Source organism: Balaenoptera physalus, assembly GCF_965194825.1.
Source record: "Balaenoptera physalus genome assembly, chromosome: 9".
Classification (NCBI taxonomy): Eukaryota; Metazoa; Chordata; class Mammalia; order Artiodactyla; family Balaenopteridae; genus Balaenoptera; species Balaenoptera physalus.
In genome coordinates this window covers 53,394,666-53,538,844 of record NC_138888.1, presented here as the reverse complement: position 1 = coordinate 53,538,844, position 144,179 = coordinate 53,394,666, and the positions used below count along the sequence as shown (strand labels likewise).

Here is a 144,179-nt window from a genome sequence, read left to right as displayed (position 1 = left end):
TACATAGAATTTTGAACATCACCCTACTATTTCTTAGAGATTCAGGGTCATCACCATGAATATTGGTTATAGAATTTTCAAAGTCCCTGAGTCAAATTTAGAATGGGGCTAGTTGATCTGTAGCCTACTCATTGATTATCTGAACAAAAAGAGGTCCTGAATTTTCTTAGGTGTATCTATCTACCTATTTGTTACTTGTGAAAACAAACAGGAATGTTTATTTAGGTACAATAAATAATAGCTTAATAAAAGCAGATATTCACACCTCCCTCCCAAAAGAGAATTGTTCAGGGTCTTTACCCTTTATTCTAAGTGGCTTCAGGCTGCTGTGATTTTTTTGAGTTCTTGTTTGTTCTGCTTTTCCATTTCTTTCTCACTGAAAGACTGTTGGCTGCCCCTCTTGCGTAATATATGCCGTTTCCTTCATCCTTTCTGATTGCTTTTTCTGATTTTCTGCTTTAGTGCTCGGAAATCTGGTAATTAATTCATTAGCAGTGTCTTTGATACAAAAGTAAATGGGGGGAAGCAGGGGGGAATTGCCATGATTTGTGGATGCAAACTTTGTTGCTTCTATTAGTTATTTGGTCTCTTATAGACCATGGAAGTTACTCTATTCTTATTTTCTTCCTTTTCCTCTATCTACTACGGTGTATTTTCTATAGTGTTTGCATGACTCTGGTACTTTGCTAAGACTACTTTAGTGTGTAACAGTGGTTTAGATTTTAGTGATTTAAAGTAAGTTCTGATCAAGCCCTCCGCTCTCCTAAGAAGCTTTCCTTAAGTAGGCAAGGGAGATCGTTACTTTTTTTTCATTTGACAGGAACTTTGCTTAATTCCTTGTCTTGTCATCTCTGTTGAGTAAACTGGGTTCTTAGCTTTTCCTTAGGGTAGGAACTACACTAATTGCCTGAAAGAGCCTGTCCTTTAGGACAAGCTAGATACTCTTTGCATAACTCTGTCCCCGTTTTTACAAACAAGGAAACACGGGCTGTTTTCAGTAGCACAGGCCACATGGCTTGTGGCAGGGCCAGGACTGGTGCTGATGTCTGACTCCAAGTTGTTTTTCTACCACATCTCAACTGTGACCTGAAGCCTTACTTCTCTGATAAAAGATCCAGGAAAACCAAGCCAAGTGCCTACATGTCCATTTAAGCTCCTGAAGTCTGATTCCTTTTGTGCCTATCGGGCCATATCTCCCTGTGGAGCATGGCCTTGTGGCTGTCTCCACAAACCCCCAAAATTAAATGCATAGCCTATGGCTAGGACCATAGCTTTCTTCAAAGTTTCAAGGACATTTGGCCTTTGAAAAAATGGTATGTCCTAACATAATATCATTTGTACATTACAGATGACATTTCCTCCCACCTAATTAGTACTGTGTCCCATTCAGAGGATTAAAATACCTCAGACACCTCGTTTCATTTACATGCTATGATAGCAGATTGCAGTTAAAATTTTTAATTTGTCTTGGATTGCTCTTCTGTGAAAGGAAATGACTTTCTCATGAGACAGACAGGTGACATTTGAAAATGGCATTATGCTGTAAATTCAAACTATTATTTTCTGCATTCTCAATCATCTATCCAGTGGAAGAAGTCACATTAGAAGGTGTGGAGCTTTTAAAATTTCACCGAATCTGAGTCTGTCTTTTTCTATCCAGTAGAGTACAAATGAAGGCAATTGGTTTCTCCATGGGGTAGGAAAAGAGTTCACCTTGGTTTTTATACAAAGTGTACCAGACACTAGGTTTAGCTTATCCTTCCATGAGGTTATTTGCAGATAGTGAAATCCCTTGCTTGTTAAAAAAAAAAAAAAAAGGGTGGAGAAATGGAAATGGTTCTGCACATAGGAAGATGACTGGATCTAGCGCTTGGGAGTGAATCCCAGTTTCCTGTCTGCTGCAGATTCTATTTATTATCTCTGCAAAGGTAGAAGATTTTTGACCTCCGCAAGAAAGAAAAGAATATGTAAAAGGCATGATTTTAAAATGTCATGCTGTATGTAGTTGAGATTTTTTTCCAAACAAGAAAATCACCTCTGGGCTATCTGGTAAAGTTGAAATATGTTATCAATCAACTTCTTTCACATGTAAAAGGAGAAAAGAAGGGGCGGAGCAGTGGAAATGGAGACCTTATGTCAAGTTCGAAAAGCACTTGAGGCCTAAATGTTAAAATGCAAAATTGTTATTGTGTAATTTAGGCTCTTCCACAGCTGTATTCCTTTGTGTTGTTGAACTCATTAACTTTCATGCCATATGCTGGACATAATCCATAGTACAGAATCATCCAGAAGCACGAGAGGACTGAACTTGCCATAGACGGTCCATAACTTTCAGCTCACAGACATTCCTCAGGTTTAGTATGCTGGCAATCTTTTAGGCTTAAAAACATTTAATTAGTATTTACTCCCCATAATGATGCAATTTGAAGATTGCACTTCTTTTTTTTTGAACTGCTTTCCCGTTGAAAGGCAGATTTAGAGTATTCACGTCGTGAATCTGCTTCGTAGAAGAAACGTTTTAGTGTGAGATGAAGGCTGCTTAGTGTGTTCAGGCTGAATTGAGAAGAGAGATGTATGTAAAAGTAACTTTCATTTCTCTCCTAAGAAAATTAAAAAGAATGATCTGTATCCTCCCATATAAAGGTGTAAGAGCATGGCATGATGACGCATTTTCTTTCTGTCAAATAGGGACCCTTTGGGAGTTAATAAGTTGCGTGTGGAGTTTTCTCACAAGGTCATTTGGCCTTATAACATCGTAATGTCTTTCTGGTGTTTAGTCATGGAGAGTAATAAGAACAATAAACATGACTAAAACTTGGTAATCTTATATACAGGGGACTCAGAAGTTTTGAAACAGACCTTATGCATTTCGTAAAGTTAAGTGAAACATTACGAAAGCATTCTTTCATTTTCTCTCATTTCTTTTTCCTTTATTTCCTCAACAATCTTCTCAAAAATTCCATAACTCCGGAGAGGTCTATTAACCGAGACACCTAGGATGTTGTACGTTTCCTTGTGAGCGACATTAAGGAAATCAGACAACTTCTTTGAAAGAAGGTGGTTTTCTTTTTCATGTAACATAGTTTTCAATACAGAGGGAATCCCATTTGTGTATTTTATTTAAAGAGTAGAAAACTGAACAATATGTTTTTCTCTGATGCCGTGGAGGGGAGGGAGGATCGTGAATTTCCTGCTCGTTAGTGACAGTAAGGAGAGAGTGCGCTGAGCAGCGCCTGGCTGACCAACAACAGATGGGTACCACCTAATAATTAGTTTCTTGCTTCTTACTAAGTTCAGCCCTTAGATCTGCAGGTCTTTATTTTTCCTTAGAGGGAGAGGTATTTGTGCATAGAAAGGTGTCTATTTGTAGAAGGGGGTCTGTAGACTAAGAGTGAATGCTCATCGAGATAGTTCTGGATGAGAAGCAAACAGAAAACTCCCCATCTGTGGGAAAACATGGACCAGCAAAACCACAGACAGGAAACAGTGCTAAATCTAAACGAGTCACAGCAGTAAGTTTCAGCAAATGGGAAAGAGAACGTACGATGTGCTGTTTTTACCAAAGACATGTGTCAGAGTTCGAGCATCACCTACCGCAACTTCCATTTTTTCTCCCCTCAGCCCCGCTCCTCCCACCCTGCTGAAATTCACATCCCCACCACCCACCTTATTTTTCCACAATATGTCCTATGTGATCTATTCAGATCTCATTAAACTGATTTACTGGGCCCGCTGGCTCTGCTCACCCTCAGTTTATTCCTACTTTGTTTAAAATTCGGGAAGTGCTGGGGGAGGGGCGGAACATTAATCGCTGCACTTGTGCAAACGGAGTGCCAGCTGATTTATGGCAAAGGTTATAAAGGAAAAGTATTAAGTGTGCTTCATTCCATTTGGCAAAGCCATCCTGCACAATGTCCACAGAAACCCCAAGAGCCCTGTTTTGTAGAAAGAAGGGGGGAAAAACTCCACCGAAGATGTGCTCTTCTTCTTTTGAGCATTAATTAAGACTGTAAATCACAGGCCACATGAAACAACTGTATACGACAGAACGTGGATGGTTGGGGAATTCTGCTGGGCTTGTGTGATCAGTCTGAATACCTACACCAAAGCCCTAATGGGAAGGCAGACTTCAAAGGGCAGTTTTGGCATGAAGGAGAGGTCTGCTCCAGCGCGGCAGGGAGAGAAAGAATAGTAAAGTACCGGCTGCTGCACGGAAAATAGGTTGCGGGGGACCAGGAAGGAGGGGAAGAGAGAGAATGAGAGGGGAGCGGTTGACTGTTTTTTCTCTTAAGAGTGCCAGATAGGTATTAAATGATGTATTATTCCTTTATCATAAAACAGTGGGTTTGATTGTATGGTAAAACAGCTATCTTCCAAATGAAAAAAACCCCAAAACTTCTATTTGGGGGGAGAGGAAACTATTGTTTATATTCTTATTTTTTTTTACCCATGTAAAATGTCCTTTGGCTGCTTTTTTGACCATTTCACCATCTCTTCCTGCTGGGTCTCAGGCAACTTGGACCAGTGGTAGTTAGCCTATTACGCGTGATCCCCTGTGTGGGTTTGCAAATGTGAATTTACTTACTTGATTCTCTTTCCACAATGCAGGATCCAGCCTTCAGCACCATAGAGCTGAGATAGTGTTATTTTCCTTGGAGAGCTCTTCTGCATTCCTCTTCTACCCCAGAATATATGCTGAAGACCTGCAATAAATATTTTTTTCTTTCATCCTTCTTTTAAGGCTGATTAAACGTATTCTTTGCATTCAGAGATAATGTGGTAGCTCCTCCTTTTCAGCATATGCTTTTTTCTTTTCTGGTGAGGCTGGATTTGTGTGGATTTTTTACCTCACATTGAGCTGGTCCAGTGCCTCCTGGTCCAACTGTGTGTATTTTTAGCACAGCAGTTCAAGACTTAGGTTAAGACCAAGTTCATGGCTCTGGAGCAGAACTTTAATGTTGGACCTTTGCTTCATGAGTGTAGTACTGTAACCAACTGAGGTAATGCCACTGAGAATTAGACATGGCCCCCTCATTGAAAATACTGTTTTCTGTGGGTCGTGATAGTGAGCAGTTGAAAGCAACTTGAATATCAAATCACAAGGGTTTGGTTAAATAAATCAGTATGTTCATATAATGGGATACTAAAACAGTACAGAAACACAGGCATTTGTAAAGAAATGTGTTCACTTCATATTATTAAGTTAAAAAATACTGTAGTACATATGTATGATCCTATGTCTGATTTTTTTTCTACTTTATTTAAGTATAATTGAAGTAAACCAAACTATACATATTTAAAGTATACAATCTGATGAGTTTTGACATCAGCAGACACCTGTGAAATCATCACCACAATCAGCATAATAAACATTCAATCAGCTCCCCTCCAAAAAAAGTTTCCTTGTGCCTCTTTGTAATTGTATTAATCCATTCTTCCTCCCACCCCTATCCACAGGCAAACACTGATCTGCTTCCTATCACTATAAATTAGATAGCATTTTCTAGAATTTTATATAAATGGAATCATGCAGTATGTGCTCATTTTTTTTGGCTTCTTTCACTCAACATAATGATTTTAAGATTTACCCATGTTGTGTGTATCAAGAGTTCATTCCTTTAAGTTGTTGAATAGTAGACCATGGTCTATTCATCTTGTGATGGTCATTGTTCTACTTATAGCTCCCTGGTAGCTTTTCTTTGTTTCTTGGCCTTATGGAATCTCACCTTAAGGATAGTAAGCATATTCAGTCAGAGCCTCAAGGAGACCCACCTTCTGATTCCTTAAGCTCTTCTTCTGCATAGCTCCCTCTGTTTGGTTCTTTGCCATACAAATTCCAACCACCTCTGCTGCCTTGTTCTTTGATATTTGGCACCTCAGGTTAATGAGATGGCAGTAGTCTTCTTGGGGTCCCTTCATTTGCTGTATCTTACAGGTGCTCAGGCAGAAAGTTGGGGGGTGGTAGGGCTTATCTTGTTAGTTTCCCATCTCTCAAAGATCACAGTTCTGTATCTGAAAACATTTGTGTCATATTTTTGTCCAGCGTTCTAGTTGACTTCAGTTGGAGAATTGGTTTAGAACTAATTACTTAATCATAACTGGCAATGTTAAGTCCACATGAATTAATTTGTGATAGTGATATCTAACATTCAGTAAGAAGATTTGTTTTTAAAAATCTTAACGATTTTCCAAAAGGGGAAGGTGACTCTTAGTAGGTATTTATCTTCTTATTTCTCAGGGCAAGTACACCACTTTAACAGGATTCTGTGGGAGTGCAGAATCAGGAATTAATTGTAGTATAGTTCATATTCCTATGGCAGGGAGAAATCTTACTGACTCAAATTTCTTTGAAATCACTTTTCATTTTTCATTAGGAGCTTTTTCCATTGACTAGAGTGAACCAAAGCTAATATAGAACAATTAAGATATTTCAAATGCCCATTTACCAGATGAAGCCCATGCAGCTCATAGAGGCAGAGGAAGCTTGGTGTAGGATGTGTCTACTATTTGCTTAATGAGATAGGAAGAGTCCAGCCTAGACCTTTTGGTTTTTCTTTCAAACACATTCCCCAGCCAACAGATTCTATTGATAAAAACAATCCGCTTCAAAATCAGAGGAAACAACGAACAACCTTTATTTTTGGTGTTTCAGTAATATATGTTATAATCATCCAAAGGTTTAGCTAAAGGTTTCAAAAAGGAAAATGCAAATATAACTCATGGAATAGACATACAGCTGATAAAACCCTTGCCCTTTTTTCCATCCATGCTTTGGGAATCTACCAATGTTGTACCCAGGCTTGATTTTTGACTGGAAATTTCTAGAAATTTTCTCATTTAAGCCTCAGCCAAGCCTCACCAATTACTTGGCTAGAACAATTCCCAGAGGTTAATTTTTTTAGTTTAAATTTTCTTTGTGACTATTTTTGTATTGTGGCAAAATGCACGTAAGATTTACCATCTTACCCATATTTTAGAGTATAGTTAAATGATATTAAGCACATTCATATTGTTGTCCAACCATCACTACCATTCACCCCCAGACCTCTTTTCATCTTGCACAACTGAAACTCTTAGCATAATGTCCTCAAGGTTCATCCATGATATAGCATATGTCAGAATTTTCTTCCTTTTTAAGGCTAAATAATATTCTATTATATGTATATACAACATTTGGCTTATCCATTCATCTGTCAATGTACAGTTGGGTTGTTTCCAAGTTTTAGCTATTGTGACTAATGCTGATGTGAACATGCGTATACAAATATCTTTTTGATACTCCACTTTCAATTCTTTTAGATATATACCCAGAAGTGGAATTTCTGGACTATATGGTAATTTTATTTTTAATTTTTTGAGGAATCACCATACTGTTGTCCACAGCTACTGCAACATTTTACAATCTAACGAACAGTGCACAAAGATTCCATTTTATCCACAAATGCTCCAACACTTGTTATTTTCTTGGTTTTTGATAGTAGCATATTCTCTCATCATGGTTTTGATTTGCATTTCCCTATTTTTAGTGATGCTGAGCATCTTTGCATGTGTTTATTGACTATTCATATATCTTCTTATTTATTTATTTATTTATTTATTTATTTATTTATTTATTTAGGCCACACCAGGTCTTAGTTGAGGCACGTGGACTTTTAGTTGCGGCATGTGAACTCTTAGTTGTGGCATGCAGGATTTAGTTCCCTGACCAGGGATCGAACCTGTGCCTCCTGCATTGGGAGCTCGGAGTCTTACCCACTGGACCCCGTATATCTTCTTTGGAGAAATGGCTATTCAAATCCTTTGCCCACATTTGAGTCAGGATTGGCTTTTTGTTGTTGTTGTTGAGTCTTAGGAGTTCTTTATATATATTCTGAATATTAATCTCTTGAAAGATATATGATTTGCAAATATTTTCTTCCACTCAATTTGCTACCTTTCACTCTGTTGATAGTGTCCTTTGATACACAGTTTTTAATTTTCACAAAGTTTAATTTGTCTATTTTCTCTTTGTCTTTTGAAAGTTTGATAATAATGTGTCTCAGTGTGGATCTCTTTAAGTTCATCTTATCTGAAGTTCATTGAGTTTCGTGGTTGTTTATATTCATGTCTTTCATCAAATTTAGGAAATTTTCAGCCATTATTTCTTCAAATATTCATTCTTCCTCTTTCTCTCTCTCTTTTCCTTCTGGGACTCCCATGGTGAGTGTCGGTCTACTTGACTTCCAAAATAATTACATCAGACAGATTTTTCCAGTGGAATTGTCATTTAGTTCGGGCAATGGATTCCTGGTACTTCTTACTCCACCACCTTCTCAGAATCTTCTCCTTCAATTACCTTTTTTTTAAAAATTAATTTATTTTATTTATTTATTTTTGGCAGCATTGGGTCTTTGTTGCTGTGCGCGGGCTTTCTGTAGTTGAGGGGAGTGGGGGCTACTCTTCGTTGAGGTGCGCAGGCTTCTCATTGCGGTGGCTTCTCTTGTTGTGGAACACGGGCTCTAGGCACGTGGGCTTCAGTAGTTGTGGCACACGGGTTCAGTAGTTGTGCCTCGTGGGCTCTGGAGCACAGGCTCAGTAGTTGTGGCACACGGGCTGAGTTGCTCCATGGCATGTGGGATCTTCCCAGACCAGGGCTCGAACCCATGTCCCCTGCATTGGCAGGCGGATTCTTAACCCCTGCGCCACCAGGGAAGCCCTCAGTTGCCATTTTGAACACACATGTTTTATCCTTCTACATGTATTTTCAGGAATCTTATTCAGATTTGCATAGTACTTGTCCATCCTAATGACCCATAGCTAGAGAAGATCAAACGAGAAGACATATAAGTATGTGTTTTAAAAATATTTAGAAAATAACTAAGGTATCTTATTTCTTGCTCACATACCTTTAGAAAATGCAGAAGTAGCTATGGTATAAGCATTCCCTTTGATTTCTTGCGGTCATCTCTATCTTTCCAGTTTGTATTGTTGAGGTGGGAGAGGCTAAGAGGTTTCCTCAAAGGATAAGGACATGTCTTACAAAAGAGACAGGTAGGGAGCATTTTTGTAGATACAGATTTTTTTTTTTTTTTTAGATATAGATTTTTATTACATCAAGAATATAAAATTACATTTGGTCTGTGTATTCAGAAAAGTCTTCTTAAGTTTTTCTTTCACCTAAGAGAGAAGTGAATCAATTCCTGTTACAGTTTTACAAGTTTCTGTATTATACAGCACACTGATTATAAGGAGAAGAATTATCCTCTATAACTACTATTTTGGTTACTCATAAATGTTTCTGAAACATTGTGCCAACTTATCAGACAAGTCTATATTCCTAAGCCCACTCATTTCAGGAAGCAACCACAGCTGTTTTTTTCTTTTATTTATTGTTTTTATTTCAAAAGAATTGAAATATAGGCCACCTGGAATTTTCTCCCTTCTGTCTCTCCTTATCATTAAATTCAAGTATATAATGTTACCCCTAATATGTTCAGTGAAACATGATTAAAATGTTACTTAAAAAGTTAAAATAAGCTAGTTTGCAAAACAATAGTACTGAGTGGGTTAGTCACAAATCTATTGTCATATAATATTAGAATTAAGTATTTCTTGCTGACATCCCTGCCTTAATCAGTTAGCTAGTCCATAGCGGCTTAGTAAGATTGTATTTAGCCTCTTTTCCAAATGGCAATTAAGAAATGGTTTCATTTCCTAGTACAGGTTTGCCCGTGAAATCTCTCTGGCTTGTCCACCCCTATGAATTCTCTGTCTCCGTCCTTCCCCCTCCCCTCCCCACACCTCTCTAGAAACTCTTTTCCTTTCCTCATCCCTAAGACCAAGGCTCTCCAAACATTCCCTGTGTGTTTGTACAGTGCACAGTGAGGAAGAAATGATTAAGCAGTGAAATGTTTGAAACCCAGCTAATGCAAGGATTATCATCTATTTAACTCTTTCTTATCTTGAACTGGGAGGGACTTAATGGCTGGACCTATTGTTCTCCTTTTCTTGACATGAATGAAGAAATCAGAGCATCCAGCTGATTTCTGAAGGTGTCTAAGAGTGACCTGCTGAATTGATTTATTTGTCCCCTCCTTCCAACACTGTTCCAGACTGGAGCAATGGAGAGCGTGGTATTGTTAGAATAAATACACTTGTGCATGCGTGCTTGCACACACAATACAGGCACACCACCTCTGTTCACACTCAAGCCAGAGTGTATTTAGCCTCTAATAAAAGGATTGAAGGGGCTTGCAGATAGTCTGCTTAAGAGATATACTCCTAGTTTCTGTTCTACTTTCTCAGTGATTAAGAATCCTTTCAGTAGCAGCCTGCAGCTTCTCTGTATAAAGCAAGCTTTCCAGTTCTAACCTGTATCTTGTGGGCTCAGGTGTTGTTGGAGTACATACCTTACTGTAGTAGATCAAAAGCTTATATATTTCTTATTTTTTATAGTTAGAAGAATTATTATTAACTTGCATTTTATGAATTAAGAATAAAAACTCCATTTTTAATGTTAACATCATGGTGTGTGTCCTTTGTTACCTTCTTCCATGATCATATAATTATAGAGGAACATAAAGGTATACAGCATTTTCTGTCATTGTTTTTGAAAAATCAGGTCATATTGTGTATCTTGCTCTTCTCAATAAATGCATGAGGGAAATCTTTCTAAAGCTACTACAGATCCAACTTCTATTTAATTTGTACCTGGCATTCATTGGTATGGCTGTGCCTCAGTGTATTCAACCATTCTCTGTTAATGGGCATTCATTTAGTTTCCTATTTTTTCACACTATAAACAACACAACTTTCTAGGAGAGGTAACAGTAACATGGGTGGTGAAATTGAACTGCTTGGATTAGAATCCTGTTAATACCACTTACCAACTATTTGATCTTGGGCAAGTTACTCAGCTACTCTCTGCCTCATTTTCCTCCTCTCAAAATGGAAACAATGAAAGTATTTACCTCCCATGTCTCTTCCACAGCAAAATTGAACACTTGCCTAGCCTTAGGGCAAGAATAATTCAGTTCACCTGTTCAGCTCTCTAGTTGGAGGAAGGAGTCAAGGTAGACCTTCAGGCTGTGTCCTTCTTGGGTGGATGGGATGGGCTTTCCAAGGATCCTGTTTGGAGCCTCAGGACTCAAGAGTTGTGTGTGTTTGGGATCGAGTGGGGATTGCATCCAGATTTCCTCAGGTCTTCCCATCCAAGTCTTACCTTCACATAGGCAGAACCCAAAGCCTCCCTTCCCCACTCCAGGCCTGCCCAACCCCAGCAGATGCTCCCTACTTGGATTTGCATTGAGAGGGGAGGGCAGTAGGAACACTGCAAGCCACCATCTTCCTGAAATCCTGTCCAGAAGAAAACTATCTACCTAGACTTGGCCTCATAGAAATATATTTTTCTGCTTAACAAATTAAAAATGAAGTATCTACTCTCAATGCTGGATAATTCAATCGGAATAGACCTTGATGGTTAGAAAGTTGTGATGGCTAATTCTTGTAATACTATGCAAGACCTAGGATTACTTGTACATGTGCTGGTATCATCAGAATAGATGCTTAATTAAAAAGAAAAAGAACAGGAATGTTTCTTGTGTTGAATTCTGTCTCTCCTCCCCACCAGGTCTTTTGAGCTGGCATCCCTATTAATGTTACTATACGTCTTTGTTACCTTTCATTGACATTGTTCATTTGAGAGCATCTTCTTCTGGATGACATAAGGCCTCCCCTGGCCCTATCCACAGTGATAATATATTTTCACATTGCTGAAAGCTTAGTATTTCTGGACAGGAGCAGAATGAGTTAGCTGAGGAAGGTTCTAAAATTTAAAAATATATGAAACATATCAATCTCAAATAATGATTAAGAAAAAAGTCATTGTTTAGGGAATTACTGTTTACTATGTTCTTTTATTTCCACTACTTCAAATTATGTGTTTTTACCTGAACACTAAAGCAATACTTGCTAATTGCAGAGAGCTGGAAGATACAGAAAAGTAAAAAGATTAAAATAAGCCATCAGGTGTGGCTATAAAGGAATAGCATGAGGAAGTTTTTTTGGCATGATGGAACCACCCTGTAACTTGATTGTTACAAGAATCTATACATGTGTTAAAATTCACTTTACCGTATGATAATTGAAAAACATAGTTAAACAAAAATAGAACTATCTATAATTCTTCCACCTAGCTTTAATCGTTTTTAACATCTCGGTGTATTTCTGTCTACTATTTCTATGAATACAACTACAGATGTGTTTCTCTTTTACAAAATTGCTCTTATACGTTTATGTATATACTGACTTTAAATATCTTAAACATTTTTTGTATCATTAAATATTAGTTTGAAACATTTTTACATGGTTGGAAAATGTTCTATCATGAGATGTAGCTAATTTATTTATTCTCTTACTGTAGTATATTTCCACAATTGAGTGTGCAAAAAAAGTTAATTTAAAAATAAGTGCTTAACTTTTGCTCCTACTAGAATTATCCTCAGAAGAAAATCCTTTTCTCACCATGAGCTACAAAGATCTGTTGCTTCTACAGCCTCAACTCACGTCACTCACCCAGCCACAGCAGTGGCCCTTCAGCCCCCAGAACTCACTGGGCTTCCTGGTTTTGGAGCTGGGATGTTTCTCTTCTTTCCATCCCGCCTGACCTCCGCCTCTGTCCTCTTCCTCTCTCTCCAGCTGGCAAGGCTGACACGTTTAAGCTTCAGCTTAAAAGTTCCCTCACAAAGTGGTCTTCCTTGAACACCCAATTCCCTGCCATTACCCTCTTCTCTCACACAGCACCCTCTCCTTTTTTCCTTTCCTCTCACTTCCCACACGTGGTGATTGTATTTTTACATTTACTTGTTTCATGTCAGTCTCTCCCTGAATGATAAGCTCCATGAAGGGTATGGACCGTGTCGGTTTTGCTAAATACTGCATACCCGCTGCTTAGCACAGCGCCTGCCACATAGCGGGGACTCAGTAAATCATCGATGGCTGGGTGACTGGCTGAGCGAACCGAATGAAGAGCTGTCATCCTCTAGTGACACAGACCTAATGATTACAAAAATATGTTTGGAGAGCTTACATTCAGACTTTAGTATTTTTAATCAAATTGACAGTAAGTGGCATTGAAATCAGTAGGTGACCATCAGTGGAACTTAATTTAATAAAATGGGTTGAGATCCTATTATTCTGCACTGGAGTGAGTATTTTAAATTCTAAGCAAAGGCTTTTTCTCACTTGCAGTTCTTTTCTGTGTTAATTTTATGCCCTACTCCCCACCCTACTCTCTCTCTCTTTCTCTCTACACACACACACACACACACGTTTGCCTATGTATATCTATATCTGTATTTTTTAAGTTACCATTGTTTTTAAAGTTCTCAATTTTTTTGGAAAAGAAAAGCTTTACATTTTTTTCCCATCAACCACCTTCTCCCTTTTTGTTGTTACCTTTTTTCTATTCTTCCCATACACACACACATACACACCAAATTCTGTCAACACTCTAACTCCATTTCTCTTCCTTTGAACTGTTTAGAAGATTTGAAAGTTGTAGCTGAGTAATTAAATTGAATACTAGGTAAAATTTGGCACTATGTTATTGTGTGCAGGTTTGCTTGTTTTGTTTTTTTTTTGTTGTCTGTTTGCTTAATAAATCACTTAGTATTTTTTTGCCAGGGGAAGCCAGAAGTCAGCTATCACTGCAAGGCATAAAATAGATCCTATCCAGGGCAAACATTTGGGTGTGGAGGGAGCAGTATCTGACATTAAATCACATAACCTGTTTCTACACTTCAATTCCTTCAGTCTTTTACTAACACTCCCTAGAAAATCTTAATTGTCTAATCCAAAGTGGATCAAAGACCTAGAGTTAAAAGGTTTGGATTCCTACTACTTCCCAAGCAGGTGAATGGATCATTCCCATTCTTGTGATTGTTAAGCCCATTTCTAAGCTTGGTAGTCATCAAAGCAGGTTAAATCAGGTTCTTTCTCGAAGGACATCCTATCCACTTAGATAAGACCAAGGAAAGGAGGAACGATCACTCTGATTTCCAGTGAGAATCGGGAGACAACAAAAAGGTAATGAACATCATTTTTACTGAGAACTTTCTCCCCTCAAAATGAGAAAAAAAAAAAAAAAAGGTGAATACATAGCCACCTTTAGAAACTTCACTTTCACTTTAAAGTGACTAGGAAACCAAATGGCTAGAAATGTTAAATCCAAGTTAACCCTTAAAGATAAGATAATTGGATACATTGTAAATGAAAAATATGGCATTAGAATATTTTTTAGGTAATTAAAAAAGAACTTTTATCTTTCTGGTAAGTCACTGTGGCTAGAAAATGCAATTTCTCAGCTGTCTTACCAAGATTCCAACCAATTCAGGAACTATCCCAATAAAACACCATCCTAATTATGACATAGCTCAGGTGGGTGTGAATAGCAGTGTTAATTCGCAGAGAAGTGGCTATTGCACAAGTGGCAGCAGGGAGATAGCGGTGTCAATAGGATTCAAAACTTGGATTAAGGGTCGCAAGTCCATGCTTTTACTGCTTTCCTTAAGATACATGGTTTAAAAAAAAATTGTTTCATATCAGACTGTTTAAAAAAGCAAACAAACCTTATTTAGTTTGCTAGATTTTTTTCCTGGGGTCTGGAACTATGCCCTCATTTATTGAGGCTTATTCAAAACAGCATATTTTAAAGCAATAATTAAAGTACAGATGATCAACAAGGCTAAATATATATGCCATGCTAATCTTTGTACAGTGTTCTGAGAAATCAATGTTGTTGTTCTCTTTTATTTTGGCTGAAAGTAGTTAAGAAATATTTTCATTAAAACCTGGTTGACATTCATTACTCTAAGAAACAATGGAGGGGCAGAGGATAAATCTCCTTTGGCTTTTGTGTGGTTATCATTGGTTCTCTCTAAAATGTGATGGACAAAATAGTACAGAGAGGTACGAATCTATTTCTTTGTGCTCCAGTCTGATGAGGGTATGGGGCAAGATTTAGAAGAACTTGGAGTTTTAAAACTCAAACTAAATGTAGTATTTACTAAGCAAAGGCTAAACAAAACCAATGTTTGTGTTCTAGACAAACGTTCTGAATAACAATCCCTTCTCCCCCACTAAGGCTCACAAGATAGATGCAGAGCCTACCCCAGATCCTCATGGGTGATTTTATTATAAAATACACTCTCACAACCATTGCCACCAAATGTCTGATTTTTTACCTTGAGCAAGACAAAAAAAAAAAACCCCACCATTGTTAGAGGAAAGGAAAGTATTCGTCCTGATCCTAGCAGAGCTGCTTTAGGAAAGAAAACACACACACACACACACACACACAAATGTGTGTATAGGATGCTAATCAGGCCTACTCAGAAAAGCCCTAATTAATGTAATTAAAATCTGTCAGATCAAACTGATTACCCTGATACTCAAGCCGGAGTAGAGGGAGTGGGGCTCCTGGGGGGAGGGGAAGCAGGGACCGCTAAGGTGGGGTTAGTTTTCAGTAGAAGGAGGTGGTGGGTCTCCAAGGTGATCAAAGCAACTTGTCTTTCATTTCCATGGAATAAGGACAGTGGGCTCCTGGCCACAGATCTAGTTTCCTGCGTCTCTAGTTCCTGGCACGTCCTAAACCATTCAGGTGGGAGAAGCAGGTCGTTTCTGGGCTGTGATGGAAGGCAGTGGAAAAGGCTGCTTGTCTTCCCCCTTTGACAGCAGAATACAAACACATGAAGCATTTTTCATCTCCTGGCAATCCCCTGTCTCAGTCTTTGGCCATGACCACTGACACACCAGCAGGAAGGAGACAAAGGCCATGTCATGTGATCGTCCCGATAGGGCTGTTGACACAGGCCTCTTGCAGAGCCACTTTGGGGGGTTGGGGGAGAGCTGCTCTGCACTGGGAGAGGGAAAGCTCTGCTCCGGGCGGCTCCTTCAGAGGTCCGGAGGGGAACTCCAGGCCGCCTGAGTGGAAAAGTGAGTATTTCATCAACAATGGGAGAGAGGCTTATTCTAGCCAAATTAAAGAAGAATGAAGGACAAGTAAATTCAGGGTTCAGAAATTCTCTGAGCTTCTAATTGTGTCCTGAGAATATATTCTTTCCTATAGAGGGAAGATGACATTCTTCCTAATAACAGTTTTTCTGAAGTTTCAAGTAAGATCATCATAGGTACTTTTCACTTTTTTACTGATTAAGAAGTTTGAAAAGCAACACTCATTAAGAGATTGACGATCACCATAGGAAGTGACCTATATGATCTTTCCTTGTTTCTTAAACTAATAAATACAGAGGACCAAGCGTCCTAGGTTTTCTTAATTCTTTATGCACATTGCATCTATTCTGATTTCTCTGCTAACACCTATATCAGAAATACTAGGAAAGGAAAAAAGAATAGCTAGTGGAGGTAAGGGAAGAATTTGGAGTCTTAATTTGTTTCCTTAATCATAAGTACTACACATAGTGTACCCCTCATTTTTAGTCACAGTTTATGCAATTTCTTTAGTTTTTGAGGACAGTGAGAGAAGTAGTTAATTTGGGTTTTATTGGCATAGTACATTTTAAAAATAGTCTTTAGCAGTGAAATAGGTCTTTGTGGAAATGCCTGTAGAGAGACAGACAGACACATGGATAGTTGGTCAAAAGATAAATTGAGAATTGCATATCTTCTTTTCATTGTGTGTGTGGCTTAGCTAATCACACAAGAGTAGGATATAAAGAGGTAAACCTTTGTTACGGGAAATTCACTGGGACTTTCCAAGGGGAAAATGTGTATTAGGATGACCACTTCTGTCATCCTTATCTTCAGAGTTACGTTTCGCTACAAGCTCTCATAATAGTTGCACCAAAGGAATTAGAATTACGTGGACCTTCACTAAAATTTTAAAGACTAATAAGAAAATTATTTATGGTAACGGAGGGAGTAAGAGCCAGGAGTTGAGAACCCTGGATATTGTCAGTTTTTCCTGTTGATAAGCCAAGTGTGAGCAAATCCCAACCATCTCTGATCCTTGGTTTCCTCAGAGCTAGAACACAGGAGCTGGTTAGAAGAACTGCACAGTTCTAAAAGTCTGGGGCATTTTAATAAATAAATTCAAAGTAGAGGGAGAGTCTTTTATTTTTTTTTTAGCTGTAAAACTTCAGATTTGGCACTTCTTAAACAGCTTATGCCAGAAATTCTAAAAGGTAGTTGCAAATAGTAAACGGGTGCTATGCCTTTGTTTATATTTTATTCGGTATGAATAACCAGAATTTGGAAAATGCCTCTCCCCTTACCAGAATTCTGATGGCACAGGCTCTGCATCTCTCAAAAACAACATCTCTGGAAGAAGCAATGTGTGAGTGGACCTGGGCAGGACTGGGGCGCTCAGAGCTGATCACACTGCGTTATCCTGGTATCAGCAGTTTAGCTGTCTGTCCACGGCCGCACTGATCAGGCTAGGCCAAGCCTATGTTTGACTTAGCCCCCTTTTCTCGAAATTTCACAATTTTATGGCTCCTCTGGTGGCACTGATATCCTTGAAAAAGACAGCTTAGTTAGTCAGTGAACCTGCAGTAAAGTGTGGCTGTCTGGTCAGCACAGGGTCTTATCAGGAGGGAAATGTGTTTTATGGAATCGTGAAGGCCAGGCTGTAGGGGAAGTCTTTTCTCTCCCATGGTGTTGCTTTTGTCTTGCTTCAGAGTTGACTGACCTTTTCCATTCCTTAGTATTTTAGAGCTCTTTTTTTTCTAAATGTGAGGGAAAGGCTTTCCAACTGTCTGTTAGCACTTCTGGGGCAGCATAGTACCGGGAAGGGGGCGTGAGTTGTAAAGACACTGATTCTGGAAAGCAAACCGGTTGCAGCCCTCCAGAGCTGACTGCGCTATACCTCTACTGTTTCTACCAAAACGAGCTCGGCAACAACTGGGGAAATCTAGAACCTCATTTACCAATAATCCTTAGGTGGCTGCCCTAATTTTATGCGTTATTTCTAGACGGATTTATCTTCCATGCATGCCCTTAGTAAATAAACACTTCCTTTACTCCCCAGTCCTTTTCCCCCAACCTGAAGCCCTGGCCTCCACACTGTCTCCTGGCTACCTCTCTTCTCCCTACTCCCCACCCCTTCAAAGTTTGGGCCAAAGTAACTTCCTGACATAGTTCCCACAATTCTGTAAGTGGCCTTCGTTTCGGCCAGCGTAGATGGGAGAAAGGCCGGCGTTCTTCCCTTCCTTTCCACCCCTGTTCTCCAGCCGCGGCTGCTGGCATCCATCCTTGGTGCCACCATCCTCCACCACAGTTGTTGAGGCTCAGCTCAGAGGACACCTTCTCCGTCACCCTCCCCTGGTCACCCACCCCTCCCCGGTGTGGCTGTCGTGGCCTTTTATCACATCCCGCCTAGGACGGTATGCGCATGCGCGCACGCACATGCGCAGAACCACACCGAATAGTAAACTTCGGCCCCGAGACGATGTCCGAATTTATCTGGGCGTCTTTCTCAGTACCTGGTGCAGGTAGGTCTGCTATAACTGTCTGCTGAACGAATTAATATAGGAAAGAATGTTGAATGACTGCCTTGACCCTTCAATTCAATTTGGTTCCTCCTTTTCCTGATTCTCTGTCTTTATTTCTCGTCTTTTGGCCTTGTTAACGCAAATTGAGGTGATCAAGGATTTCAAACACACACTTCCCTCCCCCCACTAAACTTTGTGCTGCTTCTTTAATTCTCCTACAAGTGCAAAATAATAAATTACTTGAAATTCCGAAGTGTTAAGATTTGGTGGAGAGTAAGGTAGGAGATGGCAGTGAATAAGGAGCGCTCGTGCTAGTCTCAGCTGCAAGACTGGTGTGATGTGAATTTGGAGAAGTCGCCTAACCTTATTGGGTCTCTGTTTCCACTTCTGTACGATGAGGGGATTGGACTGCCGCGAAGTGATTCTCGGACATGGGCCTTGGACCCTCAGGTTGAGTCCCCAATCAGATTTCTGCTTTTATCTATATTCCAGTTGCTCAGAGCACTGTAAGATTTCGGTAGGTTTAATAGAAGAAAAAAAAAGCAGAGGTGGTTCCACTACTAAAAAAAAAAAAAAAAAAGTTTGGATACTGTACACTATACTACATTATCTCTAAGGTTCCATACAGAATTCTAAAACTGTGATTTTAAGAGAGCATGAGAAAAGCTTTACTAAAATTAAAATGAAAGCCTAAAAGAGAATTATTACACACAGGAATTTTTTTTAACCAGAACTATTTATGGTACTTTAGAATATAAAATGTTGAGGCTCTTTTTAAATTTTTCTTTATTATTTTGCAAAAACAGATGAGGTTATTTGAAAATAATGTATATTCTTGAGCTGTCATCTTTCCAGGCATGCTAGGTTTTTTCCCTTCATCCATTTCATCTACAAAGACAACTTCCCTACCTACAGAAGGCTCGGTATGGACTTGCTAGTTTCGTGTGATAAATTTAGTACAGAGTTACACCTTCAAAAACATATGAGTCATTACTTAGGTGATTTCAGTCATTCATCCTTTCTCTTTTCTTGAGGTAAAATAAAGCAAACCAGTATACTCACACCTAAGCTATTGAGAGAAACACTTTTCCCAAGTTACAAATAAAGGAAAACATTTTAAAAAAGTCACATCCTTAAAGAATTGTATACTTTTCATTCTTACAATCCAATGATAAATTGTACTTAGAAAAAAATTTATAAAACTCTTTGGAAGAGGTAAACTCATAAAGTCTTTACATCTGATTGGGTGGTTTTCCTGCTATACCTGTAGTGTTGTATCAGTTTTCAAAAAAAAAAAAATTCTTCTGGGAAAATTCAGATTTCATCTGTCATAAGACCACAATGCTATCTATTCAGTTTGTGTATGCTTTGCATTTAAAACCTTTGGGCCCAACTGAAGAGAAACTTAAGAAAGGTCAGAAAGCAAAAAAGTTCCCTTAATTATACCTGGGAGTAAAAAGCATGGTAACAAGAAAATGTGACATGTAATATGGCCCTTGTTAATCGTTAACTCTTTGAGTTGGACCTGGCTCCTTAAACAAACATAACCACAGTGGGATGGGTCCTCTTTCCCCTGTAGACCCAGGCTTAAGAACTAAGCTGGAGGATAGAGGAGGCCTCTTCCCCAGACTTAGAGAGTGGACTCGCAGCAGGAGGGCTTTCACTGTCTCTTCAAACAGGAAGGGAAGGGATCATGTTACTTCAACTGCTATTTTCACAGAAAGAAGGCAGAGAAGGGGGACTGGTTCTGTAAATGTCTTTCAGATCAGAGGGTAGCTGACCTGGCTTTCTCAGCTGTTATTTTGCTTGTTTAACTGACCCGTTGTCTGAACAGGTGTGTGGTACAGCAAAGTGTTGCTTAGGATAGCTGGCATAACTTTCTTTTCCGGGCTAGAAGTAGACCACAACATGGCTTGTCCAGGAGGATTCTGGAGTCTGAACTCTTGAAGGGGGAATTGATGCTGAAACCTGACTTTTTTTTATAGAAGGCAAAAATTATTTTTGAAAAGGTGAGTGGGTGGCCTGTGATGGTTGTACTGTATTTTGGGAATGATGTCGCCTTTATAGTTTCCAAATAACAAGTTTTTTTCTTTTTTTTTAATATATAAATTGGATAATTAAGCTTTACGTTTAAAAAAAATTAACATTATGCTAAGTGAAATAAGCCAGACACAAAAGGACAAATATTGTATGATTCTACTTATGTGAGGTACCTAGAATAGTCCAATTCACAGAGACATTAAGTAGAATAGAGGTTACCAAGGACTGGGGGTGGAAGGGAATGGGGAGTTGGTGCTTAGTGGGTTTGAGGATCATGAAAAAGTTGTGGAGATGGATAGCAGTGATGGTTGCACAGCAGTGTGAATATGTTTAATGCCACTGAACTGTGCACTTAAAAACGGTTAAAATGATAAATATTATGTATATTTTGCCCAATTTTTAAAAATTAGCTATCATAAATATTGTTCAAAGACATTTTTATTGTAAGATATACTAAAGGAACCCTGTAGAAATTTGGTTCAGTTGAATTGGAGATTAATATGACTAAGATAAAACCAGTTGCTTGGTTTTGTTTTGTTTTTTAAGTGAACTGAGTCTTCGGGTAATATTTTTTACTTCATGGAAGCTTTTCCACATCCCATGTGTTCAAGACATTGTCTCCTTGAATTTCCAGTTAACCAGATGCCTTTCTTTTATGCTTTATGTGCTTTACATTTAATTAACAATTCTAAAAATAATTATCAACTTGATGTTAATAATATAAACTTTACCTCATCAGACCATCACAGTAAAATATCCAACGTATTAAATTCAGTAGTTATTTTGGATCCATGGTTGGAAGACAAACTGTCTCCTGCTTGTTAGCCATTGATGATGATTTGGTGGGATGGCAGATTTACACCCAAAGACTTCTTAACTAGGTGTGTTTAAATCATATAACTTTAAAAATTCATAGTGATCATCTAGAGGTTATTAAAACCTAAACATTATAACATATTATTATTTTCTACAAATTTACACCTTAATTTAAAGTGATTGTTTTGAGTGAAATTTTATTTTAATTAAATTTGAGTTTTAGAACAAATGTTTTCTTTTATTTCCTTCAGTTTAGGCAAACTGGACCCAATTTCACTTCCTGCTTCCCCTGGTGATTTTATTTACACCAGTTTTAAGTTCATGGAGACTCCCTTCTTCTGTCCTCTTCCTCCCTCCCCAATTAAGAAAAAGCTTTTTGCAGTCTAGGATCAAATAATCTAATTTCAATTTGTAGTCCAAACATCTTTGAACCTGACAGAGGTAAGATCTCTTACTAAAAACTAAAACTCGCTTCGAAAATTAAAATTAAGACAACCAAATTCGAAGGAAGCAGAAATGCTAAGTCATAAGTAATTTCTTTTGAGGAGCAGTCTCCCCTTTATATATATTTTTTCCCCCTGTGTTTCATTTACAATTTAAAAGATAGAGAACACTGTTGCCACCCAGACTATAAATATATATTCTATTCTATCGCATCCTGATTCCTTTCACTCTTTTAAATACACTTTTTATTAGCACCGAAGGATGCTGACAAAACTTGAAAATGCTAGTGCTCTAAAGAGGCTTGCTTGTTTTCACTGAGACCTAGCTCTTGAGTAAAAGGGTTGAAGTTGAAATTGGGTTCCCTGAACTGAGAGAGGCTCCCTGAATAAAAGTGTCTTGGCTAATGTCCTTTTTTATGGTTTATTTTAGCAGTAGCACCAGGCCTCCCCCGAATGTTTACAATCCCCTGTTTGGGTAGAAAGTTCATGCCTTCGAGCATCCTTAGCCCCTGGTTTACAGAGTGGTGAGGTAGTTTGAATGAGTGTCTAGAGTACAAAGGTTATGAACTACTTGTAACAACTTCCAGAATAAAAGCCCCTCTTTGGTTTCACTGCAGAGCTTGATCATTGGGTTGGTCTCTTTTTTTTTTCATGGGGACTAAATTCTTGGATCACAGGTCATCTGCTGGAAGCATCAGTCTGCCTACTGCTTGGTGAAGTGGCCGACCCCAAGACTGATAGTGTTTCAGGTAGCTGTCATTATTCGATTGTAGCAGACAAATAGAGAACAAGATCATCTAAAAGTTTTTACACAAACAATTATGTATAGAGAAAACTGAAGGAAGATACAAACTCAGATATTTTACAGAAGGGTTTTTTAATGTTTTTTGACCAAGTAGATGATTTGCCTCTTACTCTTCTTATAAATAATTTAAAATCTTTTGTGTGTATGCCTGGTTATATTTCTGCTCTAAATTGAAAATCAAATTGCTACTTGTTCCCTTCTATCTGTCTGTCTGTCTCTCACTTAAAACTAATTCTGAATTGTGGAGGTGGGAGGGGAGTGTGTCTTCAGTGGTATTCAGTTTTCTTTCAAGATATTCTTCCAAGAATATGTCAAGTATTTAAAAGACTATTAAGTGGATAATAAGCATAGCTCTTCAACTTTTGTGCTTTGCAAACCAGTATATGAAAGATATGGACATTTCAGCTTAAGAAGGTAAGTGTCAGATTAATATATAAGCTTTAAGAAGATAAGGACCATGTGCATTTTAACTTCTTCAGGTAGAGCTAAGAATAGCTACATGAAGCTTAATCAATTATTTTATGCTAATTGTAATGAATCATACCTGTACTTTCTAAGGAGGAAGGAGAGAGAAGCTTAATTTAATGCTTTTCAAACTTTTCTATGCCAAGAAAAGGTATACATTTCTTTTGTCTTTATGGGACGAGTGTTTATGTGTTCCTTTATAAGCAAAAACACAGTACTTACTGGTCTTTTCACAGAGGAGACATATATTTTGAACTCGTAGTGAAGATAGGGTTTTGACATTTCCATACACACCATTTTACTTAAGATACTACCATAAATATTGGCACATGGTTTATACCCTTGGAACAAAATATATTGAAATGATCCATACTGCTATTGGATTTGTGACCTGGGCTTCATCAGCTAACCAGCACTTCTCAGTCCTGGATTATCTGAGCCAAGGAAGGAAACCGTTCACATCCAGGATGGCTCTGCCAGGGCTTCCCAACAATTAATGGGTTAGGACTTGGTTCACCACACCCAAACTGCTCACCCTTCCCTGGGTGTGGGTACCTTTGCAGAAGGGGTTGTCATGAAGGATGATCTTCCCACTCAGCACTTCTTGGTTCAAAACATGCCATGGAGTTTTGACCCAAGACTGTACAACAATTATAAATCACCGCCAATTGAACTTTCCTAGTACTTTGGCAGGTAGGAGACTGGGCGGACAGCCTTAAATATATATCAAGTAATACCCTACTCTGCAGTTTGCTGAAACAGCAAGACAACCTGTTTTTCAAAAGAATTTTTTTTTCATTTAGGTATATTTGTGTGAACAAAATGCTGTCGTTACATTGGGAGGGTACATACACACATGTCCTGCATTATTATATACATGAGATGTGTTATTAATCTCGTTAGCAACCTGATTCCCAATTATAAGTAGTTGTCTATACATCTTTTATATTTTATTTACTGGTGAGAACATTTTAAGTGGAAAATGTTTGTCATTAGAATGTCTGAAATCTAAAAAAAAAGAAAAGAAAAGAAATATGTGTCCCTTTGAAAATCCTGCAGATTAGATTATCAGCACAGCTAATACTTCAGGGACCTTGTGTCTCCCTAACTTGCCAATATCTATTTGTTGAGTGTTGCAAGAGTTTGCTAATTAAACAATTCACTAGGTGTTTTGAGTGGAGCTTGTGGACATTTCACCCATTAAACAATTTATTGCTGCAGTTGAAAAAAGTTAGTTGGTGTTTATTAACTAACTTTCTTGCCATGTTTATGGAGAATCATTAGTGCGACTTCGGGCCCCTGACTCGATTTTTAAAGGGTTCATAGTCATTATTGACCCTTTAGTTGCCAAGGTGCCTGTTATTATTCCAAGCACAACCAACACTTTGCTGAATTTGCACATTTAAGTTAGGTAATAAGACTCTTTTGACTGAGAGGCCAAATAAAAGTAAGTCTGTATATATGAGAAGAGGATTGGGTGAGAGGGTCATTCTTAAGAACAAACATCAAGTTTTTCACTCAAGGGAAAAAGCTCATTGTTTCCAATATAAAGGTAGAAATTGTATTTAAGATGAAAAGAAGACCCTTTCAAGCTAAGGATATCCATATCATAATTCTTAACAGATGAAGCTACCAAGCAGTTTTGTTTCATTAGTTAAGTGCAAACTTCCATCACCAACTCTTTGTTGTCACAGCCCAGCAGGATTTAGGACGTTGGCTTCCTACTCCGATGTCCAGTGAGGGCTCAGCAGTGAAGTGGAGAAAGCACAGGGCATTTGGACTGGGACCCACAGACCCCTAAGGGTTTAAGGGCAGTTTCTTGTCTCTACCTTCCTGCCACCTCTCCTATGCAGGTGACTGAACTCTTAACTAATTGGCCATTCCTAAAATGCAATTAGTAGGAATATTAATCCAGGCTTGACAAGAGTGGAAAAACTGTCTCATTCAGCAGATACCATATCTAATCTGCTCCAAGGTGTATAAACTTGCTTGGGCTTGAATCCCTTAGACCTAATAGCCCGTTTTATCAGCCGTACATGAACCGCTCAGAAGCAACAAGAGAAGCTCCTGCAAAGGAAGTGGGTTTGAGTCTACTTGCCCTTTGTTGTGGTCAGTAAAGGAACTACTTGTGCTTTTTAATTAGAAGGGTGGGACCAGAGTCTTCTTAATTGCAATTTGAGCTATAATGTAAAGCATTTAAAGAAGAATAATTTTTTTAAAAGAAATTCATTTACCTTCTCTCCCTCTTTCAATCCCTAGCCTTTTCTTTGAGTGACTTCTCATTTTACATGTTTTACTTAACCCGTCCACCAGAATATATTCAGCTTTCTCACCTCCGAATACGTTTTTGAAGCTGCAACACTGCTCGTGTTGCTTATTTAGCTTGTGAAGGTGCCCAAAGCGTGCAAAGCCCTGGCTGGTAAGAATGCAGAAACGCTGGGTGTGCCCTTTGTTCTTGGAATGGGGATTCAAAAGTGCCCACAAAGTATGAATTCAGCAGTGCACATTTGGAATAGCCAGAAAGGGCTCATCAAAAATTGCAGACAGCTGCTTGTGCTAAGTAGGATTTATCCTTAGAACTAGACAAGGAAATTTGTATTTCCTGTTTTAATTAGAAGGGACTTTCACAACATAAGAATAAAAGGCATGGTTTACCCCAGAGACACGCATCTGCTTTATATAAAAATAAATGCATTATAAGTGTGAGAAATTGCTTGAAGATGGCCATGATGTTGAGAATATGCTGTGTATTTACTTTATAGTCATCTGAGGTTTTCTTTTCCAGTAAGGTTAAGAACCTCAAGAATTTTTATGAGTGGTTTAGAGAAAAGCATGTTCAAGCACTCTTGTTAAAGTTATATTTGCACAGAAAGGTGAAAAGAAGCTTTTTACCTCATACACCTGCCAAATATATTCACACAAATGCAGCTTTTTCTTGTAGACCTTGAGAGGAGGCAATGGTTCTTAATTTTTCACCACAATTGTTGGTTTGGGATGCATACTGAACAGAGTATAAGTCGATAGGAATGTGTGTGTGTGTTCTGATTTTGTAGGATGATTTACTGGTTTATTGCACAATATTGATTTTTCTTTTTAATAAATCAGCTTTACATATATCTATGCCAAATTCACTGTGTTGCAAAGAAAAACATGTCAAAGAACCATTTAAAATCATTTGGAGTGACAGGATTCCTACCAGAACCATAAATCGTCTTTTAAAATGAAACTAGATGTAATAATCATTTGGTCCTTGGTTCCTGCTCTATATAAAACCGAGTTTTCGTTTCTGTGCTTCTCTTACTCTAAGAAAATGTGCCTTAGACCTTAGATAATTTGTTTTCTTTTTAAGTAAACAAATATAAAGGAGATGGGAGGGTGCTGAGGCCCCAGGATGGTCACCGGATGGTCATGCCGGGGAGGGCTCTCACAGTCCTTTCCCCAACTCCATCCTTGAGAGTGGTGCGGCCGTGGTCCACACACAGGGATGCCGGTGGTAGGGGCACCTGGGGTAAGCTCCTCCCACAGTCATGCATCAGCCTTGGACCAGCGTCCTTCTCTCATGTGAGCCCCTTCTCCTCTTTCTTGCTGCATTCTACCCCAGCCCCAATTCAGAACCAGAAATTCTGAAGTTCTTTGTTCAGCTCTTGCTGTTAAAAGTAGGTAGAACATGATGCAAATTAATTTATAATCTTCCTCTCTTGCCCTGTGCTGGTTCCTCCTTGGGCAGCAGCACTTCTGGGTTGTATAGGTTTACATTCTTAAAATGCCTTGTGACTTTTCCTCGCCTTGGCCCCTCCTTACATTACATACCATCCTGCAGCAATATCTGGCAAAAGTTCTTTCCCACTCTCAGATGCACTTCTTAGAACAGCCTCAGGGCAAGTGATTCTGGCCTCCGTTTGCTTCCGTCTCACATGAGTAGCTGGCCCATCTTTAACTCCATCTCTATCACATCAGTGTTCCTGCTCAAGAGATCGTCATGCTCAACAATCACTTAGTGAACAAAATTTAAATTTATAGCATTCAACTTCTCCATCCAGTCATTCAATAATTCTCTTGTCCAACAAATATTTCTTGAGTACCTACAAGTACCAAGCATAGTTCTAAGTGCTAAGGACTGGAGGTAAAAAAACAAAAAACGAAAGCAAAAAATATGTTCTGTAACCTTAATGGGGATTACATTCTAGTGGGATAGACAGATAAATCAATAAAAAAACAAATTAATTAATGCAATTCCAGATTTTAATGAGATAGTGATCATGATAGTAGAATTAAAACGGTAAAGCGCTAGAGAATGATGAGTTAGGGTGCTATTTTTAGAGAAAGGTAGACAAGACAGGTCTCCCTGAGGAGGTGGCATCTGAGTATAGACTGTAATGAAATGAGTGAGCGATCCATGTAAAGTCTGGTGAGAGAAGAGCACGATTCAAAGGTGAGAATGATTTTGTTTGTTAGAGAAACAGCAAAAAGACAGTGTGGCTAGAGACTGGAGAACCAGTGGGAGAGTGAAAGGAGATGAGATTTGAGAGCTAGAACATGGAAGGTCTTGACTATCATGGTAAGTAAGTCGTTTAATTTCATTCTGAGGATGATGGAAAGCCCTTGGCAAGTTTTATCATTGGAATGACATGATCTGATTTATGCTTTACGAGCTCTCTGAATGTTGGGTAAAGAATGGATGGTGGAGGACAAGACGGGGAGAAGACCATCTAGTAGACTCTTTCAACAGTCCAGGCAAGAGATGATAGTGTCTGGGGCTAGGGTAGTACTGCTGGAGGTGGTGAGATGTGGTTGGAGGATTTGGGATATATTTGGAAGGTAGAGCTAGTGAGACAGGCTGATGGACTGGATGTGGAGGGAGGGGATAGAGAGAAATAGGGAAGCATAAATGATTGATGATTCCTAAGTTTGATCTTGGTGGATGGAGGCGCCACTCACTGAGACTGGAAGATAGGGAGAAGAGTGATTTTGGGAGGGGAAAATCTATTTTGGTTTTTTTAAGAAGGAGACATCCAAGTAAAGATGTCAAGTAGGTTGCTGGTTACAGAAGTCTGCTGCTCAGCCGAGTGTTCCCGGCTAGAGATCTAAAATTGGGAGTTGTCAACATATAGATGGTTATTTAAATCCAAGCATTAGGTGCTGCAGCTGAACCCTAGTTCACGCCACCTCTTAAAGGAGGAAGATGAGAATCCAATGAAGAAGATTAGAAGCAGTGGCTAGTGAAGAAAACAGGAGAGTGTAGTGCTTAGAAGTCAAATGAAGAATTTCCTCAAGAAGGAGTGCACCATTGTGTCAAGTGATGCTCATAGATACACACGATGAGAACAGAGAATTGCCCACTCATTTGGCAAGATGGAAGCCATTGGTGAACATGTGATTTCACGTGCAATTGTGGGAGTGAAAACTTGATTGCAGTGGATTGGGGAGAAATTGGGATGACAGAAAGTAGAGTCTGAAGACACAGACAACTCTCTTGGGTACTGGTAAGTATGACAGAAGTGGAACTATATAATTGAAAATGATATGCAAGGGAGGCCAGATCATAGACTCAAAGTTGGATGATAAGGGAAGTCAGAACAGGAGGTAAAGATCAGAGAGTGAAAAAGTAGGGCCACTCATCATTGGACTAAAAGATCTGATGTGATTTGAGAAATTTTTGGAGTCAGGATAGTAAAGTCAATGTGCTGGGAAGACCGGAGAGGAGGAGATTGAGACAGACGCTTGGAGGAAGGATGCTTCTTGGTTATTCATGATGTGATGCCATTAAGTGGGCTGGGAATGGGTGGCTGGGGTAGGAATGAAGGGGAGAAAAGATCAGATGATGTCAGAAGTAACAAGAAGTAACTAGCAAGGAAGACAGGGAGCCAGGTGTGAAAGTCAGTAAGAGGGGGATAGACCAGGGGGTCTGTGGATAATGGCAGCGAGCAGAGGTGTGGCATATGCATGTCGTGTCCTTCAACAGAAGGACTTGGGGATGGGGAGAAATGAGCTAGACGCAGTCACGAGAAGCAAGAAGAATTCCAGACTCGATGCCATGACTGCCCCTCTCTCCCCACCGCCCCCAATTCCTTTTTTTGGTTTTCAGCCAGCGTCCTGAGATTTAGCCAGAACAGTTGACTGGTTCGACTAACCTGGACTGATTGCCTTCCAGCAATTCATATCCACCTTGTCCTTCAGCACCTGACTCAAGAGTTATCGCCCCAGCCAGATGTCTAAATTCATCTGCCTCGGGTATGGTAATTGTGTCCCTCAGCTCAGTGTTATTTCAAATCTATTTTCCATTATGCAGTTAGATTCTGAGTTCCTCCACTTCATCTCAGTCATCTCTAGCAACAAGCACTGTGGTATAAAGACACACTATTTCTTGTTTGAGTTGAGGGTCTTAATAAGGAAATTGAGGCTCAGAGACATTGACTGATGGGCCTGAAGCTTTCAGCTAATTAGGGGCAGAGGTCTTTGTACATTTCAGAGGCATTGGGAGACTTTAATAATGTCTAACAGGCAAATTCAGCCCTGGCCCATCCATGATCAGTTTCTACTTTTTAGAGAATGGACTTAGAATATAGACCTGTCAAAGAAGAAGTGAAGTAGACAGGCTTTAAAGCACAGTTTCAAGATATAGTCAGGAGGGGATCTATCCTGATGTACAACTAACCATGCCATATCATTTTGCTTATCGGATTGGCAAAGATGATAGCTGAAAAATGCCAGTATAGGCAAGGGTGAGGGAAAAACAACTATTGGTGAAGTTGTAAATACATTCATCAGTGTTGGAAAGCAAGTGGGACATATATATTACAATTTAAAATTAAAAAAAACTCTTAGCTCCACTGTCTACATATCTTGTTCTTACAACTCAGGCTATTTATAAAGAGGTTCTTGATTATTTCATATTTAGAGCTAGCTATAGAATCTTAAAAATATATTTTTGCTCCATCTATTGGGACACATCTCTGTAATGCACAGTGTTTCTTTTTATTCTTAAGATCTAAACAGTATCAAGAGTAATTTTCTCTTTTTGTCCTATAGCATTCATTTTCAATCTATTTTTCTTTTCATAGGGAAGGAAAATGTATAACACCGTCTTTCATGAGGTTACTCTGTAACACAAAAGTTCATATCTTAAAAACTGATTTTTCCACAGATCTATACTGCAGAACAGTTTGAGATGCATTTCCAGTCCTCCAAATACCACTGCCAGCACAGTTGCTGTTGGGAGTACAAAAAAGCAGAATCTCAACAATGTATTTGTAATGTGATATGTACAAAAAACATTGGCCAAGTCTGGCCATTTCTAAGAGTGGACTAGCTTTTATATGGACTTGCTCTAACAGAAGTTATTCCTGATAGAAAAAGTTAGGAAGAGCTTTCAAAACCGTTTACACCTCCCCACCTCCAACACATATCTTTTCTAATTATGGGTTTTGACTAAGTTGTGGCTTGCTGTGGTTAATAGGACGGCTGCTAATGTGTTGGGCCATGTTGATTCTTCCCCAGTTGCCTATGAGGGTTTGGTGGGGGGCACTGGGTGGAAATGAATAATCACTGCTGGCTTCTGTTTTTCAAAGTCAAAGGAAATGGCAGGCCTCCTTCTTCCACCCCCCCCCCAAAAAAAAACCTAATGAAGATGGATGGATTCCCTCCCACCCAAAGGGCGAAGAGGATGCCCTCCGCCCACAATAAGAATGGCAGGGTGATTCTTGGGTCCCAGCAAATGCAGCCCTTTCCTTGTGCTGTTTTCCTGACTGTGGCCGCTGCTCAGCTCCTAAAACCTCTACCTCCAGGTCAGGCTGAGGTTAATGTAAACTAACTCAACACCTCCTTTCCAGATCATTCTTCAAATGGCAAAAAAATTACCGGGGGAAATAACATGCTTGGATTTTCCAAAGCTTCCTTGTACACCAAGGATTTCACCTCTTGGTTACAGAGCAGGTAGTCTTGGCACCAACTAGAATGATCTAAAGTTGGTAGAGTTTACCTGATCTTAATCTATATTCTGCCTATAAATGTCCCGCGACCCCACCTCTGAAAAATGAGCAGTCTCATCTTAAAATAAGAACATTAATTGCGGCTGGCATAAGTTTTCTCCTCATTTTCGGGTATTTAAGAATCAGGTTTGATTGCCTGCTCTGTGTGATACGTTTTTTCTCTAAAGCGTTACTTATTGCATAAAGATAATATATCAATTTAGTAATTCCTGGTTCCTTGAAAAATAATTTCTAAAAAATAGAAAAAGATATGAAAGAGTGGCATTATGATCAATCCCAAAAATATTTTTTTGTCAACTCTGGAAATTCCATTTTAAGTGTACTACGTGTTGAATCAAGTTCTTGATCAAGTCATTTGTTAGCCTGAGATTAAAAAGATGGAGTGAGGATAGTGGTTGAGAATGGTAGAAGGCAGAAATATGTCAAGAAGCTTTTGTTGTTATGTTGGTTAATTTCCCCCTTGTGTACTAGTCTTATTTAAAATAAATGATCTTTCATCATTGTGTCAAGAGTGTGGCTTGTAGGGATTTAGCCTATACTCTGTTGACTTTCACATTTTAAAAGAGTTCAGTATAGAGGGTATGGCTTTGGATTTAAAACTGTTTGAGAGAATTCTAAGCTCACTCACTTTGTAATAATGCCCTCGTATTAAAAATTTACCCCAAATCCAGCATCTGGGAGGGACCTGAATGCAAGAGGATGTACATTTCTCATAGATGAAAGGGAGAATTCACTGTCCTGTCTAAAAATAGCATTGTGTCTTCCACCAGTTACTATCAGCTGGAGGTAGGATTAAACAGTAGTTGTCTAGGAGGAAAAGACAATAACTGAGTGTGACCATTTCTTCTGCAAGGCTAGCCCAGGTGGTGAAAGTTAAGTATTGTCCTTTGTCTCCCAGAGTTTGCCTCCATGTCTGTTTGGCTCTTCTGCAAAATATCCTCTCTGGGTGTTGAGCCGTAGACAGACACAATCCAGGCCTGTTCGCAGGGCTCCCACAGTGATCGATCACTCTCCTGGGTTCTTGGTGAGGGGCTCAGCTGGCAGGGAAGCTGCCAGACTGTTAAAACACACAGGTGGTTGTTTTCGCGATAGGTCCAAGTCCAGAGACTTGAAGAGTATTTGCCAAGTGACTTGAATCTGATATTTTAAGGAACTTCTGAATAATTCTACTCCTGAGTGAAACTGGAGAAAGGAAGCAGTACTTGAGGGCTTGTCTTCTGAGAGCAGGCAAAGCAGTGTCCATTTATCCTGACCTCTACGGGCAGGAAAATTCTCTCTAGTTTTCCTGGCAGTGGAAGCTTAAGTTGGGTCCTGATGTTTCAGATGTTCCCAGAGCTGGTTCTCCTTAGTGAGAAGGAAAGAATGCACATTTAGCCTGAGTTCTCACCGATGCAGAATTAAAGCTAGCATTGATCAGGGAACTTTCCGCTGGGGTGGGGTGAGAGGCACAGCAGAGGGAAATAGCCCTTGGTGCCTCACAGATTCCAGTGTGTTCTCACTCAGCCCGGTCTCTGAATTGCTCTTTGAACTTGGGACAGTTGCTTAATTGAGTCAGTGTTTCCTCACCTGTGGAAGAGAGCTAATGCTTCTTGCTATTGGCCTACCTGGTCCTCAGTAGGACTTCAGCCAGCCAAAGCTGTGTTAATGTGACCAACCTTGCACAGACTGCAGGGATGGTCCAGGACACCCATCAAATTTATTCTCATCTCCACAGTGCCTGGAGGATGTCTGTGGCTTTAAAGTTTTCTGTCCATCTTGTCTATTATTTATTCAACAAGTATTTCTTGAGTATCTACTGTGTTTAGACCTGCCCCTACACAAATCAATCCGCAAGAGCTAGACCCTAGAAGACAGTACATTTTCAGAGAGCATCCTATAACTTGGCTTCTTTTACAATGCCCTGTGTTGTTAATAAGCTGAAATGAACAGTGGCTAAAAGTCTTGAAGGAGGAGATGGTAACCAACAGTTCATTTCCTATGTGTATCGTTAGCATCATGCGTCATCGGCGATGTTCAGGTTATTGTAATTATATATGAAGAGGGCTACGCTTCTGCTATGCAAATAGTTTTCCAAAGTCTGTTTTTAATTACTGCACAAAAGTTCATATGTGACTAGGCTGCCTGCCCAATAATATCATGTCACTATGTATTGTAGAAAATGATTACAATGTCATCTGTAGTTTATCAGTTTATTTTAAATAAAAACTGGGTCAATAGGCCTTCAGATAAGAGGTTAGGGTAAAAGAAGATTGAGACTTCATTGCTTCCATAGATTGAGCCTATGACTTCCAAAATCGGGGGCCGCCTGGTAATCCTAATGGATTGACTTCCAAAATTCCTTGTATTTGCCCTGCTGGACTTGTGTCTCTGGGGCTTAGCTGGATCTTAGCTGCAGATAGATATTATGGTTAATATACAGTAATTCCACTTAGTCCAGCTGTAAATTTAAATCTGTTGTATTACTACAGCACTGAAAGGCAGCCTCACTCATGTCCGTGGAAGGGGGCCTGTCTTGCAGACATGTTTAACAGAAAATCAAGGATTTTCAATTAGTTGGTTGAGAAACAGCCCTTGGAGAAACAGCCTCCCTGCCTAACCACACGTTGGTTGTTGGTTGTGGTTTCTGCCTGTTCCTTCCAAAGGGGGCAAATGAAGAGATTCTGTTCGTGGTCATTAGTAGGCAAGCTTTCGTGGGGGCTTTGTTCTTAAATGGGGGCTTTATCTTATCCCTGCTGGTTAAGCCCCTCCATGCACTCCTCACCTGTCATATCTGTCATACATTTAATTCATCACGCTGGGAACAAGAGCTAGCTGATCATGTCAGAAGGCGGGAGGGAGCTGAAGGAGGGGGGCTTGGTCAAGTCGGTCTTAAAACTTTACCATCAAAGATGATTACCAGATTTTAATAAAGATTTTTAAATAAAATTTTAATCGTAGGCAGTTTTGTAAAGGAGAATTTTCTACTTCGTGATTCTTCCTTCAAAGCGGGTTTTAGGATCTAGAATTTCTGAAGCTAGGACATCAAACTGTTTAATTTTAGGAATCCAAATTAAAAATGTGGTGGGTGTTCAAAAAACAGATCCTCTATCCAATATTTTTAACTTTTTTTTCTGATTATCAAAGTAATATTCATTCTTAAAGATTTGAAAAATCTTGAAAAAATGCAGGAAAAACATGAATTGTATTTCCACCACTGAGTTATAATTAATTATTAATATTTTGTGTATCTATTTCCAATTTTTTTGGATATATATGTAGATTTCTACCCAAAATCATTATAGTAATGTCAGCTATAAATCCAAGTATTTTCTCCATTTTTACACATATTATGCAACAATTATTTACTATAAAATTAGGGCATGCTTATTGTAAAGTATTCTAACCATACATATGGACATTTATTAAGCACATTCTATGTGCCAGGCTCTTTTATACATGAATGTTGCATGTATATATTAACTGGGTTAGTCTTTACAACCTCTCAGTGAACATAGTACAATTATTATTTCCATTTAGCTTATGAAGAATATGAGAAGTAGAAAAGGTAATTACCTTGCCTAAAGTCAGACAGCATGTAGATAGTGGAGACAAGATCTTAACCCAGGCAGGATGACCTCAGAGCCACTTCTCTTAACCACTACCCCGAACAACCTCATGGACTTTGCTTGTATAAATAATACATTTAATCTATCCTATATCACTTGATCATTTGGCTTGCTTCCAATTTTTCAATTTTATAAACAGTGCTTACGTTCAGTAACCTGGTAGGTAATTATCTGGGAACACCTACAATTACTTCCCTACAATTATCATTTCTGTGTTAAAATGTATGTGAGTTTGCTTCCTCAAAAAGCTAAACAGAATTACCATATGACAGAACATTTCTACTCCTAGATATACCCAAAAGAATTGAAAACAGGGACTCACATGTTTGTATGTTGATGTTCATAGCAGCATTGTTCTCAATAGCCCAAAGAGGGAAATAATGTGTCCATCATCAGATGAGTAACAAAATGGCATATAGAAATGGTATATACAGACAGAAAAACAAAATGGAATATTAGTCAGCCATTAACAGGAATGAAGTTCTGACACACCTACATGTGGATAAACCCTGAAAACCTTATGGTAAGTGAAATAAGCTAGACACAGAAAGGCAAATACTGTATGTTTTCACTTATATGGGAAATTGGAATAGGCAAATTCATAGAGACAGAAAGTAGAATAGAGGTTACCAGAGGCTGGGAAGGGGAAGAGTTGGGGGGCAGGTGGGGAATGAGGAGTTATTGTCTAATAGATACAGAGTTTCTGTTTCAGGTGACAAAATTGTTGGAAATAGATAGCGGTGGTTGTACAATTGTGTGAATATAATCAATGCCACTGATTTATACACTTAAATGATTAAGTTACCAAGTTGTTTTATATATTTACCACAATTTTAAAAATGTATGATAAGTTTGTCAAATTTCCCTGAATCAAGATTTAGCATCTCTTCAGCAACATTATTTTTTAAATTGAAAGCAATACATATATATATACATATACATATATATAAATTATATTTGATTTATTTTGCGTGGGTAAATACACATGGTTCAGAGTTCAAAAGGTGCCAAAGGTATACAATGAAAACCCTATGCACATGACTAGCCACCCAGCTCCTCCCCAGAGGTAATGACTCTTTTCAGCCTCTTGTGTAGCCTTCCCTATGTATATGTGCAGTATATCTTCTCCCTTCCTTTTCACATAAATTGTATCTCATAAAACATTCATGTTAAATTTGTATCTATAGAAACCTCTCCCACTTCATTCACTTTTTAAAAGCCTGGTTAAATTTCCCCTCTCCCATCCATAGTCATACAAATGAACATTGTTATTTAACAGGCTGTACTGAGCTGGGGGTTTGGGCCAAGAGATAGAACCGCCCCCCCCCCCCTTGTCTGGAGACGTGGTGCAGTCTCGGGGTAATCTTTCCAACTCTAGATACGATGACAGCCTGATGGCACCTCCTGCAAAGAAAAGACAAACAGGGATTTTCTTTCCTCACTTAAAGAAATGAACGTTATCCTCTCATGTTTGTTTTCTGAGAATAAACAAGTTCTTTAGGAATTGGTGCTTGATGAACGTTCTCTATTTGGCGGCTGTGGGATGTCTCCCGCCTTTGGCCACTGTTATGTCAGCATAGAGCCTTCCTCAACTGCAAGGGACTTCCCGTCACTCACTGATCTTTGTGCCAAATGGGCTGGTGGCACGAGGTTGCAAAAAGCACACAGGGACATGGGTGTAAAGATTTCAGATCTGGCACCACCTCTTCCTCCGCTAGCCGATCATCTAGCCTTTCTCATAAAATGAGGGAGATGACAGTAGATTCACTTCTGACAGCTAGAGTCTACTAAGTGTAGAGTTGCTTAGCACAGGATCGGACCAATTAAAAAACTTAAGTCAGAGACTTGATTGTATATAACTCCCAGTGATGTCTATGTTTAACAAATAAAGTAACAGTTCCTCAGAATGCATAGATGAAGGTGTTAAAACTGCTTTGTGATGCAGAGCTTTTTTTTTGAAATCACAGTTATCAAAAATTGTTTATAGACTCACACAACTCCAAAGTGGTGTTAAGAGGAAAGAAATGGAAGCATCTTTAGAATTTAGGGAAAATATTACATGTTTCTTCTTACAATGGTGATAGGTAGCTAGGCTAACCTTTTATTATTGTATCAGTCATGGAAAAAAAGCAAACTGGAAGCTGAGTAAAATGCCCCACTTATAAGTTCAGATCACGCTGTATCTTACTACTTAGTAGTGACACTACTCTTCCGATGGTTTGGCAGCCCTCTCCACTGCTCCAGTGCCATGGAGAAAGAGAGACCAGCTTCTCAGATACTCCAAATGACACGTGCCAAACACGTGGAAGGTAAATCCCCTAATTCAGTCCGTTCTTCCAGCATTCTCTGGCAGACAGCCAAGCTAAATATTTCTGCTGGATAAAAAATACTCTTGTGAGCTACACTCTTAACTGGTTGCCTGACTTCAGTGGAAGAGGTTGCCTTAGTGAGGAGGATGGGGAATAAGGAATTGGCTTCCAATGCCCTGTGTATGTTTTCTTCACCTTAAAAAAAATTTCTGAGCTATTTATGAGCTGTGATTGGATTAACTTATGCTTGAAGGAAGGAGGAAAATTGGAAAATAGATTTAATGCAATTCTTCCTTCTCCCCTCCCTCCAACTCCCCCTCAATTTGCTTTTAACGATTATCTTTTCAGATTTCCTAGGTGGCTGTCATTTTGTGTCTGTTGCATGTTTTTTAGCTAAGTAAATTTTCAAAGGCTGTTACATTTGGTCTACTAAGAGGCCCAGCATATGGACCAGCGGGTGCGTGTCAGATGGGGATTATAGTTAATTGTAATTTATGACAACACTGCTGGCTTCATTAAGACTAATTAGAGGAGTAGAATTGGGAATCAACTTTCATATATACCCTTCTAATTGTTTTAGATGTTTTTATTTTACATAAAAGATAGGACATTTTTAGCAGCTGTAAAAAGGAATACGAATGGAATCATATAGTACAGTTTTGTATCCTTTTTTTTCAGTGGTATATCATGAGCATTCTCTCATGTTACATTTATTTAAAACTTTTTTTTAATGGCCACATAATACTCATATCATGTGGCTGTATCATAACCTATTTGGCAATTTCTATAAATATGAATATTCAGGCTGTTTCCATTTTGTCATTATTCTAAACAACATTGCAACTAATATGTTTATATAAATCTGACTCCTCAAATTATTTTTTTGTCGGTATATCTCCATCAGTATAATCATTTGACCAAAGGTTATGAATCTTTAAAGCTCTTGGTATATACTGCTGAATCTCTTTCCGGAAAAGTTATACTATCAAAGTATAGTTTACAAATATCTGGACATTTAGATTTAACTTAAAAATCTCAAGAATCTCCATGTTTTAATATTTTTCTCTATGTAAATATTGGTGGCATTAGTAATATTTGAAAAATTGTCCTATGGCATAGCACTTCTATCATTTGTTCACTTGACAAATATATTGGGCTCTGTGTTCTAGGCACCATGCCATACCCCAAGGAGTGGCTTTGGCTACTTTCAAATATTTCTTCTTTTTTTAAAAAAAATATTTATTTTTTATTTATTTTGGTTGCACTTGGTCTTAGTTGTGGCACCCGGGATCTTTAGTCGCGGCATGTGAACTTCTTAGTTGCAACCTGCCAACTCTTAGTTGCGGCACGCACGAGGTATCTCGTTCCCCAACCAGGGATTGAACCCGGGCCCCCTGCATTGGGAGTGTGGAGTCTTACCCACTGGACCACCAGGGAAGTCCCTCAAATATTTATTCTTTTTTTCTTTTATTTTTTCTTTAAAAAATTTTTTTAACATCTTTGTTGGAGTATAATTGCTTTACAGTGTTGTGTTAGTTTCTGCTGTATAATGAAGTGAATCAGCTATACATATACATATATCCCCATATCTCCTCCTTCTTGCGTCTGCCTCTCACCCTCCCTATCCCACCCCTCTAGGTGGTCACAAAGCACTGAGCTGATCTCCCCTTGCTATGCAGCTGCTTCCCACTAGCTGTTTTACATTGGGTAGTGTATATATGTCCATTTTACTCTCTCACTTTGCCCCAGCTCACCCTTCCCCCTCCCTGTGTCCTCAAGTCCATTCTCTACGTCTGCGTCTTTATTCTTGTCCTGCCCCTAGGTTCATCAGAACCTTTTTTTTTTAGATTCCATGTATATGTGTTAGCATATGGTGTTTGTTTTTCTCTTTCTGACTTACTTCACTCTGTATGACAGACTCTAGGTCCATCCACCTCACTACAAATAACTCAATTTCGTTTCATTTTATGGCTGAGTAATATTCCATTGTATATATGTGCCATATCTTCTTTATCCATTCATCTGTCGATGGGCACTTAGGTTGCTTCCATGTCCTGGCTATTGTAAATAGTGCTGCAATGAACATTGTGGTACATGACTCTTTTTGAATTATGGTTTTCTCAGGGTATATGCCCAGGAGTGGGATTGCTGGGTTGTATGGTAGTTCTATTTTTAGTTTTTTAAGGAACCTCATACTGTTCTCCGTAGTGGCTGTATCAATTTACATTCCCACCAACAGTGCAAGAGGGTTCCCTTTTCTCCACACCCTCTCCAGCATTTATCGTTTGTAGATTTTTTGATGATGCCCATTCTAACTGGTGTGAGGTGATACCTCACTGTGGGTTTGATTTGCATTTCTCTAATGATTAGTGATGTTGAGCATCCTTTCATGTGTTTGTTGGCAATCTGTATATCTTCTTTGGGGAAATGTCTATTTAGGTCTTCTACCCATTTTTGGATTGGGCTGTTTGTTTTTTTGATATTGAGCTGCATGAGCTGCTTGTATATTTTGGAGATTAATCCTTTGTCCGTTGCTTCGTTTGCAAATATTTTCTCCCTTTCTGAGGGTTGTCTTTTCATCTTGTTTATGGTTTCCTTTGCTGTGCAAAAGCTTTTAAGTTTCATTAGGTCCCATTTGTTTATTTTTGTTTTTATTTGCATTTCACTAGGAGGTGGGTCAGAAAGGATCTTGCTGTGATTTATGTCATAGAGTGTTCTACCTATGTTTTCCTCTAATAGTTTTCTTCGTTGCTGCATGTAGGCTTTCTCCAGTTGTGGAGAAGTAGCAGGGGCTGCTCTTCATTGCAGTGTACAGGCTTCTCATTGCCGTGGCTTCTCTTGTTGCAGAGTATGGGCTTTAAGTGCATGGGCTTCAGTAGTTGTGGCACATGGGCTCAGTAGTTGTGGCTTGCAGGCTCTGGAGCACAGGCTCAGTAGTTGTGGCTCACAGGCTTAGTTGTCCGTGGCATGTGGGATCTTCCCAGACCAGGGATCGAACCCATGTCTCCTGCATTGGCAGGCAGATCCTTATCCACTGCGCCACCAGGGAAGTCCCAAATATTTATTCTTAAAACAATCTTCCAGCCTGTTTCTTTGAACAATCATGATTTATATTGATAGGTTCAAACCATCTACATTAAGAATGCATCTTGCCATGACCATCCATTCATCTTTAAATTCAGACTATGATCAGAATCCAGTTTGGTAAGAGCAATAACATAAAGGCCAACAAAAAATTGATACGCAAAGATGACAGTACTGACCTATTTTCAGTAGAATGTAGAATTCTGAGTTGATTTTCTGGTATCGGGTATTGCATTGACATTTACTCATCCACACTCCTGGTGGTGGTTTCCTTTTCCAGGCACAATAGTCCTCCATAACTGGAATTAGGGACACAACCTACGGCCACAGACCCAAGCCAGCCTAAGGGACCCCTGTGAGTACAGAACTCAGGTCCTTGGCCTTACTGCCCCAGTTCTTTGCTAATCTCAGAGGCAGATTGCCTATTACCTGGTGATCAACCTAAGCCATATATTCAGATGCCATTCCTGTGAATGTTCCACAGCCATGGTACGTTTCCTTAACCAGGGGACGATGGGGGAAGACAGTATTTCAAGTGCAGATTTAATCTAAAAGGTGGGCATCTGATTAAGTAAATCATTTGCTTCCCAAACTTGGCAGCACATTGGAATCACCTGAAGATCTTTAAAACCTAGCTTGCTGGCTCCCATGCCAGTATTCTGATTTAACTTGTTTGAGGTGTGACCTGGCCGTCAGAATTTTTTATTGTTCCCCAGGCCATTCTAATATGCAGAAAAGTTTGAGGACCACTGAGGGAAGGCTTTTGTGGGGCATATTATAATGACCTGCTGTCAGTGTGTCCCATTCACTGATGCCCTTGCCTGGGCTTTTGCATTTATGTCCACACCAAGTCATAGACATCCATCTTCTTTACCTACTGTGATGAAAAGCTCGCCTTCATTCTTCTTAGTTATTTCTTTGGGGGCAGGAAAAGGGGAGAAAAGTGAGGAGTAAATTCATAGTCTAAAAGGAAGCAGAATAATGCAGGCATATTTTGGGGAGTAATATATGAGTCTTAAGCAGAATTGCAGATTATAAAGGAGGCAGTTCTGGGAATCGTGACCTTCCCTGCCCTCTCTACACTAAACTATAGCACACAGTTGGGTGTGCCTTGTCTGCAACGAAGGTATTTCATATTCTCCACGCCCAGCTCTCCTCTTCTCTGTTGTAGAGTTTGAGTATTGGTCCAATGCAGAGGGGGAGAGCAGGGGGGAAGCAGAGAGATGGAACAATTCCCTCTTCTTTCCCACAGTTAGTCCCACAGTGAGTCTTTTCTCTGTAACCCAGTTCTAATGAAACTCAAGACCAGATAACCAGATTTCAGTGTGTCCTATTCGGAAGCCTCTGCCCAGATGTGTGTACAGCTTCTTCTGCCATCCGCAGTGCCGTCCGCAGTGCCGTCTGCAGTGCCGTCTGCGCCAGGGAGCTTCAGGACAACCTTCTAACCATATATGTCATGAGCCCTGAGTAAACGAGAACAGAAACATGGTGGGGCAGATGTAGCTCTTCCCTGGAAAGAGGATGGTTTCAATACTCTCATCCCAGACAGACTTCCAGGATATGCTTTGAAGGGAACCTTATGCCAGCAGGCTTTTGAGCTTCCCCGGAAGACTGGGCTTGTGTTGTGTGCAGATTTGACGCCAGTGGGCCGGGGAAGGGGAAGCAGGGATGGCACAAGGGCGTAGAGGAAGGGAGGAGAACTGGCTGCGGGCTGTTCTCTTCACCACGAGGCAACCAGGAGTAGGCATGTAAAATCCCAGTGGTCAGTGAATTTGTGCGTCTGTGTGCATGTGTATCATTCTAAACCCACCGTTATCTCTCAGTATCCTTTGGATTGCATATATTAAGGGCAATATTATAGCCTAGCATATGATCTTCTTCAGTCTAAAAAAATGACGAGGCCATTTTATTGTCCCTGTCTTCAAATCAGCTGAACAGTATTAAGGAACTACTATTTTCATTTATTGTTCTGCCTGGATAACGTGTGGCTACGTATCTTACTATTGTTTAAAAATTATTTGTGACGTTTAAGTTTGTATAAGAAGAGAAGAGATTAAAACTTTGTAACTCATTTCAGCCAGTATCTTTGGTTTTTTTTTAATTTTTAAATTTTTTGTTTGTTTGTTTGGCTGTGTTGGGTCTTGGTTGCCTCACACGGACTTTCTCTACTTGCGGCGAGCGGGGGCTGCTCTTCGTTACGGTGCACGGTCTTCTCATTGCGGTGGCTTCTCTTGATCTGGAGCATGGGCTCTAGGCGCGCAGGCTTCAGTAGTTGTGGCACACGGGCTCAGTAGTTGTGGCTCGGGTCCTAGAGCGCAGGCTCAGTAGTTGTGGCGCATGGGCTTAGTTGCTCGTGGGATTTTCCCGGATCAGGGATCAAACCTGTGTCCCCTGCATTAGCGGGAGGATTCTTAACCACTGCGCCACCAGGGAAGTCCCTCAACCAGTATCTTTGTTAGGCCGCCATCAGTCATTGTATACGGAGTCGCAGGCCCAGTGACCAATTGAGGAACGTGACCTGGCTCTCGAATTGACCCTGATGCAGGTCCTACTCCTTTGTCTGCATCCCTCCCCTCAGGGCCAGGTGTGACTTAGACTTTGGAACTTCTGAGAATTTAGGGAGGTAATATTGATGCATATCCACCCAGTGAGGTGTTCTTATTCAAACATTAGTGTTTCTGCAGCAGAAAACAGCATGACATTTCACTAATTGAGGCAAAGACAACAGACTGTCTTGGGTCAGCAGGAGTGGAGGCCATGCAAGGGTTTGGGGGAGGGAAGGGCCATGGGCAGGCTGTGATTCAGAGCGATAATTCCAGTAGCAGTGATGTTGATGAAAATCCTGGTGGAACTGGAAATGGAGAAAGCAATTCGAAGACCATTGTAGTATGTTGGTGATGAGAGTGGATGCATGGTGGTAGGAATAAAAAAGTGAAACAACTTTCAATTTTCAGAGCTTTTTGGATTGAGGGCTGGCAGATAAGATATTGTAGGCCTTATACCAGTAACTAGACCAAAAGAAAATTACCCTCTCTGTCTGTGTCAGCTTTTTTCTCCTATGAAATTACAAAGTTAGATAAGATCTCTAGGGATTGTAACTTTTCATGGACCAAATGCTCCTAAACTTCAGACTCAAATTACTAATTGCCCACAGCGTTCTGTATAATAGTTTAAAAATATATTAGTGATGTAAGTTTGATGATTAATAAAGCATGGTATGATATATGCACTTTGGAATACTTTATAGCAATTTAAAATGATGCATACGTGGGCAGATGTTTGCAGTAATAGGTGAAAAAAAGTGGGTTATAAGACTATTTACAATAGGATGTTATTTTAAAAATGATACTTGGATAAACTCAAGAATCTACACCATAATGTTTAACAATAATTGTTTTGTTAGGGTTCACTTGGTAGCAAGGAATAATAAACCCACTTAAACTATCTCAGGTATAAAGACTTTTGTTGAAGATTTACGAACGGGGCACAGCAGATAATCTCATGGCCGTCTATCTAGAAGCAAATGCAATAAAGCTGCTGTGATATTGTATAAAATATTCATTTCTTTTTTAAATTTAACCATGAGTACTGATTCCTTGTGTATTAAAATAAATGGGTAATTTATTTTTAAGTGTAAGTTTTTTAAAATTTCTGAATACTTCCTTTATCAGTATCACTGTTGATTCAATTCTCAAATAGAACCTTAAGAAACATCTTGCTTCTGCTTTGAGTTCTGCTAGTAACGATTTGTTGTTACATTCAATGAAGTCATCTCATAACTCTACCTCTACCTATGAAAAAAAGGACAATTTCTGTACGATACTCTCTTAACTAAGCATAGGTTTTATAGTTTCGTATTATATAATAAATATCCTTTTACCTTTTAGATCAGAATGTTTATTTTATGGAGTCAATATTTCCAGTTTACTAATATTTCAGAATATTTATTTTATGGAGTCAATATTTCCAGTTTACTAATTATTAAAAATTATTTTTCATAGTTCAGAAGAAATGTGGACAATAAGAAAAAAATGAATAATGTTTTTAAATCGCAGCATCTTCTTGGTTATACTTTACAGTATCAGCTGCTTCAAAACAATTTATTATCCCAAGTGCGGTGATTTAGAAGAATTCAATTATTGGCTGATCACCTAGAAATGCTATTAACTAATCTCACTAAATAACTTGCTCGGTGTTTTTATATTCTCTGTGCCCTCTGTAAACACACTGACTTTTTCCTCTCATGCTTCTCTCATCAACCCCTCTCTAACATTCCTTGAGCATTTCTGCTTTGTATTTTCTGATTTGTATGCTTACCAAGAGATGCTTGTATGTGTTCCCAAACTTGATGATGCTAGTTGTAATTATGTAATTTAATTAAATATTATATAAACCAATGAAATATAAGTATTAAGACTTGGTTCCATTAAAACCAAGTAGAAATCTTTGGAAAGACTTGATAAATACTAGTTGAAAAAATTCCTATAATTGAAATAGATGTGGGTGAAACAATTATAAAATATTGGGGAGGGGGGATAAATCTAGGAGGATTTTTGCCCTCAGGTTTCTTGGACTGAAAGGCATTGAAGTATGCAAGGGTTTATGCAGGAAAGACACTGGGGACTTCAGAAGGAAGAGGTTCATTCTCAGACAGAGGCCTTGGCCCTGCATCAAAGACAGTAAAATTGACATTCTTTGATATATTATCAAATACAATGTTTAAGGTTAGTATTTATTGTTTTTTGTGAGTCTCTGGTTTAACTCTTTATATAATTTTTTAAAAATTGGGGAGGCGCAATTTAGAGGTAGGAGGTTAAGGGGAACAAACTACTATGTATAAAATAAATAGGCTATAAGGATATATTGTGCAGCACAGGGAACATAACCAATATTTTATAATAACTATAAATGGACTATAATCTTTAAAAATTGTGAATCACTATGTTGCACACCTAAAACTTACATAATATTGTAAATCAACCATACCTCAATTTTAAAAAATTGTTAGAAAAAAATCTGATCCCAATTGCATTGAATAAGAAACATCAGCTGTATTGACTAGCAACTAAATTGGAAAAAAAAAAGTAATTTTGACCATCATAACAGAACTTGGTTTGAATTATCAATATCTCTTACTGTATCAACAGATCTCATTTGCAAAATTTTTATAAAACAAAATTTTTATAAATTGAGCCATATTTTTACAACAAGAACAATTTACTATTTAGAGGAATCCTTCAGTGGCTTCCTTTCTCAAGCAAACTAATTTTCAAAAAATCTTCACTTCCTACACTAAATTAGATTTCTAGAAGGTAAAATAATATTCTAGCCATTCTTTTAGCTCTAGCTCTTCACCAATTCTATATATTTTGAGACAATTGGATTTTTATTTCCAGTGTTTCTTTCTGAATAAAGACATAATACTTAGCAACAATGACTTCTTGGGAAATCCAAGAGATAAAAAAAGCTTTACACAGCCTTATATTAACTATTAAATGTCCCTGGTTCTGATAAGTCTCTTCCTTGGCCCTCAGAGGCTATTGTGTTTGTTTTCCTGTAGGATTATCCCCGTTTTAACACACTGAGAATTCTATTACTGTCAGATGCTCATGCAGACTTCTAGTGGAAAGAAGACTATACTTTTAATCAAGTGTAGGCTTTCCCTTTTCAGGTGTAGTTGCAGAAAGCTTCTTTTTCCTTCATCGCCATGCTCCTATTCCAAAAGTCAAGGGAGTTGGTACAAGACTATGATAAAAATCACTACGGGTAAAATCAAATTAAAGTATATAGAACTCCAAATGTATGATTGAAATCTTATGTGACACTAGTATTGAATAATAAGCAAAACATTGGAATTGTGCCACATTTTTGGTGTACAGAGAAAAGATTTTACAACGATAGTGACAGAAAAAAATTAGAAATCATAGTATTTTGTATAATTTGGAAGTAATATTGACAGGACCTGGTGAGGTTGAGTGGTAAAGGAATGAAAGGTTCTAGGTGATAGTGTTGTTTAGTGGACCTAGCTTGGGTGACTAGGTCGAAGGCAAAATCATAACCACAACTTGAAATAGTCTACCCCTCACTGATCCCTTTTAAATTAAGATGGCACACAAGTATTTTGTGTAGAAGCATCCAGGAAATTGGATGGTGTTGATTATGTTTACATCAATCTTCCTTTTAAAAAACACATAAGATGGGACTTCCCTGGTGGCACAGTGCTTAAGAATCTGCCTGCCAATGCAGGGGACACTGGTTCGAGCCCTGGTCTGGGAAGATCCCACGTGCCACAGAGCAACTAAGCCCGTGCGCCACAGCTACTGAGTCTGCACTCTAGAGCCCGCGAGCCACAACTACTGAAGCCTGCATGTCTAGAGCCCGTGCTCCGCAACAGGAGAAGCCACTGCAATGAGAAGCCTGCGCACCTCAACAAAGAGTAGTCCCCGCTTGCTGCAGCTTAAGTCCACACACAGCAAAGACCCAACACAGCCAAAAATAAATTAATTAGTTTTAAAAAACCACACACAGAGAAGAGCTATGTACTTATAAGTAGGAAAAAACGAGGCCTTTGTCTCAGAAGCATTTAAAACTCTGTAACATTGGAAAAAATAATCCTAATTAGATTCTTTAGGTCTGAATTAATATTATTTGAAGAAGGCATAATGCTTAGTAAACTATAGTTGAAATGTAATGGTAATTTTAGACTGCATGTTTAAGACGTGGAAGTGTGTTTCCTACACACAATGGATTATATGCAAAATGGCTGCATAACTTATTTATCTTTGTTTTAAACTGCTTTGCACATACTAAAACAATTTTGCAATCAGAATTATCAGCCCACTAAGCAGCAAGGAGTTTGTTTTGTTAATTGCTCTTGTTAAACCTAATTACCATGGGTTGGAATGGCTGTGAAGGGGAGGAAGGCCCAGAGACGGCAGGGGAAGATTTTAGGGAGCGGTCCAGTGCTGTATGAGTGCACAAAAGCAGACCTCACAAGGACTAGGTAACTCACTTAGACCTGGGAAACTGTTAACATTTGTTTTTAGCTGGTGAAGTTATTTTCAAGCTCTGTTGTCAGAGGTAGGTTCCTCCCTTCTCCCATAAATACGCACATTTGTATGCCTGTGGCTTCTATCCAGAAACATTTATTAAAGTTCCATGAACAAGGGCTGAGCAGCAGTATATACCTTCTCTAGAAAAAGAGAAAGTATCTCCAGAGCCTATGGCAATGCCTCGTTCACAGGTGGGACCCGAGAGCCATTTTTTATCTGTTCATGTAGCGCACGTTAGTCAACCATCCAGCACACGCCAGGCACTGTGCTGCGTATTGGATGCTCAGAGATGCCTGGGATTGCTCGCAGGCCAGTAGGTAGCAGACTGCAGAGACAGGTCCTCACTCAGTGCATGGGTTCATTGGTAGAGCATGAGGAAAAAAGTGGTACACACGAGGAAATGGAGCCTGGAGGCACAGCCCAGCCTGGGAAGCCAGGTGTCCTGGCCACGCCTGGCACGGTTACCATCTTCCAGCAACTCTTTAGCAAAGCGTGTACTTCAATAACCCAATATCGTGTATTGACTGTCATGCTGGTCTTTGCTGGTTGGGGCTTCTGAAATGAAAAATGTTTCAAAGAACGTCTCAAATTATATGAATGAATGTGTAGGTTTAATATGCATCCCAATTTGAAGAATAGAAAAACACTGTTTTTATTTCTAATGGTATTTTGGAAAAACCTCTCCTAAGGAACAGAGGGACATTATCACTGGAGAAAACTTTAGTCTGGCAGAACCTTTTTATATTAGTGTAAACTAGATGTTAATGAAATCGAGGTCAATAAGGAGATAAATCTTTGATTTGTTTAAATATATTCTGAGTAGAACATCAAGACGAATTGGTGTCACTTGTCTGATGAGTGAAAAGCTTCGGGAGAACATTGAGTTAAGCAGTGAGGTACTTGTGATTAGTCCTTAAGTCTTGCTGGGTAAATGTGTTTACTTTTTCCACCGGTATTTATACTAGTTAATGTGTTGCAACAGATAAATCTACTTCCTGAGTCCATCTTTCAGCTTGTTCTCCTCCCTTTGGAGCTAACAAATGATTTGACTTTGACACAGTTTATCAGTTGAGCCCCTGCTGGGTGCTGCCAGCTGCTGGCTCAGAATACTGCAGAGAAAAAGTGAGTTATCTGCAATATTTTGTTCCTGGTCCCTCTATCTGGAGGAGGGTGCATGACTCAGGGACCGATTCTGATGGCTTCGAGTTGTTTTACCTCCTGTAGCATATATGTTTTCAGCCCAAGACGGGCTCTTAATCATTTCCTGGTAGGGTCACTGTAAAACAGCATCCAGTGAGGCACAATTTTCAATTTTATCAGAAGGGCGAAATTAAACATATTTGGTGACTGTTATACCTCTCGTGCTGAAGGGCACTAAAGATGCCTTACATTTGCCGAACACTAAAAAAACTTGTCCCCCAAAATGACTGCAATCCCAGAGACCGCTTCTTTTCACAGGGGCAGGATAGCAAGCAGGTGCCTCCTTCATTTTGTATCAATGCTTCTCAACGTGCATTCCCACTAACAAAAGGTGATAGACTTGAGTTCAACAGCATGGGTCAGTCAGGCAGAACTTTAAAAGTTTTATTTTTTTACCTTTTTAATATAAAATTTTGTTTACAATACTGAAGAACATGATATAATGCACCCTATGACCCAGTTCAACAATTATCAAGACCTGGATTGTTTCATCTGTACCCCAACCTGAGGGGTTTTGAAGCAAATCCCAGAAAGCATGATTTCACCCATAAGTATTTCAGTATGTATATCTGAAATACAAGGATTTCTTTTAAAAACAACCAAAAAATTATTGTATTTTTTAAGGACTGATCACAACGTACTCTTTAGGATACTGACTGGGGAAGGAATAGATGGCTCTAATAAAGATTTTTCAACATAAAAAATAAACCCTAAGGGCCAAAATTGCATTGCAAAGATAGTTTTGCTCCTTTCCTAAGTTTCTGGAAGGAGAGCACACACATGCAGGCAGGCACCAAACTGGCATTGAAAGCTCTGTTGCTGAGATAGAATTATATGCTTTGGAGCGCTGGGTGAGAAATGAATGCTTTGCTCTGAGTAGCTGGTGGTGGCAGCATAATTAGTGAGATGTCAGCTACAAATAGAATCACCGAGGCATATGCTCGGCACACATGAGCACTTGCAGATTTGGCAGCCAGCAGTGATCTAACAGTTGGATCCTCCGTGTGCCCCGTGCCACTCGTTGAGTCTCATGCGAAGTGCAGTCTAGTCACTGGTGTGTCCGTGAGCATGATTAGCTGTTACCGATTAGTGAACTGTCTGAGGCCCCAGGGGTATTGATCTGGAGGCAGCCTTCTGTTCCGACACCCCCTCCCCACCAACACCCTTCCTTCTCCTCTCCTCAAGCTATGAGGAAGAGGAGAAAAGTAGAAGAGAAAAAGGGGTCCAGATGGGAAGACAAGAATGCTGAAAAGATCCTGTAGGAAGTAGGTCAGGTACTTTGGAGATTAGAGTAGCGTGCTTCATCCCTGAATGCTGGAACCAGGGACAAGTAGCATACAATTAGGAGGCATTAGAACAGCAACAAGTAGCTTGGATTTATCAGCTTTAATTGTCTATTGTCAGGACAGAGCTCTCCTCCCGAGGATCATGGTGGCGGGTCTACATCCTAATACTTTTAATGGACCTCCATTGTGGGATTATCTCTCCTAAAGACGGTGCCTGTTCTTTTAAAAAGAGCTGTTGGGAAGCCAGCCTGAAAAACGCGAAGCCCTGGCTTTCCCTGTGATTGGTCCCATTCTAGGGTAATGCTGGGTTGCCCTTCTGTCCCCAGGGGCACACCTTAAGGGGGAAGATGCCTATTGAACATTAACCCCTCAGGCCCAGCTTCCCCTGTGTATTTGCAGGAAACAATGGGCTGTAGATGGAGATCAGATAAGCCAGGGCTGCCGGCTTCGCAATCTCCACACTATCTTCTTGTTGAAAGGTTTCCTGGCATATTCTTAGCATTCTTTGTCAACATCGGAGAGTTTTTCAAAAGATAAGATGTCTATTAAATTAGGTTTGTCATTGAATTGCCTTCCCTTTCCTCCATCACCTCTCAACTCAGGTGGAGAAGAAAGCATTTAAAGGACCAGTCACCAGTCTCCAAACCCAGGAACCAAATTAGGCAGGTTTAATTTTATTCCTGTCACCACCAGTTTAGCATTTTAAAGGTTCTACAATAGGTGAGTCTCCTCCCTCCCCCTTTCCTAGCCCACCTGTACCTTAGGCCTCGCAGGTGCTTAAACATCCACGAGGATTCCACACTCAACAGAGAGCCAAGTTCTGGTTTTGCTGTCTGCGGGAGCTGAGGTCCGTCTGTGGGCTGGCATCTGCCAGGTTCCCAGCTGTGTGTAAGATCCAAGTATGGAAGGAGGGCCCAGAGAGATGAGCTTTCTGCTTCCTGACCTCTGGCCCTCAGCTTCCTCGGCAGGAAAATAAGATGTTGGGCTGGGTCTATGGTCCTCACCGCCGTTAGCATATGAAGTCCCCTTTGGAGCAGAACTGGGGGATAGGGGACATCTTTCTGTCTTTAAACAAATTACAAAGGTCCTACTTTTTTTTTTTCCCCCCCTGCTCTCTGTTTGGCAGGGAGTTCAAAGGATTTCACTATTAATTCTGTCTCTTCTCTCCTAACTCACCCCGGCACATAAAAATCAAGCCTCCGCAACCTCGAATCTTTGCTTAGGAAGGATGGGAAGAAACCATCAGTCCCATTTTTAATAAGAAATCATTCTTCCCCGATCCTTTGTTGAACACTCTGGGGTTTTAGGGAAGCAGAGTGTGGCAGGCCCAGCCGTGGGGCATTTTTCCTGTTCCGTGGGGACGGCTCCTGCCCGTGCGGGCTCTCCTGGCCTCACGGCTGCTCTTCCGGGCTGCTGCTTCTCATGGCTCACCTTTGTGTATAAGACAACTCGCCCCTCTTTCATCTCACGCTTCTAAAACATCCTCTCGACAACCATCCTTTGTATTTCCACCTTGGATCCCAGCTCCCCCCCCCCTTCAATGTGGTTTCTTCCTCCCACTGGAAGGTGAGAGAAGCAAACTTCTGCCCTGAGGTGTTGCTTCTCCTGTGTGGCAGCTGCTCCTCCTCTGCCCTAAATGAAGAGAAGAGGTAAGAGGAAGCCGAGTTTCAGGATGGACATCTTTCCCGTTGCTTTCTTTCTCCCTTATTTACAGCCCATATTTTGTCTCCTGTTAGTTTGTTTTATTCCTTTGTCCCACCAAATGCAAGACTAGGAAATGTTTTCTGCATTCAGAAATGATCTTCCTTCCCGTGTCCTTCCCCATAGCCTTTTCAGACATTTAAATCCCTCTCTTGCCTGACTGTTGGATAAAATAGATACATGATTAGGAAGAAACACCGACATAGGAAACCCACCTTGGTTTCCCCACAAATCACATAGAAATGATTGTAGTTGCTGCTGTTGTTTATGAAGTGGGTGGATGTCAAACTCAATGAATAAGTTTAAATAAAATATGTAAATGATTCAATAAGAACACAAGTGTCCGTCTGAAGGGAAGGCTGACAAGACACTTAGGTATGATGAGACACAGGTGGTTCTGTAAATACTGAGACCTCGGACATTGTGTGGGTTTTATAAAGTCTTCTAGATGGTGCTTACCAGTTCTTTATTCCTAGGAAGGGGAGGGAGCTCGGCTTTGGTTTTTCAATTTACTTAATTTTTGTTTCCCTTATTTAAGAATTCAAAATACTGACCTCATTTCAAAACACCCACAGCCCCCTAGGATCACTGTCCCGAGGTTTAGGCCGTGAATACGTTTGTCCAAAGTGTTGGAGCCGTGAGCTGTGTCACGGGAAGGAAGACTTGTGCTATTTTTAAACTGATGCAACCCATCATTGAAACATATCATATACATATCATACCAGTGACACACACGCTGCATTGTAACATGGCATGTGTCATACATACATTCTCTCTCACTCACACAGATCCCTGCCCTTCTTGTCCGGCTTTTAAAAAGGCAGGCAGCCAGCACACTGAGCACAGAGATTTGAGTTGAAAAGGCTGTTAAAGTGTAAAAACCAAGTGCCCCTCTAGTGCTCAGTCAGCGTGGCTTTGAGACATGTGGGAGGGCTTCAAAGCCGCAGTGCCCCTCTTTTAGAGCTCAGGCTTGCAGTTGGTCCCCAAATGTTTACCAGCATGAAGATGCCTGACTTACAGGAAGTGGGAAGTGGGTGTTGGGGTGAGGGTGGGGAGTGGGGAGAAGAGGGTGGGGTGTTCTCTTCATGTGGTTAGTCTGTCATTGACCTTGTCTGGGTAGAGCAGGAGTTGAATTAGAAAATGAAAACACGTTTCATCCTAGGCACATTTCATCCCATTTTCTACTTTCCTTAGGAAAAAAAAATTTTTTTTTTTTCCCAAGTGGAGTCAGGTCTCCAGATTTGGTACTCAATTTCCCTTCGTTCTGCAGTAGTCTTCGCCCACACTCATCTGACCACCTACATTGCAACTCCCGGGCCACCGAGGACTGGGCCGGCCCGGTAGCTGAGACTGAGTATTATAGGCTTGTCAAGCCGTTGTGATGACACCATCAAAGGGAATAGTTGGGAGTTTCTGAGAGCTGAGCTGTTGGGATCATTCATGATTTGCTGCCATTGTGAACACTTGTAAGGAGAGAGCTCTGCCTGAGAAACGCTGATTAATAAAGGTAACTGAGGTTGGCTTTTTTTTTTTTTTTTTTTTTGGTGTTCTAACAGGGAGGGAAATAATATAGTGACTAAAAACGCATCAAGGTATTACTTAGAAACAAGCATTTTGAGACTTAAGATTGCAGACAGTGGCAGCCTCAGATAGCTCTCTCTGCACAGCTGTACCAGTACTGACATCTGCCTGCTTGTCAGCATTCTAAACGCCAAGCTCTGGCCTTCTAGAAGCGGGGAGTGAAGTTTGGAAGACCCCTTCTTCTTCCCCCTTAACACTTTTGTGCTGGACATACCTCGATATGACTGTATGAACATGCTTTTCCTTACGATGGGGACTGCTTCCTTCCTTTATTTCTTCTTCCTTTTTTGCAGCTTTCATGTTAAATTATATTACGGCCTACCCTTGACTGCTATGATTGCAATAAAAATGGTTGGGTTTGGTGCTTTTGGTATTATTGGAAGGATCTTCTAGTCCAATTCTCTGTGTGTCTCTTTTCCTTAAAGCTCTACTCCTGGCCTTCTCCAGCTCAGCTGGAGCACCTGGAACTAATTTTAGGGTTGCCTGGCTAAGTCCCACACTGGTATTTGAAGTTTGCATCCTCCTTAGACTCAAGCCCATTTCACCACCTCTGAAGGTGAGTGCAGGCTGATATCAATTAACAGAGAGTTGATTCACTGGCATCTTCCAGTCATTAAAGTAAATATTTGGTTTAAAATAGCCTCTTCCCACCTCAACTCTCCAACTTTTGGCCCCTTCCCTTACTCCACCGTGGTTGACTCACCAGCGCTTGCAGGGTGTATGTGGCCTAAGAACAGCGTTTGATGCTAAAAGGGAAGTGAAATACTCTTTAACATCTGCAGGCGAGACTGTTTGAACAGCAGGCCAGCCTTCAGTATGACTACATTGTTTTTTTGTCCATTGTGGCGCTGACTCAGCATCGGTTAATAAGCCCTCTTGAGAAGGCTGGATTTCTCTTGTTTAATTATCATCTTGGAGCTTTCTGAGAACACTTTAAGGAATTGTTCATTCAGTTTTATACCCCTAGCACATCTACCAACTCAAAGTCCTGTTTCCCCTGGGTGCTAGCGTCCCCTCTGGCATAACATGTAACCACAGGTCACCAGGCAGTGAGCGGGGAGTGTATTACTTATGTCCCCTAGTGGGAATTTAATTGTTCTGTACTACAGAGATTGAGGAAGGATTTTAGACACAAATACCATTTCCTGGCAAGTAATCTTTTACTTCCCACCTACTCCCCCCAAAAAAAAATTCTAGAAAAGTTTCCTAAAAGAGAGAAAAGAAATTTTAAAGATAAACAGACATGTTTTTATGATCGAGTTGGGCTTTTTTTTGCTTTGTTTTGTTTCTTCCTATAAACAAATACTCACATGTCCACTTCACTGTATGACTAAGTTGGTATCGTTAGGTGAGGACTGGGTGTGTGTACGTCAGGGTGTGCACGTCTGCCAGGACGTGGGTGTGTAGGCACACGTGTATTTAAAATGTTAGGGAAAACTTTGCAGCCTAAGGTTGAAGGAGAGAGATGATTTTAAAAACCACCACGTATAGAAGGCAAGCAGGAATAGTGGGAGACTTGTGTTACAGTGACCTAAACAGTCCTTGTAATGGGGTGTCTGCTCTAAATGGACCCTTTGCATCCTTGTTTCTCTGAATTAGACGATTCCTTGCTGAAGGCACAAGACCATTGAAGGAAGTAAAGCATCTGGTTTGTTTTGTAATGAGAAGCAGGAATGCAAGGTCCACGCTCTTAATAATAAACAAACAGGACATTGTATGCCATCATCACAGGATGTCCTTCCTTCAACAGAGGGCTGACTGGGGCTGGAGGAAAAGCCGGGCAGGGCTCCCAGCGTAGAGCCCCACTAATTACTGCCTTCGTCTGCCTTCCACTTGCAGCGATCAGTTCCACATTCCCTTTAACTAGGAAACGATTAATGCTCTACACTTTGCAAACACACTCCTAGGAAGTCTGCCTGTGGGTTTGGGGGAGGAGAGAAAAGGCAAAGAAATTTTAATCTGTAGGATTATACCTTTTTCCTATTTCCCTATTTACTAAATAATTGAAAGAGGGAAGTCAGTTCTACCAAATATGAGCGCCCTTTAGTTAGCAGGAGAAATGGAAGCTTTCAAGTTTGCGGGGAGAAAACGTGTATTTCACAGGCAGTAGCTTGGGGACTAGACAGCTACATCTTATTCCATTCCATGCAAAAATCATTGCTCTTTTCACGTGATCTTTTCAAGTAAGTTTTGTGTGTTCTGTAACTGGATCTGAGCCGAGGAACTCAAATGATTTTAGGTCATTTTTAGGTTTCCCTGAATTTAAGGAATGTGCGCCCCTTTATAAAGCCGCAGCAGGAAGGAGGGCGGTCTGGAGTCTTTAGAATACAATACAGCCCGAGTGAACGCTGAGGTTAAGTGCCCTCAAAGGGAAGTCAGAAGATTCCAAGTAAATGTTGAAATTCAGATACGGAGGGAGGAAGCTCTGGGCGCTCGCGGGCTGGGGGAAAGCCCTGGGGTGAGCTCTGCACGGCCCGGCCAGGTGTGGCCACGCCCCCACTTCGGGCGGCTGGTAGGAGTGAATCACGAATGGGAAATCTGCGGCAGGGAGGAGGAAAGGGCCGAGCCGCCGGCCGGGTTAACACAGACTGAGCGTGCTGCCGTGACACTCGGCCCTCCAGTGTTGCGGAGAGGCAGGGCAGCGCGGCACCTGTCCGCGCCGGGAGTCGGGACACGGGCGCCGGCCGCCGGAGGAGAGGGGCACCGCCGCGGTGCGCGCCAGCCCTCCGCCGGGAGGGGACGCGGAGCACATGCGGACTGTGTAGGCATGAGCGACACTTATCTCAGATGTTGGATATTTGCTTGGAAAAACGTGTGGGTACGACCTTGGTAAGGAACTTGATCTTGTTTTTCATTCTGAAATTGATCTGAAAACTTTTTTTTTTTTTTCTCTTGGCTAACGTAGTCGTAGTAGAAACCAGAAGGGCTTCTGCTTTAGGGCGCTTAGTACTGTCAAACATTTATAAGACTTTTTCCTTATGAATCATTAACCCTTTCAGTTCTAGGCATAATTGTCAGTTCATTGAAATTTCGGTAGTGGCTCCCGCCCACACCCGTCCAACAAAGTAACTATTCCGCGTTGGCTTAAGTTTAAATTTTGGTTTTATTTTAACACTTATTTGGCATCGTGACTGTACATGTTGCAACTACGTAGAAATAAGCACGTTTGTTTAAATCGTGGCTGAGGGAAAGACAACTTCGCATCCGACTTTTTTTTTTTTTTTTTAAAGAGCATCATATTTAGGGAAGAAATAAAAGAATGGAAAAGCCACCCTGAAGGACTTGGACAGTGTTATGTTTACATTCTAACAAGGACGTGTTCTTACATGGAAATGATACCCACGTTCCTACTTCTTCCCCAGCCCGTCTGTATGCGAAAACACTGCAGACGTTGTTTACCTTTTTTTTTCTCTCTCTCTTTGGAAAGCACTTTTCCTGCGTGTGAGGGGGGATTTGCGGGAATACCCTTATCAGTTTATGAGTGGAAGCAGAGCTTGTCTTCTGAGCCTTCTGTATTTGTTATAACTTTAGTTACAGTAAACTGTAGCCCATCAGTGACTTCTGGGAATTGGTACACTTTCAGATTTAAATGGAAAGTGCTATTTGTAGCTGAGGGCTCCTAAAGGAATTCTCTCCAGGGAATTCTATTGAACAGTTTTATGTTTTGTTTTTACTTTTTCAATTTGGCGTCAGATGCCCACAGTCAAAAGAAACTGCGGGGAGTTGCCCCCCCCCTTCCGCCCCCATCTTTCCTTCTCTTTTCCTATGGTCCAAATGATCTCGGAAAAGCTGCAGCTCAGTGATGCTGGCAGGATGCAGCCCTTTTCAGCCTTCCCTGTGAGAGGATGAAAGAGATCGCGCTGCAGAGGGGGGGGAGCGAGTTGTTTTGAAAGTTGTTTTGAGTTGGGAGCTGGTGGGAAAGTTCAGTCTTCCCCATTTGGAAAAGGCAGGCTGGGTTCCGCTCCTGCACCACACGCGCTTTCCATTTTTAGCTTCATTCAGAGGCAGACAGAGCTCCTTCCTCTTCCTCTCCTTGTTTGTGACACTTTTCTGAGGCAGCTTTTCCACAGCGCTGAGGGTCTGGCGGCCATGACCCCAGGCGTCCTGGGACAGAGGACTAGGCGCCCCCACCGTTTTTCTGCCGTGAGAGGTAAAGCCAGGGATTGTTTGGAGGTGGTTCTTTTCTTTTCCTTTTTTCTTTTTTTCACTTTGTCCCCCAATGTGGTTGCCACACTTTTTTTTTTTTTTTGACTAAGGATAGCATTTAAAAACCTTGCTTCTCCAAGGCAATCTTTCTACGGCTTTCTGGCTCTTACTCAACTGTACCAAGCACTCTGCATCTGCTTTTAAAGTCTTCAGACGACTGTATTAGTCATAGCCTCTCTCGGAGGAGCCACAGGACAATGGGGATTAAAGGCCTTTCCTTTCTCTTCCAGGCTGCCCCTAAGTGTAACTCCAGTGCTGTGAAGGTTCCAGGGTTGGCAGAGGGGACTGAGGGGACCATGAAAATGGATATGGAGGACGCGGACATGACTCTGTGGACAGAGGCTGAGTTTGAGGAGAAGTGTACATACATTGTGAACGACCACCCCTGGGATTCTGGCACCGAAGGAGGCGCTTCGGTTCAGGCAGAGGCATCCTTACCGAGGAATCTGCTTTTCAAATATGCCACAAACAGCAAAGAGGTAAGCCTCTGGTTTCTTGCTGAAGAAGATTGGCACCTGACGCCAAATCTCCCTACTTGCCCTTGAGGCCTCGTATGTCTGTGAGAATCTGTAAGTATCAGTAAATAACTGATCACTTAATTCACTTCTTTCATTGCTTTCTCTTACCCAAAGTCCATCCCTTCTTATTCCTCCAGCTCTCGACTGTTCCATACGAATTAGTAAACTGAAATCTTTTGGCAAGTTGACATGTCTTGGAAAAGCCGAATTGCAGCATGGGGTGGGTGAAATTGTCAGCAGCTTTGAGAAAGTTTTCTGGCTATTCTGGCCCTCGTCCCCCAGTATACTAGCTTTTGAGGGAGAGAAACTTTTTCTTAGAAAAAATGTTTGACATGTTTCTTTTGTCTCTTTTTGGTCATGAGATGGCTTTATTTATTTACTTTTTTAACGAGCCAGCTTTATTAGCTGGGTTTCTAAAATTATTCTCAAAACCTTGACGTGTTTATGAACTGAAGTGATGGTATAAACCGAGAAGAGTTTCATGTAAAAGTGCCCTCTGTCCGGATGACATCAGAGCTAACCCCTGTTTATCTGTGGCAGCTCCTTTACTCTGACCGGGCTGGCAGGCCAATTTCTTCTTGGCCTCTGAAGTGGGTACACCCTTTGTTGTTTCAAAGGGGCTGAAAACCCAAACTTGGAATGAGCAAAGGATTTGTGTTTACCCTTTTCTATAATGATTGTAGCTAGGCGTAATGTTTGGCTGTGAAATAACTTGCAGAACCACCTCTTGTTTTGAGAATTCAGCTACTGCAGCTGCTTTCATTGGTCTGCTGCCTGCCGGGCTGAGCTGGAGGAATCCACCCCTCCACAGCCCTGCCATCACAACCATTCCCACAGGTCACTGTCCGTCCTATCACTGCCTTCAGAAAGTCGCGAAAAGGGGGTCATTTGCTGTAGGAGCCCAGAATTCTATACTGGGACTATTCATTACAACCATGTCAAATCACTTTCCTCCTTCCCTAAGGAACAGCATTTGAAGGAGTTGAGAGCCGGTTTGGGAAATACTTTGTCTCTTTCCTGTTTGTGTATCTGAATTCAGTGTTTTTGGTGAGGGGGTGACACAGCTGTCTAAAATTAAATAGAGCAACTCTGCGTTGGGTTTCATTAAAGCTCAACTTTTTTTTTTTTTTTTTTTCTTTTTTTCTTTTTTCCTGCTGGGAGAGAGGAGGCTGATTTCATAAAAAGCAAAATTTAAATTGTATTTTTATGTGAACATTACCAAAAATTTCACGCCAGAGATCGGCCTTAATTACACCTCTTTCTGAAAGTAATGCCCTTCTCTACAGAAGGTCTCTTAATATGTGGCCCATGGAATCAGTGTAGGATTTGTTTGGGTATTTAAGGTTTGGCTGTGGCTTTGTAAGGTGGAGCATTTTTTCCCATATCAGATTTGACCAAATATTGATCTGCTCCCAGGTTTCAGTTGTGCTGTGTTGCCCCATCCAGCCCCTTGGGGTTGAAATCAAGACCTCCATTCTGTGGGTCAGCCTTGCCTTTAGTTCTGTAGTGTTCTTACCCTCAGTTCAGCTCTTAGCTTAAGTTTTTCAATTTTCATCATTCTATGTAAAATCATAGCTAAATAGAATAATGCCCTTAGTCCAAGGTTCAGAAAGATAGTCACTTACTTAAGGTATATACTTAGAGCCAGAGCCAGGACTTGGAGCAAAGTTCTTCAGACTTCCCCAACCAATGCTACTTGATTGTGCTACACTGGCCCCTCTTGGTGTCACTGTGGTTTTATTTATCGTCTTAACATAACTTCAGGACGATCATTTATTAAGCTTGTCTGGTGTTTTTTTCTCTGAATGTGTAACTCCCTATTTCATGTATTCAGCACCCAAAAAGCATACAGTGCCTGTATTCCTAAGGAGGGTCCTTAAAAACGAACCTAATAAGAGATCAGGTTTCTCTTATTCTATTTTCCCCTAGAAATGCTTGAAGAGAGCGGTATATCTGTAGTCCCTCATCATAAGAGCAACCAGGAAACCAACTTAAATGTAATACTGTCTTAAGCTCTCTCTGGAATGTGTACCTGTTATTCTGTTTCTCCCTCCTTCCTTTTTGCACTTTGGGGAAGGAGAGGTCCCTCCAGGTGGTGAAAGAGAACCGTGGAATTGAGCCATTGAGAATATGAGAGCTGCACACCAGTTCTAGAACAGAAATCTTCAGGATGGGTGAAATGTTTACATTATCATTATTCAGTTAGTTCTTTCAGTCCCACAAGCCGTGGAAAGAGGAAAAAAGCCTTTGTACGTGTAGTTTTCATCTGACTGATTTATCTTGCCCTTCTTTAAATGTTTTCATTTAAGTAGCAGAAGATGTTACATTATGTACTGATGTGCTGACATCCTGGGGATTTTTTTTTTTTAGCAAGACCATTTTTCATTATGAATTTGTGCTATGTGTCAGCACCTTTTTTCTTTTTGGTTTAAAAACAAAACATACAAACCATATTTCTGATCTTGACCCTCATTTTTAGATTTGGTTTAGAATCATTCTGCACCTTTAATGAGGCTGTTCTTACTTCCTATTTCCAGAACTCAAACCAAATATAGACATACTATTCAAAAAACTTTTAAAACTTTTTAAACTGCTGGGTTATTCTTTTAGGGGGATTTTCCCCTTGACCTCCTGAAATAATCTTCTGTGAATACTTGAATACAGAAAGATCGATTTAAACACTTCTGTTCTGGAAGCAGGAGCCTGTACTGAGGTTGCTTGTGTTGAATTCAGAGGCTCTGTGGCTCTGAGCCTGACCTCCAGAGTTGTGTGGCAGTGAAACGTCAGGCCGAAGATGGGGACTCAGTGTCCATTTTCATTGAAGTCCATTATTAAGCCATCTCTAAAAAGTATCTTGCCATAAGTGCCATTCCCTCTTCATGCTGCCTTTTATTGTGGAGACCATGTACCCAGGCATTGCCGCATTTCCTTTTATATGAAGATAATTAAGAAGGAAACTTTCCTAAAACATGGCTATCCACTCCACCCCGTTTTTTAAAAAATGGGGTGAAGTACAGGCTGAAGTCTTGATCCACTACAGAGCTCTAGTCATCTCAATGCAACTATCCTTGTATTCAAAATAGAATTTTAATCGAATGAGTCATTTTTATGGAGGGAGAGGGGAAGAGGTAGCTAGTAATTTAAATGATATTAATATAATTTGGGGTGAGGATGTTTATACCACATTTAGACCTGAATGATGTTTCTGCTTGAAACTCACTGCGATGCATGTGTATTCATATATTCTAAAGAGGGAATTTGCTTTCAAAAAAAAAAAAAAAAGCACATTTATTCTCCTTACTATCAGACTTTCATTCAGCACCCCCAGTCCACCTGTACTAAGTTGTGACATCTTCATTTTGTAAAATGGAAAACAAGCCCTGTTTTTTGTCTGCAAGCCTTGGACTTCAGGGTATGTTCTGTAACTGAGGCCACTGACAGGTCTGAAGGGGTCAGCCCCACACGTAACACACAGTGGGGAGGAGCAGGCAGGCGGGGAAGTGTTGAGGCCACTGTCCTCTCGCTGGTGGGTTTATGGGAGGCACACAGCAGTCCGTGCCCAGCGGGGATGCTTTAGGACCCTGGTCAGTTCCAGTGAAGTTTCCTTCCTGAACTAGGTGAACACATTCTTAGTCTTTTTAACTCTGGGAAATTCAAGGCACATACCAGGTTCCCCTGTATCATAGGCTAGCTCCAAGGATAGAACTTTGTTGGCTAAGATTCACATCTGCATCTTTCCAGGGCCAGAGGGAGAAGTATGACTTGGTCTCCCACTTCCCACGAAAAACTACCCTGGTTCCGATCCCCACTCCGGTTACCTGGCTGAGCACTGGAATCTTAGAATTAGAATCTTAGAGTTGCAGCTCTTATGTGCTCTTTGAATAATGTCTCAGACATGGATTTGAGGTGAAGGTGCTGATTGTGAGATAGGGTGCTGGACTGGGAACAGATAGAGATGGTATATAAGCTACACCGTTCCTTCCAACCTTGAAATTCTATGATTTTCTGTCTATTTATTCATATGTGTGAGTTTATATGTACCCAAAGCTCTGTGCATCACACAGCTTAAAATATTAGGGTTCTGTCTCACTTGCAAAGATAATCTAATATTGAGGCTCTTTTTATTTGTTTGGGACTTGAGGATTTTCACAGACCTCCCTTTCCTAACAAATTATTCTCCTGTCTGGCCCGCTGAGTTTCATTTGTAAGGTTATCGATGGCAAGAGCTACTTCCAGTGCTGTCATACAGCTTCCCCAGTGACTTGCCTATAGCTGTGCTCAAAGGTGTCAGGTGGCTTATGTCTACTGCAGATTCCTTTGTGGGAACAAAATGCTACTTGACTTCTTCTGGACCGTAAGAAAATGGTGTATGGTTCTTAGTGTAAGATTGATAGCTGAATACCACGAAGCCCATTGGTTAAAAGAATGGCAATTCAGAAGAAAAACCCTGGCCTCAATGTCATGCTGCTTGTTGGTAATCAAGCTCTGACCCCCAAGACACTGTCTGCAAGAGACTATAATTTAAAACAAGGTTGATAAACCAGTTGAGTACCTTTTTTAAAATTACTGCTTTAAAGTGGATATGTTGAAAATATCAACTGCTAATTATTGGCTCACCAACAAATGACATTATTTGTTTTTCCTGTTTGTCATTTTAATATTATGGAATAATCACTCAGATATGAATGCCAAATGATTTGCGTCATAGAAGCCAATTCCATGCATTTTTCAAATTAGTTACTTTCAATAATATATCATAAACAATGAGCCTCTGAATAAGTAAGTCTACTTAAGCTTTAGGATGTATTTTTATCTCAAGACTGTTCTGAAGTACTCCTGTCCCCCAGAGCTATACTGCCAACATATACCAATAACGATGAACTGTTATTGAAAGGGCAGATAGATGTAAATGAGGCAGAGGAGGAGGATGAAATGAACATCTGCTTTTTTCAGCTCTTGCCAGAAATTCATAACGGGCCAAAAATAACACTAGCTCACCAACCTTGTTTCAACTTGTGTTAGGTATAGGAAATTTTCTTTTTTTCTGTTTTTCCAGTCTGGGTATGCTCCATTGGCTTGTATATTGAATACTAAATTTTTTTTAATTAATTCTTTAAGTCACGTACATGAGAAAGCCTAGTCTGTCACAAGCATGTAGGTATGCTTATTCCATATTCATTTAAACGGAGACAAATTATTGATGAGATTAGTGAGGTGTCAGTGTATATCATAACCAAAATCTTAGATTCCACTGCAGACATTTATTGCTTCATGTATTTGGGCCTTACCATTTCAGGTACACAATTATAAAGGAGCCACCAGGGATAATAAAAACTGGAAATAAATACGTTTTACCTCCCTTCTTGGTCCGTATCAGTAAGGTATTCAGTAAGTGGTTTGTAGGCTGTTTGGAGCAAAAAGAAAATGAAAAGAGGAAAGTGAGTGAATAAAAACCAAAACAAAATGTACTGCAAAATGTCCTAAGGGACTATTACAGAGAAGGAGTTCTTTTGAATTGCTTCCTGATTCCTGGTTGGTGACTTTTTTTTTCAAACCCACCCCCCCCAAAGAAATTTACGATCAAGGAGGAACTGGTATAGTTAACGTGTTTCTTTAGCAAGGCCCTACAAAGTCAAAATGTGTGATCCATCCAAGTCTGAGAAGGTCATTTCCTCAGATCTTAGAACCCACAGCTCTCCTCGGTATAAATTCCACTTCAAAGGAAGACTTTTGACCACTGTTGAGCAGAAGATGCTAGAGAAGAACAAAGTTACTTGAAAGAATTCCCTTCTATTAAAGAGAACTTACAAGTTATAAGAAGAAAAAAAAAAAAAACCCCTCATCTGGAATGAAAAAAATATAATATGTTTTGTTTCTGGTTCCTTAGGCCTTTGTGGAACAACCAAAGAACATTATTTTGGTTTCTGAGGTTAAAACTATTTTATTCCCCTTAAGCACACTGTGTTTATGGCTTGAGGGAGAAGAAGAAATAGGAAACTAGGAGCGGGCTGAAGTGGTCTAACCTTGACTGTCTAATTGTGCAGTATCTGAAACTCGTTCTAAAATGGAATGGTTACCCTCTCCGTTCTCGCATAAAAAGTATTAATTAAAGTAAAATAGAGGACCCTCAGTCACCAGAGAATTAGACTGTTTTATACTTGGTTATGTATTTGCTTATGATCTGCGAGTTTAAAAGATGGTCTTCCCCAAAAGTCAAGCTCGTTGTTAATTATGTAGGCACCATTAATGTCTGCTCTCCATAGTACAATTTCATCATTGTTGGTTATATTACCATTTGACAATTCAGTTCATTGAAATGAAAAGATCAATGAATATTTTACAGTTGAACTCATTGTTTCATATGTTTTACCCCCTTTAGGTTATTGGAGTGGTGAGTAAAGAATACATACCAAAGGGGACACGTTTTGGACCTCTAATAGGTGAAATCTACACCAATGATACAGTTCCCAAGAACGCCAACAGGAAATATTTTTGGCGGGTAAGTAGGGAAATTTTTCCAGACTCATTAAGTATTAGGGGAAAAAATGAAACTAAAATTGCTGGGTCACTTCCTTTTTCAACGTGTCCTGGGGCTCCCCACAAGTATTCAGGGTCCCCATGGACATAGGGAATTCTAAGCAATCGTGATGAACCTGGTTAAATGTTTGGCCTGGGAAACACAGCCTGTAGGTGGTTAGGGATGGAGAGATGGTCTATATGTGAATCTTAATTTTTGCAATTCATAAGAGCTTTGTGATGAAAGGAAACAGTTTGCTGCTTGCTTCAAGGGTAAGTTCATTTGCATTTCTGTGCAAGGAAGTAGTAATGAGTCACCAAGCCTTAGATTTCACCCCTTGTTGATTTCTTGCTGACTTAACTTTAATTGAATGGACAAGTAATCATAAATGAATTACCTCGAAAATAAATGCCTTTAAGGAAGGATGGGTAGAAGATGGTACTAGGGGAATGAAGATGGACCACAAGACTCGTCCTGTTTCAATGCACCTGTACCATGAAACTATTGGGTTTGACAGTACGTAAGTTACTCCCATAGTGTAAGGGAAATGCTTATAATCATTCGGGATGATAAACTTTCCTTTAACATCCAAAGAGTCTGGCCAATACAATTTCCTTTGGAATATCACAGTTAGAAGGGATCTCACAGGACTTCCGTGGTGGCGCAGTGGTTAAGAATCCGCCTGCCAATGCAGGAGACACGGGTTTGAGCCCTGATCCGGGAAGATCCCACATGCCGCGGAGCAACTAAGCCCGTGCACCACAACTACTGAGCCTGCGCTCTATAGAGCCCGTGTGCCACAACTACTGAAGCCCATGCACCTAGAGCCCGTGCTCCGCAACAAAGAGAAGCCACTGCAATGAGAATCCCGCACACCACAACGAAGAGTAGCCCCCGCTCGCCGCAACTAGAGAAAGCGCACGCAGCAAGGAAGACCCAACACAGCCAAACATAAAAAATTAATTAATTAATTAATTTTAAAAATAAAAAAGGACCTCACAGGTGAACTAATTAGATGGAATCTTTGAGTAAAGACCCTGGATTAGGATGAACAGAGAAAAAATTGGACTGCTTTCCATTTTCCCATAGATCTCTCTGGGATACTTGGTTTCCTCAATTAGAAAATAAAGCTACATTTACTAAATTTAAAAGCAATTTTTTACATACATACTTGCATAAAATGTACATGATTACTGGGAAACTGTTACTAAAATTCTTTTAAGAAACAGCTGCATGGTAGCAACAAAAATTGTATTATACTTACTCTGGCCAGATTTACCTAGAATGCTTGTATCATTTGGACGAGTATATTTATAAAAGACTTCTATTTGGGGATCACTCAGAAGCTGTTCCTAAGAAACAAGCTTTTTTTTTTTTTAATCTGGGAAGTTTTGTGTTTTAAGAAATGTATTTTACTATTTTCCAAACAAAAGAGATCACTGAGAATTTTTCACTTTGAGTTCTGTGCTCACAATTTTTATTTAATAATTAGTCATGCTTAAAATATATTTAATAGCTGACTAATAATGGGCAAAATGTAAGCGAGTTCATTTTTCCCTTTACTGCCAATAAGGTCTTCTCAGAAGCGAGCCATAGACACGTGTAACTCTTGGAGTTGAAGGTCGGAATTAAGAAAATCCAGCATAAGTCTCGTTAATTCATGATCCTTTTGAAAAAAATGACAAGAAATATTTAAGAACCTCCTATCTCTGTCCCAGTTCCCTGGTTCATTGAAGATTCACTCTAAGTAGCTGAAATGCTTTCCTTGGGAGGATTTATTGAAATCGGTCCTTCACATGCAAAGGATATTGTAGGAGATAACTTCCCACATGTTGCTAAAAGCATCCTGATTTTGCTGGCAGGAATATGAACATCTGTTGTGAGGAAAGAAAAAGTTTCATGCAAATTACACAGTCAAAGAAGAGAAGGGATGTTCAAGTTGAGAAACCAGTGACATTTCTTGTAACTGTGCTATGAGTCAGCACGTTTTTAATCTTCTCGATAATATATGGAAATGTAGTGAGGGTGATAGGGAGCAGTGTTCATCTGACGTATCATTATTTTATTTTCTTGTGGGTGTGGGTGCGTGTGTGTGTGTGTGTGTAAGACTTCATGGCATCGACATTTCTGTTTTTAAATGAGGATACAGTAAATTGTAGTCCGTGGAAGGCTGACTGGAATCAACATACCCGTAGCTTTAGAAAGCAGTTTCCGCCCAGCGAAGAGTGCAAGAGCGATGGAACCCCGTGTTCCTGGAAGTTTGCACATCAGAGTAAACAAACTTGAAAACCCCTCTTGATAGCAGAATTCACCCGGCCTTGTTCCATTTTCTCTTAACAAAACACACCGCAAAAGCTCTCACAAGCTGCTTTGATGAAGCCACATGTATTTCCCCCTTCACAATTTACAGGAAGTTACTCTTAAAAGAAAGTGATTCTGGTGTTTACTGCCCGTGTTAAAGGGACAGAGTTCCTTTTTGTCTGATAACATTTGAGCGAAATACAGAAACACTTTAGAGACTAACATAGCATGTGACTAAGAACAAAGCAATAACCTGCTGTCCGGTTAGAGCAAAACTTCTGCTATGAACCAGGCCCTATGACTTGGAACCTCTAAGTTGCAGGTAACCAGGTATTTCTTATATATATGTAAGGATCTCTTAAGTCTGAAGACGAGTTGGGTACATCTTAAAAAAGAGGGAAAGAGAGAAACTTTCTGTGGAAGGGTAAGGCGTTTGTTTATAAAGTTGTTTATAAAGTTTCAGTAAGAACGTATACTTTAATTTTTCCTATTCTTACCTCTACCTTTTTACCGAGTGGCCTGAGGGTATCTGTTAACCAAAAGCAGTATTACTCTAGGGCAGACTTTGAATTCTTCATTTTGCATTGCCTTTAAAGAACAACATGGTTTCTTTCTGTTCTTTTACCAAAAACTCGAACCCTATGGCTCTGTGAGTGGTGTTTTAGCCCAACCTCCTCACAGATAAGAGGGTTCCCTCTCCCCTCCTCTGCCTTAGAAGAAAAGTGCAAGGCCGAACACGTTTATCAAGAGGAAAAGTGACTTCTCAGTAGACTGTCTGATGCTGGCTTCTGTCCCAGTGTTCACTTTGTTATGGCAGGTGAAGTTCACCTTGGCCTCACCCAGCATTTCCACAAAAAGGCAAGCTTCCAAGTATTCATATGAACAAGTGTTACTGCTGGACTTGGAGGCTTGGGGGTGGAGGATGTTTGCATAGTTTAAGCCTTGGGCGGGGGTGTAGGAAACGGCAAGTACAGAGGCCATAGAAAAAGTTGAGAGACTCGGTTTGACGTACTCAGTCGGGTTGGTCTAATACCCAGTGACTCAAAGCATTAAAAGTCTGCGTGATCGCAACTCAAGTTAGTGGCATTGCCTGTGTGCCATTCACTGTGGTAGCAGAAACAGTACTCGGTGGTTGTTTAGTCCTTCTGAGGCAGCTCCTTAAATGAAATCTTGTGTTTCACTCTTCTGTTACTTTTCCTGTTAGTTTTCCCCAGAAGTGAAAAGACACTAAAACTGAAATGGAAAAGGTAACTGACAAAGTGTGCCTTCCCTGTTTCTGCCCTTATTTCGGCTGATTCAAGACAACTCCGGCTAAACTGATTTCCTTTTCTAACCAGGCAATAAGGGACCAGAAATCAAACCCGGTATTTGCTGGGTTTATTCTCAGAGGTGCCAGGGAAGCTTTTCGTTGCTTTGGGGCTTTCTTTTCCATGTCCGTCTTCTCTTTTGGGCAGATCTATTCCGGAGGGGAGCTTCACCACTTCATCGATGGCTTTAATGAGGAGAAGAGCAACTGGCTGCGCTACGTGAACCCAGCACACTCTGCCCGGGAGCAGAACCTGGCCGCCTGTCAGAACGGCATGAACATCTACTTCTACACCATTAAGCCCATCCCCGCCAACCAGGAGCTTCTTGTGTGGTATTGCCGGGACTTTGCGGAAAGGCTTCACTACCCTTATCCTGGAGAGCTGACAATGATGAATCTCAGTAAGTGGATTACAGAACAAAAAAATTAGAAATGCCAGTAATGTCAGTTCTGCCCCTTTGCGCTAATAACATGTTGTTTAATTACATGGCTTCATCTGATGGTCCAAGTAGGTGGCTTAAACTAGGGACTGGGAACAGGAAAACAGCTTTTTTTAGTCTCTATTCCCTGTAATGAAACTTGATCATTTAAAAAATACTAAGAGCTACTTTGAATGTTCAGAAAGTTACAGGAAGAAATATATGTTCAATGCTAATCTATCCAAAAGGGGGCAGGTAGGATTATAGTATAATAGAGATTGGTTCTGACATGCCAAGGATGCAAGGTATAGTTCCTTGTTTGTGGTAATTTGTCAGTGCTTAACATGTACATTGAAATATTGTAGCGATGCACATTTGGTTATCAAGTTATGGTCTGATGTGAAACGTAAAAGGTTGTTTCTAGAAAAACTCGGAGCTGTAATTTTTCAAATCTTATTTGAATATGGATAACCCTAAAGATTTTATATCTTAGCTTCCTTCCTAATGGTAAAAACCTAATTATCTGATCTCCTGATGAGTATTACAGTAACCACCTATCACTTTATCTTAACAAATTCTCAGTTCCTTAGGTTTGCAAGCTTTTACTTTTTTATTTGCTTAAAGTTGGCTATCATGACCTCTCTGCAAAACCCTACTTCATTTTAGTCATTCTCAAGTGATCTCTATGAATGATTTAAGATTTACCATAAAATTCCAACCTGTTGTAACTACGGTTGTATATTCTCAGACTGCTAAGTTTTAAAGCAGTTTTTTAAATCAGCTCCTTCTGGTTTAAAAGTTTTGGCCTCTAAATTCTGAAATTTTTGTAACCTTTTGTTTTGATCTCATCTCCAACCTAAGGAGAAGTTGCAAGAACAGTACAAAGAATTCCCAGAGACCCTTTACCCAGATTCATCAATCGTCCATATGCTGTCCCACTTGCTTTATCTGGAGGCTAAATTGTTTTAGTTCACACTTTGTCCTTTGAGATGAATGTTAATATTAACATAAATTAGAATTTGACTTAAACTTTAGGGCCAATTATTTATCCTAGTCAGGTATAATCCAATTCTATAGCTATTTGGTGCTCATCCCACACTGTCTCGTTTACTTTTGCTCTCCCTGTGATCCCAAGACTATATTTGCAGTTTTCTGAAAAGCTGGGGCTATAAAAGCTTAAGGACCTCCACCATAAGATCATCTTTAAATTTGTGTTTGTGGTCCTTACATACACACATATAGTGCACCTTGAGCTTCAGGAAGAAGTCTTAGAATAGTTGGAAACAAATTGGCTTTCAGCTTGAGCATGGTGGGTATAATCAGGTCCTGGCCAATGGTGGCGGTTCTTTTTCCTTATCTCTCTTTAGCGCTTCCAAGAGTCTCCATCATGTCACTAGTGCCAAGCATCCCAGGAGCCCTTCAGCTGTTTTACCACCTGTAGGTGCCAGGCCCAGTGGTAAAAGGCAACTTATATTCTGGCAGGACATCTCCCAGGAAGATGTGCTGCTTCCTCCTGACTTTCTCAGCATAGCTGGTCACTTCCTCTTGAGGGTCTCCTCCCATTCCTTGAGCTTCATCATTCACGGATTCAGAAAAAGACTTTGATTTTTTTTTTTTTTTTTTTTGAACAGTAACTCCATTTGAGATGACCCACCCTGGTGACTTTGCTCCAACCACAAAGAAGTTTTTTCACATACATCCTTTACCTCCTGCCAGTCAAAGAAAGGCCTTAAAAGGCCTTGCATTTATTCAAATGCTTATTCTTTGTGTTCAGAAGCAACTGTCACGTATACTATGAAATGACACCTTTGTTCCCTCAAATATCCCTTTCTGTTTACGCAGAATTTTTTCTAAATGGTGGTTTAGAACATTTTCAGGGACCCATTCATTGTCCAGTATTCGTAGTAAAGAATGAGAGTTAACAATAGGCAGTCACAATAAGCCAAGACTCCAGTTGCCTTGTGAAACCAGTTGTCTTAGGTGTGGTAACTGATGATTGAGATGCTGATCAGGAAAATTTCCACTGTTTCATCAGGCCTAATAAGTAGATTGTGTCTTCACACGAGTTGTGTTGGGTTCCATGCTTCAAGCACAATGGAGGCTTGTGTCAGAATCTCCGTGGGGGCTTTAAAATGGCAGTGATAGTTCAACTGGTAGAGTTTTGAGGAGAAGAGATTTGAAGAAAACTGAGGTAAAGAAAAATAAGTAGCCAGAAATCATAAATAGGCATTTTTTAAAAACCGAAGAAAAGGAATAGGAACTGTCAGGTTTAACTCTTACCCCTCCCAAGTTTTTTTGGTAGTTTTTTTCAATCTATCTAACTAACCCATCTAGAAAACAGTTGACCAAATTATAGACTTCTAAATGTTAATCTGCTTTCTCAGTTTCAGTTGAAAACAGACTTTGTTTTGCCTACTGCAGAACTTCTAGGTTCTTTCTTGTAGTCTTGGGGGTTCTTATTATAGATCGAAAATGTGAGTCGGCATAATTAAGCCATTCAGAGCCTTCAGAAGCAGTTCACTCTTGAAATGACTCCGTCCGCCTACAGCCATTTAAGATTTAAGAACAAAAACAGATCTTGATTTTCTTTTTCATGTTAACTCAAGCTGCTGCTGAGTGGGAGAGTCAGAAATGACACCAGCTCCACTGATTACTCAGCTGCTGAAGGATGGTTTTTTTAAATGTACCTTTTCACATAGACTCCATGATCACCACCTTAGAACACCTGAGGGGGGCTGACGTTGCCCTCCGGATATTGTTTTGTAATAAGAAATAAATGTATTTTTATGAAGGCATAAGAGATATCGAACATATATCATGGATTTACTATATGCTAGGCACACTGCTCAGTATTTTGCACAGAAAATTATAAATTCCGACTTTCTGGTTTGTTGGCCCAATCGTTAGCTTTTTTTTTTAAGTTTTTTTTTTTTAATTAATTAATTAATTGATTAATTTTTATTTTGGCTGCACCGGGTGTTAGTTGCGGCATGCGGACTCTTAGTTGTGGCATGCAGACTCTTAGTTGCGGCATGCATGAGGGATCTAGTTTCCCGACCAGGGATCGAACCCGGGCCCTCTGCATTGGGAGGGCGGAGTCTTTCCCGCTGGACCACCAGGGAAGTCCCCAGTCGTTAGCTTTGTGGTAGTTCAATAATCGGATTATGGAGGTGCTCAGTAAGAACACCAGACTAAATAAATAGTAGGGACAGTGCTACGGACGGACTTAAACTTTTTGCTTATGGCTTTAATTTATTGGATTTTAGAACCAAGACAGTGTTGAAGCCAGTGAAGAAAGTTAGGAGACTTAGATGTAATTTGCCACATAAAAATGGCAGAAAGTTATGATGGTGAAGTTTCTGTATTTTCATTTTTTTTAGGGTGACATCTTTCGGTGGATGCCTCCAAATCATTGTTTTTCACCTCAAAATTCCCTCCTGTGGGTGTGAGATGCCTTGCCTATCAGCTTTCCAACTTAGTTGTCTCTCTTCCTTTACCATTTCAGCTTTAAAAAACAAAAGTGACAATTTGAACTTCCTGCCTGCTGAGCCTCACTGAAAGACTGATATTGGCCTGATAAGGGGCTATTTATTTTGGTTTAGTGGCTTCAGAAATCCCTCTCCCTCAACAAGCTTTCCATCACTGCCCCCATCAGCATCTTCCCTGATAGTGTCTGGGCTGTGTTTATTCTGGGGCTGCTGGCTCACCCAGGAGTAACTGATAACAGCCAGAAGAGATAACATTCTCTGAGGGGCTCTCAAACTGGAATCGAATCCCTCAAGCTTGTCAGTCTAGAGAATGGATTTGAAGAATTCAGACTCTGGAGTTCCACAGAGTTCATTTCTAGACCTATCAGGTATCAAGCCTGGAGTTCCTTGTCCGTTAAATCGAACAGGGACTTTTTTAAAGACAGTGAATGATACTTTTACAGAGGCTTCAGCCCAGTCCCCCAAGCCTGTCCTCTTCTGAGGCTAAGGTCACGAGGTCCCTGCCTCTCCTGGCATCTACACACACCGACAGCTGATGCCTACGCCTACGGCAGGTGTGCAGGCTGGAGGAGTTGCCCTCCAACAACCAGAGCTCCGACTAAGCAGCATGTATTTTACTTGTGGTTTCCAGGGAAGGCTGAGCAGCGAGTGTTTGGTTTTCCCTGCTCTGGCTGGTGTCTTCCCGAAGGCATCGTTTGTTCTGTGTGTTTGGAGGGGCAGTGCTGGCGATGGCCTGGAGAGCCTGTCCTCTCATTGCTGCTGTTCCTAAACAGTCTATTTACCAAGTAACAATATGCCGTCTTTTGGAATACATGCTTTCATCTTTGCTGCCTGTTTTCTTTGGTGCTCTAAGTAATTGAACTGGCTCAGGAAGTGCCAGTTGTGGTTTGGCAGTGATGCCTATGTCACGCCTTGTGATTCCAGGGGACAGCATTACTGGGAGCCTGGTTAGACCAGAGCCTCAGTGAAATTCTGGTGTTGTCAGCAAATGGAGGGGAAGGGGTGGCATCACGTTGCTAATCTGTCTGTTTGGGAGAGGCAGTTTTAACAGGGTTTTATCAAATTCGTATTAAACAAGAATGGAGGCGAAAACTGATGACTGCTTATTACTTGAAATGAGTCTTAATCTTGCACATCTAGTTTGCAGGGTGTGCTGATTTCCTTTAGGTAAACCGTGAACATGAGAATGACTTTTATTAACCTGTGACACCCCGTCCCGGTACTTTTCCACACCATTTTCATGGAGGCTCTCCTACTCTAGGTCGAACAGGACTGTCCTATCATGAGGTTTTTACCATTGGAAACAAAATAACACAAACGGTGCTATTCGTTTTATCGATGCCCCCAGTGACCTGGTTTTGCTGAGAAGGAACTGGAGTGGCGAGAGCCTTCTAGAATAAGTGGGCGTTGAGATGCCAGGTGTCCCTCTTGGGGCAGCTGGGGCTCAGGTCTGCTCAAGGGGAGAGCAACTTGGGCTGGGCAACGTCGCTCCGATTTTCTGTCTGCCTCTGAGTAATCACACTTTCTTTATTTCAGCGCAAACCCAGAGCCATCCAAAGCAGCAGAGCACTGAGAAACATGAACTTTGCCCAAAGAATGTCCCGAAGAGAGAGTACAGCGTGAAAGAAATACTAAAATTGGACTCCCACCCCTCCAAAGGGAAGGACTTCTACCGCTCCAACATTTCACCCCTCACTTCGGAAAAGGACGCGGATGACTTCCGGAAAAATGGGAGCCCCGAGATGCCCTTCTACCCGCGGGTGGTGTACCCGATCCGGGCCCCTCTCCCGGAAGACTTTCTGAAAGCTTCCCTGGCCTACGGGATGGAGCGGCCGCCCTACATCGCGCACTCCCCCATCCCGTCCTCCACGACGCCCAGCCCCTCGGCGCGCAGCAGCCCGGACCGGAGCCTGCACGGCAGCCCCGGGAACACCGTGTCGCCGCGGGCCCCCGGCTCCCAGGAGCACCGCGACCCTTACGCCTACTTGAACGCTCCGTACGCCGCCGCCGCCGCCGAGGGGCTGGGCCCCTACCCCGGCTACGCGCCGCCCCCGCACCTGCCGCCCGCCTTCATCCCTTCCTACAACGCGCACTACCCCAAGTTCCTGCTGCCCCCCTACGGCATGAACTGCAACGGCCTGGGCGCCGTGGGCAACATCAACGGCCTCGGCAGCTTCGGCCTCTTCCCGAGGCTGTACCCCGTGTACGGCGGCCTCCTGGGCGGGGGCGGCCTGCCTCCCCCGATGCTGGCGCCCGCCTCCCTCCCCAGCTCGCTGCCCTCGGAGGGGGCGCGCCGCCTGCTGCAGCCCGAGCACCCCCGGGAGGTGCTGGTGCCCGCGCCGCGCAGTGCCTTCTCCCTCCCCGGGGCGGCCGCCAGCCTGAAGGACAAGGCCTGCAGCCCCACCAGCGGGTCCCCGACGGCCGGCACCGCCGCCACGGCCGAGCACGAGCACGTGGTGCAGCCCAAAGCTACCTCAGCGGCCGCGGCGGCCCCCAGCGGCGGCGACGAGGCCGTGAATCTCATCAAGAACAAAAGGAACATGACCGGCTACAAGACGCTCCCCTACCCCCTGAAGAAGCAGAACGGCAAGATCAAGTACGAGTGCAACGTCTGCGCCAAGACTTTCGGCCAGCTCTCAAACCTGAAGGTAGGCCTGGCGTGGGCGGCCCGATGGTGCGGGGGTCTGTCCCCGGGAGTGCACGACGCTCGTGGGTATTTAGTTGGTCTCCCGCAGGTAATAAATTGCCATTCCACAGTGTGAGACCCGGGCTGGGCATGGTCGATGCGGCTTTGCTTTTGCCTTTGCCTTTGCTGCTCTGGCTGCACCGCTTGGGACACGTTGCTTCCCCTCTCCTGAGTGTCTTCTGAATGATAAACACGTGGGGTTTGCGCTAGAACATCAGTTTCGAGTCCCTGCTTAGCCCATGACTTTTGTTCCTTTAGCTCCAACACAACAGAGTGTTCTGAAAAATCACATCGCGGTTTGATTTGTTCTAAGACTTCACCTTGATGCTTTTCTTAAGAGGTTTGCATTCTAAATGCCCGAGTCCTTGCACGGGAATGTTCGCTTTTGCAGCCAAGTGACAGCCGAGCTAACGTGTGTAGCTTCTTCCCAGGTCCACCTCAGAGTGCACAGCGGAGAACGGCCTTTCAAATGCCAGACTTGCAACAAGGGCTTCACTCAGCTCGCCCACCTGCAGAAACACTACCTGGTACACACGGGAGAGAAGCCACATGAATGCCAGGTGGGCAGTGTTTTCTGGGTAGAACTTTCGACCTTTGTAGACAGTGTCTCAGGAGTCGCCCTCCCATCATCCCATAGCCCATAGTTTAAACCAGCGCAAGAATTCCGCCTTCTTTGGGCTGCTGATGAGCGGAGATGATGACACACCAGCTTCCAGTGGTTGGACAGTGGTCTGGAAGGGAAACACCACCCCATGGGCAGTGCGTTCCCATCGCTCTATTTGCCTAACACTGCTGGGAGTTTTTTCACCTCCCAGGTTGCTGGGTGTGGGTGGGCAGCGTGCCCCTCCACTTGGCAGCTCTTAACCTTCTGGTTTCCCACCTCCCTTCCCTGCCCCCTTCCCCACGCTGCAGGTTTGCCACAAGCGATTTAGCAGCACCAGCAATCTCAAGACCCACCTGCGACTCCACTCCGGAGAGAAACCTTACCAGTGCAAGGTGTGCCCCGCCAAGTTCACCCAGTTTGTGCACCTGAAACTCCACAAGCGCCTACACACCCGGGAGCGGCCCCACAAGTGTGCCCACTGCCACAAGAGCTACATCCATCTCTGCAGCCTCAAGGTCCACCTGAAGGGGTATTGTCCTGTGGCCCCAGCCACGGGGCTGCCTCTGGAGGACCTGACCAGAATCAACGAAGAAATCGAGAAGTTTGACATCAGCGACAATGCCGACCGGCTGGAGGACATGGAGGACAACGTTGACGTGACCTCTGTGGTGGAGAAGGAGATTCTGGCCGTGGTCAGAAAAGAGAAGGAAGAAACTGGCCTGAAAGTGTCTTTGCAAAGAAACATGGGGAATGGACTGCTCTCAGGATGTAGCCTCTACGAGTCAACAGACCCGTCCCTCCTGAAGTTGCCTCACAGCAACCCACTACCTCTGGGACCTGTAAAGGTCAAACAAGAAACAATCGAACCAATGGATCCTTAAGATTTGCAGAAAACAAAAGGTGTTTTGTCTTCTTAACTTATGACTTGGCGAGTCAGGGTGCCTGTAGCAAACGCTTGTACATAATTCCAGTTCCGCAAAGCTCTCCTGACGGCAGATGGTTTCCCCTCACCTCTCTGGAATTAAAGAAGGATCCCCAAAGTTACTGAAATCTCAGGGCATAAATGAGGGAAAGACAATATATATACATATTATATATACTTATTTACACCCCCATCTATATATTTGAACCTGTGTATTTTGAATATTTGTGTGGATATGTTTGCATAGCCCTCCCATTGCTAAGACTATTGCCTAGCCATAATTATTTTTTCAATGATAATCCTTCATAATTTATTATACAATTTATCATTCAAAAAGCAATAATTAAAAAAAGTTTACAGTGACTGGAAGAATTCCTTGTAATTTGAGTTAAGTGTTATATTTTTGTCTGGTGGCTCTTCTTTGTAGATAATTTCTGCACATCTGTTTTAAGTACCTAAGATTTAGTAAACAAATACATTACGTCAGCCGACCTCCCTCTATAATAATGGTTTGAAAATGAGGTTTTGGTGTTGCCAAAGTTAGGCAATTGATGTGTTCATTCATAGGATTGTATCATTTGAACAGCACTGTATAACTTGGGGGTATGTGTGCAGAATTACCCAGTAATAACTTTGGTAGAAGAAATAAGAAAGAGAGAATCTTGTATGTTTCTGTAGATAGTTCAGCATTTTCCCCCCTAATCACAGATTTACCAGAAAGGCGACAAGAAGGCTTTGCTAATCTGTCTCCCTCTCCAAAAAACAGTCGCCCCACCCCCAAAGTCATGTGACCGTTCGGAGTGGCCACGAGACTTTGGCATCCCAATGTATTATCTGAAAATGTGAAGAAGACAAAATGCCATGTTTAAAACCACTGCAAAACATTCCCAAAGCACAGGTGGTTTTGTATGGGTGAGGTGAGGGAGCATGAGTCTGGGTGTTTTTGTTGTTGGTCTTTTTTGTTGTTATGTCAAAATTGCACAAACGTGGTGCTCTACCAGGAAGGATTTCAGTTAGATAGGCTCAGGCCACACTTTAAAAACCAAAAACCGGAAAACGGGTATTCTCGTTGTCTTAGGGTCAAAGCGGGTAATGAACATTCCTATCCCCAACACATCAATTGTATTTTTTTTCTGTGCAACTCAGACTTTCCTCAGTATTTGTGTTTTTACATTTTATGGTTAATTTAATTGAAGAAGAAAGGGCATTGCAGAGTTGTTCAACAATTACCTCATTGAGTGTGTCCAGTAGTGCAGGAAGTGATGGCTTCTCTAATGATTTGCTACTCAAGAGGAGAGAGCCAGTGTGCACCAGAAAGCTGGAATGCGTCGCATTCTGTCTCCTCTTCTGCTAAACCCAAAGATGACACGTTGGCATTTGAGGTGTAGCGGAGAATGATGTATATTTATAAATCTATTTATACCACTATACCATGTGTATATATAATATATTTATAACCACTTAAATTGTGAGCCAAACCATGTGAAAGATCCTTCTTTTCCTAATGGCATAAAAAAAAAAAAAAATCAAACCCTTTCTGAGACTTTGCTTAATTAGCACTCGATGACCTCACAGTCATATTGGTGAGCTTGGGCACCCCCTTGCTATTGTAAGTGACCCTAAAACCTTGGTGCAAAGGTGGGGACTGCATAACAACCAGGGAGAAAGAGACATAAGTTTTTTACTATTAAGGACAATCTAAGATGGGTTTTTTTTGTTTGTTTTGCCACATTCTGATGATGTGGTCACACCCAAGCCCCAGAAATGAAAATCCTATCGACCACTGCAACTTTTCTCTCTCTTCCTCTCCCTCCTTCCTAAATAACTGATGTATCACTCATCAATCTGGTTTATATATTCAGTATTTTGGTCCATGGCAACTAATGTCAACCTGCAGAAGAGAACAACAAATTTAGGATAATGCAGAGAAACCTAAGAGCCTTATTGATCTGTTCCTTTAACAAAACTGACAGTTTTTTATGGTATTTTTTAATCAGTGTTTGACAAGCACAGTCCTTAATTGTAGGTAAACCAAAGCATCACATTCTGACGTTGACACCAAATACTTCCTATTCCCAATTACTCATTTGTTCTCTTTTTCCCCTTTCATGCTTTCTCATTAATGGGAATTTTTCCTGAGACCTGCACAGTGGCTTGAGACTTCTTGATTCTCTTTACCTTCTGACTTTCCCTGAGGCCTCTTACATGTGAACGTTGAGCCCACAATCAACAGTGGTTTTTTTTTTTTTTTTCTCTTCTACTCAAAGTTAAAACCAACCAAAGTTATTGGCTTTTTACTTTGCTAGAACAACAAACTATCTTATGTTTACGTACTGGTTTACATTGTTATTTATGTGCAAATTGTCAAAATGTAAATTAAATATAAATGTTCATGCTTTACCAATGCTTGTCTAGTGTCTTGAGTGAAGGGTGAGTGAGCGACACCTTAACCATACTGCAAGGGTGGCCCCAAAACAAATTCTGAACATGACACAATTTGCCTCTATCCTGCCCACATCCCCACCCTCACCCTTCATCCCCCCCAGAGATGATTCCCTAATTTCACCTCCTCTATTGGCGACTGCTCTATCAGGGTTGGTCTCTTGCCTCTCTCATAACTCAAAGGTTTTTCTCTTTAATTATGAGCTATAAAAGTGCCCTCTAAGGAAATCATTTCAAGCATTAGCCAGTAAGTAGGGGAAGATTTGTTTGCTCTTGTTGGACTTTTTTGTTTGTTTTACTTTGTTGATGGACGTGGGGTGGTGGTGAGGTGAGGAAGACTTGAGATCAAGTCCAGAAATGCCGTCCTAGCCTTGATCCAGCGTGTATGTGTGTGGACCCAGCCAGCTGCTGGGTGAGGGGCTCTGGGGAGCCCTGGGAACCTGAGGAGCATTTTGCCCATTGGTGGTATCATTCTTGCTTCAGTAGCCAGCATTGAGCTCCCCACGGGGAATCAGGGCTTTTGTGCTTCTGCATAGTCTTCCTGCCCTACATCCCATTGTATCTTTTTCCTTCACATCTTAACTCGGGAAGTAGATTAGCCACTTGTGCATTTAAAGCAAATTTCAAGAAAGCTGTTGTTTGACCAGCCTCTGGGCATTGTTAGTATGAAGCCCAGGGATCATGGTGCCTTGGCCATGTGGTCCCAAGGGTTTTATGTTGGGAGTGAGTCTACTTGCTCATCCATTGATGCTCCAATAACTAATCTTTCTCCAGTCACAAACAAAAAGGCACAAATTATTTTGAGTCTCACTTGGTAGATGTGAATAAGAGAGATGCCTGTAGAAAAGTGCTACTGCCCTCAATGAAACAAACAAAAAAAAATCTAAAATCCCTTTGCAAATGGTTTTCATGCTTCCCATTTCATCCATTACCAAGTTCATGGTACCATGCCCATGCTAACTGCATGTTAAGAAAATAATGCTCCCTACATTTAGACACTCAAAACTGCCCACTGTTTTTTTTTAATGCTGCTTCTTTATATTCACTTAAACATCTGTGCCAAGAATTTGAAATGCTGCCAACATTTAACTGTGGAGTTAAGAAAACCAGAACCCTATTGTCATAAATGGGCCAAATGGTGCTGGTTGCACTACCAAATTCTAGAGAACCATTGTGGTAATAATTTTTCAAAACAAAGCCCAAAGGGAGTCAGAGTATAACAGTTACTACCATAAATCATAGTTCTTTACTTGGCAAAGCATGCCTTTTTTTCTTGAGAGTTATCTGTCTTGGGAACACTTGTGGACTTAGCTGTTTAATGAAACATTACATGAGAAGATAATATTCACTAGGAGCTCAAGTCTCCCCAGCCGACATCCACGCTGTTGAACTGAGACTTTGGGCAGCTGTTTGTAGAGCAAGGCAAAAATGAAGAAGCCACCTTTTTGAATCTTTCCTTAAACTAAAAGCCCTGTTCAGAAATGATGCATTCAATTCTTCACCAGAAGAAAACATATAGAATATACAGTTCCATGGGAGTTTACGGGCACACATCTCAAATTGTTTCTCTTGAGGGACAGGAAACCAATTTAGGACCCATAAGTTTGTATAAGAGAACTTATTTCTGTGTGTGTGTGTCTGTGTGTGTGTGAAGCCTTCTTTAAAAGAAGATAATGGGGAAAGGCCAGAGCAGAGAAATGAAAGTAATTAGAGGCACATGGTGGAGGATTTCTAATGTAAAACCAGGCCTCTGGGATAATCTGGTCTACAAAGGAAGGCTGTACCACAGAGGCTGGCAGCTAAAAACATTAATGCATAGAAGAAAAGTTACATAGAATGGGATCATTGAACCAATTGAAAAGACATTTCTATTTCCTTTATGAGACCATAGAGTTCTTTCTCCATAACATGTCTGTTTCATTATCAGTGTCTGGCCAGAAGAAATCAGATCATCCTGAGCACTGGCTACCTCTTTGGAGTCCACTTCTGGGCATACAGCAGCTGCAAGAAATGTTTCAGGACCCAGGAATAAGCCTCCTATCACATCCTTTTTTAAGCTTCAAGTCCTCAGGACCCCCAAGTCCGTTTGCTCAAAGTGCTACTGACAGCTGCTCCTTCAATAAGTGAGAAGTGATTTTAATCTCAAGATAGCTTTAATCATGTAATTTAGGCCAAAAACAGAGCAAGATTCCAAAAAGTTATTCTTAACCTGATTTATGCAAATACTCCCCATGCCCAGTTTCACAGACTACTATAAACTAACAGACCCTCTCCTGGTTTGCTCTTCCTTCCAGGTTTGATAAATAACGAACCAGAGTTGGTCATGTACACGTTCCTTCTCTCTGAATTTAAGATAGAAGCTTTTATTTAGCATAAATGTGAACACAGTCACCTTGTAGTTTTCTCCTACCCCCATCAAGAAAGAAAGAGGAAGTGACAGGTAAATGCCAGTGGGTAGTTTTGGTAAGAAATTCTTCAGTGTGTTAACAAAAGGGGGTTGTTCTCATGGAATCATGGTACAACTTCCCATCTTTAGGTATCTGAAGAATTCATCTGTGGGCTATGGCAACCAGGGTGAGGAGCAGAGCAAAAGAAATGAAGTTAAATCATTAGCAGAAGGGACTTTGGTTTAAATGACAAAAAATAACACCCACCTTTAGGGTTGGTAACACAACGGCTTCCTTTCCATGGGAGGGAGGAAGTAGTCTCCTTGCTGGGAGGGCTTAGAGAGGAGCCAGCTTGCTTGAAAGCACAGGATAAGCAAGATGCCTGGCAAGTCCTTCCCACGTCTGTAATTCAAAGGTTTCTCTCAACCTTACAAATGATGGTGCACCTGGAGACAAGACAGAGCTAAGGCTCTGGTAGAGAACTTAAGTTTCCTTAATGTTCCTGAGGCCTCCTAGGAAACTATTTATATAAAACTATATGGAAGACAAATCTGAAGAGCTTGTCTAATTCTGAGGAAGAGTCCATGACACCACGAAATGAACTGTGCTGTATATTTTGTAAAATATTTGAAAACGTATTCCCCGTTTGAGTTCTTCCCAGGGATTCTGAAAGGGGGTGGAAAATGAGACATGGTACTACTCCCACCTGGCACCCAGCACTCTGCAGAGCAATGTCCAGGCTAGCAGCCTGTCAGTGTAGTTACACCTTGGGAAGAGAAGGGACCGTCTCCACCCTCCCTCCTTCCACAGCAAGGCTGCCCTTGAGTACTATTTCCCATCCACACAGGCAAAGGAAGTGGGATGCACCCTCGAGGATCCTTTTCTGTGGAACGCTTTCTTGCCTCCCCAGTTTTAGAACAATTAACGTGAGAGTGATTTGCTGTGAGACTAACCATCTAAAGATCATGAATGGGGTGATTTAAGTCCTTCTTCTGTGCTCCCCAGGCCAGAGTCTAAATATACCCCCAAGGTGGGAACTGAGATTATGTGCTCCTACTCTGCAGAAAAGAGTGAACTGGGGATTTAGTTCTAGTCCTGGTTCAACCCCTAGTTACCTGTGTGCTCTCAAGAAAGTCCTGGAACTTCTTGGGCCTCAGTTTCCTGATCCATAAAATGAAGGAGTCATTCCTAGGTTTTCTTTGCCTCTTTCGGAAGTATTACATCTCTTAATATGCTAAAAGGCCATCGTTTTCTCTTATTTCCTTTTGGTTTGTTTTCCTTGGAAGTCTGATTGTTGCTATAGGCAGATATTTGTAATTTAGAGAGCAGATGTCAGAGGAAAATGGAAATGAGAGGCAGGCTTATATGGAAAAAACTATTGTGGCTTCTTTTGGCAAGAGATTGGGCTCGCAAAGGTCCTGCTAATTTGTGAGAACCATGAAATTTCCCCAGGAATTAATATGCTCATCTGAAAGGAATCAAGATTCTTTTAATGGAAATAATGAGTTGTGTGTAAATCAAACCTCTGTTCAAGTACCATGAATTCTAGGCTGTTTAGTTTAGCGGCTTTTTGTCTTTTCTTATACATCTTTTTTCTTTCTTTCTTTCTTTCTTTCTTTTTATGCAAAGGCTTACTTGTATGAAGACTAAGAAAGATTAAATTTGTTGGAAAGGGGGTCAAAAATATGAGAGCTAAAGAAGAGAAGGTGAGGCCAATCGAGAGAACCCAAGAAGATGCTGAAAGAAACATTCTGGTTAGCAAAGAAATGGAGGTCTCGATACTGCTCTAACGGTTCAAGGTTTAAAAAGGGGAATAAAGAAAAATGAAGCAGCAAGAGGGAGGAGGAGAGGGAAAGGTTAAGCCAAGACAGAAACTGTGAGTAGATAGATGTGAAAGGGGCTGAAAATAAGTGAAAAGTGAAAAATTGCTTTATGAATAAACCGTTAAAAAATAGCGAGTGAAAAAGCAATCGTGCTTCCAGTTATTACTGAATCACCAGCTCGTGGCAGCCAGAGGCTGACCTGAGCTGCGACTCCAGGCTTAACCTATATGCAGCAGTTGGTGCAGGGCTGCTCCTGTGGGCGGACTCCGTTTTCTACTTGAGTGTCAGTTTCATTGTGATTACTTGCCGTCACAGACGCATGTGGCCCATTTTACCGCCTTGAACACAGAAAACATGACTTGGTCCTCTCTCCAACCTGCTGACACTACAAGGCAGGCGATAGCCTCTCCGTACATACAGCACACAGTCAAAGCAAGGAGCGAGGGCCGAGGGCCGAGGGCCAGGAAGGGTGCGCAGATCTTCTAAGAGAAGTTGATGCGGCCCGAACGCTCAGCCTGCCTCAGCCTTTTTCTGAAAATGAGGCTGTGAGTTCATACTCAGTGATCCCTTTCATTCCTGGTGGTGTGTCAGGGCAGGGACACAGTGGCCGTCCCGCAATGTCTTCTGTGCCAAGAGCTGACAGAGTATCCTCTCCGGAGCACATCAGGGCCAGCAAACAAAATGCCAATCATAGCAGAACTGCCTCTGCCCCCGCCTACTTGAGGAAGCATTGGGAGCCCTAGGAAGTGAACCGGTTCCACTAGTTGACCCCGCCCTCCGAGCCTCCCGGAAGCGTGAGGACCGGAAGTGCTCGCACCCACCGGAAGACGGGTCAAGCATCGCGAGGAAGGGCTGGTGCAAATAGTACAAGGCATCTCCAAAGCTGCAGGGTCGACCCCCTGCTCCTTCCAAGTGTAGAACATACTTCTTTATCGGAGCTGCCTGCGTGCAGTTAACTTTTGATTCTGTTTCAACAGAAAGGAGGTGGAAGATGGTTGGTCACAAATCCCGAGATAATTTGCTTGCGAGGGCTTCACTGGTTGTCTCCGGTGGACTCCAGGGAGGCGGGTGGCTCGCCAGGGTTCTAGGGGCTGGCAGAAGCCAGCCCCAGGGAACATTTGACCCAAGTGACCCATGGAGCAGTGAGCCCATGCACACAGCTGGCTGTAAAATCAAAGAATGAAGCCCAATTTTAATGAATCCATTTCATTTTTAAGAACCAAGGTTAAGACTGTAGTTCTCTACATCTGGCCAATGGGGCTGAGGTTTCCATCAGAGCCTCACACAGATCTTAGTATCTGCTCTTGCTGTTGCTGCAAGAAGTACCTGGCCTTGTGCTGGTGGAAGGTTTAAGGCTTTCGTCCTTGAATGTTTTCACGAAGGAGGAAGGTAGGGATGGGCTTTGAGCATCTCTATCTTAGAAATGGGACTGTCAAAGCATGGAAAGTCAGGAGAGAGGCCCAAGCCACCTGACAAGTTTCTGCTGGACCTGGAAACCAAATCCCATCTTCCTGATTCTGCTTCCCAAGTTAGCAGGTTACACAACATTGCTATTGCCTAGCGGGACAGGGCCACAGGAGTCACTGATGCTGTTTGTACTTAGGGCAGACTTGCCAAAACAGCAGGGTTTTACAGCATTAAGTTACTGTCTTTTGCCTTGTCCGGAGCTTGACTCTTAAGGAGTTCTGCAGACATTTCAGGAAAGCAAGGTGGAGACAGCAAGCCTTGGAGAACCGTAGCCTGCTACGGCCCAACGTTATTCTGAATCCATCCCAGCTCAACACAATTATTAACGTCCCTGAAACCAAGCTCCCTCCAGATGCCCCTTTTCTGAAAGGCTTTCATCACTCTGGGGGTAGCCAGTTCCCCTTCAAAGAGCCTGACTGAGTTGGCAGTTCCACATGCGTTAACAGAGGGTGGGTGTCAGGCTTCAGTGGTTCCGGGTCAGCCTCAGGTCAGCAGTGCTCCAAAGAGGAAACTGAGGCAGAGAGCTCCTCACTCCCTGTCAGGACATGCCTCAGGGACCTGACAACTACAGCCGAAGGGCACAGTGATGCTCAGACAGAAGGCACTGCGCACTTGCAAAAACTCAGCTGCTATTTTGGATAAAGTGGATAAGCTCATTCCACTTTAAAACCATGGAGGGTCTGTGTTTTCTACAAAGGAGAGGAAACACATAAATGGACATCTTGTCTGCTTCGAGTACACATAAAAATTTTTTTGTTACTTCTGAGTTTAAGGAGGTATGTTCTCTGTTTTAAATATTGCCCCATATATAGTTAACCAACATACCTGGAGACAGAGATGAAAGTTGAGAAACAGCAGTCTGTTCTACCTTTCTGTTCCCAGGCAATGTAATCCCACAAGGCAAGATTCCTCTAAGAATTATCTGAAGACTTGCAATATACCCACCTGTTATACAGCTTTTGCAACCAACAGAAACCCTGTAGATTTATAGTCATGTTGCTTCAAATTGGTAGTTTTTGTCTTCTCTAGTTTTGACCTGCACATGGATTCCAGACTGAAAATTACATTTATCTGTAGCAAACCATTCAGCCCATCTTAGATAGGTTACAGCTGTTTCAACCATCCCTCCAACTTTAGTGTAATAACATCATATATTACGGTTCATCTATAGCCTGAAGAATTAGGTGCTCTTAAGAGGACTGGCAGGAAAGAAAGAAAGAGAAGGAAGGAAGGAAGGGAGGGAGGGAGGGAGGGAGGGAGGAAGGAAGGAAGGGAAGAAGGAAAGAAAGAAAAGAAAGGAAGGAAGAAAAAGGAAGAAAAGGAAGGAAGAAAGGAATCTTTTAAGAGTAGCTATATAACTTAGACATGAGAGAAGCATCTCTTGAATTCAGGTCCAAATCTTGTTCACATCAGAGGAATGAGTTAGAACGTGATCAGGTGGAGATGAGCATTGGCTGGCAGGGATGCTGAACCCCGGCTCACCATGAGTTCTGCCGAGGGCCACTGGGCTTCTCCAAAAGAGAAGCATATATTTCTTATAAACAAAAACCAGAAAAAGGCAGGGCACAGTCTGTGCTGAAGGTGCACAGACTTCCTTCCTTCCGTATTTGGGTTTTTCTCCCTTCTAAGGGGTGTTTGAAAGTTTTTCCTGTGCTTCTAACTGAGCAGAAACCACATCACGTCTTTTGTCACCGTCTCTGCTCACCACTGGAGACCCTGGTGGTTACAGAGGGAAAGTCCCTTTCGATGGGGGTAGAGGGTGTTGGGGGCCAGGCAGGGGGGTGGTGGGGAGAGGGGAGAGGGGAGAGGGGATAGGAGGGATCACTAAGGTTTCCTCCTGGCCTCTACAGTGTACCCACCCCAGCCGGTCTCTCCAATCCTCCGAGCCACAAAGCACGTCTTTTAATGCCCCTGATCACCTTGGGGTGATGGAGGAAGACATCATTCAACGAAGGAAAGAACATCCACTTCCAGAGCTCTGTGGTTCTGGGAAGCCAGGAGAGTGGCCACGGGGACCTCTGTGTAGCCTGAGGATAGCTTATACCTGACTCCTTAGCACCTGTCCCGATGGACAGGTGACATATTGGGAGGACAAGGGGAGAGGCTGGGGCACAGCTATATATTTGGTTTGAGCTGTTTTAGGGCAGTCTCTGTAGTGACATTTCTTCTCTCTCTTTTTTTAAATCATGGTAAAAAAAAATACACACAAAATTTACCACTTTCACTGTTTTTAAGTGTACAGTTCAGTAGTGTTCACTCTAATCACATTGTTGTGCAAAGATCTCTAGAACGTTTTCATCTTGCAAAGCTGAAACTCTAAGCCCGTGAAACAACAGCGCCCCTTTGGCCTCCCCCTGAGCCCCTGTGCACTGACATGTCTTGATCATGAGTGCTTTTCTTTTCAGTTAAATCTATAAACTTGATTTCCGTGCCAAGACCTGTTGCAAGTTCATGCACCAGCCTCCCTGTCTAGTGAGCAGTTCAGATTCACTCGGCCATGAATATTCATCACTCACTGGCGATCACGTTCCCAAATGCTTGTTCTCAGCACTCCGGCTGGGCTTCAGCAGTTTATGGACTTGTTATTGGCACCACCAAACTGGTCAGGAATGAAAATAACAATCAACTCCTTAAATGTTTACAAGCTTCCTGGGCTATTGCACATGTAATTTCAAGCTGCCATCTTGTCTCCTCTCGCTCAGTGGAATGGAATGTCCTCTCCAGCAGCTTGGTGGCTGCAGGACCCTGGGGAGAACAAGGCCCCTTGCCCCGATTTTCTAATGGAGCCTGGGCTGCAGTCCTCTCTGGTGGCGGGTTGTTTGGGCTCTTGTTGCTCTGCACCACTTCCTCATACAAGTTACGTCTAAACAAATCCTCCCAGTAGGTTGTCCTTGGAGCCAGAGCAGGAGGCAGGTGAGTACTCTCACTCAATCAGCACGATCAGTTTGTCATTCCCTGAAAATACAGTCGTCCCTCCAGTCTGTCCAGTCTCCCACCCCCAGCACTTGGTGGCGGGGATGGGGAGGAGGGGATGGGGAGGAGGGGATGGGGAGGAGGGCGTGCCTTGGAGCAAAGCCACATTCCAGGGGGAGGGTTCCTCCCACTCACCGCACTGGGCGGGCGTGTTGTGCCTCGTGCCTGCAGCCACCCTTGAAGTGTTGCTGTTACACAACAGTCATGAACTCTGGAATGTCTCTGGTCATTTACAGCGTGACTGGGTCACTCCATAAATGACATGGTCAAGCTTCAAGGCCCAGAATGAGGTTGGCTTGTTTTTCAATAGACCATTTTCTCCCGCCCAGAACAAAGCTTCCAGGCTTTTACGATGTACTTCTTACTCTGAGACTCCTGAGAATGGAAATTCAGGGGAAAGAAAATACGGGAATAGATTACAAATCACACTCCAGTAGTCCTACGGATGCTTTCAAAACACTCTGAACAATTTGACCATACTATTTGCAGATAAGAAGCTTTCTAGAAATTAGCTGGGCACTTCTTAGAGTAACTTTTCATCTTCTCTCACTCCTGCCTTGACTTTTTCCTTCTTTGGTTCATTTCCTTCATGAGATAAATGAAGAGAGCAACAGATTAAGGTTCCAAAGAACATAGGATTTATGAGTCATGCCTATTTTTTTCTCTACTGTATTCATTTTAAATGGCATTGTTCCAGTAGAAGAAACAGAAAGTAAAATATGTACCTTAAATACTGATTTTGGTGCTTCTGTAGTACAATAATCATTATGAAAATAATGCCTCATTTGATTTATACTGTATAAGTTATTAGGGTCTGCCACTGCCATTTTCTCATTTTATCCTCATGAATACCCTTTGAGATGGGTTCTAGTATACATACAAGGAAACAGAGGCCCAGAGAGATCAAATAAATTAGGTGATGCAGGGAAAAAAAACCCTTAACCCAGTTCACATCGAAAGTACTCCAAAACAGTAACTGTTCTTAAGTAACTTGCTTAATATCACCCAACTAGTAACTATGACCAGAACCTTCCTAAACCATGGCCACTAACTTCTCTCTCCACCTCAGCATAGCAATCTTAAGTCCATGAAATACAAGAGATTTAATTTTAAACATTTTCTGGAACCTCCACTTTATTATGTATTAGCTATAGAATTAGTTTGTTGAGGAGTCACTAAATGTAATTCATACAACCTTGTGGTTTTTTAACCCATTTCCCACAAGGCGGAAAAAAAAAAAAAAAAAAAAAAACGCTGGGAAAATCCTCCCTACTGCTCCTCTTATTTTTAAATCATTTTATCAGAATGACTGAGTTTGGGGTGCGGGGGGCATGTTTTAAATTGTGAGGCTTTCAACCTAATAATGAAAGGTAAATCCAGCATTTTGACTCACGCATTCAATCATTTGTTCATTTAACAATATTTATTGCCTGTCTATTATACTTTAAATACTGGGCCAGGCTAAAGTATCCCAGCTGGCCAAACCAGGAATAAACCCAGGAGCAGGTACGAATAAGACCAAGACCTTGATGTCAAAGAGTTTCCTGCCTCCAGAGAGAGAGAGCTATGTACAATTTGATTGATGTTATTGGCCTCTTTCAAATAAATTAGTTCTATTAATAACTGCTAAGAGGGATCAAATTGAATTAGAAACACAAATTCCTAGCTCTCATTTGAAGCATTTAGTTTTATAGGTATTTTGGGTATCTTCTGCATATAATTCACCTTTGGCTCAAAAATGATAATTTAAGTAAGAACAGTGTACATCCTGACTATATTTGGGTTTGGATGTCTAACAGAGAATTCCATGTCCACTTTTTATATTTGTACTAGCCTCCACGGGGCAGTGCTAGAACTGAATATCAGCAAAACACATTGTTAAATCTGGCTATGCCTGCAAGGAATTTTTTTTTTTTTTTTTTTTTTTTTTTTTTAATTTTTGGCTGTGTTGGGTCTTCGTTTCTGTGCTAGGGCTTTTTCTAGTTGCGGCAAGCGGGGGCCACTCTTCATTGCGGTGCGCGGGCCTCTCACTATCGCGGCCTCTCCTGCTGCATAGCACAGGCTCCAGACGCGCAGACTCAGTAGTTGTGGCTCACGGGCCTAGTTGCTCCGCGGCATGTGGGATCTTCCCAGACCAGGGCTCAAACCCATGTCCCCTGCATTAGCAGGCAGATTCTCAACCACTGCGCCACCAGGGAAGCCCAGGAATTTTTTTTAATTTAAAAAATTTTGTTATAAATCAGTGATAATTTAGGAGTAGGTGGTCATAGGACTACAGTATCATTTCTACATACACCTTCAGAAATGTGAGTTTCTGGATGAGATCATAAACAAAGAGAGCTCTAAGTTGTTTGTTCTTAATATTATATAAAACACACTATGCTGAGATGTGCTAGGTTTAACTTTAACTCTCCAAGAATCTCATAAGGATTCATAAAGTCATGTCAGGTCATTTTTTTCTTTCAAAAAGATGTATTCCCAGAAAAATAGCAATAATGGTGTGTGGGGGGTCTTGAAATGGAAGGGGCGCTATACTGGGGGGAGTTGTGGGGTATGGGGACAGGTAATCAGGACACCTGGGTTTATTCCTGGTATGGCCAGCTGGGCTACTTCAGCAAGAGGTGTAGCTTCTCCAAGTCTGTTTCCACATCTGTAAAATGGAGTAGTTAAACGTCTAAGTCCATTTCTACAAATCAATGGATGTAAAAACTTGTTGCTCATTTTAGTAAAGCTGTATTAACATGAAAAGATCTCAGGGAAACCTCACTCAGCTGGTGGCCTCCCTTCTAGCCATTCTGTGTTTTAGCCAAACATGGTGTTTTGGTCAGGGTGGCAAAGGAAAACAGGGTGGCGTTGCCCTGCAGCTCTTGGCTCAGAGCTTTGGGAGGTATTGATGACTCAGCACGTGGCTCTCTGCCCCGTGGTCAGGGCTGCAGGTGCCCAGGAGGGCCTCATTAGGAGGGAGCTGCCAGCACTTTGGGGTGAGGCAGGAACTTGAAATGCAGACCATTGGTAAGCACTCAGATTCCAGGATACCTTACTCAAGCTTAGCAGTGTCAACCTCCATCCCTTCATCAAACTGCCGCCTTGGATAATTATGCTTCTCACATTAGTCTTGCATTTCAGTGCCATGTGGCATCCACACTTACTCTTCCCTGGTGTTGTGCAGTTTGCTTGTTGTCATCTAACCCATAAACCTGATGACAAGGCTTTTATTGCTTGGGGGTGGGAATAAGGGTGAATTGGGATATTTTTCTTAGACCCAATGAATCTGCTCTTTCAGGTCACTAAAGAGAAAAGAGAAAAAGAGAGAGAGAGGAAAAAAAAAAAAAGCAATCCAACACTCTTCCCAATTTGAGGACAAAGGAAACTTACCACCTCAAAAACATTGGTGTCAATACTAGAGTCACCCTCGGTAGACAGGGGTCTTGGAAATCCTGGAAACATTTTGTAAAGATTAATACAACACTTATTTGTATGGAAAACTATTTTTTAAGGGGGTAATAAGTTGTGAAACTACAAGGCTGTATAATCTTTAAGCTATGAGATGTTGACATAATTGTTTTGAGATCAACCAATCAGACCACACATTTCGTGCTACCAGGCTATAATGAGTGTTCATTAAACATCATGATAACAACACTCTCCTTCTTTGCTAACAAAGGGGCATTCTCTTCATGTATCACTGATAACAGGTGATGTGGCACAATTAAAGTCATCTACTCATTCCCTTTTTTCCTGATTTCTTTCAGAGCTGTCAAATGGTCAGAGGACATTTTTTCCTCCTCCTGATTTTTCCTCCTTCCTCTTTCCTTACTTCTCCTTCTTTACCTTCCTCTGGGTTGAACTAGGGTTCCTCATGTGAGGAAATGTCTCCCTCCTGACCAGTCAGGCACTTTGGGCAATGCTTGACTTTTCCATGTCACTGGGACACCGTTGGGTGAACTGCAGTCAACATTTACGGAGTGAAATTCCAATAGCTGGAGACATCTACCCACCTCCCAATATGACCAGTTTTTCCAGAGGAGTTATTTACTCACCTTGCAGAGCTAGACAATGGAGTGAACTCTTCCATGTGTGCATGTAAATCTGGAAAAATGGCCTACTTTTGGAATATTCTAAATATCTGCTTTTATTTGCGTCTATTTTAATTTATTGGTGTTTCCTATGCCTGACTGGTTCTCTGTGATTTTAGGCAAGTCATTGAACCTCTGATTTACCATTTACTTATCTCTGAAGTATCATTGGTACGAATGAGGAGCTTTAATTCTTTCATCCAGTATTTATGAAACCCAAACTTCTGTGCATGATGCTGCATTTTGTGTTTTCGGAGTCACAGGGCAGAACAGTGTCTGCTGCTGTTCCCTAGAATTTACAATCTAATTGGAAAGATGGACGTTTACACATAAAAATAATACCAGCAGAGCAAGGCCATATGTGATTATGCCCAGTAAGACAAATGTTGTATGTACAAGGATATTCACTGCAGCATTGTTTCTTATAACAACATTTGGGGAAACGTCTAAATGTCCATTAATACAGAAGACTGGTTAAACAAAATATGATCATCTATACAGTGGAATACTATGCAGTTAGTAAAAAAGAATGGGCTGGCTCTCCATCTACTAAAATGGAAGTGCTCCAAAATACAGCTTTAAGAGAAAAAAGCAAGTGTGTAATAGTGTGGCCTGTGCTACCATTTGTGAAAAAGAAAAAAATAGGCATATGATGCAAAGTCTTATGTATGCATTGGATATCTTTGAACAGATATACAGGAATCTGGAAAAAGCGAATGGCTCTTGGGAAGAGATGGGAGGCTGAGGAATGGGGGAGGAGGAAGAGCCACCTTACTTTTAGCGTCCTCTTGTCACTTGCGAATTTTCCAACCTGGTACATATATTATCAAATTTTTAAATAAAAATAATAATATTTAAGATGTGCCCTAATCCCTAACTGGAAGATCTACTGCTCTGTTCCCTTCAAGTCAGTTCCCATCTGATGCTTCTAACATGTAGAGCAGGACAGAAGGGGTTTCTATAACCTGACATTCCATTAAACTTGGAGTTTTAGGGAACTGATTCAACATGATAATTCAAAAGGATGTGGGACATCGTTGAGGGAAGGAATTTGGGGAACACAGGAGAGCCAGCCAGATGTGCCCTGAGTAGAAGGTTCTTTCTTCCCTGAGGACCTCTGCTGACTCTGTCACACTTGTGGGTGTCCTTTGTCACCTGGACACCTGTGGCCAAGAAGGGGACTGACAGCCCTGGCTCCTGTCATAAGGAGGGTCATGTCTTCTTGGTTCTAAGTTCTTCCTGACACATTCCCAGAGGGTATGGCAGCTTATCAGAACTTTGTTACCATTGGTAATAACATCTCCTAGACCAGTAGAATCTCAGAGGCAGGAAGGACTCTGGAAACTCTCCTCACCGCCCTCATCTTACAGTCAGGCCCTGGGGAAGACTGACCCGCCCATGGACACATCAGGCATCAGGCGCAGAGCTGGGATGGAGCCCTTGCTCTTCTAATCCTGAGTCCAGTGCTCTTTTTATGACACTACATAAAGTCACGGTCCCCTTGTATTTTCAGTTGGGGCGATTCTAAGGCCATGACAGCTGTTCCTCCAAAATGGATTGAACATTGTGAGGGCAAACTCGACAAGTCAGAGTCAGGGCTTCCCTAAGGCCAGGCTGCTGAGACAGGTTTCAGGGTGGGAATAAGGGGACCAGGAGATTCCCTCTTCCTGCTGGAGAGAAGGTGGGTGATCACACAGACTCCCAGCCAACAGCCAGACAGGTAGTCTTCAGGATATATACCACCACTTTCCCCCATGGATCAAGTCCAACCTAGAAGCTTCAGCATGAAAAAATCTTCACCCCCAAGATGTAACATACCAATTTTTATCAGTGATGGGTTATATAAAACTTCCTACAGTCTCAGGTCTGGAAACCATACTATAGGAGCAAAGCAGTAAGGAAAATAGACAAATTTGTCCTTTTTTTTTCTCTTGGAAAAAGAAAACAATAAAACCTCAGTCCTTGGACTAACTTTTAAAAACATAATAAGGGCTAAATGTGCTCCTGCCTTTGATACCGCTTCTCTTTTTGCTATTTGTATGAGTCCCCTGTGTCTATGGGATCAAGCTAAGTCTCCGGGCATCAGAGTCCGCTGGGTTGGGTTGGCAAATGGCTCAACACTCCTGGGTGCTGACCTCTAACCCTACTTAGAGTCTCACCTGTGCAGCTCTGACGGCTTTTACTTTCTATTTACTAAAATAAATTTCCTCCTTTATGATGACTTCAGAAAATGGACTCTGGACTTGGAGTTTATAAAGACAAGAACCAGCTTATCTCCGTCCTGGCCGTGAATCACTGCCTCTTCCCACCCATTTCCACAGACACCTGAGTTAATTTAGTCTCATCTAATTCCTGCTGCTGTTCTCAGCGGGACTTCCGCCACCTCGGCAGCATGAGTCAAAACGGATCATCCGACTGCTTAACGAATGAAGGTATTTGTTTGCAGCTGAATGTTTACAACGAAAACCACCAACTATCTTGTTTTTTCATGTTGGGACAGCCCGGAAGCTGAGCTCCAGGGAGACAGCCTCTCCATTCCTGCCTAGAAGATGGGGGTCTTCTGATTTCTTGGCTTGTTTGGCTTTTGTTGAAAGGTTCGAAAGTTCTACCCCATGTCCAGTGTCTCAGGTCTCGATGAATAAAAAAGTGTCAGCACCTAAGCTAATCTTTATTCTTCATTTCCAGCCACAGCTCAAGGGTTTTGGTGTCTGTCTTTGGAAATGACTCAACTAACAAAAGGGGGGGGGCCGGAACTGCACCACTGAATTAATTATGCTGCAACTTCAGGCTTTGTCCTGATTCATTTACTGAATCGTGTTTAATTAACAACTCAAGACGACACTTCCTTGCAGTCGAGTTTGCGTTTCATGAGATCATAAAATTAAAGAAAAAGTCTGCCACACTCATTGCTCATCAGCCCTTGGCCCTTGCCTGACCCCAGCTGCTTTCATTCCTGAGTCCTCTCTGGCACTCCCCTGTCTAACTAGGAAAGTCTCCTAGTAGGGGCAGTGAGTGCTTGCCACTTCAGAGGTCACCTTCGGAGCACTGTCCTTGTCGCTTCTGTTCCCATGACTTTTTCCACTCTCTCTCTTCCTTTGTCTTCTCTGCATTTTTATTTGCCAGATACTGGCGGATTATTAAGCTGCCATCACTATTCACATACAGTTCTGTTTTAGCTAATGGTCATTTTACGAATAGACACAAATAGTCACAAAGTACCTCCATGGCCTCTCTCCTTCGCCGCCATTTTTACCATCCCTTTTTCTCTTTTCTTCCTTTGCCTGAAGCAGGAGGAAGGTAGGGGAGAGGGAAGTTACTCTTGTTCTAACCTAGAACCAGTCTTCAGCCCTGGCTCATTTTTCTCCCTGACTAAAAATAAAAGTTCAAGTTTACCAAATGCTTTACCAATACCAACTCATATAACTCCCAACAACTGTGTGCTTGTCCCCATTTTACCATGGAGGTGGTCTGGCTCTTAATACTGTGCTTACCCTGCCTCTCACCACCTATGTGCTGCCCAATCACCTCTTGGCCAATTAAAACACACACACACACACCCTTAAATTTAAAAATAATTCCTCTGATGTAATTTGGATCCATGGATATTAACTCCCTTCAATAAGCTGACATCTTTGAGCCTAGGCATTGTCTACGGTGGTGAAGTCTGGAGTGGAAAACACTAAAATGTTGATAAAGGGGGGGAAAGAAACAACATAAAGCTCAAAATATAAGACAGAAATGTTATATTTACCAACACCATGTAAGTTATTTTGATGATAAGACCTTATCCATTCAGAATACTGGCCTCTGATCCACCAGAAAGGGTCTCATAAAAGTTCAGTGCTAAAATCCAGCTCTCAGCTTATTAGCTGAGCCCCTCATCTAGAGTCATTTACATTCTACTCATTCTTACTTTCTACACAATTCTAAAGGGGCCAGGGATCTTCTTACCAGTCCATAGTAGAAGACTAGAGACCGCAAATCAAAAGGCAAAGCCAGAGGGAAAGACGCTAGAAGCCTGCTTCCTAGAGTGGGTAGAAGAGGTGGCTGATACCTTTGTAGGAGGAAGAGGTGCTTTACAAAGGAGCACAAGTAGATCATTTAGTGTAGGAGACAAGAGCTCTGCCCGCAGCTACCCTGACATCAAGAAACAGAGTAACTGTTCATCATCACATCCCTAAGTCACCAAGACAAGGACCAACCATGACCAATTATAACATGATGAAGAGGTTCACAACTTTGTCAAGGAATCCCTATACATAATGGTTAGAGTTTTATTGCCTGAAGGATATCAGTAACACCAAGATAGCAAAAATGACTCACTCCCCAAGATTTCTGGTTGGCCAAGTTTTACTTTGTGTGTTTACATGCAAGTTATCCCAGAGATAAGCCACACTGTCACTCTTAAACTAGTTTCTGATGACCATATTTTTATATCATCCAGTGACAAGTTCTCAGATTAGGCAACAATAATTACCCTTAATGCCATGAGTGTCTAAAGCACGTCTGACTATTTCAAGAGACTCTGCATTTCTGCTAGTACAGGTTTCATGAATGATTCTGGCAAGAACTGGAGTCAGCCCAGACTGTGGTTATTTTGCATACATGAAAAGTCTGGTCATCTCTTTGAAGGGCCTGGACTGTGTCCAAAGATCCCTTCCTTTTTGCATAATGGGGCTTTACTTCCTGGATTACAAAAATATTATTTTACTAAAGAGAAAAGAACTAGACTTGTGGCATACTTTTGTGCAATAATTTAAGTTAATTCCCTGTGTTCAAAATGTACCTGTCAGTTATGAGCTGACTAAAAGAAATAATATATTTCAAAATCAACAGAATATTTTTATTCACTCTTCCAACCTACATAGAGTCAAAAGCCCAACATCATCACCACCCCAGTTTCTGGTTAAAGAGCATTCTAAGCCTTTCTATTATGGAAATTTCCAAGCATCTATAAAAGTAGAGACAATGGTATAATGAACCTCCATGTACCCATCATCCAGCTTCAACTTTTGTCACTCTTAAAGAGTACACATTAGGACTTCCCTGGTGGCACAGTGGTTAAGAATTCTCCTGCCAATGCAGGGTACACGGGTTCAAGCCCTGGTCCAGGAAGATCCCACATGCCACGGAGCAACTAAGCCCGTGAGCCACAACTACTGAGCCTGTGCTCTAGAGCCCAAAAGCCACAACTACTGAGCCCACGTGACACAACTACTGAAGCCCGCGCGCCTAGAGCCTGTGCTCCGTCCGCAATAGGAGAAGCCACCGCAATGAGAAGCCCGCACACTGCAACAAAGAGTAGCCCCTGCTCGCTGCAACTAGAGAAAGCTCGCGAGCAGCAACGAAGACGCAACGCGGCCAAAAATAAAAATTAAAAAAAAAAAAAAAAAAAAAAAAAGAGTACACCTTAGTTTCACCTACGTGAAACTCCTTCTATTTTCATTTTCCAGCAGGCTGGAAATATTTGGGGTTGGCCTCCAGCAGGGCAGAGCAGCCAGGCATCCAACTACAAGGGTGATTGGGAGCATGTCAAAGGCTCTTTACCCCCCAGATGATGACTGCCATCACTGGTGCTAACATTCCTGGTGCTAACCATTGCTCTCTCTCTCTCTCTCTCTAAAGTTCTGTTCCAAAATGCCCTCCTGCTGGGAAATTCCTAAGAATCTTGTTAATAATTGGTTTTATCAAAGTAAGTTGGTTTTTATCAAATGATTTTTTTCTAGAAGAGAAGACTTGGGAGAGACAGTCTAACATCCCTGTAGTCTGGAGATACACAGGGCCCTTTCAGGGTGAAAGAAAATAGAATAATGTGAGGTAAGAAAGACAAATTCACAGTGCCGCCCAGGATTAGCCCTGGTAGTATTTCCTTTAAGAGAATGCCTTGGAAAAAATTCATAATTGAAACATTTTTATGACCAATAATCAGGGTTTGGGAGTAGTATAAAGGATAGTCCTTTTGTCACTTTAAAAAGATAGCTTAAAGCCACACCATTTAAAAATACTTTTTAGTTAAGGTGAAATGACATTCAAAAGTTTCCAGCCACCTCTATTTTGAGCAGCTGTGACAACTGGCTGGTCACCTTAGGAAGAATCATTTTGGTGGTCCTTTTCACTTATGTACTGTGAGAAACAGTTAGTAGGACTTTGTGTGTGTGTGGCTTAACAAAAGTGGTCCCTCTTTGGGAATTCCCTTACGGTCCAGTGGTTAGGACTCAGCGCTTTCACTGCTGAGGGCCCGGGTTCAATCCCTGGTTAGGGAACTAAGATCCCAAAAGCCACGCGGGGTGGCCAAAGGAAAAAAAAAAAGTGGTCCCTCTTTATATATGTTTTAGGACATCCCTGCAGCAGGGAGTGGACACGTTGTCAGGACTGCCAGGGGAAAGAGACTGAGTTCTTGGTTGTTGTTCTTTGAGGTTCTGTATCATAAGAACATTTCTGATGGATTTATGTAGCCCGGATTGAGGTCAGCTGGTGAAAAAGGAGCCTAGCATTCCACCCTGTGCCTGCCCTACCCCTGGCCTTGCGAACTCAGCGGGTGTGATGAAGAGTCTGAACTGGTGACCCAGGCTTGGGTCTGTCTTGTTCAGGAGAAAGTGCGTCTGGCAGCAGCCAGACATCGCGACAGCTCTGCATCCAGCAGCAAGACCGGTAAGCCTCCTGGTTCTTAAAATTATCACAGGAAGAGACAGACTTATAGGCGGGAAGGAAAGACAGACTCATAGGACAGGGGCTCAAATCTTATCGATTTTAATGTTAAAAGAACTGTGATTATTTTGTAGCTCAAACTGGTAAAGCAGAGCATAAGTTTCTAGGAAAAAGATTCTAGGGAAGTTTATTCATTGGTTAATTATTTTTTCTATAGTGTGAGTTTGTAGTACATTTTTGTTTTCTTCCTTATTCTTTTTTTGGTTCTTTTAAAGTCCACCTTTTCCGCAATAAAAATGCATTGTTTTCTATTTAGGAAATATAAGGACAGTAGGAGTTTTCGTTTTTTCACCCAATTATCTTGCTAGGGTGGAATCTGCCTCTCCCACCAGGTCACCTGTCTCTCCCTCCCCCTCCCCTCCCCCCTCCTCTCCTCCCCTTTCCGTCCCTCTGGAACACAAGAGGGCCTCCCCTAAAGGTGGGCACTCACTACCAACAAACAACTCTAGAAAGTTCCAGAGGACAGCAGGATGGGCAGTTTGGCTAGCAGACAATAAGCTTTGAGGAACAGGGAAAGCAGAACACCATCTCCGGGAAGATGAGGGGGCGTACTGACAGCCGGGGGAAGCGAGAGATGGGGGTTGAGGGAAGGGTCAGGGCGGTCACTCTCCACAGCGGTTTGCAAATGTCCCCGGGGCCGCTCAGGCAGAGTGCAGATTTCTGGGTCTCACCCCAGACCTGGTTTGGAAGATTCGGGGTGAGGCCCAGGAATCCCCAGGTGATTCTGGCCTGAAAGTAGCCTGAGGGCCTCTCTTTAAAATCTGCGGCAAGAGAGGGAGGAGATATGGGGATGTATGTATACGTATAGCTGATGCACTTTGTTATACAGCAGAAACTTACACACCATTGTAAAGCAATTATACTCCAATAAAGATGTTAAAAATAAATAAATAAATAAATATAAAATAAAATCTGCGCGGCAAGGCCCAGTAAGTCCACCTGAAGAGGAAACCAAGCTGGGGTTTCGTAAGATGGTGCTCACTGTAACTCAGGAACCGCCTCCCAGCAGCGAGCAAGAAACTCACTCGTTCTGGTTCCACAGAAACTCCCCGTGGACTTGGATGACGTAATGCGGTGATGATGACAGTGTCACGCTGGTTCCTGCTCTACACGCTCCTGGCTGACAACCCGAGGGCAGGACACCGTGACTTTGACGGGCATCACCCACCAAACTCCCCTGGCGGTATGCTCACTTTCCTGATGCCTTCCGGGTGGAGTCTGAGCCACGCAAAGGGGAGGAACCATCACTTGCCTTCAGTGACTGTCACCCTCCCCTTTGGGAGCAGGGTCTTGCTAGAAGGTCTAAAATATATACATATTTTTAATTTATTTTAATAAATTTATTTATTTAGTTTTGGCTGCGTTGGGTCTTCGTTGCTGCATGTGGGCTTTTCTCTAGTTGCGGCGAGCGGGGGCTACTCTTTGTTGTGGTGCGTGGGCTGCTCATTGCGGTGGCTTCTCGTTGCAGAGCACAGGCTCTAGGCGTGCGGGCTTCAGTAGTTGTGGCACGTGGGCTCAGTAGTTGTGGCTCGCGGGCTCTAGAGCACAGGCTCAGTAGTTGTGATGCACGAGCTTAGCTGCTCCGTGGCATGTGGGATCTTCCCGGACCAGGGCTCGAACACGTGTCCCTTGCATTGGCAGGCGGATTCTTAACCACTGTGCCACCAGGGAAGTCCTATACATATTTTTTAACGTGTTGCTCCTCAAAGTGCTCTACTGAGTACAATCATATCTACAGTATTGACAAGAATTCACAGGAAGTGTCCTACCGTTGACGCTTTGCACAAAGCCTGGCAGGGGTCCCTGGACTCTCTCTCTTGCTGCCCTGCCAGGCATTTCTGAATCCTGAACCACTGAGCACAGACACGAAAAAGCACCGAGTCCATGGCTGGAAAGAGCCTGCCTGCCCCTGATATTTTGTCACCAATAAGCTCTGCCTGGAATTCCCTGAGCACCGACTCCTGCTCAGCCACGTGGCGGGGGGTGGGGGTGCTTCCTGGGGAGGCAACCACGTGACTGTCCTCCAGGAGCCTCCACTGGAGGTGGAGATCAAAGGCTTAAGGAGAGCTGAGATAGGCTTCTCCAGCCTCTGTACTTGACCTTCATGGCTTCCAGGAAAACCATGATTTGTGTAATTATTTCCTCACTAGACAGTAGACTCCAGGGGGTAGGAATGGAGTTTGTCTGTATCTTCAAAGCCTAGGAGAACTCAAGGCACATCCTCAGCCTTCAGTCCCTGGCTGAGGAATGAACAAATGACCCACCAGCTGGCTGAACCGTCTGCGGAGTGCTGGGAAGGGAAGTGAGAGGCGGAACCAGGGACCAGAGTGGGGGACTTAGACAACAGAAGCTCATGGAAAGTTTCTGAGCACAGGATCACATCAGCCTTCCATGTTTCAGGAAGATGAACATGGGGCGAGGCTGATGGACAGGAGAAGGGAGGGTGTGCAGGAGGCCACCCCAGGAGGAAAGCCTCGCCCTGGACCTCCTGCCTCCCCCTCCCCAGGAACTGTCACAGAATCGGGAGTCCCATAGGTGGGTTTTCAACCACTACTGCATTAGAAGGGATAACACCACTGGAGCTGTTTTGAATACACCAAAGAAATGGAGTTGCATGGACGCATCTATGGCGATTTTGAGAGCCGTACCTGTCCACCCAGAGTTAAGGAAGCATTGCTTGGCAGTACATGCCTTTGCCATGAACTCTGTCAGGACTTCAAGTATCCTTTAGTTCCTAGAAGAGCTCATTTTCCAAACACACACTCCAGTGCCCTGAGTTAATGGGTGTACATCTCACTCTCGTGGAATATTTTACTCACTACGGATGAACAGATGATTATTATGGCTATTATTAATATTGGGCCTAATACTAGTAATAAACATGTTTCTCAGGGGCCACTGCATGGATAGCAATTAAAGCCTAAAAGAACATAGTCTCCAGAGACCTACAATACAAGCTAATCAGGCAGTTAGGGAGGATTTTTTTTTTTTTAACTTTCCCCCTTAATCCCATCTTCACTGTGTGGGTGGAAATCACCCCTTGAGGGATCAGCCTTAAGGCCACATTCTGGAGCTATTTCGAAAGGGCTAAGGGGTGGCGTTGTGGGCCCAGGAGCCCTGTGAAGTAATGGCTGGTACCTGATACAGTTTCTTTTCGAGAGGCTTTGGGTGGAGGTGGCTCTTCTACCAAAACACCGCTTTGTCGCTGCCGTCGCTGTTTCTTACTCCATAATTCGTGGCAATCCTGCCATTGGGGGAGGCTGGAAAAAGACAGAAGAAAAGGGGAAATGTGTGTGGGAATGTGGTAGTGAGTAAATGGAGGAACAAGAGATTAAAATAGGAAGGCAAAGAGCAAGGGGAAATGGAAAGGAAAATATAAAAATAACCAGAAAAGTTGGTAAACAAATAGTAGCAGCGTAAATAGAATCATGGCATATGGTAGCCACCCCAGACCAGTGTTACCCAATAGAAATGCAATGCGAGCCACAGGTGTAATTTTAAATTTTCTAGTAGCCGCTTTAAAAAAGGCAAAAAGAAAACAGGCTAAAGAATCTTAGTATTTTCTTTAACCTAATGTATCCAAAATATCATTTCAACATATAATCAATCTGAAAATTATTAATGAGATATTTGAGGGCTTTTTTTTGCTGTTGTTGCTCTAAGTCTTGGAAGTCTGCTGTTTTACCCTGACAGCATGTTTCTCTTCGAACGAGCCACGTTGCCAGGGTAGCTACTGGCTGCCATAGTGGACATCACAAATGGAGCCCCTCTGGGAAGATGCTGGTGTGCCACCAGGCTGCGAACACTGTGGGCAGCTACATGAGGAGGCCCCTCTCGGGCACTCACCACAGGAATTTAGTAATGGGCGCCAAAGTAAGGGATAATGTCCAATGCTTGCCCCTCCCGGTGCCAGCTGAGCCGAATAAATGCTCTTCCGGTTGAGAAGGGTCAGTAATGGAAGAAATGTTGGGGCAGAGGGAGGTGAAAGCCTCTATCGGTTCAGAGATTCTGAGATTTTGTAAATCTAAGTCATGCTGTTAGGAGTCTGGGCGGTCAGGGAAGAGAATGACAGGCCCAGGCAGAACCAAGAGAGGAAGAGGAAATGAGGCCGGTGAGAGGGGATCTGCTACACCAGAATCTGGCGGGGAGGGATTGCTGACTTTGGGGCTTCCTTAGAGATAATCATGCCTACCTTGGGCTGGAGAGCTTGCCAAGGAAGGAAGGAGCCACCAACCACACCAGAGAGACTTATCCTTAGGGATGAAAGGAATGTCACTCAACACCCCCAGGGGAAGTGCAGACTAGTGGGCCTCCTTCGGCACAAAGACGCAGCTGGGCCACATGGCCAGTGCCCAGTCTCTAGCCACGAGGCCTTGGGGGGGCTGGGGGTGTCCACTCTCCCCTACAGCTTACATAAATAGAATTTGAAATAACACATTGTAAAACGATCCAAATTATGTCAGATGACTCTAAGTGATTAAATTCGACGCGACAGAGAGGTGGGTAATGGGCAGTGGTTGCCTGCCTCCCCCACTGTCTGTATCACTGAAATGAATCAACCTTGAGACTGAGTAATGCAGGGCAGGGCCGCCCCACTTGGGCTGCTGCTTCCTAAAGAGAACTGGGATCTTTCCCACATTTCACAGGTTCAGCCAGGGGATCTCGCCACAGGTAAAAGTGCTGCTTCACGCCCTGCAACCACAAGATCTGCCTTCTGCTGCTTGGAAGGAATTTTCCGTTAAAGGCCACAGTGTGAAGTGATGCTTTAGAATTAGGCCTTTTAAAATGAACGTAGAGTTCCAGGGTCACAGGACATTGACCACTGTGACAGAGAGACTTTGGGTCAAGTGTCAGCCTATAAGCTGTGAAGATGGCACACGGTGTGGGCCTGGCAGGGCATGACCCACTGGGTTCCTCCAGGGCCAGGGGTCCATTAGCACATTCAGACAGCTGGTACGTTTAGGCAGCTGTTGGGTTTCAGGCCAATTTCTAAAGAAATTGTACATATTTAGGCTTTGGGGGTTGGAAAATGACCATTTGACTGACTTCTTGAGAGCCCAAGGGAGACTTCGCAGTCTTGCAGTGTGGGGCAGTGCCACCCAGAGGCCCACCCCGGCCATGTTAGCTATGTACCCATTCCAGCCCAGCTTGCTTGAAAGCCACACATCTGGCAAACAAACAGGAGGGAAACATGTTCATCCTGGGTTGGCTCCACTCGTTTCTCTCCCACAGAGGAAATGGCCCACTCCCAGAGTTCAAAGCTTCCCGGCTGCTTGGGAGCTGGGACGATGTGTATCGGCTTACTGGGCTCTCTCTGCCCCGATTCTGAAAGCCCGGACGCCGAGGACAGGTATCTGCTAAGTGACGGTAAAGAATGAAGTCCGAGGCTGGAAACGAAGGAGCAAGGCAGGGGAAGTCTTGCTCCAGGGAGGCTGGCCGACCCGACAATTATTTTTTATGACATGGCGTATATTATGTTGATGGTTTCATTTCTGGTTATTACCTTCTATTAAAAAGCATCTTGAGTAAGATGATTATGGGGGCATCTTATTCCCACCTCAGGAATCTACTCTCAAATTTTCAGTGAACTGTTGTTTTTCCTGGACGTATTATTATGATTGTTCTTGTTGTGGTTGTGATTATGGAAACTGCTAGTTGTCAAAGGGCTCTTTTTATTAGCCGTTGCTCACAACCCCACTGCTTTGAGGTAAATAGGGCACGGAGAGGTTAAGTACCCCAGGAAGTTCTCTCCTGGCCAGGGCCCACTCCTAGACTAGAGGGCCAGCATTTCGCCGGGGCCAGGGATGCCAGAGGGGGTCCCTCTCCTGCCCTCCCCAACCGCCCTGCCAGGAGCAGTCTTGGGAACTGTGAACAAATGAAGACTATGCCCAGAGCGGTGTCAGCTCCTCCTAGTTCTGGGTCCAGCTCCGGTGCCACCCTGGTGCTGGAGATTTGCCATGGATCTCCTGAGCTTTTGACTTGAGTGACTAGCCTAGTGGCAGACAGGATGGCCTAGGTTGGCCGCATTCCAGAATGAAGAGTCAGAGCTTGGAACCACAAATGTCCCTGAATCCTGAATTGGAACTAAAACACTATGGGCCGTTGTCACCTGGCTGTCCCACCAGCGCCTCAATCAATGGGTCTAAATCGGATGTATTATCTTACCCCCAAGCCAAAACTTAGCATCTCCTGAATTCTGTCAGTGGCATCTCTCAGTTACCCAGGAGAAAAAGACTTAGATTTCTAAATAATCTAACTTTTTAAATTATAAAATTATACACTTATTGCAAAAAAATGCAGAAGCTTATAAAACAACAACTAAAAATACGCCCTGTAGCCCCAACTCCCCATCCCGCTCCTCCCAAGTACCGGTGTGTCACTCAACACTTTGTTCTCCGTATCCAAAACCAAGTTTCTTTTGTTGTGGCCATCATCTTTGACCCTACCCTTGCCTGCATCAACTCCCCCTAGTTTTTCCTTTATGTTTCTCATATCTTTCCATCCAAATTCCTACTGATCTGCGCTCAGAATATCAGTGTTCCACAGGGAAATGAGAGAGGGCTTTGGAACCGAAAGACTTAGGTCTCCATTTCTCCACTTGAACAACTGACTTTCCTTCTTTGAGTTTCAGTTTCTTTATCTGCTCAAAGGGAACAATAATATCTGCCTTTTGAGGCTGATAAAAACGGATAAAGCTGTAAAGTGCTAGGACATAGTAGGTGCTTAATAAATGTCCACAATTAATATTCTCTTCTGAGTGGCCTTGCTGAACACTCATTTCAGTTCCCTCCAAGTTAGCCTGCATACCATGGTTGGATTCATCTTTCTTAAAACACTCCTTTTATTTTGAAAGTCTCTTGCTCATAACCTTTAAAAGGCTTCCCACTGTTTATAGTGCTGGTGACAAATAGTCTTTAACTCACACCTCAGTTCTAGTTGATTAGTAGTGTCTGCTTGAGAGGTTGCCCCTGGGCCTGGTGGGAGAGAGTGCCGGGTTAGATTAGCAATATCTGCTCTGAGAGCAAAGGCAGGGAGTAGCAGGCAGCCCTGACCTGCAGAATAAAGTCCGACCTTACTTCATGTCCTCTACCCCTTGGAGGATTCCCTCCTTACAGGCGTCATTCCTCCCTCTGGACTGGTCTCCTGATGTGCCACACATACTGTAGATCCTCTGCCAGTGAAATCTCCCCGCCAGATCTTGCTGCAGCTGGCTGACTTCCCATCACCTGAGCTCACGTGCTATCTCCCCAAAGAGGCCAAGCACTCTTTATAACGCTGCCATTGGTTTTCTTCGTAGCACTTCATCTCTGTCGGAAGCAGTCCTCTTGATTTGTTTTCATGTTTATTGTCTGTCTCCCCCACAAAAATCTGAGCAACTGAAGGCAGGGACTTTCTCTTATTCACTGTGTGTCCCAAAAGCCTAGACCTGGTCTGGCACCAGCGGGAGCTCAGCGCTGGGCGCTCGTCGAGCCCAGGGCTCCTTCCATGACCGAATCCTGTCTTCACAAGCAGATTGTGACTGGAGGCCAAGGACTGGGTCTGATTTTTCTTGGTGCCCGCCACATGTTGTCCAGCCTGCCATATTAAATGTGCTCAGTAAATCCTGGATTGGCTGATGGCTATGGCCTTCAGGGGGAATTTTACTAAGGCATGTGCACCCATGAACTGCATCAGATTCTGCGCTCAAAGGCTGTAGGTCGCACCTGTGGCCAATCTGCCTTATATAGGCCATTTTGCACGCCTGCTGGCAATTTCTCTCTGGACTATCTCCTTGGTAGTTTTCACAAAATCACTTGTTGCTGAGTTTCCTGTTTCCCAGAGACACCTGATAATGTGCTGGTTACCTGCGCCATTTACATCTTGACTCTTCTGGTTTTCTACTTTCTGTCTTAACATCATGTGTCTGCAGGAATGAAAGCATCCAAAGGGCTTAGGATATTAAAATCCATCCTGCAGAGGAATAGCACGGACCTTAGAGAATGCTGCAGAACAGAAATGATGGGTAACATGGTATGCACAATCCTTTTTTGCCAATGTGAGCTAACTTCCAAAGGACAAATGATGAAAGATTATTAAGTCCCCTGTGTTTAAATATATTTTCATTGGTGATTTTTCTACTCCCGGTCATATTGTTTTAATTGAGGTTTTTTTCTCCAGTTCATGTCTGAGATCACATAACATCAACACTGAAGAGCACATTATGACGGAGAAATGTTCTCATATTCTGCAACCCTAACAACTGTTTTCATTTTTCTCATTTCCTCCCAATCTTTCTGCATATGCGTATTTTTTCACATAGTTATAATCAGACATTTTTGAGAAAGATAAACGTTTTACTGCTAAAGCCAATAATAATAAAGGTAAGAAAGCACCAAATAGTTTTACTTTCTATAATAATATGCTCATTTTTTTCCCCAAAGTCTAGGTTTTTCATTGTTGGCCTTGAACATAGTCCAGAGGTATAAAATATCAGGGAAGAAAATAATGGAAATGTCTGGTAAAGGATGCCCATACCTATACCGAATGACATTTTACTTGTTCCTGGTCTAGACACATTCCTACGGGTTGCGAAAGGTAAGACACTTCACCCTGCCCCAGTTACCATAGAACTGGCTTCCACGGGTTGAATGCCTGGAAACGATATAAGTCAATCCTTATTATTTGTAGATTCTGTATTTGCAAATTCGTCTACTTGTTAAGATTTATTTGTAATTCCAGGATCAATACTCTTGGTGCTTTTGTAGTCATCTGCGGACACACACATGTGCAGTGCAGCAAAAATTTTGAGTCACCCAATACGCACACTTCAGCTAAAGTTGAACAAGGCAAACTTGTCTCCTTGTTTTGGCCCTGACGCTGTAAACAAGCGACTTTTCGCAGTCTATTTATTTATTTTTATTTTTTTTTAATTTTTTTATTTTTAAAATTAATTAATTAATTAATTTTTTGGCTGTGTTGGGTCTTCGTTTCTGTGTGAGGGCTTTCTCTAGTTGCGGCGAGCGGGGGCCACTCTTCATCACGGTGCGCGGGCCTCTCACCGTCGCGGCCTCTCTTGTTGCGGAGCACAGGCTCCAGACGCGCAGGCTCAGTAATTGTGGCTCACGGGCCCAGTTGCTCCGCGGCATGTGGGATCTTCCCAGACCAGAGCTCGAACCCGCGTCCCCTGCATTGGTAGGCGGATTCTCAACCACTGCGCCACCAGGGAGGCCCTTTCACAGTCTATTTAATTCCATGTTATGTGCCTCTTGTACTTTTTGTTAGTGATTTCACTGTTTAAAAAGGCCCCAGGCACAGAGCTGAAGAGCTGCCTAGTGTTCCTAAGTGCAAGAAGGCTGTGATGTTCCTTACAGAGAAAATATGTGCGTTAGAGAAGCTTCATTCAGGCATGAGTTACAGTGCTGGGGTGCTGGCTGTGAGTTCAATGTTAATGAATCAATTTCTATTAAATCAGGTGTCTTTAAACAGAACCACACATAACACAAAGTTAGGTATTGATCAGTTGATGAAAATGTTGTGACCAGAGGCTGGCAGGACCCTAACTCTGTATCTTCCCTAAGGGCAATGGTTCCATACTCATGAATTCAGTATTCCTAGCGGTCGTAGAACGTAACCACCACAAGTAACGAGAATTGACTGTGTAAACTTTTGTGTGCATTGGCATTTTTTTGAGAGGGAGAGGACTATCACTTTTATCAAATCCCCAAGGGGGCATTAAAAAAGGTTTAGTCATTGCATCAGATCCTCTATTAGAAGAGAAATAATGCTGGTCCTCTTGAAAGACCACAGGGGTGTTTTCAGATGACAGGATGGATCAGCCCCCAGACGGTTCCGGCTGTCAACTTGGTCCATGCTCGTCCCAAGGGAATGAAAAGCCAGGATGTTCTAGGCCAAGCAAAGTCAGTCATGTTTCATAGACTTGGAATGTAGAGGCACTCTGAACCAGCTTGGAGGAATGGTGTGTTTTAGGACCCTAAAGAAACAGTGCTCACATTTGCTCCTGTCATCTACAGGAGGTGTCCTTTTAGTCAAGACAAACCAATATGTAAAATGTAAGAACATAATAACAGCTGCTGTTCATTGAATGCTTATTAGGAACTAGTATTATTGCATTTAACTCTTCCAACCATCCCAGGAGGGAGGGCATGACTAGCCCCAATTAACAGATGAGGAAAATGAGGCTCAAAGAGATCAAGCCGTTTACCCAGGTGACCCAGCTATGGCGGGAGGTGGGGCTGGGATTGGAGCTCAGCTCAGCAGAACTAAAAAGCCCACATTTCCAACCGCTGCTCAGGGGGGTCATGACTTGTTTGCCCTGATCCTCCCCGCCAAGTCCTGTAACCACGAGGAGCCCCAGCGTGCTCGAGGTGTGATACACTTTATTCACATCTGTTCTGATCACTTCTCAGAAGCCTATCGGCCACAGTGGAGAGAAGGGTGACGCTGCACTGCAGGGTGATGAACTGTAACTGTGGCTCTTCTCATACCCTGTCGTGGTGGCAAATTCTAGGAGTTTCCAAAAATAGCATTGGGACTTCTGCTTTGCTAGAGAAGGGATTATTCTGACCTTTCGCCCAACAAGGCCCACCTCCTGAGGGTGACAATTTCACTGCTTCACATGACATTTGGTTTCCCTCACATGTGGCCAGTCGGATTATACTTACAGGAAGTCAGAGAGAACCTCTAACCTCCTCCTGCTCTATTTTTTGCTTTTCATTCTCTTTCTCTTCTACTCCTCACCCCGCCTTTGGTTTCTTGAATCTCTGAGAATCTTCTTAACCCCCTCTCCCCCGCTCGCAGCCACAGTAAGTGTGCACTGGGGAACGTGTGTCCTGGGGAGGGAAAGGTGGCCAGGTGACACGGGCCTGGCTTCCACCCACTGAGCCACCCTCTCTGCCTCTCCCCCACTTCACAGGTAGGATTGCCCCACCACCCAGTCTCAGCTTCTCGAGGGAGGCGCTGCCTGACGAAAGTCCTTTAACAGCACCATGTGCCTCCCAGTCTATAAAAACCAGGTGATCACTCACCTTCCGAGCACAGGTGTTGTGAGGATTAATTACTGTCCGGCGGTGCTTTGAGATGCTCGGATGAAAGCCTTTCTGTAGGTAAGTCCTGTGGTCCTGTGTTTCTGAGCTTCCCTGCCCTGCACACTCCACCAACGTGACTCTTCAGCTGTGAGGCATGTTATCAGGTTGATGAGGTACATGTGAAACAGGACCAATATTCAGGGCAGAGGCCCAAATTCCTAGCACAGGTTATGCAGAGCTGCGTCTTCTGGAAGGTGCTTGTTAAATATTGTTGGGGGGCAGGAGTCGGCCAGGTCCAGCCAAACACAACACAACAGCCTGCACACAACCTTTCAAACATGTGGTAGCATTTCAGAAATCCCTTCTTTCCAGCATCTATGCCTTGATGCTTGTAAAGGCCAACTGACTAAAGCAGTGTCCGTAAGTGGATTTTGATGGAAGTGGAAATGGCGTTGAGGGGTTCAGAGCACGGGCAACTAACATCATTCTGCGCGAGCCTCTCTCCGAGCCGAGCCAGCCTGGCTTTCTGTGTCCTGAGCATGGCGGCTCCACACAGACGCCCACCCAGATCCTGTTCTTCAGCCGCAAAGCTCCTCTGTGCGCTTCCTTCTTTCACCAAGAGCACCATCCCTGGGAAGAAATCCCCCATCAGGTGACTCAAGTGGCCCCTTGGCCTTCCTAACACCTCTTGGGCAATTCTTTCACCATAAGAGATCCCGAAATATTTTCTACTTCCACTGAAACCTCTAATTACAGAGATATGGATGGGACTGTGGCCTCTAAATACCTCTAAATAAAGAGATGGAAGCCTGGGCTTTGGAGACTGGATGACACAGTTCAAATCCCTGTTCTACCACATACTAGCTGTGTGTCCTTGGGCAGGCTACTTAACCTCTCTGTGCCTTAGCTTCCTCATCTGCAAAAGTGAGCTCCTCAGCTGATGTGAGGGTTAAATGAGAGACTGTATGTAATCGTGCCCGACATGCCGTAAGTGCTCCATTCATGTTAGCTCTGCCGAAAAAGGAAGAGAGGGATGGCTGTGCTGAGTGATGATTCTAGATTTGAGAAGCTAATTTTCTTTTGTATCGCTTGGCCATGTGAATTATGCTATAGCTCATGCCAGAAAACTCCAAGGTGGGGTGGGGGTGATTTTTCTGGGATGTGCTTGCCTTACTTTCCCCATGACCAGTGGGTTGGATGCCTCTTCCGGAGTCAGCCTCACCGCTGGCGTCTCTCCTCTGGATGCTGTCTCTCCTCTGCTCTCTCCAGATGCTCCTGAATTCTTCAGGATAAAGCATCTGCTCAAAAGTACATGAGGAGAATCGACTCTGCTGTCACAGCCCTGTGAGCAGGGCTGTGGCCTCACTCACGGGGCTGCTCTGAACTGAGAGGGGGCAGGAGAGGGTGGAACCCGAGGCTTTGCTGGGTTTTGCTCTGCTTTCTAGCTCCACTCCAGGCCAGGCCTGCATTCTCGATTCACATTTGACCTTCAATGTATTCTGAAGCTGCAATTTTTAAAAACGGAGCTATGTAATAAACTCACTATTTAATAAAAGAAATCCCACAGCACCTCAGCCCACAGCACTAGGCCACAGAGCTTGGTCAGAAGCGCGCACAGTGTGTGGTGTTAGCTGGATCTCAGAGTCACCGAGGGGCCTTTCAAATGGTTTCTGAGGCTGTCCTCACAGCAGCAGTGGCCCCATCAGGAGAGGCTGCACCCCCGGCTGTAGGATCAGATCAACCGTCCCTCCCATCCCCCAGGCCACACAGCCCCACCTTTGAAGGTTTAGACCTAGAACCAAGTAGTAGGTCTGTTGAGATGCCTCCGTTGGGGAACTAAGCTGGGAGAAGACAACCAGTGCAATGGTTTGAAGGTTTGTGTGCTCCCAAATTCATGTTGAAATCCTAATGCCCAGGGCAATGTGTTAGGATTGGGAGGTGCTTCGATCATGAGGGTGGAGTCCTCATGAATGGGATTAGTGCTCTTTAAAAAGGGGCCTCCCGCAGTGGTTGGGAGCCCGCCTGCCAGTGCAGGGGACACAGGTTCGAGCCCTGGGCCGGGAAGATCCCACATGCCGCAGAGCAACTGAGTCCGTGCGCCACAACTACTGAGCCTGCGCTCTGGAGCTCACGAGCCACAACTACTGAGCCCACGCGCCACAACTACTGAAGCCTTCATGCCTACAGCCCGTGCTCCACAAGGGAGGCCAGCGTAACGAGAAGCCCACACACCGCAACAAAGAGTAGCCCCGCTCGTGGCAACTAGGGAAAGCCCGCGCACAGCAACGAAGACCCAACACAGTCCAAAATAAATAAAATTAATTAAATTAATTTTTTAAAAATAATAATAAAAATAAAAAGGGGCCTCCACACAGCCCCCAGGCCCTTCCTCCATGTGAGGACCCAAAGGGAAGTCTTCAAACTGGAGGATAGCCCTTACCCGACCGTGTGGGCACCCTGATCTCAGACTTTCAGCCTCCACCATTGGGAGCCATATATTTCTGGTGTTTATAAGCCACCCAGACTGTGGTATTTTGTTATAGCAGCCCAAAGGGCTAAGATAACCAGCAATGTCTGCACCCTCTGAGCCTCCGCTGAAAGAACATCTACCGATCCAAGAAGAGTTCTGTGCTTGGGGAAGAGAAATGCAGCACTCCACATTTGCATTTATTCACATAGAGCAAGCTTTTGTTTTCAGATTACTTCTATCATTTCAGAAGGAAATTTTGGAAAATACAGAAAAGTACAAAGAACATGACATCACCTGAAACCTCACCACCCTGAACTACAAACGGCTATTGAGGAAGAAGCCAGGCTGCAGAGTGGGAAGGCCAGCCTCAAGCCTCATTCCCTAACCGGCTCTGTCATCTTGGACCAGTAGTTTGACTGGACCTCAGATTCGTCGTCTGTGGAGGGAGGGCATTACACGGACGGATTCTGAGATCTCTCCGGCCCTGCCGTTCTATGGGATGTCAGATTCTGGGATCACAAGCCTCAGGCAGGACGGTGCTGGGGCTTCGGTCAGCACCCAGACACCAGGTGCTCCTGAGAGGGTTTGCCTCGGGCAAATGTATCAGGGAGCCTCTTCGACGTCTTCTGGCATATCCTGCCAGGTGTCTGGAGTCTGCTGCAATCACTGCCCGTGTCGGAGGGCACTGCTCTGTCTGGGGCTCAGGAGAGCTGGGTGCACCCCTGGCCCTGTCACCAGGTTCTAGATGCCCTGGGGCCTTAATGTCTGTAAAATGGGGAAAACAACGTCTGCCTTCCCCAGCACACAGAACTACTCTGTCAATGAGCACGTGTACATAGGAGCATCTAGAAAAGAGTTCAGGCCTAAAAATACGTAAAAGAGAGAATGATCAGATCACGTGAACAAGTGAGTCCATCCGCTAAATGGAAAGTAGGGCTTCACTCTGGGCTCCATCCTGTCCTCGCACAGAGACGTTCTAATCGCCGTAATCAAGAAATCAAATAAACATCAGCGAACTTACCAAACAGGTGAATGGGAAACAGAGCGGCAGTTTCAGAGCCTGGCTTTCGGTAAATGTTAGCATGACAGCCGCAAAGCAGGCAGTGCTTCGAGAGCAGGTGGGAGACGAGGAGAGGTTTCCTGGCCCCTGCCCTTCACCTTGGTCACTGACTCAGTGTGAAACAGCGCCTGCAGAGAGGAGGAGGGTTCTCATCCTAGTTCACAGATCAGCCTGCGGCCACAGTGGGGGCAGTGAGCTGAGTTCAAGGCAAAGGATGACTAAACAGCCTCTTCATCATTAATAACAATAACACTTGGCATTTATCGAGTTCTTTATGTTTTCAAAGTGCTTTATAATCGTTAATTAGTTAACTAGCACTCACCGCTATCCCTGCCGTCTGCCTGCTGTGCTGAGCAGACAAAAGAGCCAGGCGGGACCTGCCCGTCTGCCAGGGGATTGCAGAGCCGGGGAAAGTGAGGGCCGGGGCATGTGCGGTGAAGGGTGGGGGGATGGTATCCACATCAAGAGCTAAATTTGGAAGGAGACGGTTATGAATCAGTGCAAATAGATGTGGGTATGTCCCTTGACGAGGATGTCAAGCACACAGGCAGGGACGTGATCTGCACTTGGACAATGGGATTCAGTCCTTGGTGGGTAAGCATGGTGCTTCACCAGGGGGCTTAGGATTTCCCTAAAATCAGATTGCTCCAGCCCCTGCCAAGTGAGATGATACAGGATATAGGTGGCATCTGTGCCCTGGACGGTTAGCTTCACCCCTTCTCCTCTTCAGAATGCTCATGGATTTGGGCCTCATTTTCTAAACTCCAGGGTTCTGCACGTGGCCAAGACCCAAACTGGCTGGTACTGTTTATCCAACTTGCACTGGATGTGAGATTAACCTCCCTGCAAAGGGTTAAAAGTGCAGTGTCTCCCAGACACTCAGCAGTGATCCTGAGTGGGGATGCAGATGGCAGCAGGTGGGGTGGGGTGAGGTGAGCTTTCTCTCCTTCACCCGTGCCCTGAACTTTATATGACGCTGGGAAAAGCAAAACGAGGCATCTGGGACTAGGTGAACCCACAAGCGTAGTCAGTGAAGCTGGATGTGCCAATTGTCAGCTACCTATTTACATGGAAATCTGATAACTGTTGTACTTAGAGAGTAGAAACCGAAGTCATCAGCCAAATAAGTGACCAGAAGAAAGCGATTAGTCATCTTTCTTCATGAGTGATCACAACACTTCTGAAGCTTCTCCACCTGTAACTTGCAATTTAGGGCCTTGTCTAATGACAGGGTGAGCGTCTCTTATTGATCTCCAGACTCCTTAGTAAATTAAATGGCAGGTACACAAAGAGGCGAGGGACAGGAGTGTGGATGCAGCCTCACAACTCTTGCTCTGTTCGAACAAGGTTCTAGTAAAGCCTGTGGGTCTCTGGGCTGCCCTGGAACTCCAGAACCAAAGCCTGTGGCTGGCAGAGCCTCCCGGGGCCAGTCCCTTGTGGTGAGATATGCATAAATCTGCTGATTAGCCTTGATTTATGGCCCTTCTCACCACCTGGGGCTATACCTTGTCAGATCTCAGGAACTAAAAACTAGGCAAGGGCTTGGCTTCAACTTGGCTGAAAGACCCGGAAATGATAATAATAATTAACACAGCTCAACTTCCACTTGCCCGATAAATAGTAATTAATGCACACAGCAGCCCAGGGAGGCATCTAGATTTGGATTATGAGCCTTGTTTTGCAGACAGGGAAACTGAGGCCAGGAAGTTAAGTGGCTTTTTCAAGGCCACACAAGGACTCCATATCATACCTGATGTAGGCTTCCCTGTCTCTTCGTCTGATGTCTGGCTCATACCTGTCAGTCAACAAAGACTTAAGAAAATCACACTTATACACACACATCAAAAAAGGCATTTCCCCAGAAGTCCAGGAAAAAATGATAGACTGAATGTGGCACTGGCCTGCCAGTCACCTGCTGTGAGTGGACAGCATCTAAACCAGACAAGAACTGGTGGTGCTGTGTCCATTCTGTGAGGAAAGGCAGTGTTCCCCAAAACTGCCTTTAATGCATTTAATTGCATTTAATGTCATGCACTCCATCTGTTATACTTCCTTTCTCCTCCATTTTTGTAGTTTGAACTAAGGAGTTGATGGGGATAGTTGTCTTAACTTGTCATAAACTAAAGAATTGAAGATGTTTTTCCAATAATTTGGACACTGCATGGGAATCACCTTCCCTCGTGTTTACCTTGCCCGATTGTTGCCTGAGTATTATAAAACTCTCATGAACTTAAGAAACTCCAAATATTGCTTGTACAATAATTGAAAACAGCCTCATTTGATCTCTTCCACTCATACATTCATATATCTAATAATTGATACATTCAATATAGAAAAAACAAAATACAACTACCAATCAAGTTATTTTCTCCAAGTAGATACCTTTTAGTTGTCAAAAGGATACCTTATTCTGGCCTCTTAGTCGTCAGTGACAGAAACTCCATTCAAGTTGGTTTAGATGGAGAATTTCAGGGATGGCTTCAGATACAGCTGGACTCCTGTGAGCAAACGATGTCATTGGCACCTGAGTTTCTCCATCTCTCAGCCTGGCTCAGGGCTCATCTGTGGGGACAAAGGTGGCCACTTGAATTCAGGCTGACTTCCCCCAGTGGAGCAGCTCTGCAGGTGGAGAGCCTTTCTTTATTGATAACACAAGCAGAAAGTCCTGGGATTGACCATGGCTGGCCCACTGGACCGCTTGACCCTCTCTGAAGTCACTGTGATAGGAGGACACGTCACTCTTGTTCAGGCCTAGGTCACACGCTCATCCAAAGAGCCAGGGTATAGGGGTGGCCCCTCACAGACCACTGGGGTCAAGTATGGGAAAGGAGTGGTTTCCCAAAAGAAAACTGGGGTGCTATTTGCAAAAGAAGAGGGAAAGGATATAAGGCAGTTAAAAGCAACAGATCTCTACTACCTTTGTGTAGAAATTTAAAAGTCTACATTTTACCATATACAGTAACAGAATATTCTTCTAGATGCTATTTCCATTGCCACTCATAAAACCCCAGCTAGGCCCTCAAATAATATTGCTAAGGAACAACACCACCTTGAGGAACCTAAGAGCAAATGTGATTCTCCTACTAGTTCAAGTGTCTGCCCACATCCCGCTCATTCAGGATGCTTATGATCATGGACCTCAGGACCACATTCTAGAGCTGGGAGCGGGAGCCAGGGCCAACAAGAAGGCAGACAGCATACCAAGCCAACAAGCACCTCCCTGCCAAAGAGATCTGGCAAATGCCACAGGCCTGGTGCATCTTGATTTTAACATAACACTTGACAAAATGTTCTCCCATGGGCTTCTGCATCATTTGGATTTTCATGAGGAGTACAGATAACTTTTGTAATTAAAGAGAAACCCCAACAATCTACAGAAAATAAAGATGAAGACAAGTGGGTAGGACAGCTAGAGGGCTGTTGGGCTGGTTGAATCCCCCAGGTATGAGTCCGCACCCAGAGCATGTTACTTACATTCTAATATTAAATGTTAAATTGACCGCGTCTGAAAGACTTCCTCCTGTGGCTGAGTGCGTGTAGCCTGGACATCCCACGTTCTCCAGCCCTCGCAGGCCACCCTCTCCCGGGTAACCCATATCAGAAAATCCAGCTATGTCCCCATTCCTCCTCTCACCGGTTGGGGACTCCCTAGGAGTATGTCCTTGTCCCCAGAGTCATCCTGGTTATTTCTTATTGTCTCTCACTCCGGCTCCTCCTGGTCAGCACCAGCTGCCTCTCTTTCCCCCAAGGACCCTCACAGTTCTCCAAAGCACAGTGAAAACAGCAACAGTTTAACAGCATCTACTGAGGACTCTAGCCTAACACCAGGGAATTACAGAGCAGAAAAAGAAACTTCAAGTAGATATCAGCAGCCCCACATGCCACTGGCCTTCCTCATCACCACTACCTTTTCCTTTACCTTTTTCTCACTAAAGCACTGCTCCATCACATGTGACCAGGATAGGTCATCTCTCCTGGAAGGTTGTCCCATAACATCTAGCCTTATACCTGACGACTTACAAAGAAAAGAAAAGAAAAGAAAAGAAAAGCCTCATCAAAGCGTTCCTTCCAGAACAAAAGGACATATTAACTCCAAGAGCTAATTTCCTTCCTCCCTAGAATGCAAAAATCACTCACAAAATCAAAATGGAAATTTCTTGGTTTCAACTCTGTCAGGGTTCGGACCCAAACTTCAGTAACAGTAAAAAACTGGCAAATTTGAAAATAGAATTTTTGGTCCCTGCCGTATCAGGATGAAGACCAAGAAAGCATGTTTGTCAAGTCTGTAGAGAGCCAAGCATGGAAAGGACAGCCTCTGTCCTGGAAGACAGAATAAGGATCTTGACAGATCATCATGACTCAAGTCAAAGAGTACACGCTATGTCTCCATGCTGAAAAGATCAATGGCTCCGGTAGAGACTGGGATAGACTGGCTTAACGTCAGCTTGGGAGGGAACAAAGACCCATGTGGTGTAACCGATCACAGGGTTAGTATATGCCAACTGTGTGATCTATTACTAAGAAGTGACACTAGTAGAAGGCTGACATTACAGCAGAAGGCACAGGTGAGGTCAGATCAGACCACATCTGGGGGGACACTGGTCCTTGTCCAAAGAAGAGTGCTCAGAAGGTGAGAGTGTATAGGTCCTGTCACGCGAGATCTGGAGCAGAGGACTTGGGTTGGGGGTAGAGAGGACACATGAGGGTTGTCTTCAAATATTTAAAGGACTTAAAACTTGCTCTGTGTTGGTCCAGTTAAGTGGAATTAGGAGCAGCTGGTTAAAGTTACAGGGCTGCAGGTTTTTGCTCAAGGGCTCAATATAAAGAACTTGCTCATACTTAGAGGGACTGCTTGGACCCCACCTGGAGGATGCCTTACTGGGATTCTGCCTGCATGGGAGGTGGCACAGATGACCTCAAAGTCCCTTCCTACCCCAGAAGAATAAGGTCTATTAGGTGTGGGTGTGCGCGCGCAGCAGCTCGGAGCCTCCGCTGGGTGGGCGGGGACGGGGAGGGGCAGGCCTTGCTCCTTCCCAAGCAGATTTTTCTAAAATCCAAATCCCAGTCCACTCGGCACCCACTTGGAGCAGTTGAGAGCGTTTTCACCAAACGCCGTACATATGGCGTCGGATCGTGTAACCTGAAAACGCTCCTGTTGTTTTTCTCATCTGTACAGTGGGTGAATCTTTTTCACTTGACATAGCCAAGCTGTCATTCCTGTTGATTTCCTAGAGATGTCATTTGTCCAAAAGCGCTGAGGGTTTTGATTCCCACCATGGCTATCACACAGTTTCGGTTATTTAAAGTTTGTACCTGCCTAGCAACAGTGTTCTCATTCCTAAAGAGATTAATATGCAGATCTGGCAGAGGACGGAAATTAAGTGGAGACCAAATAACTTTGCCAACTATAGTTGATTATTCATCAGTTCCTAAGCAGACAGATGTTGAAGAGTGGGCTTCCTGGGATGAAGATGCACCCACAAGTGTAAAGATTGAAGGAGGGAATGGGAATGTGGCAACACAGCACAATGCTTTAGAACAACTGGAACCTGACTATTTTAAGGACATGACACCAACTATAAGGAAAACCCAGAAAATCATTATTAAGAAGAGAGAACCATTCAATTTTGGCATCCCAGACGGTAGCACAGGTTTCTCTAGTAGACTAGCAGCTACACAAGATATGCCTTTTATTCATCAATCTCCTGAATTAGGTGACCTGGATACCTGGCAGGAAAATACCAATGCATGGGAAGAAGAAGAAGGTGCGGCCTGGCAAGCCGAAGAAGTTCTGAGGCAGCAGAAGATAGCAGACAGAGAAAAGAGAGCAGCAGAACAACAAAGGAAGAAAATGGAAAAGGAAGCACAGCGTCTAATGAAGAAGGAACAAAACAAAATTGATGTGAAACTTTCATAACAAAATGTCCTTCAGATGCACAGTGCCAGTGGGAGAAATGTGAGCTCCACAACCCAAGCAACATTTGTATGGATCTAAGAGTACTTTCAGAATACAAACACACTGCTTGATTTTAATGCATTCATCAGGCCATCCAGGACACCAGGATTCTCTCAAAGTCCCTTGAACTCTTGGTGACTGAGACTCAAAGAACAAAAAAAGACTTGTGAGACAATATTTTCTTCAACATGTTCCAACTGTAAGACAATTGTTTGCTGTAGAGAGATTATTACAAATGGAATATATCAGTAACTCTTCAAGCTAGTGTTTCTAGCTAATTAAATGGGTGTAAATTTTATGGTGGGAAAGAATTCTGCTGTCTATAATGCTTTCCTTCAATGTGCATAATGATAAAATAAATCATCTTAAATATTCAAAAAAAAAAAAAAAAAAGAATGTGTGCCCCAGGCCCTTCCAGGTTACACACAGGAGACATAGTGCTAGGGCAGAGATACTTGTGAGGGCCTATGAAACTTTAACGTTTTTTCTCACATTCAAAACAAATGAAATTTTTAGGGCCCACAAAAATCAACTAAATTTTGTCTAAAAGAGGAATAAAGTTTGAAGTATTTAAAGTTATATTTTAAATATTTTAATATTGATATTATTATGGTGGGAGGGGCTCACAAAGGCCTCAGTGCCCAGAGCCCTCGGAGGTCACGGCGTGGCCTGGGTCCCTGGGTAAGGCCCAGCTCCCTCCAGGGGTCCCTTTTTAGCACAGCCTCCTCCAGCTGTATGTTGTTACTTACAGCCCAGCTCCTAACCTACCCATCATTCTTTGGATCTGGGGATGATCTTTGCTGTTTAAACAAAGAAGGACATTCTCCGTGTCAGAGGCAACCACTTGATCCCAGCAAACTAAAAGAAAACAGAAGATGGGCTTAACCACACACATCTTTCCTTCTCCTTCTCTTCCTCCGAAACACTGAACAACCAGCCGCCAAACGTAGCGTTGACGCGTTGGGAACGCACAGCTGTGTTCAGGCCTCTGAAGTAGGCTCCACCTCGGGCCTCCCACCACCCCTCCCTGGCCCACCTCTACCTTCCAGGCAGGAGGAAGTTGGGGGTTTAGCCCTGGACCCATGGACTTGTTTCCCCCACAGAGGGTACCCCCATGATATCACACTCCCTGAGGCATACATAAGTTCTCATTTTGCTGCATTGAGAATATTGCTGGAAATGATGGTCCCAGGCTGCAGGACTCGACTGGAAATAAAGTGATGTTTAGATAACTTAGGAAAGAATCTAGGAAGGGAAAAAGGATGTTGTGCACTTATCTATCTCCCCCACTCCCCTGCCCTGTATCATTTTCCTCCATCCAGGTATATGTCTTTCCCAGTGCTCTGTAATTATGGTTTTTAAAAACTGCAGTAAAATACACATAATGTAATGTTTATCATCTTAACCATTTGTAAGTGTACAATTCAGTGGTATTAAAAATATTCATAATGTTGGGCTTCCTTGGTGGCGCACTGGTTAAGAATCCGCCTGCCAATGCAGGGGACGTGGGTTCGAGCCCTGGTCTGGGAAGATCCCACATGCTGCAGAGCAACTAAGCCCATGCACCACAACTACTGAGCCTGCACTCTAGAGCCCGCGAGCCACAACTACTGAAGCCTGAGTGCCACAATTACTGAAGCACACGCGCCTAGAGCCTGTGCTCCGCAACGAGAAGCCACCGTAATGAGAAGCCCGTGCACCTCAATGAAGAGTAGCCGCCACTCGCTGCAACTAGAGAAAGCCCACGCACAGCAACAAAGATCCCACGCTACCAAAAATAAATAAATAAAATAAATAAATTTTTTAAAAAAACAAAAAAAAATATTCATAATGTTGTGTAACCACCATGCTATCTACACCCAAACTTTTTCATCATCCCCAACAAAAACTCTGTACCCGTTGAATAATAACTCCTCCTCTCCCCTCTTCCCAGCCCTTGGTAACCACCATTCTACTTTCTACCTCTATGAGTTTGCCTGTGCCAAGTATCTTGTATAAATGGCATCATACAATACTTATCCTTCTGTGTCTGACTTATTTCACTAAGCATAATGTTTCCAGGCTTCATCCATGTGTAGCATGTGTGAGAACTTCATTCCTTTTCATGGCTGAATAATATTCCACTGTATGGGTGTACCATATCTCTCTATCCATTCACCTGTTCATGGACACTTGTGTTGTTTCCACCTTTTGGCTACTGTGAATAATGATGCTATGAATATGGGTGTGCAAGTATCTATCCAATTCTGTTGGATATATACCAGGAAGAGAATTGCTGGGCCATATGGTAGTTCTATGTCTAACCTTTTAAGAAACTGCCAGTTTGTCATCGTGTTTTGATGGGAATGCTCGCACACAGGTAGGTAGCTTTCTTGGGTAGAGATGGCTGGGACATTTGAGCTGGGAGTAGACATGAGTAATTGCTTTGACATCAGGACAAAGGACCCAAGAAAAGCCTGGCTGTACCTCAGGCACTTTCCAGGTCACAGTACTGATGGGCCACCCCGGACACTTTCCTTGTCAGGGTGGTTGTCACATGGATAGAAACCAGAAAACCACTTGACAAACTGAATTATCCACCATCGTCCCCTGATCAGGTGAGCACAATACTGTGGGCCATCACCCAGGACAGGGAAATGGCTTCCTTAGAATTCTTGCATAATGGCGTTCATTTATATATATTTTTAATTACAAAGTATATCATATGAACAAAAACAGTACGTAAGTATAGATTAAATCATAATAAAGTTAATGCTGTCACATCTACCACTCAGCTTAAGAAATAGAACATTACCAACCTGTTTGAAGCTCCGTGTTTATCTGTTCCTGAGCACATTTTCATTCTCCACCACATAAGTGACCATTATACTGAATTTAGTCTATCATTCTCTCTTTTTTCTTTATAGCTTACCATACACATAAGTAAGACTACATTCTAATATACTGTCCAATTTTGCATGTTTCTGAACCTCATAAGTAAAAACATCTGGATGTATTTTTCTGTGCCTTGCTTTTTTCATGCATCGTTATACTTTCAAGATTCATCCATACTAAACTGTGTAGCTGTAGCTCATTAATTTTCACCACTGTGTTGTGGGTTCCATTTTATGCCCATCCTTAATGTATTTATCTATTCAACTGAAGATGGGCCGTTTTGGTTATTTCCTAAGAGCTCATTCTAATCAGGGTTTTTATCCTCACAGTAATTAGCACTAAATGATTTTAATTGTCTGTTTTCCTACATGTGCAGGTTTTTCTCCAGATTGTATGAGGGGAACAGGTACCATGGCCCTTTTCTTTTGTTGGATTACTAAGTGTTGAGTGATCCCATCCCATCACCCACACACTTTTTCTGAGCACTGGTTCCCTCTGACCCAGAAGCCATATTAATACCCACGACCCCACCCCCCCCGTCAGAGCTGATTGGGCAAGAGGCGGATACAGCTCTCAAGCTGGACCAATCAGATGCTCTTTCTTGAGAATTTTAAACTAGTGCCAAAAGAGAGTGGTCTTTGGGGACTTCCCTGGAGGTCCAGTGGTTAAATCTCTGTGCTTCCAACGCAAGGGGTGCAAGTTCAATCCCTGGTCAGGGAACTAAGATCCCACATGCCGTGCTGTCAAAAAAAAAAAAAAGAGAGAGAGAGAGTGGTCTTTGTTTCTTTGCTGGTTGGCCCTGTGAAAGTGGAAATTTGGGATCCTGGGTCAGCTCTGTTTTCTTTACCCTGTGTATGGGGGGCAAGGGGAAGGACAAGGGGGGGGTTAAGGTATAAATGAGAGAACTGAAGAGGATGGATAGCTTTTTTTAAAGGGGAGGTGGGTGATGAGAGATGGACCAAGAATCCTAAAGCCTTCCAGGCCTCAGCCCCAGCCCTTTGCAGAGGCCTGGTCCTTGGGTCTCATGAGAGCCTCTGCTGAGTCTTTATAATAAATTGACCTTTTTGGCTTAAATTAGTTTCAGTTGTTTTCTATTACTTGTAATCAAAGACCCTCACTTATCTATTCAATTTACTTCTTCCCAGCCATTCAAAAGAACTGCAGGGCTGTCAGGGACCCCTATTAACCCGAGAATGAGTTAAATTCTTTCCCTAACAAGAGATAGGAAATTCTCCACTTCCAAAGTCAGTTGGCTTCAGAGAGCTCAACAATGGAGTGGATATTTAGCTGCTTGCTAGGTTTATGTCAACAAGGTATAAAGTAGGTATGCTAGTTTTATCTCGAGTTATTTTGACCAGCTCTTAGAAATGACTGAAGAATTTTGCTCTTAACTTCCTAAAAACAGGTGCTTGATAAAGACACCCCCCCCCATTATCCTCAGGTGATCAGGAGGGTAACCACAAATAAGTGAATTTTACAGATAATCCCCAAACCTTATCTACACTCTTATCTTGGGCAATAGCTTCCTCTTCTGCCTTTTAGCAGAGCTGTTGACAAGAAGCAAATGGACTGTGGCAAGGTGGAGTTTTTCTCTCCTTCTATTTCCCTTGCACACCTCCAGTGGAGATGCTAAGGGACAATGACAAGGACAGAAAGACAGGTGGCAGGAGAGCAAAGAAAAGAAACAAAGCCGGGACGGTTTGAGCACTGGCAAGACAGCTTCCAGGAGTTGTCTTAAAGGAGTTGGGGGCTTTGGGGACATAGGTCACCGAGGATGGGGAAGGGAAGCACAATCACATGGGGGCGGGAGGGGGAGTCCTTGCTCCACATTTCACAAAACACCTTTCCCAAGCTGGCACCGCTGCATTTACAAGACAACACACTCCTTGCAGGTATTTGAGATTCTGAAGACGTGGCCCTCACTAAGTGGAAGGGAAGCCCACTTGCCTCCTAAGTGTGGTTTTGCTTAAAATCTTCTATCCGTCGGTACAGCTCCTACAAAGGCATCAGAGATTTTACTCTAGCCTCTGCCAAGTGGTGAAGCCAAGCGCACCCCGTCTCACTCTAGAGGTAGCCATTCAGCTTTGATGTGTAATTTGAGGCAAGCTATCTTCTGCCGCCCCTTTCTTTTTTCACTGAAAACCACTGTGTCGCCACAAAGCTCAAGTTCAGAGGGGAGGATGGCTTCCCAGCAGCGCCATCTTACAACAGGGGAAAAAGACTCCGTTGCTTAAACCTCAGCCCACTGAATCAGATCATCCTTTGCTGTGATGTTACAACTGTAACGTTTCAAACTAGCTCTCAGAAGCTGTTAGGTATTCCTTGCTGAGACCTTGAATTTGGTGGGCACTACCACTACATGAGATTGCCAGCAGAGGAGGGCAGCGGTGTTTCATTATTCATGGAAACATGCTGCTCATGTGCTTCGGTTTGAGCTTTTGATGAACAGAAAATGTGCTCTTTACATTTTCCTTTTTGTGAAATCCTGACACAGCATTTCTGGTTTCAAAGGAAGCTGTCTAAAGACCAGCAAAAATCCCACAGAACGAGACCACCTTAAAAATCAAGTTTACTGGCTAAATGGGATTAAGCTAGAGTTGTGTTTTAAAAAGAATAAACCAGAAAAAAACAAATCTTTGCTGCATGGTGCCCACTTCCATCTACACAGCTCTGAAGTCCAGATGCACGCTGTCACTGGAGCATCTCTGGAGAGAGCGTGGGAAGTTAAAAGTCAGTGTTTTTGATTAATTAATAATCATCCTCAGCTGTGTTGGCAAATGATAAAAACAAATTGTCTGCCTTTAAAGTAAGGGTGGAAGACGTGTGCTTACCCAGAACTGAGGGGGAAGGAGGAAGAGCCCTGCTGGCCTAGTCGGCCCTCGGCTGGTCTGGTAATGGCTGAACAAAAACGACGTTGTGTGTCTCTTACCCCGTGCGGTCATGATAACCACCACAGCTCGGGCAGTCAGTCAGGGAGGTGGCTGGAGGAAGCCAGTGTCTAAGGAATGGCCCAAAGGGCTACCCAGTTGTCTTCTAGAACAACCCAACTGAGCATGTGCGGAAATAACTGTTTCACCATGTTTGTCATTGTGAGGCGCGAGTCAGCAGGCTCCAGCTGAGTGAGTGTCCACGTGCGTGCATGCGTGTGTGTGTGTGTGTGTACCAGGATGAGGTGAAGTTTCACTGGTAGTTTAGAGGAGAGATGCAAAGACCCCCCTCCTTTTAAATTTGCCACCTACAAGTTAAACAGTGACTCCACATCTTTCTTTCTTGAAGACTCTGACTGCAGCTGGGCGCCATCTTCCTCCCTCCTGAACCTGTAGTTCTCGAGCCACACTTCTCTTACAGGACTTACCATTTGTCTCTTGGTAACGCAGTCATTCCTACTTCCTCAAATGTAGTGACGTTTGCCTTTGGGGCAGCACCTGGGACAGATTATTGGGTAGAGGAGACATACAATACATCTTAAATATTGGACTGAGTGGAGGAAGGCGGGACTGATGGATGGACCTGTGCTGGATGCTATGTTCATTTCGTGGCTCTGTTGGTGGAATTTCTATCTTCCCCAGTGACTGCGACATTCTCTCCTTCCTTCTGTCTCTACTGCCAGAGCCATGATGCAGGCTCTGATTAACTTTTACCTCTTCCCCTCTCATGGTCTGCAAATAATCCCCATCTCCTAGCTGCCTTTACTTTAATCCATCTTACATACTCAGTCCACCTTGATTCTATCCCGCCCCAGCCTCCAAATTTTCCATGGTCCCTAATTCCTCACCAAATCACCCAAACACACTACACCTGATGATTCAAGAGCCTTCACACACTGGGGACCCAGAATACTGTTTCTATCCTAACTCACACTACCCCTGATGTGTCAGATGTCCAACACACTATTTCTCTAAAAATTCACTCAATTTCCTATTTCCATCCCTAAAGTAAAACACCACTCAGCCTTCAGGGCTCAGGTCCAATGTCACTTCCTCTAATAAGTTTTTGATTTCCCATACCGGATGTGATTTCCCTTGCCTTGATCTTCTTTGTATTAGACTCTTTCAGTGATTGTCCAATTACTATATTAGAAGCCCCTGAGGGCAAGAAGGCCAAGTTCATCTTTGCCTGGGAGCTGGCAGCAGAGTGCTGAGAACCAAGAATCCCCCTTATTGCTGAATTATGTTCAGAGGGAACCAGGTGGCCAGGCTCTCCTGCTGGAAGTCTACAGTCTAAGGCTGACATCAACACAAGTGTGGCTGTAGCTACTGACCTGAGACTCTGGTGCCAGGATAAATGTGGAAAATCCACAACTCCAACACAATTAAATATTTACCTGTATTAGTTTTCTATGGCTCCATAACAAATTACCACCAATTTACCAGCTGAAAACAATACCCATTTATTATTTCACAGTTAAATTCTATAAATCAGAAGGCTGGCACAGCATGCCTGGGCTTCTGCTCAGAGTAACACAATGTTGAAATCAAGGTGTTGGCTCAGCTGAACTCTTGTCTGGAGGCTCTGGGGAAACAGGGCACTTTTAGCACTTTCTTGTTGATAGTAGAATTTAGTTCCTTGTGGTTATAGGACTGAGGTCCCTGTTATGATTAGGTCAGGGCCACTGGGATAATCTCCCTTAAGGTCAAATGTGCCATAAAACGTATCTAATCACACAGGTAAAATCCATCATATTCACAGGGTGTGCACGCAAGTGGGGAAACAGGCAATCTTGGGTCATTTTAGAATTCTGCCTATCACATCACCTTAAATAAAAATTTGAGATACTGGTGAGAGATCTGAGGCCAAATCAGATTTGGGGGCAAATGGCAGCTGGAGAGACCACCATGTTTCTTCAGGCAGTACAGGAAGACATTGCAGAGAAGGAAAAACAGGAGTTCTTGAAGAGTTGGGAGGGGCCTAGAATTCCTGAAAGAGCCTTGATGGTACAGGAAGAGGAGGGCTTTCCAGGCAGAGAAAGGGATGAGGAAGAGGATGCAGGGAGTGGCTGAAGGAACCAGAGAGACCAGTGTGGGTGACAGAAGCGGTAAGGGAAGGAAACAAGCCTGGGAGCCCCAGGTCAGGGCTGTGTTTCTGAGCCACACTGTGTGGGGAAGTTGCCACCACGGCCAAGGCCGAGGGCACGGGGACCACTTGGTGGATGTGCTGGAGTGAGTGGGGAGGCCAACTGGGACGAGTCTGTAAGAGGCCATTTGGAGCTGGACAACCCGCGAGACGGCCAAGGGGCGGCGTGAAGGGAGACTGAGGAAGGCAGGGCCTCAGGCTGTTGAGCAAACCTGAGGAGAACAGAGAGTGTTAGGGCAGGGTTCACGGAATGAGTGTCACAAAGAACTCTTGCTATGGATAAAGCAGGAGACATCTTCTCTGAGACCACAGAGGCCGAGGCAGAGCCGAATGCTGGCCCAGAAGGCACAAAATTTGTGTCCTGGGCCCAGTTTACTGCTGACTCACCCTGTGGCAGTGGGTGCCTTACTTGCTCTTTCAATGCCTTTGTTTCCTGATCTATAAAGTGGAGACTAATGACAGCCCTGTCCTGCTCGGTCTAGTTAGTGCACAGAGATCACTTTCCAGTCACTGGCTGCCAGGAACATGCCTTTCCCATCCCAGGGCTCCGCGTTTGGCCTCTGCTAGTGAGTCGAGTGCACAATTCCGTGCCGAGGGAGCACAGCACAGGCGAAGCTTGGCTGGTTATGTCCGCCCCTGGGTCAGGCTGGTTCAGACCACCTCCTAGCTGGGCCCTGAGCCGAAGGAGGAGATTCACCTCCAAATCCGGTGTACGTCAGATGGCAAGTATTGTTCAGGAGACTCGCTTTAAGCTGTATAATCATCTCCTGTTAGATTCCTTTCGGGAGGAACTCTCCTTCTAGAGATCCCAGGGCCGAGAAGTCTGTATATGCCTCATTTAAAGCACCATTCACTTTCAAACCGTGTCACTCACGTTGTCAGGTGAAGCCCAAATGTCACTGCTGAAAACGTTGCTGAACTGTGAGACTGCCAAAAAATCTTTGAAACGAGAGCCAAGCACTAGCCTCCGCCCCGTATACCCCGCAGACATGCTCCGGGTGGTAGGAGAGGCAGTACGAAGCCTCTGTGGGCAGAAGTCCATTCCTACGACGGGCCCAGATCAAGTCTTAAACACTCAAGACAATAGCAGGCAGTCACTGACATGTCTTAGAATTTTCTGGCCCTAAAAAAAAGTGCTTTGAAAGAGCTGGGTTGCCTTTTCAAGGACTTTGAGGAGCAGGCAGAAATGTGAACTGAGGAGAAACCCAAAGTGAAAGGGTTCGTCCACAGCTGCCACTTCCCAAGAAAACCCAGGACAAAGTGCCTGGCGGGGGTGGGGTGGGGTGGTTTGCTCCTGCCTGCTGGGTACAAAGTCAGCGGCTCCTATAGTCCAGAGCAGGAAGATCCTCCCGTGATGCACATGTCATGTGGCCTGAAGGTCTCCACTGCTGACAGTGTCCCCCTCAGGACTGGGTCTTCTCCATGTGGGGTCTCAGTCAGGCCAAGCAGTTGGGCAGTGGGGTCCCAACATGAGACTGCTCGCTGTGGGCCCACCTGCCCCCCAACTCCCAGGACGGACCCAGGGCCTGCGGGCTATCCTAGGAAGTATTGGTTGGCCTGGATCAGATCCAGAATCTTCTGGAGTTTCTAGATAGATAGGCCTGTTTTGATCCAGAGCCCAAAGTCTCCTGTAGAGTCTTGAGGTGCGACCAGAGCTTATGTTAGCAATGATCTTCCTCTGGCCTCTCTACCCAACCTGGAAGTTTCTTTCAGTCTTTTTCTAGAATTGAGCAATGTCTGGCCATATCTTCAATTCCAAGTGGCTTTGTCTGCAATAATTCTTGGTGCCTATTTTTGTTTCTGAACATACTACCTTTAACATCTCAAACCCCACCCTGTCCCTGTTCTGTGAGTAGCAGGAATTAGCCCTTTAAGAAAGGTCCTTCTGGGGCTTCCCTGGTGGTGCAGTGGTTAAGAATCCGCCTGCCAATGCAGGGGACATGGGTTAGAGCCCTGGTCTGGGAGGATCCCACATGCCGTGGAGCAACTAGGCCCATGCGCCACAACTACTGAGGCTGCGCTCTAGAGCCCACGAGCCACAACTACTGAAGCCCGTGCGCCTGTAGCCTGTGCTCGGCAACAAGAGAAGCACCCACTCGCCACCACTAGAGAAAGCCCGCACGCAGCAACGAAGACCCAACGCAGCCAAAAATAAATAAAATAAATTTATTTTTAAAAAGAAAAAAAAAAAAGAAAGGTCCTTCTGCAGCTTGGGGCTGTGGTTTATTGACTTACTTGACTCTAGGGTTGGTTTATAGGAAAGAATATTCCCAGTAACTCCACCACCAGGGGCTGAGGGACTTTGGAGAAGTCACTGTGTGGCTCTGGACCTCAATTTCCTCATCTAGATAATGAGGAAACTGGAATAGATCAGTGCTAAGGTGCACTGGGCCCTAACGCCCCATCATCTGTGATCTAACCATCTTGGGCTTCCCTGGGGAGCTTCAGTTATTCATTCAACTCATGTTCATTCAGCAACTATCATGCGACAACTCCTATGCTAGATCCTGTGGGGGCTGTTTCAGACCGGAGGGTAAATTTGGTCTCTATTAGTCTATATGGTCAGAAGCAACAGTCCCAGCAAACTTCTTTGATCATACAATCCAGTCCCCACCCCCTGCAAAATTAGAACCTGTATCCCCATCATATTTATATTTATTTGTAAATGTTATACACATATACTTGCAAATATATATAGCAAATATTAGTCATATTATTATTACTAGTAGTACTAGTAAAGCTTAATTCCTTTCTTCATTTTTACATTAAAACATAGATGTGGGTACTTCCCTGGTGGCACAGTGGTTAAGAATCCACCTGCCAATGCAGGGGACACAGGTTTGGGCCCTGGTCCGGGAGGATCCTACGTGCCGCAGAGCAACTGAGCCCGTGCGCCACAACTACTGAGCCTGCGCTCTAGAGCCCGCGAGCCACAACTACTGAGCCCACATGCCGCAGCTACTGAGGCCCGTGTGCCTGGAGCCCGTGCTCCTCAACAAGAGAGGCCACCGCAATGAGAAGCCTGCGCGCCGCAGGGAAGAGTGACCCTCGCTCGCTGCAACTAGAGAAAGCCCACGCCCAGCAGCGAAGACCCAACGCAGCTAAAAATAAGTAAATAAATTTATTAAAAAAACAAAACAAAACATAGATGTAAACAGAAGTTAAAATATTCTTTTTGCACTTCAGTGGATCATCCGTGTACTCCACAGGCCTAGAGTAGAAGGCCTCAAAAGTCCAGCTCTGTGAACTTTCAAGATCAATTGAAAAAGATATCCAAGATACCTGGTATGGGTAACGTTATACATTTAGTTCTAAAATAAGACGGTCAGAAAGGAGATTGGCACACGTTGGCTGATACCAACTAAAGCTAAGGTTCTATAAAAATAGTTCTTTAAAAATAGAGGTATATGACCCAGCAATTCCACTCCTGGGCATATATCTGGAGAAAACTATAATTTGAGAAGATACACGCACCCCAACATTCATAGCAGCATCACTTACAATAGCCAAGACATGAAAGCAACCTAAATGTGTCCATTGACAGATGAACGGATAAAGAAGATGTGGTATAAGTACAATGGAATACTACTCAGCTATAAAAAAGAATAAAATTTTGCCATTTGCAGCAACATGGATGTAACTAGAGATAATCATACTAAGGGAAGTACATCAGAAAGAGTAAGACAAATACCATATGATATCACTTATATGTGGAATCTAAAATATGACACAAATGAACTTATTTATGAAGCAGAAACAGACTCACAGACATAGAAAACAAACTTGTGGTTATCAAAGGGGAAAGGGGGTGGAAGAGGGATAAATTAGGAGTTTGGGATTAGCAGATACAAACTATTATATATAAAATAGGTAAACAACAAGGTCCTATTATATAGCACAGGGAACTATATTCAATATTCTATAATAAACCATAATGGAAGAGAAAAAAATAATAAAATACAGTTTAAAAAATTGCATTCTTTGGTCCTGTTTGGCAAAATTCCTATTATCTTTTCCCTTTATCTTGGCCAGGCCTTACTTAATGCCAAAAGGGTCCATAAATATTAAATGCATTCTCAGCACCATACCAGGTAATATGGGTGACTATAAAAGATCTCTGAATACAGATGTCCATCTTGAGTTTAGCTGTATTTGCTTTCTTGCCTGTGTCATAGGTGAGATGCATCCATGGGTGGGCTTTAACCACTAGTACCAGGATTTGGGCTGCATTGCCTTTCTGGGACTTAAGACCTGTCTCACTCCTTTCTTCAACCAGCCTGTTCAGCCTGGCTTTCGAGCTTGGCTCACACAGCAGCAGCAGAAAGGCATCAAGGGGAGGTCAGGCTGGGGAAAGGTGCTGCAGATGCCGAGGTAGCTGTGGAGCTCAGGGTGTTAATCACTTTCACTCAGGCGCCGCTGCTCCGGCTGCTGCAGGCTCCCCCCATGCTGCCGGCAGAGGGTCCATGCAGCAAACCAGCAGGAAATAGAATGGTCAGGAGAAAGCATAAGAAAGAAACATATCCTTTCTCAGACAGGAGCTTTTATTTCCACCCCAGTCCACAGCTTCAAAGGGCAGCTGCCTCACAAGGAGAGTGTTTGACCAAATTCAGTTTGCATGTTTGAAATAAGAAGACCGCTTTCTTGATCTCTGAAACTGAGTCCTAGAAGGCCCCGTTCCCAGCATCCTTGCCGTCCCCTTCCCCTCCTACTCCGTCAGCTTACTCCAGCTGTGCTGGTTGACCCTCCGGGAAGGGAAGTGTGGCCAAGAAACTGCAGACCTGTCCTCCACTTGGGCAATTTTGCAAACCTTTGTATAAGGGCAAATTGCACAAGGCTGCATGGGTGAGATGGAGGGAAGAAAAAGGGAAGAGCATTTTCTGCTTATGGCCGGGACCCTGTTATTCATTGGCTTGGGTGTTTCAGCTGAGTTTTGTGGATTAGGAGGCCAAGTCATGTCAGTACAAGAAACCTCCTGGGTCTCTGTCACATGTGCTACCCCACCTCTTCCCCGCAGCCCAGACCATTCCTTTCAGAGAACCCTCCCTGTTTCGCGCTTTCACAGAGCGAAGCTGTTCTGAGTCTTGGGGTCACACCCAACTCACACAACCCAGCAGAAGCTGAGGAGAGGTCTGGGGTCCTTCTCTGTGGCCTCCATCTTCAGCCCTGCCCCTGCTTCCGCAGACGGGCATGAAGCAGGGCTCACAGTAAGAGTTGGTGCTGGTGTCTGGCCGTGGCAGAGCTTCCATCCTGCCGGATTGGCTCAGGGAAGGGATGCTGGGCAAACGAAAGCTGGGGCGGCTGTGTAATGTGGGAGATGGCGAGGGCCATGTTCCCAAACTATAAGTCATGATGACAGTGTTAAAAAGGGCTGGTGGGCGGGGGAAAGTGAAAGAAAAAGAACAGGGGGAACAGAAACCAAAGCGAGGCACACAGAAGGGTCGAGCAGGAGTAATGGCCAATGCACGAACAGAGGCCAGGAAATGGGACAGGCCTGCAAGAGAATCAGGGAAAGGCAGGATAAGACTGTGGGTAGGAGGAGAGAGATTAAACCAAGGAAAACACAATGAGACACGAACGGGAGATGTGATCATTTGTTGGAGGAAATGGCAGGTAATTTGCCAACACGTACACCAACAGAGGGTGTTGGAGGCCTGGTCCGAGGACGCCCCTGGGTGTATCACCTTCAAAGCCCCAAATACAGGACAGATCAGCCCTGACGATGAAATCTACGTCTCTGCTTGCTTAAGGCCTAGTGAGACACTTAGGAGAAAAGAAAGAGGCTATAAGCAGAGGGAAAGGATCAGGGAGATCCATAGATGCAGTCACAGCCCTTCCACAAGTTAATCCCCAGGCAGACCTGCCCAGGGTCTTGCAGGTGATGCAAAGAAATAGAAACAATGGCGTTTGGCCTCAAGAAATTCACAATCTGAGAGAAGGGACAAGATGTACATATGCGAAGCAATAAATACCAGCAATATTAGTGGGACTGCTCAGGTGAACACAGTAAAGAATATTGGTTGAAAGAAACAAAGAATGAATTAAGATAAAGAAATGAACTACAGAAAGGCTTTCTTGACAATGTTCCCATGTGGAAATTTTTTAAAATGCGGGAATTAAGTGATATGATGTTGGTTGAACTGGATGAAACATTTAAAACTGGGCCAAGAAGGTGACCGGGGCTTGACTACAGCATAGCACAGGCTCCGAATCAAAGCAAAGAACAGGAGGCATAACTGCCCAATGAGGTACTCCAGGTGAGTTGGATCTATGTAACATGAAATTCAATTCAATATTCAACATTTTAAAAAACATTGGTGCCCTAGGAGTCATATTTAGCATTAAAAGGCAACAAGAAAAGATTGGTGAGATGGCCCTAGAGGAGGCCAGCTTTCTAGCATGGAAGCAAGACTTGCCCTAGTCTGAGACAAACTGCTGGAAGACAAACTGAGATCAAGATCAAATGAATAACTGAGGTTGGGGGGAGACCCAGTAGGTGGGTTGTATACGTGTGAGTCAAAGAGGCAAGGTCATTTAACTTGCAATTGAGAAAAAAGGATAGTGAAGGTAATGATAATTACAACAACAAACATTTATCAAGAGAAAAACTATGTGCCAGGTGCTGGTCTAAACACTTTACATGCATTCGTTTACATGATCCTCACTACCACCCGTGAGGGATTTTATTATTATTATTATTATTATTATTATTATTATTATTATTATTTGCATTTTATATGTGAGGAAACTCAGACACAGAGAGATCAAGCAATTACACAGTAGAGGTTAGCTCAGGACTCTAATTAAATTCCACAACACTCTCTCTCTGAAGCCATGGAAAATTCAATGTCTCTGTTTCCTCATCTGTAAACTTTTGTTATCTAACCTGCTTATAGAGACACTGTAGATGATAAAGCCTCTGTGAGGAGACTGGCTGTGGTGTCATTATGAGAGTATTAGCATTACTAGGAAGGTCATGCTTTTTCTAGGAATGCTAAATATATGCTCACTTTTTCATGTGAATACCACAAGGCCTTGAAGAAGTTTACAGAGGCTCATCAATAAAACCCCCTCCTCTGTGTTCACAGTAGACATTAATGCCAAGCGAGTCTTCTCTCAAAAGGTGAAAGGTCTCTTTCTGACACCCCTTTACAATTCTTATAATGTTTGGGGGTTGGGACTCGGTTTCCCACTGAGAAGAGCGGCCAGGTTTTTGTCCTCGCAGGAGCCTCTCCCACAAGGCCCAACCAGAGGACCACGCCATCTTAGAAATAGGGTTTTGAGCCTGAAGAGGCAGCAGATAGAGAAACAGATAGCAAATACATCTGTTTTTACAAGAGCCTGTTGTTCTCTGTACTAACTGCTATAAAAACGACATGAAACTAGCCACACATTAGTTTTGGTTCTCGTGACTAAATCAAGGAATGGCATGATGGTGCTGTGTCATTAGAAATGAAACCATTTCTTAAACAAGAGAATAGGGCCGACATTTTAATAACCTGAACGATTTCATAGAAAAATCAAAGCTGAAACTTCAACACCCCATCCCTGAACACCTGCTGCTTAAGTTTGGTTCTGAACCAGTGAAACTTCTTTCTCGCCATGAAGACACGAGATGGGCCCTGACTTGCCCAACACTTGGTGGCCAGGGAAGCCTTCCTTCCACCTGCTGTCCTACTAGGCTGAAACGTGGGCTCAATCTTGGCTTCTACAGGACTGACTGTAATTGCCACTTTGAGAAAATACAAAAAGTACCTCATATTTTATTTTTATTTTTTCAAATATATAACCTGATATATTTTGAGATATATATATATATGACATATTTAGATATATGAATTTTACCCTCCCTGAGGTATTTTCATCCACATCTTTTCAGATAAAGAAACTGAGACCTGAAGAGGTTAAGTCACTCACCTAGAAGCAGGCAGAACTGGGGTTCTGAACAAAGGTTTCCTTATCTATACCTGCACTGCCTCCAGTTTGGCCTTTATCACGATAATAATGATGTTGATGTAGTAAACATACGTAGGTTGCCTCCCTAACGTCCCTCTCCCCCCCTTTTCCTGCCACAGCACCCACATTTTGCCTTGAGGGCACCACCCCCTCACTGTCTCCCCTTTCTCTAACTGCTGGATACATCCGGCTCCCAGGGGTAGCCCTGATGTGCTTAAGCCAGAGAGTATCCATCACCTGGCCATGGTGATTGGCTCAGGGGTGGGCATACAGCCCGATTCAGGCCAGTGGGATTTGAGGAAATGTTTCCTAGGGCTTCTGGAAAAAAAGCTTCCTCAGCCCTCTGTGGGTTTACCAGAGGGGACAATCCCCCTTCTCCTGGATGGTGTACTGGAGAATACAAGGTTCAAAATTCCCTCAGCCATTTGCGCCACCAAGAGAAGTGCCAGCCTGAGGATGAAGCCGACACACAGAAGAGGCAGTGCTCTACACAAAACGGACATGGAGCTGGTATCGTGAGGAAGGTTTAAATTCTAGACTGCGTGCTGGAGTTTTCAGGCCATAAGCTAACACAACCCCTTTGTTTGCTTAAGCCAGTCTGAGTTTGTTATTCTGTCATATGAAAATTCTTAACCAATGCAAACACCACTGGCATCACTCCCAGTAACATCTGATGGTTGCTTTGGCTTCTCAGTCAAGAGCATGAAACCCATTTGACCAAAAGGACCAATCCTTCAAAATTAACCAGCATTTCTGGAGCACGCCCATCTCTGGTGCCCGACTTTCCAGAGAGGACTCACATTTTTCTGTTCCTGGGGTCCGGCTCCTCCTGTTTTCTGCTCCATGTTGGCTCTGTCTAGGCCTGTCCTCGTCCCAGTTCCTCCACAGTGACAGGAGGTGGCTGTCTTCTGCTGAGGAAGCCAGCGGCCAAGTGGGCAGCCAGCTGCAGACCTCAGGCATCAGCACTGTCAAGAAAAGGAGGATCAAGAAAGGATTTGGCCACAATATATTTTAATATGACATAAAATCGGGTGGGAGAAGGGTCTTTGGCACATAGCTATACACGATTACCCGCCCCCGCCCCCCGCCAGCTCCCTGTCAGAATGCTAAAACGCCAGGAATTTTGGTGCCCCTGTGAGGATCTTTATTTGCTAGTGATTGGCGCTCACAGAATTTCAGAGATTTGGCATCAAAGATTATAAAATCTGTGGGTCTGAAAACCTGTGCTAAGAACTGGTTTTTGTGATTCTACTCAATCTCAGTTTCTCTTGAAAAATTCTGTTATTTCCACTTTTGGCCACTATGACTAAGCACAGAGGTAGAAACACAGTCTAAACAGTTGAAGGATCCTGTAACTACCCAAAGTAGCCCAACAACAGAGAAAGAAAGCAAACGTGAGCACTGGCGGGGTGCAGTGTGTGAGGGAGGGCTCTCACTCTCCCCGTCCACTTCCCCCAGACCCAATCTATCAGCAAGACTTGCTGGTTCCCAAACATGTCTTGACTCAACCACGTCTCTCCGTCTTTACTACAGTCATGTAACTTATTCATTCAACACGTATACATTGAAGGTCTTCTGTGTTCCAGGCATTGTTCTAGTGGCTGGGAGTACAAGACTGACGATGGAATGTGAACACACGTCCTAGTGACTCTTCTTGCTTGGGCCTCCCTCTGTACGACCCTTCTCGCTGACTGGCTCCGGCTTCCTCATTTGCCCTCTCCTTCCATTCTCCACATAGGAGCCTAAAAGATCTTCTTAAATATCAACACTTCCCCATTTGCAACCCTCCAATGACTTCCCATTGCTCCTTAATTAAAATACCAAGGCTTCCTGGGCCCTGGCCCTGTTCGAGGGCTGCGCACCTTCCTACATTTACAGCCTCTTCTCACATCCTAGGTTCACTCCCCACAGCCACACTGGCCTCCTTTCAGGTCCTCAAGTATGTTACGGCTTTTTCTCTTTTCAGAGCTTTCAATCTGCCTTTATTTCCTCCTAAAACAGTTGCTTTCAACTTTTTTTTTTGACAATACTCCCCAGTAAGAAATATTTTATACCATGAACCAGTAAATACATCAACCTATAAATAAAGGCAACATTAGTTTTACATGATACTTCTGGTATGTTCTGTCCTTTTTTTAAAAAGCTAGCCATGACCCACTAACCTGCAGTTTTCGAAAACACTCCTCCCTCTGCTCTTCGAATGGCTGAATCGTTCTCGTCAACTTTCTATCTAAATGTTAGCTACCCATGGGGGGCTTCTCCGGCCACCTGATGCAACCCAGGTCCCTGACTTAGGTTATTTTTCATCTGAGGGCCATGTCCCTTCCCTTTGAAGCATGTATCAAAGTTATAATTACGTATGTCTTCGTTGAGACTTGCTCATTGTCTGTCTCGCAGGCCACATCACTAGCTTTTAAAGGCAGGGACTTGTATGCTCTGTTCCCCACTGTATATCCTGCATCTGGTTCAATGATCAGCATGAGAGAAGAATATACCTACGTATTCCTTGACTGGCTGACTGAGTGGGTGGGTAAGTGATGCTGAGGTCTGGATTGAAAAATAGGCCTCCCCAATAAAAGGAACCGGGGTTCCTTGGAGAAATGGCTGATTCTAAGGCTGGGGAAGGAAATATACAGTAGTGCCAGAAAGTAAAGAAATACTCAAAAAAGAAAAGGATGGAGCATGTCAAAGGGACACAGGAGCCAACCTAAAAAGAACTCCCAATGGCCAAAATTGGAACAATTTGAGCAGCAAAATAAATAGCCTAATATCAGATTATAACCCAAATCTTTAAATAAATATGCATGAGAGTCCATACTGATATAAGTGGTTGACTAAATAAATAAACAAAGAGGGGGAGAGTTACTTCTTTCTTACAGAAGAATTTAAATGACTTACATAAATACTACCCTCCAGGAGGTGGAGCTTAATTCTCCCTACCCCCTACCCCCTTGAGGGGAGGGGGAAGGCACTTAGTGACTTGATTCCAAGCAACAGAGTAGGTAAAAGGGGAACAGGGTCACCTTCAGTGAGGAAAGCTGGCAAACAGTACCTTGGCCAGGTGTTCAAGATTGATTTTACTGTCCCGTCATGTGGATGGCATGTACCCCCGACAAGATGTGAGAAGGGCACTTCACCTCTGCTGGCTTCCTCCAATAGCCCACAACCCCAGTGCAACCATAAAAAAAGCATCAGGGAAACCCAACTAGAGGGGCATTCTACAAAATACCTAACTAGAACTCTTCAAATCTGTCAAAACTCCATGAGAAACAAGACTAGAAACTATCACAGACCAGAGGGATTAAGGAGACACAACAACCACTTGTGGTGTGGCATCCTAGATGAGACCCTGGAACCGATAAAGGATATCAATGGAAAAGCTAAGGAAATCTGAATAAGATATAGACTTTAGTTAATAACAACGTATCAATATTGGTTCATTAACTGTGACAAATATACCATTGTAATCTCAGATGCTAACGACAGGAGGAGCTGGCTGAGGGGTATACGGGAACTCTGTACTTTATCTTTGCAACTATTCTGTGAATAAAAAACTGTTTTAAAATTAAAAACTTACTTTAAAAAAAGTTCAGCCTTAATGCCAAGAGCCGGGCCTTCATTCAGTCAATTTTATGGAGTCCCCACAAAGAGCTTCCAACCCTGCTGGCCACAAAGAAGACACTTAGACACATGGGAGATGAATAGATGCATATACACAGGCAAGGCATCCAGGGTGATGAAACGAAGAGCAGAGCATGCAGGTTTGCAGGTTGACTAGAGAGGGTAGGCGTGTGTGTGTGTGTGTGTGTGTGTGTGTGTGTGTGTGTGTGTGTGTGTGTGTGTGTGTGTGTGTGTGTGCGCGCGCGCGCGCGCGCACATGCGTGGGGGGGGGGTGGAGCTGGTAATGAGAGAAAGCAATGACCAGAATGAGGAAGGAAGACAAAGACTGGCTGGCTTTGGTGAGGTGGAGCCAGCTATTCCCCACTGGAATGTAAGCTCCCCGAAGGCAAGAACCTTGTCTCTCTTCTCATACCCCTAGGAGCAGAACTGTGCCTGGAACACAGTAAATGTTCATAAATGTGTATTGAATAGATGAGAGACTAGATAAACAGACAAAGTCCTGCTGGAACTCCACTTGAAGTCCAGAACCAATACTGTCATGTGAGGTCTCCCAGGTGCCCACTGGATTTGCATTTTGTACATGGTGATGATTGTTCTGCATCAGCAGAGGTCTTCTGGAAAGCATGCAGATGTTAGCATTGGTTTGGAATGGCTCTACTATTCACCCACAGGCATGGAAGTGCCTTGGAGCATTTCTTGATGGTATTAACCGGTAGGTCTGCTGATACGCAGGAGTGAATGGCATCTCCTCTTTGCTCTGTTCTAGCGTCCTGTTAAACCCAGCAGGGGCTCCTAGAATTGTAAGAATGGAGAGTTAGCAGGGGCTTCAAGCTTTTGATACGGTCTCTACAAATATAAGGAAACAGTTTAGAGGGATGTTGAATTTCCCTGTAGGCATCTACTGACATTCCTCCTTAAAGGTCCTAAATGCTCAATATAGTCACTTGCATGTAACTTTCTTTATGAAGAAAAATTCAAATTTGGGGAAAATTATGGAAAAATCATACCCTATTATGTAGCTATTAAGAATAGTGCAGACTATATGTATTAATATGAAATATTAAACATACAAAGTAAAGCTGCTTTCTGAAATAGACACAAGACACTGGTTGACAGAGGGGAGTTCTGTGAAGACAGCATGGGAGGCAGGAGACTTTCACTGTACACGCTTGGAACCTTTTGCATTTTTCACGTGTACAAAGTATTACAAATGAAAAGAACTTTAAAAAAAATTTATTTATTTATTTGGCTGAGTCAGGTCTTAGTTGCAGCATGCGGGATCTTTGTTGCAGCATGTGGGATCTTTTGTTGCAGCGCGCGGGCTTCTCTCTAGTTGTGGTGCGTGGGCTCCAGAGCACGCGGGCTCAGTAGTTGTGGCGTGTGGGCTCAGTTGCCCGCAGCATGTGGGATCTTAGTTCCCCGACCAGGGATCAAACCCCCGTCCCCTGCATTGGAAGGCAGATTCTTTTTAATTTTTTTAAATTTTTTTAACATCTTTATTGGAGTATAATTGCTTTACCATGGTGTGTTAGTTTCTGCTTTATAACAAAGTGAATCAGTTATACATATACATATGTTCCCATATCTCTTCCCTCTTGCGTCTCCCTGGAAGGCAGATTCTTAACTACTGGACCACCAGGGAAGTCCTGAAAGAAACTTTTAAAAATGATTCCAGAGGAAGAAAATTTTGAATTTTGTCTTCAGGTTATAATAATCTCCTTTTCCAATCTATGCTTGATTACCTTTGAGCCTCCGCTTTCTGCAGGATCTGACCCATGTCAGGTGACAGGCAGGTTATTCCACCTATCTAGTCCTGGCTTTTAACATCATCTCAAATGAGCTTTTACATGAAGTGACAGAAATATGCTGATGGGATTGAAAGAGGAAGACATTCATCATAGTTTATGCGTTCAAAACTAGGAATTAATAAAAAAAATAAGTCCTATAGTTACTTTGTAAACAGCATGCTTATATTATATTGCAGTTTTCTGTTAAAAAGCATTACGTTGGCTTTTTGGCTCTCTGAGCAGCACCACGGTGGTTGGCAAGAACAAGCACCTTATGAAAGTGGCAAAAAGGGAGCCAAGAAGAAAGTGGTTGACTCATTTTCTAAGAAAGACTGGTATGATGTGAAAGCACTAGCTATGTGTCAATATAAGAAATATTGGGAAAACACTAGTCACAAAAACTCAAGAAACCAAAATCACATCTGATGACCTTACGGATTCTGTTTTTGAAGTGAGCCTTGCTGATCTGCAGAATGATGAAGTTGCATTTAGAAAATTCAAGCTAATTACTGAAGATGTTCAGGGCAAAAAATTGCCTGACTCATCTCCATGGCATGGATCTTACCCGTGACAAAATGTGCTCCATGGTCAAAAAATGGCAGACCAAAAAAAAAAAAAAAAAATGGCAGACCATGGTTGAAGCTCACATTGGTGTCAAGACTACCCATGGTTATTTGCTTCATCTATTCTGTGTGGGTTTTACTAAAAAATGTAACAATCAGATTCGGAAGACCTCTTATGCCCAGCACCAACAGGTCTGCCAAATCCGGAAGAAGATGATGGAAACCATGACCCAAGAGGCGAAGACAAATGACTTGAAAGAAGTGGTCAATAAATTGATTCCAGACAGCATTGGAAAAGACATAGAAAAGGTTTGCCAGTCTACTTATCTGCTCTATGATGTCTTTGCTAGGAAAGTAAAAATGCTGAAGAAGCCCAAGTTTGAATTGGGAAAACTCATGGAGTGTCATGGTGAAGGTAGTAGTTCTGGAAAAGCTGCTGTGGATGAGACAGGTGCTAAAGTCGAACGAGCTGATGGATATGAGCCAGTAGTACAAGAATCTGTTTAAAATTTATACTTTTGGGGCTTCCCTGGTGGCGCAGTGGTTAAGAATCTGCCTGCCAATGCAGGGGACACGGGTTCGAGCCCTGGTCTGGCAAGATCCCACATGCCGCGGAGCAACTAAGCCCGTGAGCCACAACTACTGAGCCTGTGCATCTGGAGCCTGTGCTACGCAACAAGAGAGGCCGTGATAGTGAGAGGCCCGCGCACCGCGATGAAGAGTGGCCCCCACTCGCCGCAACTGGAGAAAGCCCTCGCACAGAAACGAAGACCCAACACAGCCATAAATAAATAAATAAATAAATAAATAAAAATTAAAAAAAAAATTTATACTTTTAATGATGACAAATAAAAGTTCTTATTCGTGAAAAAAAGCATTACTTTGCTAAATGTTAACATTTAAAAAGTATATCTAGACCATTAATAATGAATCATACTAATACCCTAAAAACATTTGTAGAAAAGATTGAGAAGTCCCTTTGAATCAACAAACAGTATATCCCTCAAAAAAATAACTGATCAATAATTCACTACAGGGCTTCCCTGGTGGTGCAGTGGTTAAGAATCCACCTGCCAATGCAGGAGACATGGGTTCGATCCCTGTTCCAGGAAGATCCCACATGCCGCGGGGCAACTAAGCCCGTGCGCCACAACTACTGAGCCTGCGCTCTAGAGCCCGCGAGCCACAACTCCTGAAGCCCACGCGCCTAAAGCCTGTGCTCCACAACGAGAAGCCGCCACAGTGAGAAGCCCACGCACTGCAATGAAGAGTAGCCCCCGCTCGCCGCAACCAGAGAAAAGCCCGTGTGCAGCAACGAAGACCCAACGCAGCCAAAAATAAAATAAATAAAATAAAATAAAATTTAAATAATAATAATAATTCACTACGGATAAATATTTCATCAAGATCACATTCTGCTTTTAAGCAGTTTTGTTTTCTAATATTCCAAAACAATATGGTTTCAAATTCTGAAGACAACTCCTTTCTTAGTACTGAGACAATTAATGTTTGAGATACACATGAGCATTTTGAGTTCTTTAAAACTAGAACACATTTGTGATAAGATGTATTTCAACCTTATTTCAGCTAACTTCAGAAGAAAGGGTGTTCAGTATTTCTCGCATAAATTTCATTACAAGGTTAAGCCAGTGTAAAATATTTACATTCAGCTGCCATTGCAAAAAAAAAAAAAAAAAGCCTCCTGGAAGCAAGGATGGAAGGTCTAAGCAGCAACCGCATCCCTGGGGTGTTTGTTGGAAATGCAGAACGTCAGGCCCTGTCCCACCTCCTCTTCACAATCTGCATTTAAACAGGCAGTGATTCCCATGCTTGTCACAGTTTGAAAAGCTGCTGGGCTAAGAAACCTTAATTAGGTTCTAATTCAGGTTATACCCTTTAGTGAACACTGGATATAATCTTTAGTAATAAGGACAATGTGACTTTTTTATTTTTATTTTTTGAGACCAGAGAGTCACACTTATCAGAAATGACTGTAATTAATAACCACTGGTCCCGCCCTCCTCCTCCTACTTGCGAAACATCCTTCCTCTTTTCTGAGTCCATCCCCTCCACTTGCTCCAAGACCATCTATCACCCCTTCCTCCAGGATGACCACTGTCATTTTCCACTGATTCCTCCCCTTTCACCTATGAACACACTGAGGTCTCCCTTATGCATAAAACGCACACACACACACATGCACACACACACGCACACACATTTTCTCTCCACCATGTTAACAGCTCAGCTACAACCTTTTTTTTCCCCATCACTAAATTTCTCAAGATTAGTCTGCATGCAACCTGACAGCTATCAGACCCGAATTAGCTCTCTTGAAGGTCCCAAGTATTTAACTGCCAAATCCGAAGGCCTGGTCCCTGTGACTTCCCTAGATCCCTCTGCAGGTTATGAATTCTTTCTCTGGCTCTACTGTCTCTGGCCCTTCTTCCTCTTTTTGCCACCCAAGCAGGGGCATTCCCCTCGACTTTGCCCAGGGTCTTCTCTTTCCACTCCATACCTTTGCTGTGTTCTTCCCTTCCTCCACTTGCTCCTGCTTCAAAGGTCACCTCCACACAGAAAACTTCCAAGACAGTATCTTCAGCCCTGGCCTCTCTCTAGAACTCTAATAGCCTCGTGTTGTTTTCACTCATTTAATATTTATTGAGGGCCTATGACATGCTATTGCACTGTGCTAGGCATTGGTGAACAAAGAAGACTCATCCCTGCCCTCATGGCACTTACAGCCTATCAGGTACCACAGATGTGGATCAGTGAATACAAGTGAGATAAATACTGAGGAAAAGTAAAGAGTGAGCTAGGGGAGAGAATAACCAAATCTAGTTGGGAAGTAGGGTTTCCAGTTAAAATACAAGATGTCCAGTTAAAGGTGAATTTCAAATAAACAACTAAATTTTTTTAGTAGACGTATGCCCCAAATATTGCAAGGGATATACTTATACTAAAAAATTAGTTATTGTTTATCTGAAATTCAACTTTAACTGGGCATCTTGTATTTTAATCGGCTACATCTAGCAACCCTACCAGGAAGGGACTGTGCAGTTGGAGAGGAAAGTCCTGAGGAACTGAGAGAAAGGATAAGTAGGAATCAGCAAGCAAAAGCGGGTGGTGGGAGAGGACATTCCAGAGAGAAGGAATAGTCGAGGCAAGAGTTTGTATTAATAGAGAGCTTCATGCTTTGAGAATCTGAAAGACGTATAGTATGGTTGGATCATGAAGAAGAGAAAGAGTAATGGGGAATAAATCTAGTGGGGAGAAGCCAGATCTTGCAAAGCCTGTGTATAGTACAGATTTTGGAGTTCCCTAAAGACAACAGGAAGCCATTTCAAGATTTCAAGCAGAGGAGAAAATGGACCTAAAATGGCTCTGTACCAATGTCAACGTCTGGGGAGGGGAATGTTCCCCACACCACCAAATAAGCAATTTTCTAGATACCAGCAGAGAATCCTACAATTCAACTCAATTCTGACACATCTGCCCAGAAATAGCATCACCTTCCACAGCTAAGGGTTTAGTCCCACAAGACTGCCTCCTCCCTCCAGCCACACCTCAGACACCAACTGCAAGCCCACGTTGCTGCCTGGCTTTTGACCAACAGCTGTAGACCAGGGGTTCCCACAACTCCCGCTTCTTTTCACTTAATTCGCTAGAACACCTCACAAAACTCAGAGTAACATTTTGTTTTCTAGTTTATTACAAAAGGATATAAACCAGGAACCACCAGATAAAAGAAGTGCATAGGGCAAGGTATGTGGGAAGAGGCGCCATTCTCTCCAAATGTCCATGAATTCACCCACCAGGAAGCTTGAGGAAGTTTTTGGGTTTTTATGGAGGCTTCGTTAACTAGGCATAATTGATTAAGTCATTGACCAATGGTGACTGATTCAATCTCTGGCCTCTCTTCTCCTCCCTGGAGGTCAAGGAGGGGTAGGACTGAAAGTTCCAAACCTCTAATCACATGATTGGTTCTCCCAGCAACCAGCCCCCATCTTTAGGTGTGGTTCAAAAGTCATCAATAACATAACGAAAGATATCTTGATTGCTCTCATCACTAGGAAATTCCCAGTTTTAGGA

At 42.9% G+C, this 144,179-nt stretch overlaps 1 protein-coding gene, 1 long non-coding RNA gene and 2 pseudogenes across 8 annotated transcripts; 3 read left to right on the top strand and 1 right to left on the bottom strand.

The window, feature by feature from the left end:
* Positions 1 to 50,995: 50,995 nt before the first annotated feature.
* Positions 50,996 to 82,282, top strand: PRDM1 (PR/SET domain 1). Of its 5 annotated transcripts, none has more exons than XM_082475155.1 (7): positions 50,996 to 55,692; positions 57,300 to 57,548; positions 63,967 to 64,086; positions 67,860 to 68,112; positions 73,155 to 74,266; positions 74,736 to 74,864; positions 75,217 to 82,282. In XM_082475155.1, exons 1-7 carry the CDS (start codon positions 55,651 to 55,653, stop codon positions 75,787 to 75,789), a joined length of 2,478 nt encoding a protein of 825 aa, XP_082331281.1. In that variant the 5' UTR covers positions 50,996 to 55,650; the 3' UTR covers positions 75,790 to 82,282. The 5 variants fall into 5 exon arrangements, with proteins under 5 accessions (XP_082331281.1, XP_082331285.1, XP_082331283.1 ...); XM_082475159.1 differs by having other exon boundaries at positions 74,725 to 74,864; positions 75,217 to 75,463; XM_082475156.1 differs by lacking the exon at positions 50,996 to 55,692 and adding an exon at positions 55,699 to 57,013.
* Positions 82,283 to 89,133: 6,851 nt separating this feature from the next.
* LOC309667177 lies at positions 89,134 to 139,206 on the bottom strand. Its single transcript, XR_014267585.1, has 3 exons — positions 134,917 to 139,206; positions 112,222 to 114,822; positions 89,134 to 100,966 (listed from the first exon to the last, which is right to left on the bottom strand). It is a non-coding gene; the product is annotated as an uncharacterized lncRNA (long non-coding RNA).
* Positions 117,452 to 118,253, top strand: LOC309667138 (receptor-binding cancer antigen expressed on SiSo cells pseudogene; annotated as a pseudogene). The gene has a single exon. The product of its transcript is annotated as a receptor-binding cancer antigen expressed on SiSo cells pseudogene (transcript).
* A 306-nt stretch (positions 139,207 to 139,512) lies between the features above and the next one.
* LOC309667346 (small ribosomal subunit protein eS1 pseudogene) lies at positions 139,513 to 140,919 on the top strand (annotated as a pseudogene). The gene is made up of 2 exons: positions 139,513 to 139,519; positions 139,737 to 140,919. The product of its transcript is annotated as a small ribosomal subunit protein eS1 pseudogene (transcript).
* The last annotated feature ends 3,260 nt before the right edge of the window (positions 140,920 to 144,179 follow it).

What these genes read in the sequence shown, in the direction of transcription:
- PRDM1 (XM_082475155.1), top strand. Translation starts at nt 55,651, where the DNA reads ATGTTGGATATTTGCTTGGAAAAACGTGTGGGTACGACCTTG. An exon ending in AACGTGTGGGTACGACCTTG is followed by an intron (nt 55,693 to 57,299) that starts GTAAGGAACTTG and finishes TTTCTCTTCCAG; the next exon opens with GCTGCCCCTAAGTGTAACTC. An exon ending in AGAAGCCACATGAATGCCAG is followed by an intron (nt 74,865 to 75,216) that starts GTGGGCAGTGTT and finishes CCCACGCTGCAG; the next exon opens with GTTTGCCACAAGCGATTTAG.